This window comes from Arachis stenosperma, chromosome 6, assembly GCF_014773155.1.
Source record: "Arachis stenosperma cultivar V10309 chromosome 6, arast.V10309.gnm1.PFL2, whole genome shotgun sequence".
Taxonomy (NCBI): domain Eukaryota; kingdom Viridiplantae; phylum Streptophyta; class Magnoliopsida; order Fabales; family Fabaceae; genus Arachis; species Arachis stenosperma.
The window spans coordinates 6,172,484-6,309,730 of NC_080382.1; the positions used below are offsets into that span (position 1 = coordinate 6,172,484).

The 137,247-nt window shown below is 32.5% G+C and overlaps 7 protein-coding genes and 2 long non-coding RNA genes across 17 annotated transcripts; 4 read left to right on the top strand and 5 right to left on the bottom strand.

Annotated features, from left to right (window-relative positions):
* The first annotated feature begins 5,039 nt into the window (after positions 1 to 5,039).
* On the top strand, positions 5,040 to 40,495 carry LOC130935134 (uncharacterized). Its single transcript, XM_057864714.1, has 12 exons — positions 5,040 to 5,146; positions 12,953 to 16,053; positions 16,159 to 16,410; positions 16,585 to 17,271; positions 17,963 to 18,787; positions 21,137 to 21,844; positions 23,499 to 24,329; positions 26,204 to 26,887; positions 32,907 to 33,734; positions 34,144 to 34,908; positions 35,787 to 36,626; positions 40,039 to 40,495. Exons 2-12 carry the CDS (start codon positions 12,994 to 12,996, stop codon positions 40,042 to 40,044), a joined length of 9,486 nt encoding a protein of 3,161 aa, XP_057720697.1. The 5' UTR covers positions 5,040 to 5,146; positions 12,953 to 12,993; the 3' UTR covers positions 40,045 to 40,495.
* Positions 40,496 to 43,290: 2,795 nt separating this feature from the next.
* On the top strand, positions 43,291 to 54,318 carry LOC130935470 (protein VASCULAR ASSOCIATED DEATH 1, chloroplastic). Of its 2 annotated transcripts, none has more exons than XM_057865228.1 (18): positions 43,291 to 43,634; positions 43,977 to 44,036; positions 45,223 to 45,273; positions 45,488 to 45,553; positions 45,983 to 46,078; positions 46,224 to 46,322; positions 46,489 to 46,589; positions 46,679 to 46,863; positions 47,645 to 47,685; positions 47,810 to 47,897; positions 48,069 to 48,155; positions 48,570 to 48,624; positions 49,277 to 49,343; positions 49,702 to 49,792; positions 50,421 to 50,482; positions 50,569 to 50,608; positions 50,717 to 51,018; positions 53,347 to 54,318. In XM_057865228.1, exons 1-18 carry the CDS (start codon positions 43,431 to 43,433, stop codon positions 53,578 to 53,580), a joined length of 1,929 nt encoding a protein of 642 aa, XP_057721211.1. In that variant the 5' UTR covers positions 43,291 to 43,430; the 3' UTR covers positions 53,581 to 54,318. The 2 variants fall into 2 exon arrangements, with proteins under 2 accessions (XP_057721211.1, XP_057721210.1); XM_057865227.1 differs by having other exon boundaries at positions 53,344 to 54,315.
* Positions 54,319 to 55,762: 1,444 nt separating this feature from the next.
* Positions 55,763 to 57,103, bottom strand: LOC130933548 (phospholipase A(1) DAD1, chloroplastic-like). The gene has a single exon (XM_057863179.1). It carries the CDS (start codon positions 57,101 to 57,103, stop codon positions 55,763 to 55,765), a length of 1,341 nt encoding a protein of 446 aa, XP_057719162.1.
* Positions 57,104 to 75,118: 18,015 nt separating this feature from the next.
* Positions 75,119 to 80,101, bottom strand: LOC130932797 (uncharacterized). Its single transcript, XM_057862212.1, has 7 exons — positions 79,839 to 80,101; positions 79,036 to 79,074; positions 78,418 to 78,555; positions 77,698 to 77,837; positions 77,448 to 77,539; positions 76,941 to 77,056; positions 75,119 to 75,924 (listed from the first exon to the last, which is right to left on the bottom strand). The coding sequence occupies exons 1-7, from the start codon at positions 80,043 to 80,045 to the stop codon at positions 75,514 to 75,516; spliced, it is 1,143 nt and encodes a 380-aa protein (XP_057718195.1). The 5' UTR covers positions 80,046 to 80,101; the 3' UTR covers positions 75,119 to 75,513.
* A 1,690-nt stretch (positions 80,102 to 81,791) lies between these two features.
* On the bottom strand, positions 81,792 to 84,824 carry LOC130935781 (uncharacterized). 2 transcript variants are annotated; one of them, XM_057865668.1, is made up of 7 exons: positions 84,569 to 84,824; positions 84,450 to 84,482; positions 83,755 to 83,853; positions 83,484 to 83,610; positions 83,009 to 83,312; positions 82,862 to 82,916; positions 81,792 to 82,328 (listed from the first exon to the last, which is right to left on the bottom strand). In XM_057865668.1, the coding sequence occupies exons 1-7, from the start codon at positions 84,695 to 84,697 to the stop codon at positions 82,251 to 82,253; spliced, it is 825 nt and encodes a 274-aa protein (XP_057721651.1). In that variant the 5' UTR covers positions 84,698 to 84,824; the 3' UTR covers positions 81,792 to 82,250. The 2 variants fall into 2 exon arrangements, with proteins under 2 accessions (XP_057721651.1, XP_057721652.1); XM_057865669.1 differs by having other exon boundaries at positions 81,797 to 82,325.
* A 3,122-nt stretch (positions 84,825 to 87,946) lies between these two features.
* On the bottom strand, positions 87,947 to 110,685 carry LOC130935106 (glycine--tRNA ligase, chloroplastic/mitochondrial 2). Of its 3 annotated transcripts, XM_057864678.1 has the most exons (37): positions 110,382 to 110,685; positions 110,181 to 110,231; positions 109,721 to 109,788; positions 109,262 to 109,343; positions 109,090 to 109,153; positions 108,919 to 108,974; positions 108,724 to 108,801; positions 108,386 to 108,460; positions 108,228 to 108,298; positions 107,283 to 107,399; positions 107,065 to 107,166; positions 106,062 to 106,127; positions 105,112 to 105,238; positions 103,967 to 104,050; positions 103,708 to 103,794; positions 102,480 to 102,581; positions 102,337 to 102,400; positions 101,787 to 101,842; positions 100,980 to 101,051; positions 100,385 to 100,467; positions 99,891 to 99,939; positions 99,449 to 99,511; positions 99,265 to 99,354; positions 99,099 to 99,185; positions 98,468 to 98,539; positions 98,329 to 98,387; positions 92,721 to 92,814; positions 92,276 to 92,494; positions 92,076 to 92,170; positions 91,462 to 91,552; positions 91,198 to 91,302; positions 91,036 to 91,074; positions 90,511 to 90,600; positions 89,751 to 89,852; positions 88,901 to 88,982; positions 88,606 to 88,691; positions 87,947 to 88,235 (listed from the first exon to the last, which is right to left on the bottom strand). In XM_057864678.1, exons 1-37 carry the CDS (start codon positions 110,625 to 110,627, stop codon positions 88,137 to 88,139), a joined length of 3,273 nt encoding a protein of 1,090 aa, XP_057720661.1. In that variant the 5' UTR covers positions 110,628 to 110,685; the 3' UTR covers positions 87,947 to 88,136. The 3 variants fall into 3 exon arrangements, with proteins under 3 accessions (XP_057720661.1, XP_057720663.1, XP_057720662.1); XM_057864680.1 differs by lacking the exon at positions 106,062 to 106,127 and having other exon boundaries at positions 105,112 to 105,233; positions 107,069 to 107,166; XM_057864679.1 differs by lacking the exon at positions 106,062 to 106,127.
* A 979-nt stretch (positions 110,686 to 111,664) lies between these two features.
* Positions 111,665 to 114,989, bottom strand: LOC130936411 (septin and tuftelin-interacting protein 1 homolog 1-like). The gene is made up of 2 exons (XM_057866477.1): positions 114,693 to 114,989; positions 111,665 to 113,598 (listed from the first exon to the last, which is right to left on the bottom strand). The coding sequence occupies exon 2, from the start codon at positions 113,584 to 113,586 to the stop codon at positions 111,808 to 111,810; it is 1,779 nt and encodes a 592-aa protein (XP_057722460.1). The 5' UTR covers positions 113,587 to 113,598; positions 114,693 to 114,989; the 3' UTR covers positions 111,665 to 111,807.
* A 1,506-nt stretch (positions 114,990 to 116,495) lies between these two features.
* On the top strand, positions 116,496 to 126,670 carry LOC130936323 (uncharacterized). The gene is made up of 13 exons (XR_009068090.1): positions 116,496 to 116,969; positions 118,819 to 119,010; positions 119,480 to 119,620; positions 119,883 to 119,969; positions 120,238 to 120,518; positions 120,720 to 120,789; positions 121,101 to 121,275; positions 121,950 to 122,064; positions 122,986 to 123,178; positions 123,306 to 123,641; positions 123,723 to 123,899; positions 125,795 to 125,952; positions 126,521 to 126,670. It is a non-coding gene; the product is annotated as an uncharacterized LOC130936323 (long non-coding RNA).
* Positions 126,671 to 128,303: 1,633 nt separating this feature from the next.
* Positions 128,304 to 135,844, top strand: LOC130933421 (uncharacterized). 5 transcript variants are annotated; one of them, XR_009067713.1, is made up of 12 exons: positions 128,304 to 128,813; positions 129,282 to 129,378; positions 129,446 to 129,882; positions 129,958 to 130,160; positions 130,258 to 130,355; positions 131,564 to 131,653; positions 131,932 to 131,990; positions 133,259 to 133,389; positions 133,496 to 133,596; positions 134,515 to 134,588; positions 134,681 to 134,747; positions 135,477 to 135,844. It is a non-coding gene; the product is annotated as an uncharacterized LOC130933421 (long non-coding RNA). The 5 variants fall into 5 exon arrangements; XR_009067711.1 differs by having other exon boundaries at positions 133,496 to 134,588; XR_009067715.1 differs by having other exon boundaries at positions 133,264 to 133,389; positions 133,496 to 134,588.
* Positions 135,845 to 137,247: the final 1,403 nt, after the last annotated feature.

Consider the following 137,247-nt stretch of genomic DNA (forward strand, 5'->3'; position numbering starts at 1 on the left):
ATATTTTATAAATAATTTTTTATTTGATTTTTTAAAACCAAAAGCGTTTATTTAAAAAAAATAATCAGAAGCTTTTTATTATAAAAAAAAATCACTTATTTAAATTTTTTGTAAATACTTTAAATAAATGTTTAAAAATTATACTTAAATATTAATGCTATAATTTTTTATAACTTAAAAATAAAAAAAATCACTTATAAATCTATCTAAAATTAACTAGCCTAATAGAGTACCACAATAACATTTGACGGTTCACATTAATTCTTTGTTAATGTTATTGATGAAAAGATTCATGACCATATCATTCAAAAACCAAATTGAATTTGATAGGTATATTTCAGAAACCAATTAATTGTTATCTCTATTAGTTTTCCTATCCACTCAGGTTAGAATAGATCCTACTACTAAAAATGGGCTATTAATAACTTTTCAATATTTTTTGCACTTTGCTTCTATTGGGATCTCCAACCATAACCATCAGTATCTGTGCTGTAATATTGCTAAGTTTGGGAAATTCAAATCCAATTATCTTGTCTCCCTTTCCTTTCCATCTATAAAGGAAGATTTGGGGGCTATTTTTTATTTAAATAATTTTTTTTATTTATCAATTTAAATTGGGATACAAAAATTTATCAAAATATATTTAATTTAATTTTTACAGTTAAAGACGGCAATATTATATTTATATGATTTTTAATGATTGTGTCAGCGAAAACAAAAAAAAATTAATTTTTTATTTTCTCTAGCAGTATGTGTAAAAATAAAAAAATAAATCTTTTTTATTTTCATTGGCATAGTCACAAAAAGACATACAAATATAACTTTTATAATTTTTTACTGAAAAAATAAAATTAATTGTACAAATTAATAAATTTCTGTATCCTAATTTAAATTGATAAACAAAAACTTTTTTATTCAAATAAAAAAATCCGAATATTTGGTCTGTTTAAGATGAATTCAATGACTTTCTTATTACATGGCCATGCTTAGTCAAAACTGGAATGTGAATACTTGAAATACTGAGACACTTTGCGCTAATTTCTCTTAAAAATTGTTGGAGTTTAATCTAATTTCTCTTTATCTAGAGTGTAAAGTGTAAACTCTAAATATATAAATATTAATTTTTTTTAAGATTTATAATAATACATTTATTATTCTTGTATTTTATAAAATATAGTATTATATTTTTCAACTTTGTTATGCGTATACTTTTATAATAGACATCATTTTGATATCAGTATTTTTTTAATAATTAATATGTATATTTTTATTTTGTTAATTAAAAGCAATCTAAATATACAATTAATTAATTATAATTATATAGATATTAAATGTGTTTAGTAAATAAATAGTATTATAGATCTTTTATTTTTTTATTTTTTTATATTTATTTTAAATAGAACACTCCCTAGCTTAAAAGATGGTTTACGAACCCTAAATAAATAAAAGAGAATTACAACAAGCGTTACCGAATTTTAAGATTTATTATTTATATTTATTTTTTTTCTAAAAGTAAACCAAAGATTGGGTTAAGTGGAGAAAATATAGGGGAATGATGGTAAGCATCATTAGGAAGCTTTTGTGGAGCATGTTTTATAATTATAATATATCCAAAATATGAATTGAAATATGGTAATGACAAAGTTGTGTTCAAATCGATGTGGCTCCAATCCCATGAAGGTACTAACATAGTGATGAAAATGATTAGCTTAAATATTTAATCAATGAAACTAGGAACTCCAAACCCACATTTTCCAAAAAAGAAAGGCCATGTATTTGATATTCTTTATTTTTGTGGGGTTAGCACTTTGTTGTTCAGCTTGCTTTTTGAAAAGTTGTCAAATTAGAGGGTTGAAAGGTGAGAGAGGATTGTGGGTATTGGAATTAGGGAAAGTGGGAGAAGACATTCAAAGGTGGGTTCTCTCATCATTCCTTTCTTGTGTGTGAATCATGGTCCACAAGGAAAACTTTTCTTAGCAGCTTGTGATGTCAAGCGATTTAACTACTTAATTAATGATTAAATTAAGTGAATGAATAATAATCTTGCACTAAACTTGGAACATAGGTTAACTTCTTTTTCTTCTTTATCTTGCCTTTTTGTTTTTATTTTAGGGTTATTCTTGGTCAAAGAGACAAAAAGAAGAGTTGGGGTAATTAGGTTTTTTTTTTCTTTTTTGTTATTATTTTTTTAAAAGGAAAGTTTCTAGTAGGTTGGTCTACTCCTGACATAATATAAATTGGTAAAAGATTTGCTCCAACATTTTCTAGCAAGGAAGTTTTGTAACTATTGTAGCATGAACCAGTGTTAAATCTTAAAAAAAAAAGGTTTTTTTTTATCCTGAAAGCATTTGTTTATTAACAATACAAAACTCTGAATTTTTCTTTTAATAGAAGTCAACAAATTGATTACTTTATTAAAAAAAAAAAATCCGTAAACCCTAGAAAACAAATAAGCCATGAACTCTCCCACATTAAAGTTGCAACAAAATGAATGCCACGACACAATACTCTGCAATGTGTTCCTCATTTTTTTATTTTGTGGTGGAAATAAAATTTTTTAATCCAAATCCAATTAACCCAATATGTGATCCTCTTTTCAGCCCGAAAGAAAATATAAACATGAACCATAAAAGAAAAAGTAAAATAGAACTGCCTTAAGAGGCCCAGGAAGTTTTTCAAATAACTTTAGCTGGGCTTAGGCGAGGGAACATAGACTTCAAGGAACGCCAGAACAACAAAAAAATAAAAATACTGTACAAACAAAAAAAACTACAAGGAACGGAGCGAGACTTGGTACAGATAGAGGATTTATAGACATCTCGTCAAGTTGCATTTGCATTCAAATTTGAGAGTGGGATATAAAATCCCTTTTAGTATGTCTAGTGAATGTGGCTGTGACTCAGATTGAAGGGCTGGAATTCTATTATGTTTGGTGGTTTGGGATAAAACTAAAATTTTAGTTTTGAAATATAAAATTTTAATATTTCTATAAGGTGAGAATACGAAGGACTGAATTTTTTTAGAAATAATAAATTATTATTTTTATTTATAAAAATTAAAAATACTGATATATTTGTTCATAGAAAATAAAAATTATTATTTATATTTATGTAAGATTGACTTTTGCAAAAAAAAATAATCTAAATTTTAAATAATTATATAAAATTCTCAAATTATTTTTGGTGAGTCTCATTTTCTTCAATTTTTTTTTATAACCCTCCCTTCTCCTTTTCTTCTCTTTCACTTATTCACTCTCTAACTCACTCACTCATTATCTGCAGTACTTTTGTCAACTGTGAACTACCACTGTCGGAGTACCATCTTTCTTCCTATTCTCTCTCTTACTCACTTTTCTCTCTCTTGCCTCTTTAACATTAACATAGTCCAACTATTATCCTCTTCAAAATCACAAAAAGAAATAAATACAAATTAAATCGAAGAATAGAACATGCATATATTCAAAATAAAATCCTAATTTCTTAAATAGAAATAAATTTAGCAAGGGACTCAGCATTGAAGAAGTTACGGTTGTAGAAATAGAGAACTCAAAATTACTACTTTCTAAAGTCAGAAACCTCCCAAAGGAGGAGGAGGTGATGGAGCTCGGGATGGTAAAAGGAGGAGCCACCATTGATGCACAAAAAAGAGAGAAATGACAAAGAAAAGATAAATATCAATAGAGAGAAAAGAGTAGAAAGGAGAAAAGTGGAGAGAGAGAGAGAGAGTTGAAAGTGGTGATTCACGGCTATAGATGGTGTTGTGGCAGTGGTGATTCATGGCTATAGATGAAGAATTGAAGAGAATAAGACTCGCCAAGAATAGTTTGAGAATTTTATGTAATTATGTAGGGTTTAGATAATTTTACTTACGAAAGTCAATTTTTTATGGATACAAATGGTGATATGTCAGCATTTTCAAGATTTAAAAAAAGAGATTGAAACTTTAATAAAAAAATTTCTTAAAAATATCTTCATTTAACTTTTTTAAATTCTAAATTTATTCTTCAATTTCTATATTTATTTTAAACTACACATAATTTAACTAAATATATTTTATACCAAACACAATACAAAAACTTAATTTAGTCTCTATTTTTTAATCTCACGGTCTCTAATCTCCCCTTTAAATACAACCTAATTAACATGCAAAGGCTAGATCTTTTTTTCAATTATCATTACTCATAAATAGACAAAGATCGTCGAGCAACGTGTTACATGCACATGCTGATTATTTCCATCAATAATGGAGCAACAAGGATAAGGTAGCAATAATTGAGGTTGTCAGATATGACATTTTCACTTTAATTATTTTGTCCTTGTGCTGTTATTATTATTTTCCCTTGCATTCCTATACATTTTACCCTACGACCTACTTAAGCTTTTTCATACCATAATGCTTATCAATTATCATTTGATATACTTCTTCACATTACAACTTCTGAAGTTCTCTGGTCCTATTTTCAGTTTCTTCCCCAGTTCAATTCATGAAATAAACGCAAATAATAATTAGGTCCTTCGTCGTTTTCCAAATACAAAGGTTTGTTTCTTTGTAGCATATGTCTAACTTACTATTGATGTGTGTTGATTTATAGTCTATTTTAGAAAATAAAAATATTGTTTTTACATTAAATTCAGCTATTATGTATTTATATTGTTTATCTCATTTTTAATGTGTATTTTATATTTTAACGTATATTTTATACTAGTAGCTAATTTTAGTATATATTATATATTTAACATAGTTATTATTTTAAAATTTATATATTTAAAAAATGTAGGACTTGTAATATGTAAACAAAAAATTAAATTTTGTTTTGATCTTTCAACCGTTAAGTTAAAAACAATAATGTTTCGGAGTAAAAATACTGTTAATTATGTAGAGCTTATTATGCTAAATAAAAGTTTTATAATTTGTTAGCAAAATTATATATATTTTTGTAAACACATTTCCCCTTGTTAAGAATGAATGACTTTTGCAGCGGCACAAGGTTCCAGAAGGGGGGAGGGAGGGGGGGGGGGGGGGGGAATGTGAGTGGCAGAAGCATCTGGCTAGAAAAAATGTAGAAATTAATAGAGTTGTTGCTGCTGGAGAATAGGAGAGCTTGTTCCTCTTTCTAATAAGCTGCTTCTCTAAATGGATTAAAAAGGTATATGGTCCAGTTACATTGTTTGTTTAACATGTTTCAATAATCATATTTAATATTTTATATCACTGTATTTGGTTAACTAAATTCATCCATTTGTGTTGATAGATACCTTAAAAGCTTAATTATAAATTATTCTTCTATTTTACTTTATATATTGATTTTTTTTAGATATTTTCTATTTTTATCATATTTATTCAGTTGAAAAAAAAAAAACTATCATCACTACAAGTTATGGCATAATCGATGCTACAACACCATCATGTTTATCTCTATCGATCATCATATCAAGTGAGATTTAAAGGGTTCAAGTAGAACTTGATGTTATAAGATCGAGTTTTTTTTTCACTATAAGAAATTTCTGTAGATCCTATCTATGCCATATTCTGATGAGCAGGATCCTCTGTATCAAGAAGCAAGTCCAGAACATACTTAATGACGCTAGATAAGGAGAAATGAAATAATAATAGCTACGCTTTCAGAGAGAAAAGAGATTTAGAATATTTTGTGAGATAGGCAAGGATGAATATATTACAATGTTCGATACTACTTGTTACGACTAAGATGAACCCCTCTTTTTATAGAGATCTCTGATCAACAACCATATTTTACAGAATTTAAATAAGCCTATTATACAATGCTAGTTGGAAGATAAGGATAAGCCTTATCTCTTCGTGACTTAGCTAGATAAGTGACAGTGGTCACTTTATTTTAGTGCGCTTAATAATTATTCATAGTGGGGACTCTTGCTTTAATAGACGGATGGCTTAAAATAGTCTTCTGGAAGGGTCCCATCACCATCTGAGTAGGATGATGTGTCATCACAAACCAAGTTAACAGCTCTAAAATTTATATTTGGGTCCTATAAGTAGGTAAGTGGGTCTTCAGTGTTCTCTTCATTAGGATCTTGGGCATCTTGTAGATATGGATCATATAGGTCTGAATATAGGCCTTAAGTGATATTGGGTATCCCTGCATCAATCCTAGTTGGGCTAGGTGATAAGGCATATACTCTAACACTTAGATCTTCAGAATTCAGATCTTCCTCAAGATTGCTGCTTGAAGTTGGGAGATGTCTGGATGTGCTCGGCTGATCAGAGAAGTTTCTGTCTTGACCTCGGAGTGTAAAAAAAGTACTGTCCAAATTGATTAATTATTTTTTAGGTTATGAATCTGGACTAAAACTCTTTGAGTGTGGTTGGAACATCTGACCTGAATGAGAGTCCTTCAATTACATCTCTTTCTCCATATATTCCAGATTACCAGAGTTGACAAAGATATTTGGCCAAGGCATTTAAGACTGACTTTTTATTTGTTGGCCATATGGTAGAATATCCAAAAATATCGATTTTTGTTCATGGTGTGCGGGCTACTATTTTTGTTAATAAAGTAACTTTTCTGTAGGGTGACAACATAACAGAATTTTTGTTTTGCCTGAGAAGATTTGTCCCACAGTTGATATTGGTCAAGCATGTTGTATAACATTCCTCTCTATGCATCAAGTGGAGAATACATGGAGAATAATCGGACCAGATGGGATTGTGCTTAAGTGCTATTACACAAGATATGGTATATAGGGAAGATTGGGACTATGATGGCACATGTATATATAGAAGACAAAGCCCAGATGTACCACATCATTTCTTCTAGTATAGGTCATTGGATTATTGGTATAGTGTAGAAAGGTGTGTCCATGCTGAAGTACATTGGGTTTAGATGGATTTGGGTTACGACAAGAAACTGATGTAACTAGTAAAACATGATTTGTCTGGCTAGGCTAGCTATTTGAAATTCTGTTTGTGGTCTTGCTTTGAGGGAAAAAAGGGGCCAATCTTTCTTCTGTATGGACTTCTGTGGAGCGGGCAATCAGGAAATAAAATAGTGTATGGAGAATTGTGTGTATTCATTGTGCAAATGTAAATGACTGATTTTGGGATTAGTTCTTTAGTAGGTTTAGAAAGGAAATCAGCAAGAGCAGCACTTCATTTCAAAATACTCTTGGGAGTTTCTTTTCTGGATGATTGTGATATCTCCTAGGAACTCTTGGTGTAGTACTCCCAAAAACTAAGGGGAAGTACTATTGATGAGTTGAAGTCTTTCATACTCAGAAAGTTTGTTAACCCATTCATGGAGATTGCTAGTCATTTAATTTATGAAGTCTGCAAAGACTTTTTTACTTGAAAGATTTGGATTATCCATGTTGGTTACAATTCAAGTACCAAGTTCATTCAACCTTTCTCTGTATCTTGAAGGTTGAATATCATTAAAGGTGAATTATTTGTTAGAAGTTTTTAGAGTAAACTACCATTTCTACCTATAAAAGTTGAAAACGCTGACATATCTACCCATAGAAAATGAAAATTACCATTTGTACCCATAAAAAATGGTTTTTACCAGCAAAATTATCCAAACCCTAAAAAATTAAATAAAATTCCTAAACTACCCTTCTCTCCACCACTAACACTATCATCTCCCCCCCTCCTCTCTCTTTCTCAATGTTCTCAGCGACCCAATCCCAACATCAACCACATTACCGTTCAGTACCACCGTCTCACCCTCTTCCTCAGCCGTCACCCTAACCCATTCGGCCACACACTCCCCCATCGATGTCGATCCAACACCACCACCACCATCACCATCACCATCAACCATCACTACCGTAAACTTCACCATCTGAATGGATTGGGTTTTCTCTGCACACACATTCAAAGGCTGCGACTTTTTTAAGGGTTAATCGAAAACACTCATCAACAAGGTTAAGATCTATGAATCTAATCCTGAATCCTCCAAGCTTTCTCCACACACCGCCATTGATTTCATTGTCTCCCTCGAGAACTCCCGCGTCGTCAACATCTGCTCTGACATCTCCACTGCACACTCCTGGCTCTCCATCCGCATCCTCCCCTGCCTGCCCGCCATCTCCGTCATCGCCATCACCGTCGGCAACGAGTACCTCACCACCACCGTTGACACGAATATGGCGGCACCAATGCTAACGGAGCGTTTGGGTGGCTGCGCGAAGTGAGGATCGTCGATGGGGTCCATGGAGGCGCACTTGCGTTTGAGGGTGGAGTTCTAGTGGTTCTTAATGGCATTGTCGGTTCTGTTGAAAATGAGTCGGGCTATGGTGGCCCACTTGTTGCCGAACCGAGTGTGAGCTCTGATTATGGTGTCGTCCTCTTCGGGGGTGAAAGCCCGATACTCCACCTGTGGAGAGAGCTGGTTGCACCATCGGAGCTTGCAAGATTTGTCCTAGCAGAACATTGAGAGAGAGAGAGATAGAGGGGGGGAGGAGATGATAGTGGTAGTGGTGGAGAGAAGGGTAGTTTAGGAATTTTATTTAATTTTTTAGGATTTGGATAATTTTGCTGGTAAAAACCATTTTTTATGGGTACAAATGGTAATTTCCTTTTTCTATGGATAGATATGTCAGCGTTTTCAACTTTTATGGGTAGAAAAATGGTAGTTTACTCAAGTTTTTACTTCAGAAGATCCTGTTTGTGGAGGATTAATTAAAGTTGTTAGTTCATTTTTTTCAGAGATTATTTCTTCCTCTTCTTCTTCTTCGGACCATTCAGCATACTCAGCTGAATCTTCAATGGTTTCTTCTATAGATTTATCAGTGATTTCTCCAACATCTGATTGATCATTTAGAGTGAGAGCATTAATTTTCCGGTTGGGGGCAGGTGACCCTTCTTTAATGCCCTTGTCTTTTGAAGGAGGATCAGTAGATGTACTTTCTCTGAAAAGATTTATTGGCCTCTAGAGAGGGTGAGGCCTGGGTTGGAGAGGTGGCTGTGGCTGGATTTGGGATGAATAATGTCGTTTTTGGGGTAGATTTTTTGTTGTTGACTTGTCTGGCTAAATGATAAGTGGATTTGAAGATGGATTCATAATTTGGAGTTTCAGGTGGTGAATATGTTAAAGAAAATAAGACAGGTTAATATGATAGATATGGTTTAGGATACATCCAATGCCTGAGGCACAGCCGTTCTGTCTCTATCCATTTCAATTTGACGATGCTAGGCTTTAACTTGGGCCAGTTCTCTGTCTTTCTTGTGAAACTTTGGGCCAAAATACTTATTCTCAATATAAGTTTTGAGTTCTTGATCAAGCTGAAAAGCTTATCTGGAAAGCTGGTCTATGAGTTTAGTAATTTGTTCTACTACAGAATCTATTTGCGTAAAAAGTTCCTCTATTTTTTTACAAGAGTATCAAGAGTGTGGTCTATACGAAATAATACTTTATTTTGGATGACTGCATTGTCTGTATGCCAATTAGGGACTTCTTTTTAAGGGGTGGTTGCTTGATGTTCGTGTGGAGTAATTCCCTGAGGAATTACATAAGGTCTTCTAGTGATCTTCTTTTCATCAGTCTGCGTCACTAGAGGTGAAAATTCTTCCTCATAAGGCGTGAGGGTTGCAATACACGAGATAGTTTCAACTGACTGATAAGAATAATTTGTGAGACCTTTTTGGGATAGTTTCTTCCTCCTGAACTTTAGGGCTATATTTGCATCATCAGGGGGTTCAACTCTTTTGTAAGAGCAAGGAGCTTGTTGTGACTTTTTCTTTTTTTTCTTATTCCTCTAGTGCCTGTCATAATCATCATCTTCTGTGTCACTCCATTGTTCAGCACAGTCACAATCAGAGTCACCCATAGAGGGATCAACATCCCAGATGAAATGGGCATTAATATGAGAAACATAGATAGGTCTTTTGTTTTCATAGAAATGCACTGGTGGATCATCTTGATCGTGAGTAGTTTGTACTTGAATTGGAGAGATCATATTAATCCTTTTAAAAGATGATCCTTGTAGGGAAGTTTGTTTGACTACTCCTGATTTCTGGAAATCAGTAGTCACCGTTCTATCACTGTTATGGATAATAATTGGTGGAGTTGTAGTATGAACATCAATATGTTCCTTGGGGAAGGCTTTCTTATAATCAGTAATCCATTCCAATGGAATAATAGAAGAAAGTTCTTCAGTGGTGATAATCCTTGAAATGTTTACAATTGCTAGTCTTCTGGCATTATCAGTGAACATGAATAATGTTTCTCCTGTGGTGTTTGGAAGATTGGGATCAAGAGCATGGTCTTGGACTCTGTAGAAGACTTGGTGGTGCAAAGTAGTCTGTTCAACATTGGAGTCTTGGATTACTCCAACTAGCTATATTTGAATCTTCAGTCTATGAGGTATCATTGGGTTTAATAACCTCATGGTGAAATTAGGAGTTATAGTAAGGATAACACTTCCGTTTGAAAGTGCAGTGACCAATGCTCCAATCAAGGCATGTTGGTAATATTTGAAAGTAGTATCCAAGAGGGCAACCTTGGCTGTTACAGGAAGAGATCTTCTTCCATGAAGAGTTAGAACAAGCCTAACTGCTCCTAGATATAAGGGTGTAGCCTTGAAGAACTTGAGACGCTGACCCACTGGAATCGGCGGTCAAGGAAGGCGTTACGGAGGAAGAGGAGGTCGTTTAGGGTGAAGGAAGAGACGAAAGAGGGGGGAAGGTAGGAAAAAATGAAAGGGTGCGAGGGTGTTGGTGCAGGAGCCAGAGGTCGAGGTGGCGGAGGAGAGAGGTTGGTGATGGTGGCGTGGGGGGTGGCGGAAGCTATCGACCCAAAAGTTGGAGAGAAATGTGTTTGGGAAGAAAGAGGTGCTGAGATCCGGTGGATGCCAGCGTGGCGGAGAAAATGAAAGTGCACGGTAGTGATGGTGCAGGTGCAGGTACAGGGAAGGGATTACAATGGGCAGTGTTTGCAGGGAATTTGTGAAGATTTAGAATTTGAGGAAGAAGAGTAGGTGGTAGAGTTGACGTTGAAGATAAAGGATGTAGGTAATTTTGAAATTTTATTAAAAGTCAATAAAAAATTAGGATGATTTGGATACCTTTATCACACGGAACCCATTTTTTATGGGTATAACGTTAATTTCCTTGTTTAATAGGTATTTTTATCTGCGTTCAAAAAATTTATTAGGACTTTTTTATTTCATTCTTCGCGTGAATTCTAAAACAATGCAATTTGAGTAATTTCCAAAAGGAAGTCGATCTTCAGTTCGGTCCAACCGACTAATTTTCGGTTACTTTTTCAGTCTGTTGTTAGTTCTCTTGTTGGCCAATTTTCTCAATGATTCGAACCATCTTCTCTATCAGTCCTCGGTTCATCGATCGGTTATTAGGCTTGTTATAATATATTATGATCAATTTAGCATATATGGATCTTTATTATAGGATATTATATCTTTATTATTTCGATTCTTTTAACATTTATAAGTACTCCTTTATATTGTATTATTGCATACAATTTGAATAGACACAAATTCTTTTTCTATTGTTCTCTTTTATCCTTTCTACCATAGTATCAGAGTTATGATATCCTCTTTGAAGATGAAATATTGTTTTTCTTATGAATTATTATATTTTTTACACTTTTTTTTATGTCATTTTTGGTCTTTTGTCATTTTTTAAATTTTTTATCTCATCGATTAGTCCATCTTTTTTGGTTTGTGATTTTTCAAGTCTAATGAATCAAACATCATTGTCATTCACTATTTCTCTATTCTCATAGAAAAACTAAATATTTTTTATCATCTTTCTACAATTTGACATTCTTTAACATTTTATCATCTCTTGAGAGCCACTCTTTCAATAGTTTTCGAGTAATTCGCTATTATTTTTGATGGTTTACTATTCTTGCGACATTTTCGTCCACACTTTCTGCAATTTTTTTTGATAGCAGTTTCGACTGCATTTTCCTTCAGCAATTCATTTTTTTCTAATAGTTCTGTTCCATGAGTTTATATAATTTTTTTGTTTTATTGTTTGAAATAAGTTTCAAGTTCGAGTGACATTTTGAGCTTGAGACTTGAGTTTGGAGGGGACATGACCGTGAAAACCCCTACTTTCTGTATAAAATTCAGTCCACTCCACTCCACTCCGTTTCCAAACATTTCCACATCTTTTTCACCATGTCGGCCTCTGCCATCAGTTTCGCCATCTCATTTAAGTTTAACACACTTCCTGCGCTTGGTCCTTTCCGCACCGGATCCCCTCCATTCCTCGCGTTGCTTTCGGTTCGTAAAGTGCTTGACATGGACCCTTGTTCGCATCTTCATTCACAGCATGCTCATTCGCTGTGCTCTGCCTCTTTCTCTCAAGCATTTTTTCAAACACATTGTCTGCACTTTGCTTTCCTTCATCTTCTTCCTCAGTTCATCTCGCTTCGTGCGCAACGCATTCCCTATGAAGTTGTTTGTGCACTTGATTATCCTGGTGGTTGATTGACACCGTGTTGGTCTCCTGGTTCCTGGTTAGGTGGTAAGGGAACTGGGTACATGCTTTGTTTTCGTGCTTTTATATTGGAAATCAATGTATTTAGACGTAATTGAGAAGTTTATATAAAAACTAAAATAATTAAGAAGTTTAGAAATAATTGTTTAAGTTTGTAATAAGGAATGAAATATAAACTTGATTGGTCGAGTGGTATGCTCTAAAAAATGTGGGGTTCGAGTTTCGTGCATTTAGCAAGACATTGGGGAAACCCTTAAATAGAGCTTAGATCCAAGTTGGATTAGTTTTGGCCTGCCGGGTTAGGAGATACTATAAGAAATTAAAAGAAAAATGTAAACATGATGCTCAAACAATCCATTTTTCTTTCTATTCTCTATTTTGTAATTCCAAACATGAGGAGGGAAAAGGAAACTCATTGTTTCTCTTCCCTTTTCCTCTCTTTCCCTCCCAACTCGCAAACAAAGGCTAGTTGTTTCTTAAGGTATTTATTTCCAATGTACATAAATTGCAGGGAAGGAGATGTAATTGTCATCTAGAAAATCTACCGTAAACATGGAGGCTTATGCATCTAAAATTGTAGAGAGAGTCACAGATTTTATACTGGATGTGAGTATTCGACATCTTAGTTACATCATCTGTTACAAGGGGAACCTTGATGAACTAAATAGCAGCATTGTTGCTCTTGAGGGAGAAAGAGATAATGTGAAGCATGATGTTGATGATGCTGAAAATAATGTAAAAGGAATTGAATCTAATGTGAGAGCCTGGTTTGACAAGGTGGAGAAAAAGATAGAAGATTGCAAGGAGTTTCATGCTGATGATGTTCACAAAAAGACAGGGTGTTCTAGGGGTATTCTTCCTTTCTTGTGGTATAGACATAAACTGGGAAGGAAAGCTAGGAAAATGACGATGGATATCAAGTTGCTGAAGGATGAAAAGTTTACCAAAGTTTCTTATCGGCAGCATCCAAGGTCTGCAGATATTGCTTTGTCTAATGCTGGCTATGAGGAATTTGAATCTAGAAAAGATATAATGAAAAAGATAATGGTAAAACTTGAAGATTCTACTGTGAGGATGATTGGAGTGCATGGGCCAGGTGGTGTTGGCAAGACCACTTTAGTTAAAGAAATTGCTAAGGAGGCTAGAGATAGAAAGTTGTTTAGTGTGGTGGTTATAGTAAGCATAACAAAAAATCCAAATCGACAAAAAGTTCAAGAAGAAATTGCATACAATTTGGGATTGACTTTTGAAGGGGAAGGTGAGATTGGGAGAGCAGATCGTTTAAGGAGAAGATTGATGCAAGAGAAGGAGAACACCCTTGTGATACTTGATGATCTTTGGGATGGATTAGACTTGAATATGTTAGGGATACCATTTGATGATGATGATTTAGGCCACGTGACTATGAAAGATAGGTTGGACTTTGGCTGCCAAATGACCCAGGTGGAAAAACCATCTAGTCATTATGATGGTAACAAGTTGTTGGATTCAGGAAGTACATCAGGGACCTTACCCAATGAGGTGTGTTTGAGACAGGAGAGTGGCAAAAGTGAAAAAGGTTTCAGCTACAAAATGGTGAAAGATGAAAATTTTTCTGGTGTCTATAGAGGGTGCAAAATTTTGCTTACTTCAAGAATTAAAGAGGTACTTTCTGGTAAAATGAATGTTAAGGAAAATTCAATTTTCCCTGTGATGGAGTTGAAAGACGAGGAAGCTGTGAAATTATTTAAGGCAGCAGCTGAAATAGATGAAGATTCCAAGTTTGAACCAGAAATTGTTAAGAAGCATTGTGGAGGGTTACCTATGGCAATACTTACTGTTGGAAAGGCACTGAAGAATAAAAGTAAGTTAGTGTGGGAAGAGGTCCTAGAAAAACTCAACAAGCAGGAACTAATGGGAGTGCAAAAATCTATGGAGATTTCTGTGAAGATGAGTTACGACCATCTAGAGAGTGAAGAGCTCAAGTCCATTTTCTTACTTTGTGCGCAAATGGGTCACCAACCATTAATTGTGGACCTGGTGAAGTATTCCTTTGGTTTGGGTATACTTAAAGGTGTCCATACACTAAAAGATGCTCGTGAAAGAATACGTACGTCAATCCAGAAGCTGAAAGATTCAAGTCTGATGCTGGAAGAAAATTCTAGTGATCATTTCAATATGCATGATATGGTTCGGGATGCTGCTCTGTCTATAGCACAAAAGGAACATAATGTATTTACCTTGAGAAATGACAAGCTAGATGATTGGCCCAGCGAACTTGAGAGGTGCACTGTTATTTCTATATACAAAAGTGATATCGTTGATGAGCTCCCTGAAGTTATAAATTGTCCTCAGCTTAGGGTCTTCCATATTGACGGTGATGATCTTCATTTGGATATACATGACAAGTTTTTTGAAGGAATGAAGAAACTCAGGGTGTTAATATTGACTGGAATTCATCTATCATGCCTACCATCTTCAATTGAATGCTTATCAAACCTCAGAATGCTTTGTTTGGAGAGATGTGTTCTAGGTGACTTGTCCATCATAAGATATCTGAAAAAGTTAAGAATTCTCAGCCTTTCAGGATCCAAAATTAAAGCTTGGCCGGGTGATTTAGCAGGCTTGAGTAAGCTACATTTGTTGGACATTAGCGACTGTACCATAGTCAATTCGATTTCACCTAAATTTATATCAAGCTTGACTTGTTTGGAAGAGTTGTATATGAGAAAGAGCTTGATTAATATGGAAGTGGAAGGAGAGACAAATCAAAGCCAAGTTTCAATTCTTTCTGAGCTGAAGCAGTTGCATCAATTGAAACTTGTAGATATGTGCCTCCCAAATGCTGAAGTTTTGCCAACGGATGTGTTCTTTGACAAGTTAGATGATTACAAGATTGTGATAGGAGATTTCAAGATGCTTTCAATCAGTGATTTCAAGATGCCAAACAAGTATGAAGCTTCAAGAACTTTGGCGCTCCAGTTAAGATCTGGCATAAACATTCACACCCTCAAAGGAATCAAAATGCTGTTTAAGAGAGTGGAGAATCTGCTATTGGGAGAGCTGAATGGAGTTCAAAATGTTTTCTATGAGCTGAGTTTGGATGGATTCCCAAACCTTAAACACTTGTCCATCATAAATAACTCTGGCATTGAATATATTGTGAACTCAATGGAAATGTCACACCCTCATATAGTTTTTCCCAATTTAGAATCTCTCAACCTCTTCAACTTGATGAACATAAAGGAGATATGTCGCAGTCCTGTTAGAGGTGCCTCGTTCTCCCAATTAAAGACCATCAAGGTCAAGATGTGCACTCAACTGAAGAATATATTCTCCTTTTACATTGTTAAATTTCTTACTAGTCTAAAAGCAATTGATATCTCTAAATGTGATTACTTGGAGGAGATTGTTCTTGATGAAAGAGAAATGTCTGATAAGGTTGAGTTTCATAAGTTATGCTCTTTGACACTGCAAGAGTTGCCGTCATTTATTGGTTTCTACACCAATAGCAAGATGATCTCCATGCCTCAGTTGATGGATAGGGAAGAAAGAAGAACTGATCACGTAGAAAGTGTCAACTTACAGGATAAGCAGTGTGTCAGGACTTCATTTTCTCTCTTTGGTGAAAGGGTATGATATTACTTAAAATAGGACCTTCCTTCAGCTTACATTAATTTATGATTGAAGTTTTTATAAGCTGGTGCAAATATAGTAACTTTGCATGTATTCTTGCAGGTTGAAATCCCAAACTTGGAGAGCTTGAAGGTTTCATCAATTGACATCGATTATATATGGAGTGACCAAATTTCAAGTTTCCGCTTTGAGAACTTAATAAAATTAACTGTGGAAGTTTGTTGTAACTTGACCTATTTATGTTCACTGTCTGTTGCTAAAAGTTTGAACAAACTGAAAGGTCTGTTTGTAAGTGGGTGCCGGAAGATGGAAAAGTTATTCATCACTGAAGGAAACACTGATGACTATTCAGAGGTGAGTAGGATTGTACTGTATAACTTTGTAATTGACTTCTAATATCATGTACATATGTTTTATAATCCTCTGATCATTTTTCTTATCATTTATGCATTTACACAACACCCCGTGCGCGCAAGTTCATCGCTTTGGTATCTGATTTCATTATCTGTTGGCTTTGTAATGAAACAGGTTCACATCTTTCCGAAGTTGGAAGAAATCCATCTCACCAATATGGGGATGTTAAAGGACATATGGCCAGTTAAAGTCCATGCCGGTTCCTTTCCGAAACTCATTTCTGTGCATATTGATGGGTGCAAAAAGCTTGAAAAGATTTTTCCTAGTCACATGGAAGGTTGCTATCAGACTTTAGACAGCTTGAAAGTTATCAATTGTGAGGCAGTGGAAGTTATTTTTGAATGTCCTTTAAAAAATGATGCATCTCTAGCTGACATGAAATTGCAACTTATTCTCTTACAAAGTCTCCCAAATCTGAACAAAGTTTGGAGCAGAGATCCAGAAGGTGTTGTTGACTTCAAAAGTTTGCGAAGTATAAAGGTTTCTGATTGTGAAAAATTGAGCAATGTCTTGCCTGCTTCTATAGCCAAAGGTCTTAAAAAACTTGAAGAATTATCGATAAAGTCATGTGGTGAAATGGAGGAAATTGTTGATGCAGGATCAGAAACAAACAATGAACAATTGGAGTTTCCAGAAGTAACCTCCATGGAATTATGTTATCTACGTAACATTAGGCATTTCTATAATGGGAGACAAAGCATAGAATGCCCGAAACTGAAGCGGTTGGTTGTAAATAGTTGTGTGAAGCTGAGAGCATTCACAACTGATGAAGAAGGAATACCGGTTTTCTCAGCAGAAAAGGTACAAATGCTCGTAAACTACATCTTTCTTGTCTTATAAGAATCTTGTCAAGAATCAGTTAATGTAATCAATATTGTAATTGGTACACCAATTTTCTAGATGGCATTATAATACAAGGGGAATCATGTTTTAGTGATTGGAAATTTTATTTATACTATTGGTGAATCTGCCCTAAGGGAAATATGGAAAATTATATGTTAATAAATAATAATCGGGAATTTCAGTTATTTTACTCTTGAATATGATGAAAAGATTATTCATATATTATTAGTTATCATGTTACATGCATTCCATTTACTGGAACTGCAACTGAGATCCCCAATTTTATTACGCACTGATTTCCTAAAATCCAATATATGGATCAAAGAAACATTGCAAATGACTTGTAGTTCTGCAGTGTATATATTTAAATGTTAAATTTAAGATACTATTAGTGGACCAACATTTTACATAGTTAGCTAATAATCTATTCCCAAAATATTAATATTTGGTCTGCTGTAATAATGATCACAAACTTCAATTTGAGAAATTCTCAGTTCTTGGAACGTGGAAACGTTTTGACATATACAATTGATTTGAACACGTGATCAAATCACAAGGGAAGCCTTCTAAGCATTTATCTCTCGATATTCTAGAATTAATTTTGAATAGGTTGTATATATAATATATGTGAATGTTCATTCATCGCTAGGTAATCTCTAACTTGGAGTATATGGATATTGACTCAAAAGAAGCAAAGTGGTTGAAGCGCAACATACGGAAGTACCATATGCATTGCTTGAAACAGCTTTGCTTGCGGTCACTGCCAAATGTTGAGATTCTCTATTGGTTTCTTCATCGAATTCCTAATCTAGAAAGATTGGAATTGAGTTCCCCTCACTATGACATTCAAGAGTTAGTGCCAAGTGGAAATACAGCACTCCAGGAAAGGTTGGGAACGGTACTGCAGCTTAAGGAACTGATTGTCACCTCATCAAACATCAAAGATATTGGATTTGAAAGGGACCCAGTTCTTCAGAGAGTAGAGCGCTTGGTCCTATTTTACTGCAGAAAATTAATCAACTTGGTGAAACCCTCAGTGTCCTTAACTCACTTGACATACTTGGAAATACATTATTGTTCTGAATTGAAAAGCTTAATGTCATCTTCAACTGCAAAGAGCTTGGTTCAACTCACAACAATGAAGATAAGCGATTGTAAATTGAAGGAAATAGTCATCAATGAGGGAAATGCCAAAGACACACAGGTGGACATTGTATTTGGCAAGTTGATAACAATAGAATTTAGGTCACTGAAAAAACTCACAAGTTTTTGTAGCTGTAAGAACTGTGAGTTTTCATTCCCATCGTTGGAGAAACTGATTTTGAGAAATTGCCCAAAGATGACAACGTTCACAGAGAGTGACATAAAAGCACCAAAGCTACAAAATGTACTTTCCGTTGATGAAAGAGAGGAGGAGATATGGTATTGGGAAGGTGATTTGAATGCCACAATTAAAAAGGCCTTTGCTGAAAAGGTATGCATCATTCCTTAAATACTCATTTCCATGTTTTGTTAAAAATAAAATTTTTGGAAGTACTGCATGTTCTTCTTAAAGAATTATGTGGAAAAAACATATCTCTTTTATTATATAAAAATCACTGATTTTAAAATATTTTTATATAATTTACTAATAAAAATATATAATACTTAATTACTTGCCAGAATCAAATGTTTGTTAGTAAATTGTTAAAGGTATTACTAGAGAAAATTTTTAAAGGTATCCAAGCTATTTTTATATAATAAAAAGATACATTTTCAAAATATTTTCTTTTAATTTTCTAAGCATACTTTTTATTTTTAATAAAAAATATTATTGTATTGAAGTGAATATTAATAAAAGTGATATGTTTTAACGGTATTGTCAATATAATTTTTATTTAGAAAAACAATAATTCAATACTATATCCTATTTTTATCCTTCAATGTTTCTATATTATTTCAATTTTATCCTTAATGTTTGGTTCTAATTTTACCCCTGACATTTCAATATATTTCAATTATCCCTAAGTTGGACAATGATGTGACAATCTTATGCCAGAATTATCACGTTAGTTACAGACAATTGAAACAATTAAATATTGTATTTTTGAAACTTTTCAAAAAATTCAAGGACAAAAAGTATATTTACCCATTACTTTTTATTTTTATTTGTCAAATCTTATATTATTAATATTATTGTTAATTTACAATGCAATAAACAAGTACTTATTTATATTAAAATTTAATTATTCAAATGTAAGTTAGCTTACACTCATTCCTTGCCTGGATCTTGGTTTTTATATTTGATTGGGGTAGTCTGTGTTTTATTATATTTAAGAATTTCAAAATAATTCTTAAATGATTATTGTGGAGAGTTAAACATGGTCCCTTCGAGTTATAATCGATACAAATTCTTTAACTACACTATAATTTCTTTTTGTGTTTATTGTATTCTGTATTGTATAAAAAATTAAAAGCAACCTTACAATGATGCTGGGATGCTAATATATACAACATTTTTGAAGGTGGAGTCTATGATGGCTATTCCATGTTGTCTATGCAGCTTTGACAATATTTAAAAGGTGTTGTTAAAATTAAAGTCACATTTTTATACTATTCAACAATACTTTTAAATTTTCATTTTCAGATTGAAAAGTATTTTCAAATAGTGGAAAAAACAGCTAAATTTAAACAACACATTTTATTTTATTTAAAAAAAAATGGTTCCAAATAGTAAAAAATGTTACCTTAATTTTTACATTTTTTTAGTGTTGTCAAAGTTACATAACCATTATAACATACACCAGTTTTCAAACCTATATGAGAACAAGAATAATACTTAATATGTTTTGAATTATTTGGTTCTCTTTTTTATGTTCTAGTATGCATGAATGAGCTGTGTTTTGAAAAATATATACAACACTCTAAATTCCTAAACCTATTTTACTGTATGTACAAGTAAAATAGTTTTTGTTCCGAGGGTTACCTGAAATTGAGTTGCTTTTGGGCCTAGACGTGAGGTCCAGATTCCCTTTGAGGCAGCGTCCAACTTATATTGATGCTGAGGTGCTGCCGTCCTCGTGGGGAGGTGGAGGGTGATACCTGCAAGAGACTTTGATACTTAAGTTAGCAGATTTTTAATAGATTGTTAGTGTATTTATAGTAAAAAAGTTAACGAACCTTTAGAGTAGTTCCACCTTTGACTGTGGATGACGTTCCTTTTATCTTATCTTAAGAAGTTGTTGATATTTCCTTTCTAGATAGAGAGATGATAGGAAATATTTTAGGAGTTGGTTGCTTATTCAAATAAGTAGAGCTGATATCTCGTTGTCGTACCCGACCTCTATGAGGTTAGGTAGAAGAGGCCACCTTTGTTGGATGGGCTTTTAACCTTTTTGGGTCTGGCTTTACGTTTTGGGCTAGGGAATGAACAGTTTTTATTTTGGAATTCTTAAGAAACCTGCTTGATTTACATATTCAGCAAGTTAGCCGTTTTTAATTATGATTAACAAACACTTTCAAGACAGCATTTAGGATGCATAAAAATAAAGTAAAAATAATATGATAATGTTTGTGAGACAATAATCCAAAGTTATCGTATTAAACTTAACATTTATAATTCCATGCATATAACATTCGTACTTGTATACTTATTACATCTAATAATACTTATTTTTTTTCAGCAGTAACTAATGAATACAAAATAAAGTAATTTCAGGCTGATTTTTATTTTGTCACAAACATTTCTGAAATAATAAACTGGTAGGAAACACAAAATGAATAGTGACTTAAACTCATTATTAAAGTGAATAATAATTTTCGTTTCTTGATTTTATCTTTATAGGTTTCTTTTGAATACACATCTCATCTTAAGCTTTCCCATTATCCTGAGTTAGAACAAGTATGGTGTGGTAAATACTTGGTGCAACGGAATAGCTTTCACTGTCTGAAAACTTTGTCGGTGGAGAATTGTGGTTTCCTTGTGCATGTACTTCCTTCTCATTTGCTTCCTTACTTCAAGAATTTAGAGGAGTTGGTAGTTGACAGTTGTGATCAAGTGCAAGTCATCTTTGAGATAAATGTTAAAGGGGTGACAGAAATGTTGGGAATGTTCCGTTTGAAAAAGTTGTCCATAAGGAATCTACCAAAACTGGAGCATGTGTGGGACAATGATCCTCACGGTATTATTGGCCTTAAAGTTCTGCAAGACGTGAGAATTTATCAATGTCACAGCCTCAAATACGTTTTTCCAGCATCCATGGCTAAAGATCTTACCATGCTCAAAGAGCTATCAGTTGAAAGCTGTGAGCAATTGGTTGAAATTTTTGGGGACAACGAAACAGCTCTAGAAAGGGATACTAAATCATTTGTGTTTCCTAGTCTTAAATCATTGATGCTAAACACATTGCCATTGCTCAAATGCTTCTATCCTGGATTGCACAAGCTAGATTTTCCTGTGCTAAAGGAAGTACAAGTACATCCAAGTAAGTGGGTGATACTGAATTGTCAAGAGGCTTATCCAGAGGAGCAAGTCTCTATCACTGTAGAAAAGGTACTTCTAACTCTTGGTGTGTGGTTACTAAAACAGTTCCAAATGCCCTGAATATTGATAGAAAATTATGTTTAGTTTCAATGAATTTTCAAAATGTGGCTAATTCTTCCTTTTCTCGTTTATTTAATGAAATTTACATGTTTCATTCATAAGATAAACGATAAACTGCTACTTTTGCAACTTTTTCACAACTAATGCAAATCTTGAATAGATTGATTTTGTTGGTTTTCTTTTTCCTTTTGTTTAACGGAAAGTATGCTTGTGTGTTGCCTTAATTAATAAGAGAATCGTTCATGCATGTATGAAAAAATAAGACATTTAAACATACAAAAATTATTAATCAAAATACACAAACTTTATCAAATAATAAGAAAACATACCAAAAATCTAGAGATTAATAAGAGGTTAGCTCAAGCTTGACCTAGAGAGAGACGAAAAAATAGAACACAGTTATGGTTCCAATTAAAGGGAGCTTTGGAGTAGAGGCTGAATTGTCTTTGTATAACTTCAAGGTCGCAGGGTGATGCCAGAATCAAGTTAGGCTGCCCATTTACACCCTTTAGGCTTGGACTTTCTTTGAACCTTGCATGGCATAGGATGCTTTGCACGGTGCTTCCCCCCTAAAACCCCCTTCTTTCCCCTCTTTCTCTTTTTTGTGGTTTAACCAATTGAAAAAGAATGCTTATTCAGTTCCTCAAACTCGAACCAATATTCGCTTTCACGGGTCTTCGCTCAAATTCAAAGAGTTAGGCTCAAATTATTTAACAAGTTTTTCTTTTCTCAATTATTATTATTATTATTATTATTATTATTGGAACTCAATTTGATGAATATATGAAAAGCACATTTATGTCTTTTTAAGGGGGGTGATTACTAAAATAAACACATACCCATCAAGTAAGATGAGTGCTTGATTGTTATAGTAAAATTTTATGCAATACTCAACATTAAATCACGAATTCATATAAGAGTAGCCTAGTGCACAAACATTTTGCATTAACACTGGGTTCGGGGAAGGACTGCACCCAAAAGGTGTAATATAAGTAACCTAACTTGATAAATTATTAGGTGATTCTATAAGAACTTCTAATTTTAAACAATTTATATATTATTTAGCGGTTATGATAGGGACACCATGGCATCATTTGTTCCATATAGCCTAACCCGCACATAAATGGAGAGGGCTTAATTTTATTGTATTTATATTTTAGTAGTCATGATTTACTTCTTTTATCCCGCATCTGTGTGCGTTTGAAAGGATTGTTGAATGTCAAATGATGTAAGTCAGATCTCAAACGTCTCATTATGCTACAGAATATAGAAAGTGCATTTGTTAAAAGAGTGTCTGAAAGTGGAAAATAACTTTGATCTTCTGTTTTAGTAGTTTGTAATGAAGTGTTTGGTTCGGGTTAACATCTAAGCAAGCTATTTTTGTGCGGAGATCATTTAACTATCCTGGTTTCACATATAATCGACGATTAGTCCCAAGGAATGAGGAATTCAAATGGAATATAACTATTAAGAAATAAACTCTAGTTTCAATTATAACAAATTATCTGTCTGTCATGTGTGCAAACTAAAATTTCTTATTAATTTATTTAAGAAAATTAGACGATCCTGAATTTGCCCACTCATGTTTTTTTTTGCTTCCTAGGTTCATTTCCTGCTTCCAAGTTTAGAAAGATTGTCATTTAATATAGGAAATGGTACAGTGACTTTGGATCTGAGGTCTCTACAATTGGAATTTATGTTTCTTTCTTTCCAACACTTAAAAGAAGTGAGAGACAGTGTTCTATACCGATTCCTTCAAATGGTTCCGGATGTAGAAAAGCTTGAAGTGAAATACGGTTGCTTGGAAGAGATGTTCTCCAAAGAAAGGCTTAATACTGATTGTGCTGGAATCCTCTCACATCTTAAAGAATTAAGGCTTGTTTCTGAATATTCTCTCAAATCCATTGGCTTAGAGCACTCTTGGGTGCACTCTATTCCCGAAAATATGCAAACATTACAAGTCGAATGGTGTAGTGCTTTGAAGAACTTGGTGCAATGCACGGTATCCTTCTCAAATCTAACAAATCTGGTTATAATATATTGCCGCAATTTGCTATATTTGTTCACAACTTCAACAGCCAAAAGTTTGGGTCATCTTGAGCGGATGGAAATACAAAATTGCAGATCATTGCAAGAAATAGTGTCCATAGAGGTTGGCAAATCATCCATAGATGGAAATGTAATATTTAAGCAACTACGGTCTTTGATTCTTAAAGAGTTACCAAAACTCACATGCTTTTACCCGGGGAATCTTACTTTATCTTTTCAATCCTTGGAAGAAGTATCCATATTTAACTGCCCTTTGATGAAAATGTTCTGCCCACGTGTGGAAATAAACCAACATTCAAACCGGTCGCCAGGAGTTGGACTCATCAAAGATGCATATTGGGAAGGTGATTTTGGCAACACCATCTGCAAGATGTATGAGAGAAAGGTAATTATTATTAGTTACTAGCATCCAATAGGTAGCTACTTTCCAATTTTTAGTTCTTAATTAATATAGTTTAGGTTTAACTAATCTGGTAGTCTTTATATTTCACAAAATTTTTAATTACATTTTTACAGTTTAAAAAAAATTTTTAGCAAGATAATTTTTAATTAGGTCCTTAATAGATTTTTCAGAAAAATCACAATATTTTTACAATATTCACTGCTAGATTATTCCAAAATTAATCCTACATCAAATAGAGAAAAAAATATTTCCTACTTTTTAACAAAAAATGATTAGTAAGGACCGAATTGAAAGTTTTTATCTAGTACAGGAATTGAATTACCAATTTTTAAATTATAAGGACCTAATTTAAAATTTAGTGAAATTTATAAAGACTAATAATTTAATTAAAATGATAATTTATTAAATTAAAATATTAAACTAACTAACCTTTATTATTATACAAGTCTGCTACTTTAATCAAATGGCAATGTAAACTTAACTGCAGTCTGGAAAACTTTTTAACATTTCATGGACAAAAAAGTGAAAACATAATATAGAAATAAAAAATATGATTTTATTGTTTATTTTTTCCTTACAATATCAATATCCCAAAAAAGGAAGTACTAAAACGAGAACATAATTTATTTTCTCTAAAAGAACATGCCTTAGAGTAATATTTTTTTGTTATCATATTTAAAACCACCTTTTTATTACAAGAGTACGTCTATCGACTATCACCATTTCGTTTATTACATGTGTTTAACGATAATAAATATTAATATTTGATTAGTCAAGATGGTAGTATTTTAATAATATGCGGAAACTAAAATTACCTAGTATTTTAGCAGTGGCTTTTTAATTTTGGTACCTTTCCAGTGCTGTTTTCTAGCAATGTTGAAACTTGGTGTGTTTTTTTTTATGTGTAGACCACAAATCTAAGGGTCAGCTTTGTGTTAAAATTTTGTTAAACATGCAAATTGAGGGTTAGATTTTTTTTTTAATTTTAAATTTTTTAAACATACCAATCTGACCCTCAGATTTGTATTTTAGTATTAATTTTTTTTTTAAATATGCAAATCGGCCTCTGATTTGCCTTACGGTGAATAAAAATTATTTTAACACTCCGAATTGTGCACTATGAAATCTGATTCTCTGATTTCTATACAACTTTTATTATGCCTCAAATTTGAGGATCTGATTTGTTATTTAAAATTAAAAAAAAACATAAAATCCATATCAGAGAAAAATACACCAATTAACCATTTCACTGAATTACACAATCTTCTATTTCTAAAAAAATTAGCCCTATGCTAGTAACCATTACTTTTTAATTAAATTTAGTAATGCTAGGTATTAAATTTAATTAATTAAGAAGATTAAAGTTTTATAATATTATTATGTAGCACTCTATTATCTTTTATATTATAAAATTGATAAATTGCCATTTATGTAAAATAATTGACGTGTTACAATCACAAAGACCAATGTGGCATAAGTTCATTCTATAATAAATTTGCATAAACTTTTATATAATAAAAATCCATAGATAGATAGATCTATACATTTTCGCCTCATGCAACATGTGGGTCTAAATCTAGTCAAACTAATTTACAAGTCTTTTGATCATAACAAGTAGCATAATAAATGACTGATAAGTCAGTTAAGCCGTTAAGGTATGTATCCAAGAAAAAAAATTGGATATCATATCTACCTAGCAAAAAGGAAAACTAAAAGAAGAACAGTGTCCATCATTGAAGCAAAAATCAAAATTATCCATTTTAATTTTAATTTTAAGAAAATTATTGTGGTTAAACATTTCAGTTGTTACTGTAAGCATAAAGAAGTGATTTTAATTTCTTATTTTTCATGTGTAGATCGCAGAATCTGCATGTAATTCACAATATTTGAGCCTTAGCCCCTGTTATCAAGAGATATGGTACGGCTTGATGCCAGTCCCAGATGTATGCTTCAGTAATTTGGAGTCCTTGGTTGTGGAAGGGTGTGAATTTTTGTCAGAAGTAATACCTTTCAATTTACTTCCCTTGTTAAGTAAGATACAGAGTTTGGAAGTTCGGAACTGTCATTCAGTGAAAACCATATTTGATGTGAAATGTGTATCGAAAGACAAAAGAATGATTGTAGGGTCACCACAGACACCAGTCCCCTTTTCCCTGAAGAAATTAATAGTAAAGAAGTTGCCAAATCTGGAGTGTGTTTGGAATGAAGATCCTGATGGGGTTCTGACAGTTCAACTACAGAAAGTACATGTTGAAAGATGTAAACGCCTTACAAGTTTATTTCCAGCATCCACAGCCAAAGATCTTGTGAAACTTGAAAATCTAGTGGTGAAGCACTGTGAGAAATTGGTGGAAATTGTTGCAGGCATTGAAGCAGCCCCAAAAGGAACAAATCTAGATTTTATATTCCCCTGTTTGACCTCATTGACATTGTTGGATTTGCCAAAGCTCAACTGTTTTTACTGTTCATTGCATTGTGTTCAGTTGAAGACATTCACAGGTCAAGATCCACAAGTTGAGGATCAAGTTTGTGCCAAAGAGGTACATAATTGCTTAACCACCTTTTCCTTGTTGCGGGTTGACCAATTTTTCAATGAAAAATGATATTTTGAATTCATAGCTATTGACATCTTTGGGCAACTTGAGATCATTGAATAAATAATGAAATTTCTCATGGGCAGATTCACCAATGTTTTACATATGATCTCCAGGTGTTTAAATAATGTCTATAAAAGTGGGGTTCACAAATACTAAAGTACATAGTATTTTTCTTCCTTTTCTTATAATGGTATTGCAAATAATTTCACTAGTATTTTTTACTAATGCTATACGCATGGATTGAGAATTGTGATGAGAATTTTGCTTTGCTTTTGTGTTGTATGACTATGATGATAAATTTTTTATCACAGATAACAATTTCTTATGCTAGTTGAGATTAATTTCAGTTTATTTTATCTTATCTATAGTTGTAACTTCCAAGTTTGTCTTTATCTTGTTATTATTGTAAATAGGTTCTTTTGTTTTATTTTTATCCAATAACTTATCCATATTATAGTGATATATAATGATTATTCCTATATAATAAACTCTCCAATATGTTTCATGATTGATTTCAGATTTTCAGCCAGCCAATATATATATTAAAAAATCCTCTATTGATGGAATCAAATAATTACATCTAATCTAATCTTATCATATATACCCTAATAGTTGTAGATAATGAATATAAATCTCTACAAAATATACAAGATATCTCAACAGCATTGACTACTAATGTTGCATACAAGATACAACAATAGCCACATAACCTTATTATAACTGTTGAATATCAGATTAGATCTGTTTTGATATAGTTTCCCTCTTTAGATATCTGATTCTGTTGGATCTCCTAGTATTAAGGGATCTGATTCTATCATATCTCCTAGTATTAAGGGGTTTTATTTCTGTACCTATGTATATATATATTGACACTGAGAGATGATTCACTCAAGGAATTCATCCAAAACACAATCCTTGTCTCACTCCATTCGTATATTTCAAGATGGTATCAGAGCGGGTTCCGACCCGGCTCTGATTTCTATTTGTTTTTCTTCTTTTCCGGCTGCAATCTCTCAGCCGTGTTCCCTTTCCTCACCAGCTGACACTATCAGCTGTGTCTCTTCGTCAGAAACTGTTTTTCCGGCCAAAACCTTGTCAAACATCAGACCCACTCCGAAGCAACCCCAAAATCAGAACCGGAAAGCCAAGTTCGGCCTGTCCTCAAAATTTCTCCGCTGCCCAGGCTTTTTCCGGCCCTCGTTTCCCTTCTGCAGGTGTTTTCCGGCCGTTTCTGAGTGTCTGCCATCATGTCTTCTGAGGTAACCCCCGACACCAACTCCAATGGTGGTAAACCGGCTGTTCTAACATCTGTTGTTTTTGGAACCGCTACAATGACCTCTGAAAAATTGATGGGTGCCAAAAATTACCTTTCTTGGGCTGATTCTGTGGAACTTTGGTTCATGGGCCAAGGCTATGAAGACCACCTTACTAAATCTGTTGATGATGTTTGCGCCGCTGACAAAACCACTTGGAAGAAGATTGATGCCCAGCTATGTAACCTTATGTGGCAGACCATTGATCCACCAAAGCTGACTATGTTTCGGGCTTACAAAACTTGTAAAAAGGTGTGGGATCGTGCTAAAGCTTTATACACTAATGACATCGCAAGACTTTACCATGTTGCTAAGAAGCTGTGTAGTTTACAGCTTCAAGGAACTGATATGGAATCTTATGTTGGGGCTGTGGAAGCTGTCAAGGAAGAGTTTTCGACTCTCCTTCCCTATGTGTCTAATGCTGATGACCATCATGCTCAACAGGGAAAACTGTTTTTGGTACTTACGTTACTTGGGTTGCCAGCTGAACTTGAATCTCTTCGGCAACAAATATTGGGCACCTCACCCGTTCCTTCCCTTCAAGACGTATTTGCACGACTCTTGCAATCCGGCCCCTCTCTTGAGACCCATACTTTCGACCAAACTGCATTGGCATCCCAATCTTCTTCTCAAGTGTCCTTTCAAGTGCCCACTCGCGACAGCCGTGGGGGTCGTGGTAATGGTCGTGGTAATCGTACTCGCCTTAGTTGTACCCATTGCCATAGGATTAGTCATACTCAGGATAAATGTTATGCTCTACATGGTCGTCCTACCAAGGTAGCTAATGTTGTCCAAACTAATGAGCCATCTGACGTTCACTCCGCCGCACAACCACAAGGGATATTTGTCTCTGGCAATGATTATGATGAGTTTTTCAAGTACCAAGCTTCAAAGCAGGCATCTACTCCCGTTACTTCGGTGGCCCACTCTGGTAATTCTGTTGCTTGTATCTCTCATTCCTCTTCTCTTGGACCATGGGTCCTTGACTCAGGTGCTTCTGATCACATTTCTGGTACTTCTTCTGTCCTCTCTAAACTTGAACACCCTGCATTTCTTCCTTCTATCACTTTGGCTGATGGTTCTAAAATTGGTGCTAAGGGAATAGGTCAAGCTACTCCTCTTCCTACATTACCTTTGAAATCTGTTCTTTACATGCCCAATTGTCCTTTTAATTTGATTTCTATTAGCCAACTTACTTGTTCTCTCAGCTGTTCTGTTACCTTTTTTGCTAACTCCGTCATTGTGCAGGATCGAGGGACGGGACAGACGATTGGTACAGGATGTGAGTCTCAAGGACTATATCGGCTTGCCTTACCCACTACCACTGTGTCTTCTGTTGCTGCTGTTGAGTCTCCGGACGTGGTCCATTGCCGCCTGGGACATCCCAGCCTCTCGAAGTTACAAGCTATGGTCCCGAGTTTATCTCGTCTTACTACCTTAGAGTGTCAAACTTGTCATTTAGGTAAACATGTTCGTAGTTCCTTTACAAGTCGTGTCAATACACGGGCTGCATCTCCCTTTTCTATTATTCACTCTGATGTATGGGGACCTCGTCGGGTTACTTCTCATTCTGGTTTTCGTTATTTTGTCACCTTTATTGACCTTTATTGATGACTTTTCTCGTTGCACTTGGTTATATTTTGTTACCTTTACGAAGTGATAATACTCGTGAGTATTTTTCAGCACCCTTTTCGTCTTACTTGTCCTCCCAAGGAATTCTACATCAGTCGTCTTGTCCTCATACCCCTCAACAGAATGGTGTGGCTGAGCGTAAACATCGTCACTTGATTGAAACTGCTCGCACTCTTCTTCTCCATACTCATGTTCCCCTTAAGTTTTGGGGTGAGGCTGTTCTAACTGCATGTTATCTAATTAATCGTATGCCTTCTTCTGTTTTGCAAAATCAAGTTCCTCACTCCATTTTATTTCCTCATGAACACATTTTTTCTCTTCCACTACGAGTCTTTGGTTGTACTTGTTTCATCCATGATTTTACCCCAGGCAAAGACAAGTTAACTGCTCGCTCTATCAAATGTGTTTTCTTAGGGTACACTCGATTTTAAAAGGGTTATCGTTGTTATTCTCCAGCTCTTAATCGTTTCTTCGTATCTGCCAATGTCACTTTTCTTGAGAATACCCCTTTTTTCTCTGCACCCGACATCACTTCACCTTCCATTACGGAGGTGCTTCCTGTTCCTTACTTAGATGAGCCTCCTATTCCCACAAAGCCTCTCCAGGTTTATCATTGCCGCCCATGGCCTGCAGTCCAAGATAACTCATCTCCTGAACCCGTGGTTGAACCGTCCTTTGATCCTTCTTCGGGAGTTAGCAGTAGTCCTCCTATTGCTCTCAGACAAGGTACTCGTTCCACCCGTAATCCTAATCCTATTTATAATTTTCTTAGTTACCATCGTTTATCATCTTCGCACTATGCTTTTACCTCCTCTTTGTCTTCTGTTTCTATACCCAAAACAACAGCAGAAGCTCTTTCACATCCAGGGTGGCGCCAGGCTATGATTGAGGAGATGTCTGCCTTACATTCTACTGGTACTTGGGATCTTGTTCCATTGCCACCGGGCAAATCTATTGTGGGTTGTCGTTGGATCTATACTGATAAGATCGGCTCAGACGGAACCATTGATCGATTAAAAGCCCGCCTTGTGGCTAAGGGCTACACTCAAATCTTTGGCTTGGACTATGGTGATACCTTCTCTCCTGTTGCAAAGATGGCCCCTATTCGTCTTTTTCTTTCTATGGCTGCCATTCGCCATTGGCCTCTTCATCAACTTGATATTAAAAATGCTTTCTTACATGGTGATCTCGAGGAGGAAGTATACATGGAGCAACCTCCCAGGTTTGTTGCTCAGGGGGAGTCTTCCGGCTTAGTATGTCATTTACGCCGATCTTTATATGGCTTGAAACAATCCCCTCGAGCTTGGTTTGGTCGCTTTAGAGCTGTTATTTCTAAATTTGGCATGATTCAGAGTGAAGCAGATCATTCCGTTTTCTTCCGTCATTCTTCCTCCATGACCTCCATATATCTGGTTGTTTATGTGGATGATATTGTCATTACTAGAGATGATCATGAGGGAATCACTCGGTTAAAACAGCACTTGTTTGATCACTTTCAGACTAAGGATATGGGGAAGTTAAAATATTTTCTAGGAATTGAAGTGGCACAATCTAATGCTGGGATCTGTATCTCACAGAGAAAATATGCTCTGGATATTCTTGAAGAAACTGGAATGTTGGATTCTAGACCTGTAGATACACCAATGGATCCCAACACAAAACTTAGTCCAGATCAAGGAGAACCTCTTGCAGATCCTGGCAGATATCGCAGATTAATTGGCCGATTGAATTATTTGACAGTCACTCGGCCAGATATTTCATTTGCCACAAGTATCCTAAGTCAGTTTCTTGACTCCCCATGCGATAGTCATTGGGACGCAGCTGTTAGAGTCCTTAGATATATCAAAGGTACTCCAGGAAAAGGTTTGTTGTATGAAGATAAAGGATATAACCAGATTGTTGGGTATACTGATGCAGATTGGGCAGGATCTCCATCTGATAGACGTTCTACATCTGGTTATTGTGTTTTTATTGGTGGAAACTTGATATCTTGGAAGAGTAAGAAGCAAAATGTTGTAGCAAGATCTAGTGCGGAAGCTGAATATAGAGCTATGGCACTTGCCACATGTGAACTTATATGGTTGAAGCAATTAGTTAAGGAACTTAAGTTTTGTGAGCCGAGTAAGATGGAACTGGTGTGCGATAATCAAGCTGCCTTACATATTGCTTCCAACCCTTGTGTTTCATGAACGGACCAAGCACATAGAGATTGATTGCCATTTCATAAGGGAGAAGTTGCAAAGTGGGAAAATAGTAACAGCCTTTGTCAACTCCAACGATCAACTTGCAGATATTTTCACCAAAGCTCTCCGGGGTCCTCGGATACAATACATATGTAACAAGCTTGGTGCATATGATTTATATGCTCCAGCTTGAGGGGGAGTGTTGAATATCAGATTAGATCTGTTTTGATATAGTTTTCCTCTTTAGATATCTGATTCTGTTAGATCTCCTAGTATTAAGGGATCTGATTCTATCATATCTCCTAGTATTAAGGGATTTTATTTCTGTACCTATGTATATATATATTGACACTGAGAGATGATTCACTCAAGGAATTCATCCAAAACACAATCCTTGTCTCACTCCATTCGTATATTTCAAGAATAACGTTTTAATAACAATGTCAACTACTTTAATTAAACTTTTAAGCGAGTCCTTAGCATAGTGAAAGTTCTTATAGTCAAGTGATTCTCACAATCTAAATCCTCATACACCCCATTCATAGTCATTGTTTAAGGGATGTGTTTGTTATAAACTAATTCCTCTTTTCATCTTTTCTAATTTAATTATTTAATTTGAATTAGTGTTTCAAATGTCTATTTACCGTTAGTATTAGCATGAATCATTCTCCTTTATGGGCCACTTCAGATATCTTCATTGATCTCATTCTAATGTTATCTAGTTCATCCTTTTTGGATTTTTAATTGGGTGTATTTTCCGTGTTTCTTATAATTGCTTTAGTTTGTTGAAATCCTCTAACCCTCTTTTGCTTCATCATTTATTTCTCTCCCAAGGCTACATCTCTCCTGGACAATCTGTCACTCGGTGAAAAAGAATTGAAGATGATTTGGCACGGACAATGCCAGGGAACTCATATCCGCAAAGTAAAAGTTCTTGATTTGCAGAGTTTTAATGATTTAGAACAACTGCCATGTGGATTTCTACAAAAGGTGCCCAATATTGAGGAACTAGTAGTGAGTAATAGTTCCTTTAAGGAGATTTTCTGCTCTGAAAGATCTGATTTCAATCATGTTGGAATCTTATCACAACTAAAAGGATTGAAGTTAGCTTCTCTTTCAGAACTAGTTACCATTGGGTTAGAGCACTCTTGGGTAGGAGGATCTCTTCTCAAAAATTTGGAAACCTTGGAAGCAAGAAGTTGTTCTCGTTTGAGAAACTTAGTACCATCTGCAGTATGTTTCTCCAGTCTGAAGCATTTGACTGCATCTTATTGTAGTAATATGATCCATTTGTTCACATGCTCAGCTGCCAAAAGTTTGGCTCAACTCGAGCAGATAAACATATCCTGTTGTGATTCCATCGAAGAGATTCTGTCTAGAGAGGAAGATGAGTTTCATCATGATGAGATAATATTTGCGAAGCTTCATAAGTTAAATCTTGAATATTTGCCAAGACTCAAAAGCTTTTATCAAGGGAGTGTCACCTTAAACTTCCCTTCATTGGAGAAATTATCAGTAATTCAGTGTCAGAGGATGGATACTTTCTGTGCTGGTACTTTATGCACTAACAAATTGTTAGAAGTGAAATTCCAGAGGTATGGAGATGCTACCCCATTGAAAGTTGATCTCAATCATGTCATACGCAAGTCTTTCGAAGCACGTGTATGTATCTATTTTCTATTTTTCTTTATTGTTATATCAAAGATTTTAAGAAAAAAAAAATTATCATACCATTTTTTCCCTTCATAACTCTCAAAGAAAATAATGATACAAAAGAATAATAATTAGCTACTTTTCCACTTCTTTCTCAATCATAACAAGGTGGTGTCCTACCATAGTCTCAATTATCATGTAATTCACATTAATTAATTTAGCACTTAAAATATGGAAGATGGTTCAAGGAAAATGGACAAACCAATAAAATATCAGAGTTCACAGAGAAGTGAGAAAGAAAACTAGAAACTCCATAATCTAGGAGTTGGTTGAATATGTCCCAACAATAGCAATGATAGTTGTGGAGTAACCACCTTAACTATGTACTGATTTCACGTTTGCATTTTATCATATCCAGGTTGCAGAATTTGTTAGGAGTGAAGAGTCTTTGAATCTTGTCGATGAGCCACAGGTACATGGAATTTGGCATGGCCCATTTCCTGTCCCATTCAGGTGCTTTGTCAGTTTGAAGTCTTTGATCGTGGAAAGATGTGAATTCTTATACAATGTAATTCCATCACATTTACTTGGTTTGCTATGTAAATTGGAAGAACTGGTAGTACGTGAATGCCATTCCGTTAAAGCAATTTTTGAGGTGAAGGATATAGCAAAAGACGCAAAGTTAAATACAGGACCAGGCATATCCCGATTCTTTTGCTTAAAGAAATTGACTTTTGATCAGCTGCCAAATCTTGAACATGTCTGGGATTCAGATTCTGAAGAAGTTATTGGCCTAGAAACCCTGCAAGAAGTATGTGTTCATGGATGTGGCAACCTTGAAAGGCTGTTTCCAGCATCAGCGGCCAAAAGTCTGGTGAAACTTGAGAAACTTGAAGTAAAAGAATGTGGTAGGCTGATGGAAATTGTTGCAAAGGATGATGTAGCAGCTGAAGCACCTGATGAAGAGTTTGTCTTGCCTTGTGTGACCTCCATAATACTGTGGTCATTGCCAGAACTCAAGTGTTTTTACCCAGGGCCGCATAAGTTGGAATGCCCCAAGCTAAAACAAATAAACTTGTTCCATTGTGAAAAGTTGAAGATATTCACATATGACTCTCAAAGCTTCCCAAAAGAACAACCAGATTTTCAAGATAGCACAAAAGCTCTTTTCTTGGTTGAAAAGGTACCATCTATATGCAATTTTCGGGGCATTCCTTTATAGTAATACTTTTAGTGTATACTATAAGTTGAAATGCATATATACATATGTTTCAATAAGTATCAATATAGAAAAAAAATAACAATGAACACCATCCACCATGTAAATTCCATTGCTTTTAATTTAGAGTAGCAGGACAAATAGATCTTTAAAGAATTTTGTAATGGACTTATAAGTCCGTAAGGAAAAAAATACCAAGTCTTTGAGAAAATTTTGTGATAGATTTATAGATGATTGACAGAATGAAATGAAAGACTAAGAAGGATGAATTGTGTCAAACATTGCAGTTTTTCAAGAACTTATAAATCTAGTCTTTCTATTTTTTAAGGACTTGGTATTTTTTCTCCAGGAACCTATAAGTTTATCACAAAATTTTCTCAGGACTTGCGTGGTATTTTTTTTAAAAGAAAAACCTATAAGCCCATCGCAAAATTCTTCAAAGACCTACTTCTCCTATTACTGTTTAATTTATAATAATTTGCAGTATTTACATAGATGCCTGATGTTGCTTAAAATACAAGACATATTATTGATTAAAATAGTACAACTGTTTTTATTGATTTGTTAGCATGCTAATAATGGTAGTTTAAAAGATCATATTAAAAATATGTACATTTTGAAAGCATAACCCTTATTCTTTTCTTAATTTGTAATATCCTTATTAGATGATAGCATTTAACTTCTTATTTTTGTTAAGTGTAGCTGTAGATTGGCATTCATAAAGACATAAACTACCATTAGAAAGAACCATGATAATGTTTCATAGTTTATATATTTTGGCAGACAGTTCCAAAAAACTATTGTTATCATGATATATGTTATGTCTTAATTCTTCTTCATAGGTCATGCCCTCCTTGGAGTTTCTAGCACTCAGCAAGGAAGAGGCCATGATATTCTTGGATGGTCAGTTTCATGTAAACCTCCTGCACAAATTACCAGCTCTTCAACTGCAATGCTTTCATGATGATTCAGATACTTTTCCATATGGACTACTTCAGATGGCGCCCAACATAGAAAAACTTTCTGTGAGTTGTTGCTCCTTCAAAGATATATTCTGCTCTACAAGCCCCGACATGGATTGTGTTGAAAAAATCCTTTCACGTCTAAAATGTTTGCAATTGAATTCCTTGTCTGAGCTAAATTCCATTGGGTTAGAGCACAATTGGATGGACCCCATTTCTAAAAATTTTGAAAAATTACAAATAGACCAATGCCATTGTTTAAGGAACTTAGTACCATGCGACATATCGTTCTCCAGCCTAACGGATTTGAATGTCTCACAATGTAATGGGCTTGTCTATTTGTTTACACCCTCAACTAGCAGAACTATGTGCCAACTAAAGAATATGTCCATAGAAAATTGTGAATCATTAGAAGAAATAGTGTTTGGAGTGGTAGAGGAGTCATCAAAGCATGCAGAGGAGGAGATAATATTTGAGAAGCTCAACACTTTGTCTCTTCAGTCTCTACCTAGGCTTGGAAGGTTTTACAATGGGAACATTGCTTTAAATTTCCCATCCTTGGAGCAAATATCAGTAATCAAATGTCGAAGGATGGAGAGTTTCTGTGCAGGTACTGTAAGCGTGAACAAGTGGTCAACAATTCAGTTGGAGGAAGATAAAGATGCTGTTCAACTGGAATTTGACCTCAACTTTACCATATTGAAGGCCTTTGACTTGGAGGTATGTTCTGTTAGTACTCTTTCATTGAAGGATTGAATAAATTAAACTTTCATCTCTTAAAGTTATTGATTTGTTCGTGGAAAACGATTTTTTTTCCCTTTAAAAAGGACTGTTTTACATTTTTGTTTAGTTGAGTGCCGGGTCAGTTTGGATTGGCTTTTGAAAAAAATACTTATTAGTTATTTTTTTCATCTTTTTGAAAAGAATTTTTTTTAATAGACAAAAGCTATTTTACATTTGGATAGGCTTTTTAAAGAATTTTCAAGTATTAAAAACGTTTTTTGCTTCTACTTTTTTCAAAAGCAAGGTATTGTTAGTTTTAGAAAAAAAAGTAAATAATTTATTGTTTTAGATAGGTTTTATCTATCTTTGCCCTAAGGGCACATGTTAAATTTACAAATTAAGAAAATTTTTACTGAAAATATAAAAAATTTAAGTTTCCAATGCATTTGTTTTGCATTCATTAAATAAAAACATTTAAAATTTTTCACTTTTAGGGCACATGTTAGCTAAATCTTTTTTAATAAAAGTACTTTTTTAAAAAGATGTATCCAAATAAGTTTATAATTGAATAAGAGTACTTTATTTTTTAAAAAAGAACTTTTTTTTCACTCGACAAAGCTAATCCAAACCAACACGTATTCATCTTTCTCTATATTACATACTGACTAACTCTGACTAAAGTTCAAATACCTGAACTCCCCATTCTACTTTTACATTGCTGCATTACAATCCTGCCTACTCAATTTGTTCATAAGTATGTCAAGTAGAGCAATCCCCCTCCCCCCTCTCTTTCTTTTCTTGTTTTCTTCATTCAAAATATATGGACTAGAATTTGGAGGAGTGCTTCAAGCATCTATGATAGAAAAGCACTCAGAATTGTTCTCTTTTTTATTTTATTTTATTTCAATTGTCTGGTATTATTTTTTGCAAGATGAAAAAATGGTCTATCCGTGTTATTAACACATCTTAAGCTAGAGTGTTTCAATCCCTTTACAAGAAATGTATACTAGTTGGACAAGTCTAACAATCCAGCCAGTGCTGAAGTTACTTATGTGCAATGTGAATCCCCAAAAATTGGATTTAGGTTTTTTTTTTTTTTTTGGAATAAGCTTAATTTTGTTTGTTGAGCTTAGCTCAACGCCACATATGTTGATTATGTTCTCAGCTTTGTTCTTTTTGTTGTTGTTGTTGTTTTTTTTCCTTTATAATTACTGCTAAATTTAATTTTGGTTAACTTAAATTGATACAATCTGAATGCTTTTTTGTTTTTTTTGGCAAATAAAAATTACTTTTACTCTTTTTAAACACAAGTACATTTATGATCTTTACATATGCTTAGATACAACTTTTGAAGGAAAAAATAATGATTGTATTAAAAAAAAAAAGTTAATTTATTTCTACCTTTCAAAGTTAATAATATTGAATTATTGATCTTCTAAAAATAAGAAATTAAAGCAATTTTAATAAAATTTAAAAACATATCTTATACCCTTTTTAGTAATTACAATTCGCATCTTCCTCTTTTTTATTCCTTAGCAAATCTAGGTTTTCCTCATGCTAAACGTCATTTTTTGTAACTTAGCTATGAAAACTTTTCTTGTCTAAAGACATTAAGTATTTCTAATAATAATAGGCATCTAGCCAATACTATCATACAAGTGCAATCAACAATCCATAAAGAATCTTATTCTTATATGTTTGAAATAGTTTGGCCTTGAAATGATATGATTGAGTTTTATGTTGTTTTTTAACTTCATGTTGTGTTTATGGATCTTTATCTTTTAAATTAGATTATGTTGGATTGTACTATGTTCTATTTATTATTTTGTGTTACTTTGTTGGGATTTTTTTTTTTAATTTCTATTAATACTCACGGGTATCCTTGAAAATCCGCCTTACCTGCAAAGACTAATAAATAAGAATCCATAACAAAGATGGGGAGGGAATGAGGGACATTTTTCTTTCTGAGAATGGAGGTGGGGGAGGGTCCTCATGGAGCTCCATTGCCATCCCTAAAATGAGTGATGAAAGTTATCCTTTTTGGTCGATAAAGATATCCCAGCCCTTTTTAGTGGGAAGAAGGAAAAGGGAAAGTTGATATTTCTCATTTCTTTGACACAATAAAATCCTACTAACTAAAGTAATTTTTTTGCCAATATGTGTTCCATCTTTAAATCTTGGGAGTCAATATTATGTATTTGATCCTAGCATAAGATTGCCCCTATCATGGCTTAATCATTTTTCAATCATAATCACCCTACAACTTAGATGTGTTTGATTAGGAGTCAAAAGCTGACAACAACCACCACCATTAGGTGGATCTATTACCTGGAACAAATGTCATTACATCCTGTCATGAATCATGACTGAACTCAGCCTATTCACAAAATACTTAGGAGAAAATTAGGAGTTAAACTAAGTTGAAAATTTAGAAGATCAAAAGAATCATGTTTGGTTGACAAAAACACAAATATGGAACTTTTTTTTATATATGTGGGCATGAAAATTCTCGGCTAATCTGGGGGAAGTTTTCCCTTTTTTCCTGATTTAATCTGTTACACTTATTCTTCTCTATATTGCTCTTATGTTAGCCACCTATCCCCTCGTCAATGAGGCTCCACCAGATTCTTCCGGTATCAATGGTAGTTCTGTTGCCTTTGACTCTCATGACAATCAATCAAATGACTAAATTTTGGCTTTGGCCATTGAGTCAAAATCCCCGTCACAAGTGCTTTTCTGTTTTGTTGAGAGGCGGGGGAAGTTGGAAATGGAATGAGATATTTATTGCCATGGAAGATTTCCAAGAAGAGTTGTTGTCATACTTGATGAACAACAACAACTATCTCTAGTTTGATTTTCTGCCAGTAAAGATAAACAATGTTGGCGGTAAAAGCAGCATTAATTTTGACCATTGAAATCTAAATGCTTCTATGGTGAATTAGCTGGATGATAGCAGTAGGATAGTAGAGCTGAAGAAGTGGCCATGAAAGAGAAGACAAACACTTGCGAATGAAATTGAACCAAATTGATTCAACCATTGTTGTTTTGACAACCCCACCTCAATCTCAACTCCAAGATCATACCAATCTGCATTAATCCTTATGTTTCACCCTCAAAGATTTTACTCTGTTAAGAAGTTTCTCATAAAAACTTTCTTCCTTGAATTCTTATGTATATCCAAACTCACTCTAAGTATCAATCTAAAATCCAATTATCTTTAATAATGTTACTACCTATAGAGTATTTTTCTTTTTAATAAAACCCACTCAATTTATCAATTTGCTTTTTGCAGTGAACCTGAGATTGAGGATTACATTATGCTATATTAATTAAGTTTCATAGTTTTACTGAACCTTTACTAAGTTTTCTTTATTATTTTATTCGTACTAACACAACTAAAATTTTCTAGGTATGAGTTCAACTCCATTGTTGGAGTGAGAACTAGATATGAAGAGTGGATGGGTGTGTATGAAGGGCTTTGTACTACAGAAGTGTGTCACATGTTTTTTAGAGGGCGAGTTTGTTTTCCTTAAATCTTATTGGTTGGGTACTCTTTTTCCTCTCTGTAGTTTTGTCCCACTGGGTTTTCTCCTTAGAGGTTTTAACGAGGCCTTACCAAGAGGTGCCGGATATGTTCACCGGTGGATGGTGTCTTTATTTTATTTTAGTACTTAATGTTTTGTATTTATTTGTCTCTCGTGTGTTTAAGCCATTTCAATAATTATTGAGAAAAAGAAAAAAAAGTCTAATATGGTTATAAGTTGTAAAGATTATGATGAAGTAGAGCTATGTTGTTCTATACATTACTGTAACATTTTAAGTGGATGAAATGACTACTAAGAACGTTACTTTATGCTGTTACAAAACGGTGAGTTTTTGTGTACAAGTTACCTCTGCAATATGTTATTATATCTGAGTAAAGTGACAATTAAGTTTCTGAGATCGATTTTGGACAAATTAATTTTTAAAGAAAAAAACTACCAAATAAGTCTTCAAAGATTGCAAATATTGGACACGGTTTCTCTCTCTGTCAATTCCTAATATTAAAGTTAACAGAATTGTTTATATATACCGTTAATTCTGATGGCCGTGTCTGTCTTTGTCACATTGGAATTATTTTAAATGTTGGAGACAATTTGGTCCTCCAATTTAATTGAGTTAAGAGTACACAATCATTGTTCAAATTTTCCATTTGAGCATCTTTAAGGTTAGTACCTTCTAAACTTTATTGCAGTACAATAGGAATGTGAAGGTACTCAGATTCATAATCAACTAAATTCTCTTCATTAAACTTGTGGGCAGGAATTTCTCCTTAAAATGCTTCAACAAAAGGGTCATCTTCAACTTCCATGTGTGCATGCTCAGTTTTCTCATTATGAGGTGAGTTGCCATGTTGTTGTGTTGTGTGTATCTTAGGCCTAGTCCTAATATTCTTGACTCCATTACTCCTTCCACCTTTGCTGCTGCTGCTAATAACATCACTCTTTGCAATTTGCAATTTTTTTTTTGAAACAACAGTCTTTCTTTTTGGATCATTCTTCCTTATTTTTCTTGCAAAGGACATCCTCTTCATCAGCATCACCGACTTTAAATTCAGATAGTGAGCTTGTATAACTCATCTTCGATACTTCCATACTCACAATAATCAGAAATTGAAAGGTCACCAGATTCATCTATAACTAGGGTTTATTGTAAGAGATCCGCGATAAGTTATGAAGAAACACACAATATAAGAAAGGCTCTAACAATTCTCAACAACATTGTTCCCATTTTAAGCTTGGAAAAACGGGCCGCGGCGCTCTATATAACGGGACAACTAAGTATATTTATTCCATTTCACAATTGGAAGAATGTAATGGGAAATAGATCCTCTCAATTGTTAAAAAAAAAAAGAAAGTGTGATCTTTAACTTTTTATTATTCTCTCTCATATTTATTTTTGGTCCCACTTATAAAATTAATGGTGGGAGATCACACTTTACTCCCTCAATTATTAAAAAAAATTGAGAGAATCTATTTTCTGTAATGTATCTATGTTTATAATTTTTGAAAACTTATTCGATAGTTTTTATTCTTTAAAGACTAATTTATCCAAAGTTAACATCCTTAAAGACTTAATTGTCACTTTAATATGTTATATTTATATATTAGAATTGTGTAATACCGAAAAATCGGATAAATTTGGCCTACGAAAAAAGATTGAGTAAATAAGATATTTTTGTAATTAAATTTAATGAAGTCTTTTTTTTTCTAAGTCTTCTTTGTCTTCTTTAACTGGTTTTTATTGTACTAATAAACTATTAGACTAATTTGATTAAATTAAAAAAAGTCTAAAATCTTTATACACATACTGTATAGGATCCTCGTTTACTTAGTTATGGTCAAAATGGTGTGAATCTTACTTAATTATATTATTATATTCTCATTATTAATTTTTTTTATATTTATGATGTATTTATATTAGATTTTAATAGTAAAATATGTTTTCAATATGTATTTTATATTTTAATATGTTTTATACATATAACTAATTTTTATACACATATAATATGATTTAACTGTAATGGTAAATCAAATTGACCAAAAATAAGTTTAAGTTAACTAATTAATTATTAATACAATTCATTAACTTTAAAATTAATTAAATTAAACAAAACAAATTTTGCTAAATATAATATAAAAATTTAACTATGTTAAATATGCACAAAATATTAATTATTGTATAAAATATATATTAGAATATAAAATATTCATAGTTATTATTTTTTGTTTATATATAAAATATTTTTTTAAAAAGGTTAATTTTAATATTTAATATTATTTAAAATTATTTTTGAAAATAATATATCTTTTACATTTTTTAAGAAAAATTCCAGTAAATGTTCCTAAAAAAAACCCAGAATTTGCCAAAGTTTTGCCGAACTGAAAAGCTTTGAGATTGATACCGGTCCAATGACAAATTGTTGGTGACTCTCATTATTATGCGTAAACCCAACGGCTACTACTGATAGGGATCTCTAACACACAAAAGTCACGCTAATCGGTGTCAGCGTCAACGAAAAACGACGATCTTTTTCTCTTTCTTTTCACCCAATAACTACCGACGTTGACTCATAGCTCAAAGTTGCCAAATTCGTGGAATTTTATATTTATAGCATTATTATTCGGATATTATAATTTATTTTGTAATAATTTTTTTAAATTCTTTTAAGATTTGATTTAACTTAAAATTTAAACGACATCAACTATAGTATTTCTGTTTCATAAATGAATACTTGTATTAATAAATTTTCATGAAGAACATTTATACATATTATAATGTTAATGATAGTAAAATTTAATATGAAAATGTTTGGTAATAAAAAAAATTTAGTTAAAATCAACTAAAAATGATTTTATTTAGTATTTTTTGTCTTTCTAGTATTATCAAATTTAATAATATATAATTTAAAAACTAAAACTTATAGTTTATGTGATACAGTATGAATTGGAAATTAAATAAAAATAGGTTACTTTGGGTTTCCAAGGGTTTTCTTTTTTATTTTAATTATTTATAATTGTATGGATTATGGAATTTTTAGTTAGAATATTATGGGATTATCTATTTATCTTTAATTAATTCCAATTTATAAAATTAAAATTCTTTCTACGACTCAAGCAACGTTTCTTCTTCTTGTTTCTTCTTAGTTTCCGTCGTCGCCGTCAGTTAAGAACGTAAAACCCCACCAACCACCATTTCCCTCTTCTCACTCCTTCATTTTCCGTTCAATTTTCTCAGATCTACCTTTCTCTCTCTTCTTCTATGGCTTCCACTGCTGTTGCCACCTCCTCCGTTCCTGCCGCCGTGAGGACGGAACCGCTGCCGCAGCCGTCTGATTCTTCTCCTTCCAGAACCTCCGCCGCCGCCGAGGTGTCGCTTTTATCATCCTCACCCGCCGCCGAGGTCATTGATCGTAGCGATTCTTCCAATTCATCGCCGAACCTATTTGCTGACGCTGAAAATCAGGTACCTACCTCCTCGCTCTTTTAATCTTGTCGGTGCTGCGCGCTTCCTGCATTTATGATTCTTCGACTCGGTTCAATCGTTTCTGTGTGTAGTGTAGTCTGTAGCGCATTACTTTATAGGAATTTCGTTTGTTCATTTAATTTTGTAGAAATGAATTATGCTGTATTATCTTTCATGTATTTTTCCGGATGTCTTGAGAATTTCGAGTTCTGTGGATTTTGATATTAGGAATCTAAGCTGGCTTAGTTAGCTATGGAAATTATGTAAATTTTTGGTAGTTTTGAATTTCAACATTCCTGTGATCAATCTTTGTAACACATGCCTTTATCCTTTTGGTTACAGACTATGGACGCGTTGAAGAGTGAAGAGTATCGGCAGCTGTTTCGTCTTCCACCAGATGAAGTAAGTGATTTTCTATCTTTTCAAGTTCGCTGTTCTAATTTCTTAAGGTTTTGCTTATTGGTTTACTGATTACTGTTATAGCATAGAATTGAATTGAATTGAATGGTATTCTAGTCAAATTTGCAGTTTTTCTGAACGTGTTTGTATATGATCATGTCCTTATGTCACTTCTTGGTAAAGCATTCAATGAAGTCGGGTTGGGAAACCTCATTGATGAGATGCTAAAAAAAATTGCTTATAAGTCCCAGGTCAAAAGTCTCTTATTTTGCAAATTGTGGACCTTCTCTTGATTAATGGTGGATAAGATTGTTTACACACCCTATTTATTTATCAACACTCGTCCATGAAGGTTTTTTACTTTCATTTCCTTACTCTCAAGTAATATTCAGACTATTGAGTCAATTGCTTCCTTTTTTAATATATAAATTCTTTAGAGGTTAACTAATTCTAACGACCTTGGACCCTGGTGGTGTATAACTAAAGGAACTATCACTCAAATCTTCAAAAAAGTCAAAACTAAAGAACAATAATTTCGGATAGCCTCAAATCAAGAGCAGCCCCGACTTTGCAAAATAAGAGACTTTTGACTGGTGGCCCGTAAGCAATTTTTTTAGAACCTTATCAATGAGGTTCCCCAACCCAACCTTATTGAATACTTTACCCACTTTCTTTCATGATATAATGAGATATCTCTTTGAAGCCGTTGGGGTAGAACATATTTTGGATTTGTTTTGAAATGAAATTCCTCTTACCAACTTATCCTTCTATTGTAATGTGTATCTTATCTACACACTCTGCTTACCGTGTGAATGAAGTGTTTGAATTGTGGAGCAACCATTTTCGGGAGTGCTTTCCCTAATTATATTACCTAAAACTCAGTGTATCATATTTTAGTTTTGTAATTTCAGTCCTCGAAAATTTGAATAATGTTGCCTTGCCTCAACATTTTCTTAGTAAGTCATTCTTACAAAATTTCCCAAAAGGCCCCCTTTCCCCTCTCTGTAGACAGATGCTTGCACATCCTTTGTAACCAAAATAAAAGAACACATTCTTATGGATAAATATATATATTTACATTGTCTGTGCATTTCTTACATCTAGCAACGAAGCAAATTGATATTTATATGATGATTTTTCTCATTCCTTTTTCATAATTCACATCTTATTTATTCTCCTTCTATTTTAGGTCCTTATTGAAGATTTTAATTGTGCCCTCCAGGAAAATATACTTATTCAGGTAATATTTTTTGATTTGTTGTTAAATGGTATTAGTCTTGACTTGAGTGATGTACATTTTCTTTTTTTATTGGAAAATCATTTTGCTGGATTTCATTTGCTTAAACTGCCAAAAGCTTTTTCATTTTGTTGTTTAATGATTTAAAAGCAAGTTACAATATGTCATGTTGCCTTTTCATTTGGTTTTCTGATTAGTTATTAATTTCTTGTTGTAGGGTCATATGTACCTTTTTGTCAACTTTATATGTTTCTACTCGAACATATTTGGGTTTGAGACAAAGGTAAGTGACTGAACAGAATGCATTTTTAACATATTCTTTTATCTTTTCGCCTTCTGAGCTTGTTTATAATGGCCATGCTTAATCTAAGTTTAATGGGAAAATTTATTGCTTTTGGTACTATATTTTTTATTGCAAATGATTGTGTGAAAGCACGTGGGTATGAACTGTCAAGAGTGACTAAATCACAAACTTAAATCCATATTGGACAATAAAATATCTGAAAGAGTTTGCCTAAGTATTTTTTCTGAACTGTGTTGTTTCCAGATATATAATCTCTTCATTGTAGTTCTTTTTTAATAAAATCCATGATTTATGTGAAAGAAGTATCGTTCCTTGATTGTTTCCATTGAGTTTATTCTTATCTAGAGATTTTGGTTTTTGTTTTACAATTTCTCTGCATCTTGGATATGTCAATGGTTTATGTTTCAGAGAATAATTGCATTCCCAGAAGTCACAAGTGTACGTAGGGCAAAGACAGCTGGGCTCTTTCCCAATGCCATTGAGATTCTTGCTGGCAACAGGAAGGTATCTTACACATAGAGGAACATTATAGTCGTTATGCATCATTGCAATATTGAATATTCAATCTGAATATATTTTTGCTGCGTACTGTTGTTTCTGCTTGATGGTGCCCCTGATGTCCGTCTTAATCCACTTATCTGTTTGACAGTACTTTTTCGCATCTTTCCTATCCCGTGATGAAGCTTTTAAGATTATTAATGATGGATGGTTACGGCAGGCTAATGGTACCAGAGCAGTTATTGAACAGGTGTTTTGCTACAGTAATCTGTGTATCTAATTGTTTATGATGTTTGTTAAGGTAGAAAAAAAAAAAACCCTGGAATTTAACGGCAATTCTTTTTTGCTAATGCTGTGTTTGTTGTACCCTTGCCCTTATACATTGGGTGGTCTTTCTTTTTCTTTTTTTTTTTCAGGAGTCTATGTCCGAGTGCAGCGGCCAAGACAGTGAACTTATAGCTACTGAAAATGTCAAGAGTTCTGATATATTAGACAATGAATCTCCTTCTGCAGACCCGTATGTCCATTATCTTAGTGACCAAACCTTAGAATAAGATTATTTTGTGTGGAAACTCATTTAGACTTACTTATATATGTGTTAATCAGGAGCAAGGTTACTACTAATATTATCAACGACATGGGACCTCCATCAAATATTATAGATAGCCCTGTAGTGATGAAAGTTACAGATAAACAATCCAGTACAAAACAGGTAGCTGAACCTGTATTGAATGAAGATTCTCCAGCTGCGAGTTCCTGCTGGAAAGAGGAGGACATTGATGCTCCAACAAGTGAGTTTGGAACATACCCACTACTTGTATACATTTTGGATTTAAGCTCGTAGAATGCATTTAATCTTCTAGATATTGTTCTGTGGGAGAATGATGCAAGGTTTTTATTTTAGAATTGTTTGTTCAATGGATCTGGTTAATAGTATATTGGAAGAATGGGTGGTTCTGTTGAAATATAAATAAAATGAAATTTTTACTTTTTCTATTGATTCAGGCTTTTAGGGTATACTTTATCATACATTGTCACAAAATAACCTGCCTGAAGTTTGTAACAATTGGAAAGTTTTGATGTGCAGATGAGATTGGAGTTTGTATGCTATATTGTCTTGCAGCTCTGTTACACTTAAATAGTTAACTGCAGTGGATTAGCCATATAAGCTCTTTGCTTAACTACTGTTTCTTACAAATAGAAGTTGGTAAACTGACTTGATTGATCCCGTCTTTGAAATTCTCCAGCCCCTCTGTTTATTTGTGGTCTGAGAAGTTAAAAATATATATATATATATATATATAACCCTAGGAAACTTTGCCTAAGCAAAATTGATCAACACAACATTTTTTCATTCCCATTGTGTTTAGGGTTTGAAAAGCTATGCTTTATAGATGAATCCTTTGTTTTGCTTTTGTATCATATTATCCTTCTCCTTAAATCTTAATGAAATTATTCTTTTATCAAAAAGATAAGAAAAATGTCTATTGTGTTTAACTTATAATATGTTTTATTAATCCATCATATTTTTTCAAAAACTCAGCTGATATGAGCTTATTTTCTAATGTGCAGTCCCAGAAGAATACACGTGTGTTGCAGAAGCTGAGTTTCCGGTATTTCTTATTAGAAAAAATACCATTTTATTTTTTCATTTTCAAGTTTTCCCTTGTTGACTCTAGTGATATTAGTCTTCTAAATTTATTAGAAATTTTAAAATTTTAAATTTACAAACTGCAGATAAAGGTTGAAGACTTCTTTAGGTACTTTTTCTCAGATGATGCTGTAAACTTTCATGAGTCTTTCCATAAAAGATGTGGTGATAAAGGTAGCCTGCATGAAACAACTATGAAACCTCTGCATTTGAAAAATCATCTTTAATTTTGTATGCTTTCCTGGTTGTGAGTATGGTTTAAAGGGAAGAATTTAAGATGACTAATACCTGTCAATAATGTTTTGTCGAGGATGATTTTTTCATTTTTCCCCCTTCCCCTTTCAGACTTCAAGTGTAGTTTGTGGCATCCTCAAGAGAAATTTGGGTATGCTCGTGAACTATCTTTTCAACATCCAATAAAACTTTATCTTGGTATGTTTCTGCCAGCTTTATTTCTCTTTTCTATTTGAGTTTTGTTATTCCATGATAATTTTATTGACTATGCAGTGGTGGAGGTTCAACTAAAATTTTGAATGAAGCCAAAGTGAATGCCTAATATGGGGGGCTTATTCACAGAGAAATATATGAACATATTGATGAGTTACAAAATTCCATTTCATGGAAAAAATGATTGAGCAGTGGATGCCTTAAGTAGTTAAGTTTGAAGTTATTAATTCAAATTAAGCTAAATATAAGATAGAATAAATTGTTAAATCTAGGATCCTGAGCATATGTCCTTTGGTGAAGCAATAATAAGTTCTTTGATGCGTCCCTATGATTTTTAAAAACTTGGCAAACTGTTCCTATGGAGACCTGCCAGTGGACATAATTGTGTTTCCTTTTCAGGAGCAAAATTTGGTGGCTGCCATGAGCTTCAGAAATTTCGAGTGTATAGGAGCAGGTTGTTACCATGACTGTTGTTTATCAATCCATTTTTATTTTTTCTTCAGTTATTCTTTTGATATCTTTCAAGATGTTTTTTCAAGCTAAATGTAATGTAATTATTGGGAATTCCTTGGTGCCATGAAGTGGGCTTGGATAGCATAGTCAAGTGACTGTAGCATATGCTTCATCTTCTTATTCTGGCATCTGGTAGGAATGAGGAAAATATCTTAAGTGTATCTTAGGATTGGTTTTCTTATCTCCGTCTTTCTATGATTTATTTCCTTATTAATTAAGATTAATACTCTATTGTTATTGTACATGGCGATTAGTGCTGTCTCTTTTGTATCACACATAAAACACATCATATCATATTGATATCAATAAATTGCCTATATATACATATACTCAATTTCCTTCTTCCTCCTTCCCTTTTTTAGACCCATTATCTCAACATTTTCTTGTCTGTTTATTATGTTATGCTGGCAGCGAAAATAATTGCTCTTGCCTCAATACTGCATTTTATTGTTTCCATTCTTTGTCTTCCCTTATTTGTAGATGTTTATTATTTGTTTTTAGAGCAAGAATAAAGTTGCTCCATTGATTACTTGAAATATATGAAGAACTTAGTTATTTATTTTTATTTTTACATATTTTTTTACTTCTTTCAGTCATCTGGTTATAGAGACATCACAAGAAGTCAGTGATGTACCTTATGCAGATTATTTTCGTGTTGAGGTACATTTTTTTCTGGGAAAATTAGATCTTTATCATAAAATTATGAGCTTTTTGCCCCTAGTACAATATACTTATTAGAAGCATTTGGCATGAATGATTTCTCTTGATAATTGAGCTACTAGGTCAACGTAGATAACTTTGTTTTATTTTGACCCTACTCGCTTGCAAAAGCTCATTGAGCTTGAATTCTACTGTTGACGTCATGCTAAATTTGCTCTTTTTGCTCTCATGACGAGCCACTGTTTTTACTTGGTGGTCTCTTGTCTTCATTTAACTCTCTTTGTTTTAATTGTTTCGTTAATAATTTTCTTCTTCCAATGAATTTATAGTTTACGTATATTTCTTGTTTAATTACCAGGGACTGTGGGATATACAGAGACACAAGGATGACTCTTGCATTTTGAGAGTATATGTGACTGTAGCATTTTCTAAGAAAACTATTTGGAGAGGTGGGCCTTTTCATGATTTATCCTGAAACTAATATTCTCTTGCTTTGTATCTTATTATTATTATTATCATCATCATCATCATCATCATCATCATCATCATCATTATTATTATTATTATTATTATTATTATATGCTAAATGACTTAGTTTTGTGCTCCCTTTTCACTTTTTCAGTATAATAGTTTTGGTCTGTTAAATTTTCTTTGACTTTCCTGAAATGAAGAAGTATGAAGCAAACAGTTCTCCATGTTATTAGCTTTTGACTTCTCATCTCTTATGCTTTAGTAGTTTTAAAATTTCAATTTAAAGTTACATTGCTTTTGACCTCATCAATTGGTATTGCAACCAGTTTGACGAATCTATTATTTGAGTAAATATTCATTTTTAGCATTATTTTTTTTGCACAACACAAGGTTTCATGATGGAAAGTGTGATATTGGCTTTTATCTACAAGAACTTTTTTTATACACCAAAGAAAGATTAGGAACAGAATTACCAACTCTGACAAGTTTTTTATACTTGTGTGTATGATACACATATCTGCTTCACTTGAGAGAAAAGTAAAGAAAAAGAGCATGTACCATTTTCTAGAAATTGGACTTTACTTGATTTTGTGAACAACCGCGCAGGCAAAATATTACAATCAACCGTTGAAGAATGTCGAGAAGCTTATACTACTTGGATTAGCATGGTATTTTTTATTTGGGTGTTTTCTTTTTTCTGTGTTCACTATTTACACTTTTTATTGTCCACTTAAGATTCTATCACTACTTTCAGGCACATGACTTGTTGAAGCAGAAAAACCTAGAAAAGCAAGGTTTGACATTTGCAATTTCTATACATGTTCTTAAATTTTGAAGTTCATTATGCATTCCTGATACCATCAGTTTCTTTGTAATATTTATGATTTGTTTTTATGAGGCAGAAAGAGGTGCTGTTGTTGCTTCAACTCAAAATGGAAAGATCAATCCCGATATAGAGTTGGAGACTGTAGAAACTTCAGGAGCTTCACAGGAGGAATGTAACTCTACAAGGATCCAAGCTACATCTAGTGTAGCAGATGCTATTCACAAGGTTGACACCCAGATGCAAACAAGATTCATTGATACATCGTCTGTTCCTTCTTTGTTCAAAGATTATGTGAGAAAGTTAAGGTTGTCTTTGAAAAGTCAGAACAACCTCTCATTACTCATTGTTGCCATTTTTGCGCTGATTTTCTTCATGCAGGTGCGTACTTTGAACCATAGCTTTAAATTTTTGTCTTTTCATGTTCTGTGGATTAGTCATGCAACTATGAAGAGCCGTTCTACTATCAGTACTTTTACATTGAATGCAAAAATCAATTTTTTATTGAAGATTTGTTGCAATTACTTGCTAATGTTAGTGGTTTGTCGCTGATTCGCTTCTATGTGAATGTTATGATTACAATGCAGCAAAAAACAAGGCCTTATCCCACTAGTACCTAGTGGGTTTGGTTATATAGATCAAATAATGTCATTACGTCTTAATATGTATCATGTTTGCAATGAGAGTGTTCATACAGTGTTCTTATTTGACCACTTCTTACATAGTCCTTTTAGGTCTTCCTCTCCCTATAGCCACTAGTTTATTTTTTAATCCAATCCCACTTTTCTCACTAAATGCTCTACTGACTTTTTTCCATATGTCCAAACCACTTAAGATAAGATTCTATCATCTTTTCAGCAATAGGTGCTACTCTAACTTTTTCTCCATATGCATATGACTACTCATCTATGGAAGTATTCTCGTTTTAACGCTGAACTTATGTTCATGTCCACCTTTTGTCACCCAACACTTTTTTCCATATAACATTGCTGGTTCAATGATAGTGATAAAATTTACCCTTTGCAGGTACTTTTCTACTGCATAAAACCCGAAAGACTCCAGTATTTGACCATCCTTATTAAGTTCCTTTACTTTTGATATAACATATTTTCCGATTTTCACTTCTATGGTGTTCATCTTTTGCTGCTAAACTTGTACTCCATATACTGTGTCTTTATCCAACTTATGTGCAAACCATATACCTCCAAAATTTGTCTCTACAAATCCAACTTCTAATTCAAATCTTCCTGCGGTTCTCCCATAAGAGTAATGTCATCGAGAAAAAGCATGCACCATGGTATGAGTTCTTGAATATGCTTATGAAACATGTCTGAAACAAGTGTGAAAAGAGATGGATTTAGAGATGATCCTTGGTGTAGTCTACACCAATAAAAATTTTCTTTGTTATACCTTATTGAGTTTTCACACTAGTTGTATTCCCATTGCACATATCTTTAGTTGTACGAATATGTACAATCCTTGCTGCTTTCTTCTAGAAAAATCTTATACAGGCCTTTCTTGCTACCCTGTCATGATTTTTTTTAGAGTCAATAAACAGTGTGTAGATTTTTCTTATTACTCTGATGCCGCCTCTTCATCATTCTCTCTAACAATTATATAGCCTCCGAGGTAGATCTAGCTGACATAAAACCAAACTATTTCTTAGAAACCTTAGTTTCTTGTCCCAACATTCGTTCTATAACTCCTCACAACTTGATAGTATGGCTCATGAGCTTAATCTTTTTTTGTACCACAATTCATATATTCATTGTAGATAGGGACCAAAATGTTCTTCCTCCATACATATGGCATTTTCTTAGACTATAAAATCTCATTAAAGAGTTTAGTAGCTAATAGACTCTATTTCATCCTAAATCTTCCCAAATTCAATCCGGATAATATATGGGCCCACTTCTCTACCTTTCTTCATTTACTTTCAAAATTTTGAATTCTTCAATAGTAATTCAAGTTTTGGTTCCTCCTTTGTAATTGACCTAAGCATGCCGTGAAAGAATCTCGTGTCCATCCTTAGATACTCTTATCTGTGACTAACTTCACCATTCTTGTCTTTAATGCACGTAACTTGATCCAAATCTCTTTTTTTTTTTCTCATACCCAGATACTTATAAAAGACCTTCGTAAGCTCTTGTTCTTGCTTCACTTACCACCACTTTTGTCTCCTCTATGGCCATCTTATTTATCCCAATTTTTCTCATTATCGCATAAAGACCACCTTTTACATCATCTCCTTTTTTACCTTTACCTTCTCTTGCACACTTGTGTCCTACCACCACAAATTTTATCTCTTGCTCCAGTACCTTTAGTCTTTCTTTTGCTGTTTTCCTAATAACTTTTGTCATCTTACATCACACTAGTTTGCACTTCCGTGCTCATCTCACCTGGTTTCTTACTTTCTTCCAAGCAGTGGAAGTGATGTAATTATCATATGGCTGCCTGCATTAATGCAGGATGGTTGTGCACCGGGTTGCCCTTTTTATTTTTTCCTCCTCAACCAAGGGTAAAATTGGGTGAAATTCTTTTTAGATGAAATTCATATACAATTTACATATATCTAATCCATGAAAAATTTCACCTTCTCCAACGTTCTCAGCATTTTGGACTTTAGGGATGTTGTAAAATGTTTACTAACTATAGTTGCAGATCAAATACATCATTTTATTAACTATTTACTCTATTCTGCTGCAGCAGTTTAGCATACTTGTGCTATTGTCAAGACCTCAACACATACATGTTAACCCTCCTATAGACAACATAAATATGATGGAAAATGGAGTTACTAGAACTTCTTCAGACGTGGCGTGGTTGGAGAAAAGAATTCATCACCTCAAAGATGAGATGTACATGGTTGAGACTAGGCTTGAAAGGATGCGGTATGAACATGCACTCTTAAAAAAGCAACTAAATGATCTTGAGCGTAAATAACTACCTTTTTTTCGTTGTTGAATCATATCTTTCTCTACATATCTTTTGGTGTATATATATGTGTGTGATGCATGGATCTGACATTCAGTTAATTTCTAAAATTCATTTTATCTTGTTGTAAATGAGGAATATAATTTTTACCACATGTAAAAACTAAGAAAATTAAGCCACGAGGATTGGTCTAGTGATAAAGGGTTTGGGTAGTATGCACGAGGTTCTAGTTTAAACCTCATTTGCATCATGTAAAACAAAAAAAAAAAAGAAAAAGAAAATTGGTAGACAATTTTATTACGAAAATGATGTGCATTGTTATTGATCCTTGAATGTATAAGTATATTCTGTTATTATCGTTCATCTACAGCACAAGTTCACAACCTAAGTTAATAGCTTCTGATAAACATTTGTTTTGCTTGTGTATCACTCCTCAAAAGACAAAATCTAAGATTTGATTTCTTTTTCTACCAAAGATGTAACAAAAAAAAGATAGGAAGTTAATATTTTGTGGGCAAGCTATATTGCTCTCTCCTGTTATTTGAGGTAACTCATTGTGTTCCAATCCCATTTGTCTAGGCAGCTTTTCCTAAGCATCTTTTTAGAAGCTGTTTGTTATTTTTACAGGGTTATAGTTTCATGTTATAATGTTATATTGTACAAATACTGGTCTCTTAGGTGTATTATCACCCGAATTTCATAAGAGCTCAGTTTATGTTTTTTGAAATAGAAGGGAGTTGAATGATTTTCACTGAACCTCAAGACTCAAGTATATTAAAATACCAAATCTTACTATTAATTATTATTGATCTTTGAATGAAAAAAAAACTAATTTGCTATTCTTTTTTAAATTCCTGTATCATGGCTTTGTTAAAACTCGACATCATTTCATTCCTCATAGAAACTGGTATATATGGTTTAACGGAGGTTTGAAAAAGATAAGTAAATTAGCACCATTATTAAATTGTATGCAGAGATGTAGTAAGGGAGAGAGGGATAGGATATGGTTCCGAATGATGAAATGGATACTTCTAACAAGATTCCATTATTTCCTGTAGAAAGATGTGTAAGAGGAACCACAGTTGTCATGAGTAGCTAGTCTTTTAATATCTTGTCTGTCTATGCTAACCAGCGCTAAAATTCAGAAACAAGAAAAGCTATAATAGGATATTCTCTATTGATTCAACCGTTGCACCTACAATAGTTGAGAAGTTGACAGTTGAAACCTCTGTCTTTGGAAGTAGGTCACGACTGCCTGGAGGGGGTTGAGGACATAACTGGTGTTTAGGGCTATTACTGTACCAATAGAAGTGTAAACGAAGATAAAAATAAGAGTATGTATTATTTTTAACGATAATACTGCATGACCAAGTCACTTAGTAATCAAGTTTAACTAAGTTGGTTTAATAATTTAAGGATCGAACCAAAAAAATTTAAGTTGAAGAGATGTTTATACTTTTTAAAAATTCATGAACTTAATTTTGTGTTTGACAAAATTAAAAAGTTCATGTGATTATATTTGTAGTTTTTAAAAGTTACATCTAAAAAGAATTTTTTAAAGTTGATTTGTTTTTATTAAAATTAAAATATTTAATATAGTTTTATATATTAATTAATATTTAAATTTAATTCTTATATTAATATTTAGGATTTGGATTCTCTAATGTTTGAATTTTATTTTAGAGAATAAAGTGTGATTCTTCACCATTTATTTTATAGGTGGGACTAAGAATAAATGAGAGAGAAACTATTCAAAAGTAGAAGATTATATTTTACCCTCTAAAGTACAAATTTAAAATTTAGAGGATTCAAATTCTAATGTTTATTATAAAATTTTTAAATTTTAAAAATTATTTTATCAAAAATATTTGTTATTTGTGTTTATTAAAAATTATTTTTTTTAAATTAATTTTTATAAATTATTTTATTCTTAAAATATAAAAATTTTATCAAACTAAAGCTAGGTATACCCGGCTTGTTTCCATGTTTATGTTTATCAATCGCATTTGACTGAGAGTTACATGTTTATAATAATATAATTTTTACATAAACTTTCTCGCCTTCGATACAATAGTTTAAGCTTTATCCTCCATGGTATATATACAACCATCAAGATATTTACCAAGCAGTAAAAAATTCCCACCTTATGTTCAAAAGTCAAAATAAACAAGAAAATAATATAAAATCATAATTACAGCCAAGCCTTCGGCCACATGTCGTTGATTGTTTTCTGTGTGCAAGGGCCGCACGAGGAGCTTACAAAACTTTTTACCAAGTGCAGGTATGTCTTCAGATCATGACACGTGGCAACATCTCCTTGCTTTAAATATGGTAAATCCTTACTACTCAACCTTAGCTCTTGTCCAACATCAGCATAAACCAACTGCATGTCCTCTACACGCCTATGTAGCCACCCTAACAATCTTGCCACGTGGACATCTTCATTGTCCGCCACGTCATTGTCATTACTCACAGCAAACCCTGGAACTCTTGTGAAAACATCGTCAGGGTTCACTATTCTCAGTATCTTGATCCCATTCTGTTCCAATATTCTCCTAAATCTTTTGTTTCCCACGCGGGGCCCACCGAAGGAAACAACCGTCACCATTGGTGGATTCTCAAAGGTGGTGGTTATATCATACGCACTTAGGATTGCAAGCGCGGCTCCAAGGCTATGACCTGTGAGGGTGAGGCTAAGTGGTTCATTGCCATAGGATTTGATAACTCTCCCAATCTCTTCTCTTACCATCTCTTGCAAACTTGCTTGCTTGGAGGTTTTTGACGTGTACAGACTTAGAAACCCTTTTTGCACCATAGGGCCAATATCGTCTTTTCCATCCACTTGATCAGCCAAGTTAGTTAACGTGGCACGTAGGTTTTCCAGCCACTCCAAGCACGTAGCCGTTCCTCGAAATGCGATCACCACGTCACGTCGGCCGAGCCGGATAATTTCCTTTTTGTGTTCACATACGGCTATGTAACCGATCCAACTAGACCGGCTACATGCCCAACTAGATATTTTATCTGCCCATGTTGGCACGTGAATCCCACACGTGGCGCGTAAATTCTTAGTTAATTTGTATCCTGAGCTCGCGATTCCACATCGATTTAAGAGCGAACTTTTGGGATGACGACACGTGGCATAAGTCGGAGAAGAAGGGTCAAAGTCAAAAGAACGATAGGCTGCATCTACAAAGTGTCCATATCTTAATATTTCCCAACGTAGGTTATCATCAAGGGGATCAAGCAAGTCTTGCCAGTGGTTGATTCCTTGGTATTGCTTCCATTTGGGACCAAGTTTTGGGGACATGTAGTTGGCTGATGAGGTAGGTTTAAGTTGAGACCATGAGTGTGTGGTACAATGGTTAAAAGGTAATGTTGGTGTGTTTGATTCATCTTGTGACAAAGTGATAATGGGGTTGGATATGGAAAAAGAGGAGGATGATGCTCTTATAGTAAGAGCAAGCCTCATTATTATGATGAGATCTTGCTTCTTGTCCTCTCTTTGCAGTTTATTAGGTACTTGCTGCATTCCATTTATATGGGGACTCTAAAGAGAGTGGAGGAGTGGTGCTTGGGGCACAAGAGAGTGCTTATTTATGTATCAGCAGTGCTACAAGCTAATAAATATTAATATTTGGGTTAATACACATTAATATATCACATTTTATACACAAATTAATATAATTTATTTATATTTATCAAAGTTTACATATATAAATTAGAAAGCTAGTCAAATATTGATTAAAATTAATAAAAAAATATTAGTCCCTAAAATTTTTTGTTTATATATTTTAGATTTAGTTAACAAGCCTATTAAGGGTTTTGATTAAAGGAATAAAATAAAATTTTTTTAAATATATTAACAATTAAAAAAAATATATTTCTTATTAATTTTTTTTTATTGGGATATACATTAAGGATGTCTATTGTGAAAATTAAAATATAAACTTCGGACAATTGAATCTTACATGAATAATCAATATTTAAAAAAAATACATAATTTTATTTAATAATTTTTAATCCTAACCACACACACTTATGAACTATTGAACTATCTTTCTCGTATAGTAGAACTCTTTGTCCACTATTATTCCTTTTATATATTAATAACCAAACATCTTAATTTTATGATCATCATTCAGCTATCTAGAAAGACTTAAATTTTATGACAACCTCTCATATTATGCATATAATTCAATCCATCAATTTAAATTGATGTGTGCAAATGAGTTGTTAGTGAATTTTTTTTTGTAAAATATAATAAAAATTGTTTAATTTATTTTGCATTCATACAATTAAATCTTACACTAATAAAAATATTTTCTGTCCTTTTTTTTTTTACCTAAAAAAAGTGTTGAGATAGATAGAAGATAGAAAATCTGATGACTCTTGATGGATTTCTTCTTTTATGTTTATGTCATTTTGATGTTTTATTTGTAAGTATTTATGTCTAACAAGATTAAGTAAATATCTAAAATTGTATTTATTTTATTTTTATCTTTTCATGCATAACCGACAAATAAAAAGGATTCTTTTAAGAGTCTCATGATGTGATAAATACCATCAAAATTTAATACTGCAAAAAAAATTAAGTGAAGTATTCCAAACACAAAATATGAAAAAATGTCTATAACGTCTCTTCCAGTACCTACTCTAAACCTAGAGTTGTTAAATGGGGCGTCTCAATAAACTAAACCTATACTTCAAGTTGTTTCATGCCACAGATAAATTCGAACATTTAAAAAATTTGTAAGACAGGTAAATTTACATTTCTTACAACTAACACAATCTTTAATTTTTAGAGCAAAAACTATTTGTTTAGCTTTATACCCATTTTAAGATATCGTTTTTAATACATCGGTGGAATAAATTCGAATACATTGAGTATATCTTATATATGTATCATAAATTTTTACTAAATGTGGCATTGAATTTGGATTTATAATTTTTTTTCTAACACTAAAATTTAAAAATTTTTTGTCTAATAAATTCATAAATAAATCATATATTTAGACACCAGATGAATAAAAGATTTACTAGGATTTTAAAAAAACATAAACATTTTATGAAGAGAAACAACTCCTTAAAATGCAACTTTTGATTATGGTTATTCATAGATTTTGAAAATGTATCTCGCAACAACTATATTCATTAGCCAGATTCTCGTAACTGAATCTGTTACAGTTCTAACTACCTAAATCTCGCTTTAGGCCTTTATTAGTACAATGTTACACTCTCACTCTAACCTCGGAGCTCTCTCTAAGAATCGTGCAAACAAGAAATTTTCTATGCTCTCTATAATTCTCATTATTCTATCTGGTGCTCAAAAAATTCATTTGCCTAACATAATGATCTATTCCCTTTTATATTTATCATATTTTATATTTTAATATATATTTTATAATAATAACTTAATTTAGTAGTTAAATTTAGTGACCAACTAACGTTGCCCTTTTTAAATACAGTATTGGGTATAGGCATTGTAATGCCATGCTCCACCTTTACGCAATATATAAAATAGAATAAAAAAAAATCCTCACCTCCATTATTATTCGTTCACCATACCAGATAGATAGAACAACATGGTACTAAAATTTAAATTTATAATCTGAAATAAAGTATAAGAATATAAATAAAAAAATAAAATAAAATTTATTCTAGCCTAGCTTAATAAGAGTTGGAGATTTATTTGGTGAATTGCTGATCCGGCGGGTTTCTGACCCGCATAAGCTAAAGTGATTCACACGTCACGCGATCTTTTATAGAAGTTTTAGACAGCTGACAAAAGTTTCCGGTCGAATGAATGTAAAAGCGAAGAAATACGCTACATTCTTACGCTAATTTACTGTCTTTTTGACGGACACTTATTTTAATATCAAAATGTTTTTACAGTTAGCCCCACAACCAACCTACTCAAAGAACAATAGCGTCGTATGTGGGGATCTAACCCACGACCACAACAATGAAAAGAAATGCTTGTATGGAACCTAAACCCTTCAACATGGTATGACTAGAATAAATAGCATATACTTAAATAATATTTCTACAAGAAACATCATCCTCCAATATTGATGTTAAATGATTTAATGAGTGATTCATAGGATCAGCAAGACCTCCTTATCGTTCTGCATAGTATCATTCAATCTTCTGCCAAATAGTAGTGACCAAATACTACTGTCGGCTAATCAATTCTTGAATACGCAACTCAAATGGTTCCAATACAAATGGTTATCAATTATTTGGGGGGAAATTAATGCCACTGTTGCATATAACAACTTAACAAGTATTTGCACATCTCCTCATCTCTCTAATTTGCAAATGTATGTCCTTGTAGACTTTGCCCTTTTAGGTTAATGCTATAATAACTTGATAAGATTTTGAACAACAAAAAAGAAAAATAAAAAGAAGAGACAATGGTTAAACAGACAACATGAATATACAAAATTTGAAAACAAATCATCATGTGGAGGAGACTTATTGATTGAATAGTTGAAGCGTAAATTTTGCTGAAATTGAAGTGAACATATATAAAGCTCTATCATAGTTATATATACTTAAGCAAAACGAGACAATGGTTAAGTTAGTTGTTGACGGTATCCCTAATCCGACAGACTATTTAAGTGAACAAGTGAATTGATTACTGGACTAATTTGAGACAAAAGTTAAGTAGTGTTGTGTTTTAACATTGTAATGTGTGTCATTTAATACCATCTAGGTTTAAACGTGAATAAAAAAGAGTTGACTGTTGACCTATTAGGTCACAGCAAAATACAAAAATATTACTACATTTGAGGATGCTTCTTCTTTGGTTTTTATGAGTGTAAATGTGTAATTGAAACAGAAGATAAGTACATGGAGGAGGAGAAGGTGAAGTTAAAGGGAGACAAGCAAATTGTAACGACCCAATTTCTGGTACGTCATGATCATACTAGAAATTGAGCGCTACCAACTTGTCTACCTAATTATTATCTATTATTTATTATATGAGCCTGATTCGTTGTTAAAAGCATAGTTATTTTACGAGGTACTTTTTTAAAAAAAAAAACATTTGGATTAACAAACGGTATCATTCATAATCAATTCACAAATAATAATAGATAAAACAGTTATAAACAACCACACATAAATACATCTCAAGCAGTTGATAACATTCCGTGATCCAGCTTTATTAGAACATAAACTGTTAGTTAAAACACCCCTAGATATAGCTAGATAATAACTATATACATATATATACATACAACATCCTAGGAGTGTGTGGTTGTGTGATTCATCGTTTCCGATAAAAGATCTGAGGCTATCATTGTTTTGTTTGTTGGAGGGGTTATGATAAAAAGAGAAAGTGAAAAGATGAGTGCTTCCATGGTTGAGATGAAGTGAGAGAAAATTATTTAAAAAGGAAAAATAATGAATTAGGCCGGAGATTAAAAAAAATAAAATAAAAACTTAAATTCAATCAACTTCACATAAAATTAATAGTTGAGAACTATTAAATAATTTGACTGATTTGACTAAATTTTTATCTAAAAATTCTTAATTATTAACTTTATATAAAATTGATTACATCTAAATTTTCACTTAATATATAATTAATATAGAATAAAATCATTTGAGAATTTATCTTTTGTGGGAAAAAAATAATATTACTACGATTCCTAATTTTAAAGATGAATTTGATAAAAAAAAATTTAAAAATGATTTCAATTTTAACTTAAAATCTGAGACAAAAATAAATACTTCATTCTAATTAGAAATTTAGTTTATTCAACATCTCCTCCGTGTCTTCTTTAACAAACACAACTCGATGGTTCTAATAATAAGTAATGGTGTATAGTAGAGAGTAAATTTTCATAATGGTCTCCGAGATTAACGTCATTTACCAAAATCGTTTTTGAGATTCCAATTGCACTAATTATGTCTCTGAGATTAAAAAAATTGCACTATAATAATCTCTGATCTGTTAATGGTACGCTGACGTGGCTTGATGATGTGGACCTTTGGTGACACGTGTCACCTCATGGTTCGGCCACGTGTAATGGCCTGCTGACGTGTCGGTCAACGACACGTGACATGCTGACGTGGATGGGTATGCCACGTGTCGTAATGCTATTTGTCCACGTGTCATCCACTATGTCATCGTTGCATGTGCACCAAATTGGTCCCTTACTTTGCATCAAATGACTCATTTTAGTCCCTAAAATTGAATGTCGTGCACCAAATTAGTCCCTTAATCAGTGTTTTTCTCATTTTTTATAATTCAAAATTCTCGTTATATATTTAAATACACTAATTTTAATTTTATCTTTTCACAAATTATTTAAATATGAGTGTTTTTATAAAATATTTTTAAAATATTAGTTTTAATTATATACTTTTTTCTATAATATTTTATTAAAAGAATTATGTGACATATTGATATTGATTTAATAAAAAGTATAAGTTAAGAGTATAATATTCTTTAATACAATTTTTTTAATATTTAACACTTTAATAAATATTTTAGGAATATTTGATATGACACTTATTAACTAATATAAATTTATTATTCCCATCCATTTTAAGAATATCCGATTTTTCATATAATTAACTTCTCACTAAATTAATAAGATCGATTTATACTGTCGATTATAATAATTCATTTTATCCATAATTTATTTAGGCGGCTTTTTCATATATTACACTATTAATCAATATAAGTACTTATTGTAACCATGATTTGAACAGTATTAAAACAGATACAAATAATACAAGAGGCAACAATAAAGTTTTGATTTTGGTTAACATGTACTCTAATGATACAAGTTAGCATTATTAATTAAAAAATTTATTATAAAATATGTATAATAAAAAATATAATTAAAATTAGTGTATTCAAATATATAATGAGAATTTTAAATTTATAAAAAATGAGAAAAAATTGATGAATTGACTAATTTGGTGCACGGCATTTAATTTCAGGGACTAAAATAAGTCATTTGATGCAAAGTAAGAGACCAATTTGGTGCACATGTAACGATGACATAGTGGATGACACGTGGACAAACAACATTACGACACGTGACAAAATAGCATTGTAACACGTGGCATAAATATCCACGTCAGCATGCCACATGTCGTTGACCGACACGTCATCATACCATTACACGTGGTCAAACCATGAGGTGACACGTGTCACAAAAGGTCTATGTCATTAAGCCACATCAGCGTGCCTTTAATAGAACACAGGTCAAGAACTACTATGGTACAATTTTTTCAATCTCAGAAGCATAATTGGTGTAATTGAAATCTTAGGAACGATTTTAATACACGGTGTAAATCTCAGGACTACTATGAAGATTTACTCGTATATTAGATTTAGGAAATTAGTTATTAGAAGTAAGCAAAACTTCGTTAGAGGAAGTTGCATTTGTTGTTTTTTTTTAAACACTATATTATATGTATATTAAAAATAAGTTAAATATATGATAAGAGTTTAATTTTAATGTATTAGTTATATAAAATATTTTATATAATTATATAATTATAATATTTTTTTAAATAATTATTCATACAATTAATATAAAAAGTAGTTATTTTTGTATGAATATAATATTTTCATTCTTTCATGGGTTATTTACTAATGTGGTGTGGGGATGGTTATAGTGTGATTGGTGTCTTGTCATATTTGGTCAAGATTTCAATTTGATATAAATAAAGTTCTATCCCTTTTAAGATTTTAACATGAAGGGTATCAATATTTTTAATTAATAAACAATTAATTTTATTGAGATAAGATTTTATTATTGTTGTACAAGTGAGAACTATTACTTAGTCACGAAGAACACGGACATTACCCTTTGTTCCAAACAAATTTGGATCGAAGAGTTTATGGAAATCAAGCAAAAGGGAATAACAAATTACACCGACAAAGAATATAAAAAACAAGATAAAACTTAAAAAGAGGATTGTACCCATACTCACGTAAAGGAAATCCAACAACGAAGAGAAAAGAAAATTAGAGCACAATGGCACAATAGTTTAGAACATATATATAAAAGAAAAAGGTGAATTTATGAAAGTTGCGCTAATTGTAAAAATTTAATAATATTTAGAAAGTATAATTAAAATTAATAATGTCACATTTGTTTTATTATTTGACAATAATTTTTAATTTTATCACAATTTTTTATTTTTTCAAAATAAAAAGAATTATTAACAAATAATAAAAAATATAACTTTAAATTTAAATACACTTTTTAATTGATGCCAAAGTTTTATAAATACCATAACTATCATATAATATTCATCCTAAAATACATCTAAAAAAATGTATCAAATAATGTTAGATTGATGTGAAAAAAAAAAATTAAATGTGTTACCTAAATTATTTCTTTATCAATAATAGGTTTACCATTGTAATTATTTTTTAGTGAGAGTACATAAAAAAAAGGAAAAGGTACATAGTATATAAGATGTAATAACTCAACAAATATTTTTTAAGGGGAATTTTTCATTCTCTCCAACAATGAGAAGAACCTATTTCTCTTCCTCTCTTAATCCCTTCTGATTCATCAAACCATCAACATCACAGCTTGAATAGCTTAGGGCATGAGATTTTCTTCATGGTGCGGTGAGCGTGGAGAGCAACCAAGCTGTGAATCAAAAAAAAAAGTTGTGAATTGAGATCAATCCAATTTTGCCATTCTCTTTCTATCCCTAATTTTTCTTTCGACATTTTCTTTCCCCCATTCTTACCTCTTCCTTCAAACTCACCCAATAGAGTTTGATGAGAGGCTATTTCACAAGATTCCTTCTTGGTGAACATAGCTGTTCCGATCAACGAGTTGGAAGGAAGAAGATCTGAATCCCTATTACTCTGTGATTCATTGATTTCTCAAAATGGCAAGCATGGCAAACAGATCCTCCCATTGCAGAGGTCGTGGAGCTACATTGGCTTGCTCTCATTGCAACAAGCAAGGCCACACAGAAGATGTATGCTATAAGAAGCATGGGTACTCCTCCCACTTCTACCAATGGCAGCAACATAACACAACCATCAATCACGTGATCACTGAGGGGCATGATGATATACTCAGTGACAAACAATTCCAGCTCAATTGTCTCCAAGAGAACATTGGAATATCAAGATCTGGATTCATTCCAGAGCAAAGATTTGCCTTGTTAGAGTTGATCAAAGACAAAAGTGTGCAGCAACAACCTCATAATGCAAATCAAATTTTGACTAATTCCATTCCCACTTCCACTCCAGGTAAAACCATTGCATTACATTTTAATGCGAGAATTATGAGCATTATCACTCCAAAATCTGCACTATGGATCATTGATTCCGGTGCAACAGATCATGTGACTTTTGACTTAAAAGATTTTGTAAGTTTTCAAAATATTGATCCAATCAATGTGATATTGCCAAATGGAACCAAAACTGTTAGCACCATCATTGGCACAATCACATTCTCTAAAAATTTTTTTCTCAAAAATGTTTTATACATTCCTTCTTTTGATTTTAAATTGATATCTGTGTCAAAGTTAACCTCAAACTTACATTGTCAATTGTTAATCAATGATAAGTGTTGTGAGATACAAGATAGATCCACATAAAAAATGATTGGCATTGCTGAGTGTATAGAAGGGTTATATGCAATGAGTAGAGAACCAGAATTCTCTCATTTTCCCCCTCTTCCAACAAAGCAAGCTTCATTGGCGGTAACTACTACTACTACTTATCCCACCACACCTTCACACAGTGAGCACAACAAACATTTGGCATCTTAGATTAGGACACATACCCATGCATAAATTGATTTTTCTGAAGAAGTATTATCCTTTTATAGATAGTATTGCTTCAAAATTTCCTTGTGATTCATGTCATTTTGCAAAACAAAAGAAATTATCTTTTAATCTTAGTACAACTAAAATAAAAGATTGTTTTGATTTAGTTCATATGGATATCTGGGGTCCTATTTCTGTCCCTTCCAATGAAGGACATATGTATTTTTTGACTGTGGTGGATGGTAAGAGCAAATTCACTTGGATTTTTTTTATGAAAACCAAATCTGAAGCATCACAATTGGTTATTAATTTTGTGAATTTTGTCAGAGTACATTTTGAAAAACAAGTTAAGTGTATAAGGACCGACAATGGGTCAGAATTCACTCTAAAATCCTTTTTTGCATCAACTGAAATTTTACACCAAACTTCTTGTGTAGAAACACCAGAGCAAAACGGGATTGTAGAGAGAAAACACCAGCATATTTTAGGTGTTGCTAGAGCACTGCTATTTCAATCAGGAATTCCACATTGTTTTTGGCAATACGCAGTTGCTCACGCCATTCACCTAATTAATAGGCTGCCCAGCACTAACCTGAATAATGCTAGTCCTTATAAGCTTTTGTATGGCAACTTACCTGACCTTTCATATTTAAGAGTATTTGGTTCTCTTGCATATGCCTCCACATTAACAAATTCAAGAACAAAATTAGACCAAAGAGCCAGAAAAACAGCCTTTCTTGGTTTTAAATTAGGAACAAAGGGTTTTCGACTTATTGATTTAAAATCAAAGGAAATTTTCATATCCAGAAATGTAATTTTTTATGAAACTCATTTTCCATTTTTACATTCCACTAGCACTGACATTTCTGTAGTGCCCATTCGTACTCCACAATGCATTGATCTTTTTCAATATGATACACCATCCACACATCATTTGCAATCACCCACACATACCACACTCATAGATTCAAATGAACGTTTCTCAAGCTCAATGCACTCACCAATTTCCTCACACACCATTGCACCCATTACCACACCACACACTAATAATGCACCTGCATCACAACACTCTGACATCACACATGACTGCATTACTAGAAAGTCTGAAAGAGTCAAGAAACCGCCTGCTTATTTGAAGGACTATCATTGTATGATAACCCACACAGCTCACTCTAGCAATGTTTCCAACTCTAACTCTTTATATCCTATCTCACAACACTTGTCATATGATAAACTAACCCCGAAATATAAGTCACTTTCTCTAGCCATCACCTCAAATCAAGAACCTAGCACTTATGAGGAAGCGGCTGCACATGAATGTTGGAGAAAGGCAATACAAGATGAATTGACAGCTCTAGATCAGAACAGAACTTGGTGTCTCACTGAACTCCCAAAAGACAAGAAGGCTGTGGGTTGCAAATGGGTTTTTCGGGTAAAGTTCAATCCCGATGGCACCATAGAAAGGCACAAAGCGAGGCTAGTTGCAAAAGGATTCACTCAAGTGCAAGGAGTAGATTATGGTGATACTTTTAGTCCAGTTGTCAAAATGACTACCTTACGAGTAATGTTAGCATTAGCAGCGGCAAAGAAATGGCATTTGAAACAGCTGGATGTCAACACTGCCTTCCTTCATGGAGATTTGGACAAAGAAGTTTATATGAAGATACCACCCGGTTTGGCTGTGTCACAACCAGGTTTGGTTTGTAAATTGCAAAAATCTCTATATGGGCTTAAGCAAGCAAGCAGGCAATGGAACATTAAGCTCACTCAGACTCTTGTGAATGCTGGTTATAAGCAGTTTTTTGATGATCATTCACTCTTCATTAAGAAACAATCTGAAAGCTTCACTGCCATTCTAGTATATGTTGATGACTTGGTTTTAACCGGGAATGACATTGATGAAATCAATTCCATCAAGCAAGATTTGGATGACAAATTCAAAATAAAGGATCTTGGTGATCTCAAATACTTCTTGGGAATGGAAGTAGCACGCTCTAACTCTGGAATTCACATTTATCAGCGGAAGTACACCATGGACCTTCTCAGAGATTTTGGTTATCTAGATTGTAAGCCTCTCTCTACTCCATTTGATTATAGTCAGAAACTTTCAAAGGAATCAGGTACCATTTTAACAGACAACACTGTTTACAGACAGCTCATCGGCCGACTCCTTTACCTCACAAATACTAGACCCGATATCTCTTATGCTGTGGGACGTTTGAGCCAATTTTTGGACTGTGCAACAACTTCTCACCTACAGGCTGCTTTTCGTGTAGTCCGATATTTAAAAGGCCGACCTGCAACTGGTCTCTTCTTCTCCTCTACTTCTACTCTGCATCTCACTGGATTTGCCGATGCTGACTGGGCTACCTGTGCCGATACTCGTCGCTCCGTTTCCGGTTATTGCTTCATGCTTGGGAACTCGCTCATTAGCTGGAAGAGTAAAAAGCAAACCACAGTTGCCAAGTCCTCTGCAGAAGCTGAATATAGGTCTCTTGCTGTTGCCACTTGTGAAGCTAGTTGGTTATCTTTCTTAATGGATTTCATTGGCTTGCCGCTTCAAAAGTCTATCACTATATTCTGTGACAACCAGTCAGCCATTCACATTGCCAATAATCCCATTTTTCATGAAAGAACTAAACACATTGAAGTGGACTGCCACATTGTTCGTGAAAAGCATTTGCCTGGTCTCATTCATCTTATGCCAGTTCGTTCCACGGATCAACTTGCTGACTTTCTTACCAAAGCTCTGCCACCGGGTCCTTTTCTTGCCAATGTTTCCAAGCTAGGATTGTTAGATTTACACAATTCTAGCTTGCGGGAGGGTGTTACCTAAATTATTTCTTTATCAATAATAGGTTTACCATTGTAATTATTTTTTAGTGAGAGTACATAAAAAAAAAAGGAAAAGGTACATAGTATATAAGATGTAATAACTCAACAAATATTTTCTAAGGGGAATTTTTCATTCTCTCCAACAATGAGAAGAACCTATTTCTCTTCCTCTCTTAATCCCTTCTAATTCATCAAACCATCAACATCACAGCTTGAATAGCTTAGGGCATGAGATTTTCTTCAAATGTGTTATACAAGATATAACTTTCAGTCCAATTTAATTTGCAAAAGCCTTTCCACCATAACAAATTTTTAGGAGGTCTAGCACATGAATTTAAATTATATCAATATAAGTCAATTTTATAAATAATAATAATAATAATAATAATAATAATAATAATAATAATAATAATAATAATAATAATAATAATAAAATTCCCCAAAATAATTTAAAGTTAAATAATAAATAATTGTGCTCTAGGACAAAAGCATGCTCTTAATATACTTTTTTTTTGGGTTTTTTGCTAATTCGGCAGGCGAAGAATTAATTCGTTGTAAATCAGAGTTTCATTTAAAGGTTTGTCGTCGGCTAATGAATTGCTGCATGCATAAGGCGGAATTTGAACTCTCAACAGGTCGACACTTGTTTAAACGAACTAATGAACTAATCACTAGATAGGGGTGGCAACAAGACGAGTATGGTCGGATTTTTGCTCTACCCGACCCCGCCCTACCGTACAATAACCCGCATAGAACCCGTCCCGTTTCTACCCGCGGATAATAAAACGCTGAATCTTAATCCGCCCTGTGGGTACCCGTCCTGCCCCTATAATTATTAAAATCCAATAAATAAAATTAAATTTCAAAATTTATATAACTATCATCAAGTACATAACATAAATTAAAATAAAAATTTAAATATGACACAATATTATTAATTATTTACTAATTATTTTACATATATTATACATATTATATATTAAAATTATATATATTATATATATAGCGGAGCGGGTAGGGACGGGTATTACCTAAACCCGATCCCGCCCTGTCTCTCCCAAAAACTCGCCCCACAAAAAATCCGTTCCGGTGTGGGGCGGATAATTTATCCGTCCCGAACGGACAAAGACGGGATAGATACCCACAAATTTGGATGGTATATTGGTATTGCCATCTCTATCACTAAATCAACCCAACTTGATTTACTGTGGTCTTAAATCTTAATATTGTAGATCAACTTTTTCCAATTTTTTCCCTCGTTGACATGACCTAAACAAGAAGGGAATTATTCCTCAAACTTCCCTTTTAAGTATCTGGTTAGTTATCCTATAGAATTCGTCCTCGTGGTGGAAATTGAGTATGACTTTTGTAGTGTCATTCTTGTTACTCATGATTTCATTTGAAGCTTTTTTTCTGGCCAAAATATGCTCATGTGTGTTGGGATATACTGTGCTCTATGTGTTAAATAGATTGATCTGGGAATTGGGATTCTCCTTTTAATTATCTTCTGTGCATTGTCATTTTCATTGTCCCTACTATTATATTCCCCACGTTTTTCAATTGCTACAGTTCTAAGTGTGGTCTTTGTGAGCCTCCACTGCACTATAAAATACATCATTACTGTTCAACGCTAGCTCATCAAATTCCATTACAGTTTCCTTCATGCGGAATTTAATCATAATTCTGAAGAAAAAACAATGAGAATAATAATCAATTCTCTATATAGGTTTTACAAATTCAAATGGATCTTCCAAAGATTATTCCCATATATAAACATATCAAATATTAACAGTATTGGACATCATATATTTATAGGTGTTTAACATAATTTTTTTAAACAAAATAATACACCACAAAAATAATCAAACATTTCACAATAAAGTGATCAAATTTTTTGCAGCATAATAATCAAATATTTACTTAGTAAAATAATTAAACTTCTTTATGGATACAAAAAATAGACACCATTTTATTTATCCTTTTACTTATATATTTTGTAGTCCTATATGACTGCCATTTTAAACATATATATATATCGTAATTGTAGCAATTTTAACTACCATTTTAAACGTTTAAAAAATCATCATTTTAACAATGAAAATTGTAATATTTTTTGAAAAAATGTTATTTTTAGATATAATAGTAGTTCAAACTGTCGTAATTATCCAAAAAACTGTCATAATAACTATTTTTTTTTGTAATGAGCTTATGGTTAATTTTAGTATTTGTATAATATTGTTGTCAAATATATTAATGAGAAGCAATTAGAATTTTTAAGTTGTATGCATACGAATATTTTATAATGTATTGTCTAATTAATAAAAACATTTGCAGCTATCCACTAATAATATAACCGATTTTTTCCCTACTTTGTTAACTAACATATAGTGATTAATAAGCTCAAATAAATAACATACCATAAAAATTGAAAATAATTTTGTAAATATATATTAAGATGCAAAAATATCTTTTCTTTTACCTATATGAAAATGATAACCCCAACTTTCAGAGAGGAAAAACTCTGAGTGTATATATGATTTTAAGTTTAAAATTTTTTGGACTCTTTTCTTGTCTTCAGCTGTTTCTTGATGATGACTTATTCTTAGGTTTGCTGGAAAATACTGGACTGATCTTAGCTTAGATATCATATGAAGGATTTAGTTTTATATGATTGGAAATCATAATATGTAAACACTATTTTGCTTTTTCTTTCATTAGAATCAAATTAAACTCCTGTAAACCTATCGTTCAGCTCCAGAATTCACTCTTTTTTCAGCAATGTTTTTGCCAGAAAATATACTCAGAGCAAAGAGATTTCATTCCTGGATTGAAAGTTCTTCAGAGCTATAGCTAATAAGAGATAAAGATAGGTATTAAAGAGTGATCTTAATATACAAAAAATTATTCTTTCTTTTGTTTTTCACGATATCAGGACGGAGTTAGAGTAATTTTTTGGAAGGGCTAATATAAAGAGTATAACTTTAAAAGGGAAGAAAAAATAAAATTAGAGGGGGCAATATAAAAATTAAGGGATTATATATATATATATATATATATATATATATATATATAATTTAAATGGAGACCAAATGTACGAGACTCTATTCTTACACAATATTTTTTAACTTGGCAAGGTAAAGACTAATTTGTAACGGATTAGTATTTCATTTAAAAATTTATTGTTAGGTAAGAAATTGTTATATGCATAAAATTATGAAAATTAAACATCCAACACTTAATTAAATAGACTAATAATAATTTAATCGCTAGAAGACCAATTTAACTTGATTATCCAGCAAATTATTCCTATATACTCTACTAAATGGAATATATATCATCATATTTAGAGCAGCGCAAGTTTTGACTAGTTGGGTTCTTTTTAATAATATAGATTATTTGGTTACGACAGAATATTATCATATTTTAAAGTAAAACAACAGGAGTTGTAGAGTGTGTGGATCAATCGTTTTCATGTACTGATATAATAAATAATTCATGTGGTCAATGACTATGCGGAAGATGACATAGGAGTTGTTTGTCTTTTATAATTATTGTTTATCTTTTTTTGCTTCACTTTGAGTGTTGAACTCTTTTTTATTTTTAAATTTTTTTTTTCAGCTTTTCTAAATTTTGTATAGTGTATGTTATGACTTATGACACTGATTTTACTTAAGTGGTATGTTTAATTTTACGGTGTATCTTAAAGTTGTATGGTGGAATAGAATAAAAGAGAATAAACTAAGATGTTGACTATTTAAAAGATAACGAAAAATGTATGATGATAAAACCTAATTCACCGGAGTTAAATATACACCAGCAAAACGTATTGAAACATTATAATCAATAATTTGTTAATAGTTTATGGTGTAAATTTCAACAATAATTTTTAAAAGAGAAAAATAAATATCAAGAATATGGTCAATGATACATTCTACGTTAGCAAATGACAATTTAACTGTAAGTCTAAAAAAAATTTCAAATTATAAAGATTTACATTGTCTAAAAATAAAGTATAAAAAGTAACTCTTACTTTTTAAATTAATTTTCTGAGTTTAGTTAGATCAACTTAATTTTTATATAAATATTTTTCTAATTTAAATATCTTATATACTTTATATAATTATTTTTTAATTAGAATTTAGGAATTAAATTCTTCAACAAGAAAAAAGGATAAAATTAATTAAATATTAATCGAACAAACATTAGTTCCCAAACTTTTTGCACATGAAATAACATTTTTGGTATATTGACTACTTTATAATCTCTGTTTCTATGGTTGACAATAAATTAAAGGCATATATACTCAATACCAAAAATAAATAAATTGTTCCTTTTTTTTCTTCTTTTTCCACTCTTGATCTTGACAAAGAGAGGAGAGCATTTTCCTTCTATAGTGTCAAATCATGTAACTAACCTTCTGTCATGCAACAACATGTCAGGTAATATTAAAAGATAATTGTTATGGTGTTTAAAAATAGTGTCTAATTTTAAAAAAATAATATTTAATTTATAAATATTAAAATAAATATTTTTAAAATTTATCACAAAAAAATAAATTAAATAAAAATTAGATAGTAAATAATAAAGACTATAAAATATATCATATTAAAATAATATATTCATACCTACAAAATCTATTATTTTTGTTGTACGTGGATATATAGTATAAAGTTATTAATTAAATTAGTAAAATAGTATTTAAAAATTTACCTAACACAAGAAAAATAGTAAAATTTGACATAAATAACTAATCTTTGAGTGAGTTCATTTCAGTTAGTTTGAGTTGATTAACATACACTAATAATAAAATAGCAAATTTATCTTTAATTTTTTTCTAATTCTCATTTCTAATTATTTAATGGAATAAAATTCCTATAAAAAAAAGTTTAAAGAGTCAACATTTTTATTAAAATTTGGTCAACAATTAACCATTAAAAGAGAAATGAGTATTTCTACATTATTGAATATCATATTCCACCTTTAAAAACACATATAATAATTAATTGATGACTCCCTAAAACTCGTCGTCCCAATATTATCCTTATTACATCTATCCTCACTCTCTTCTTCACCTTCGTTATCATGGACACCACCTTCTAGACTCTCTTTCTCAACCATTACCCTCATCTCTTCCCTCTCTTTCCATATCTCATCTTTTATCACCAAATTAAGACTTGGTCCCCTATCACACCACTTTCACCACCACCACTAAATAAATGGCATTTTTAAGTTCGAGTCCACACAAGAGCATTTTTTAAAGAGACTTTTTGCAGGTGTTTCTAATGTGATCTAGCATACTGCTGGTCTACTGGTGGAGACACACGGTTCATCGTTTGACAGCGATCGATTTGAGTCCACACAGGAGCATTTTTTTAAAAAGCTTCATGCAAGTGCTTCTAATGTGATTTAACATACTGCTGGTCTACTGGTGGATGTGCGGGGTTTAGCCAAGTTATTTGTCTGTCCGATCAGATTAACAAACTGAACCGCCTAAACTATCGGTTTACCAGTTTTTAGTCGAACCGGTCAATCCAGTTCGAATTTCGAAACATAAAGAACTTAAGCACGATAGGAGAAGTACGGTGGCAGAATGACAAAGGAACGACGCAGAGCGTATGCACAAAAAGGATAAAATTAATTAAATATTAATCGAATAAAAACCTTTTTTTTTTCACTTGAACACTTTTGGTATATTTGACGACTTTATAATCTCTGTTTTTATGGTTGAAATAAAAGCAAGGCAATGCTCAATACCAAAATAAATAATTTTTTTTCTTTTTTCCCCTCTTGACAAACGGGGAGAGCATTTTTCTACTATAGTGTCAAATCATGTAACTGACCTTCTGTCATGCAATAACAATGTCAAATAACTTATGTGTACCTATAAAATTTATTATTTTTGTTGTATGCGAATAGTATACAATTATTAATTAAACTAGCAATTCATTCGTCAACGACAAACCCTTAAATTGAGTTCAGATCCACGACGGATTATTCTTTAATCTGTCAGGTTGGGAAATACCGTGAAAAACTAAAAAAAACTAGTAAAAGGATATTTGAAAATTTATATTATTGATAAAAATAATTTTAAAAGATATAAGGAAAGTGGGCGAGGAGGAGAAAAAGGAGTGAGAGTAGCAAATGATATTCAATGGAGGTGGGTTGTGCAGGAGGCCATGAATGGTTGTGAAGGAGAGACAGAGGAGTGGGTGTGCCGTGTGCTAAGTTTATGTTTTCTATTTACGCTTCCACAAATGTTAATGTCTCAAATAAAGTAGAAAGTACAATGTTACTTTGAAAATGACTCACTATTAGAGGATAACAAATAAAGTAGTAAGTTATGGACTTAGGTTTTTTTTTTGTTTTCTTTTTTGTAAAAAACAAATATATGTAAGTCATTTGAAATTTAAAAAAAAAGGATGGTTAGGCAAATCTCTGTAATTCATGTAACATATACTAAAATAAAGAGTTAAAATTTGTTTAGTTAACAAAGAGTGAATGCTTCTTACTTAATAATAACTGTTTCCCATTACAAATATTTTTAGTTTTTTACTCAGATTTATTTATCGTTTTTTCATCATTTTGAAAACAGAACATTGTAGAAGTGTAAAACATTAAAATTATGACTTTATAACTAATATTAAAAACACATAATAAAAGCAGAAAATATATTCTAACATCAAATGGGCCATTATACTGTTTTGAACTTGATATTTGTCCTCATTCCACCTCAATTTTGAAGAGAACCAAAATTAGATATTTGGAAGAAAATAGGGGGCTAAAATAAATCTCTGTCATTTCACTAGATACAAAATTGCAATAGTGCTGCAATTTCATGGAAATTCACTGCAAAAACTGGAATAAGAGACTTAAATATCAATTAGATCAACAGGATATGCCTTAAACTTATGAAAGACTGAGGGACTCGTGTGGCAATTAGCGACCAGAGAATAACATTTCATTTCACTACAAAATTTTCATTATTAAGAAAATACCATCAAGAGAAAATGTATGCTTGATGTTACAGTTCCATAGCAAACCGACAGTAGATTACAAGTATAGACCTCTCTAAATACCAAAAAAACTATGATGTAAGAACAAATAAAAAAATAAAATAAACCACAACAACATAGGAAGGCGCAGATAAATTAAGCACCATATGCACATATACCACCAACTCAAGGAAAAAAAAAAAAGAAAAGAAAAGAAAACTATTCCTGTCTTTTTCTATCTCTTTTGGTACCTTGCTTTGTTACTTCAAATCATTGCTGCCTTAAATAACTTTATTTTCTAGGATAAAATGACGTATAAAGATTGCAGTAAGAAACATGACTGTTATTGCTTTCGGTTAGGATTATCTCTCCTAACCCACTGTTGGGCTGGTTTTCTTGGATTTCTTACAGTTGAATTAGAATGGGGGTTACCTGCTCTCTGCTTCCTTGCACCAAAATTCCTATGTCCACTTGAGCTAGGCCTGTTTGAGCTAGGTTCATGTTTTCCTGGAGCGACTGCAGGTGAATCCTTTTCTTGTTGCTCATCAGATTCTTTCGTTAGCGTGGAGCTCGACGCTGCTAGTGATTGCGGAAGATACATACCGGGCACTATTACTATATCTCTCTTGGATTCAATCAAGCCACTGTTCTCCTTCTGTAAATTTAAGATGGTTTCAAATTTCTTCCTCCTAATGATCTCATCCTCAGATTGAAGGAGGTTTTCCTCATCATTGGCTTCATCATTTTCCAATCTCTGAATTCCAATAGAAAACAGAAATGAGTAACTTCAAGAGCAACACAAAAGGAGTTAAATTTATCAATTTGAGTTTATGGTTCAACCAATTCACAAGAAATCAAACTGTCCTTAATCCTAAGTTTGCAACTGAAATACACACTTAATTTTAAGAACTATCTATAATCTATAATTAATAAATGATGGACGAAACTTTACAGCTATACTAGAAGAACAAAATTTTTGAGGACCAATCTTTGCATGCATCTAGGATTTTTAATAATTCGTTTTCAACCTTTCTTTCTTTCTTTCTTCTGTAAACTGGACTCAGCATTCTTTATTGCAAGTCCAGCCCATTAAGTTTTGACCATATATTTTGAATCCATGTGAGGATGTCTTATCCTCTTATGTACATTCTCTTAATATGAATCATTTTCTATAATAATAAAAATTTGAGCCTGTTGTAGGCTAATAAAAAGCTTCTGAATCATCTTTCTCTTCTGAATCATTAATAATAATAGGCTCTCCTAAATCAGAGTATCAGACAAGCCCTACCATATTGCAACTTTGGTTGCTAAGCCAACGCACCAAGTTCTTATTGATATTTGATACTTTTGCAACTAGTATGAAATAAGATATTTTGTAGCTGCAATTCGTCAATGGATCCCTAAAACTAAGGGGTTTGTTTATGTAAATGATTATCTATATTGTGGTAATGTGTTCATGGACAGTGAAGATTTCTCTCATGGGAAATCAGTGATTTCAAGTTGGTATATAAGAGCCTTGCAAGTTCTGGCTATGTAAAACCCAGGGTCATGTTCTTGTTTGGCCATTCTCAAGGCAAGCACTTAGATGAGTTAGATCCAAACACCCTCACTCATGCAAATAAGGGTACAATGTGAATTATAATGTTGCAATCAGCCATCCTTATGAATCACACACATTAGCAATTAGTGATTCCATGTAATTCTGGTGACTGTAAACAATAATACTTGGAAACTAATATGCTCATGTTTATATAAGAATAAACAACTTACCAATTGGGAAGAATGCGAGTCAACTAAGTCAAGCACATGATCCAAATCCTTTCCATCAAAAGGCTTACGACAGACTGGGCAGTTTCCAACTCCCTCTTCCAATTTTCCATTTTTATCTAATAACACAAACAGAAATTCGTTAGAAAATTGCACTCCTCATTTGTCATGGTATTCACTGAGATTGTATTACCGGAATGACCAAAGAAGCAAAAGTTCTCAATGCAAGGAGATTAGTATAGATGCCACAATGTTAGTTAACTACAAATAGTAAACTAAAATCTCAAATTGTAAACATTTGAAAAAACTCTATAAAGAAAAGAACTCCTAAGTAGTTGTTTCTGAGTTGGGGTCTTGGAGGAAAAAGGAAGGAAAGGAAAGTTAGTAGTGTTAAATCTTGAATTTTTACACCACAAATCTTGTAGATTTAACTTCATATTGTGGACTATATCATCTAATTTCATATTGCAAACCATATAATGTCAAAAGTAAATATCTGATTGTCCATACCTCGGTTAGGGTGCGTAGTTGCACTTGCTGAATAAGCAGAGTCTGCTTCTTTAGAAGTTTGAAGCCAGTTCCACCATTGAATGATACATTCACTGTCAATTATCAATAAAAATTAAAGATAAATTAGATGTTAAAATGGCAACCAAAATAAAGTTAACTACATGCAAATTCTAAAACTCTAATACAATGAATAATGAATATAAGAACCAAAAGATCAGAACTCAAAATGATACAATTAATAAGTGCGCACCTGTGGAAACAGTGAAAGCAAGACATTAGCTTCATAAAAGGCAATTTTGTACTCTGTTGATCTTCAGGGACCAAAGGGAACAAGCACAACGGACAATCCCCATCAGGATGGTTCATAGTTGACAGCTTCTCTGCTGCTTCCTACAAATATATTTTACATGGTAAATTATAAGTTATGAGATTACAATCTATTTTGATGTGCTATCTATTTAAAGGTTACACAACTTTCATGTTACCCAAAGCAAAATCACAAATTAAACAACAACAACAAAGCCTTTTCCTATTAGGTGGTCAACTACATAGATTACAGCACTATTGCGCCCTAAAAAAACAAAACTATAATGAAAAAAATGAATAAGTCACAGTCAAAATAAGAGGGAATCAATGAGTAGGTTTACATTTTCCAACAGATTAAGTATCATTTGAACAGATTTTAACAAGATGTGTGATACAAACATCTTTATGACTTAATGGTGATCTATATCCTCAAGTTATAGATTGATAGAAGTCCTATAACTAAAGTACATCGCCAAAGGAGCAAGGTGTGAAGCAACAGATCATTGACTGATCATTGGTAGTATAACAAGGAAATCAAATATTATTCATCGTAGGGACGTGAAGCATGACAAAAATGCACGTGGGAAAAAGAGAATAAAATTCATAATTATTGAAGCTACTAGTTCAGAAAGTGCAACAGATATATCAACAATGAAACCGTTACCTCGCAAAGAGCTACAAGCATTAAAGAAGGGGAGAGCTCATTAGCTTTACTTCGTATGTAATTCAACAGATACTTTTGTCTCTTTTCATCCAGACCCTTGGAATCCACAAGATTGACAGAAGGTGGTTCTTTCGGATACTATCACAATAAAGATGCAAAAGAATATAAGCTTATATATACTGATTTAAAAAGAGGAATCAAGATTGAACATGATTTCCAAACTAATTTAAGAATGAGATGAAGCTGGAAGATAACTAGTTATATCCAACAAAATTAAATTTCACCAAATTATTCATGCAGTCTCTCAGCAAAAAGAGGACTAGGAAAGTGCATCAAATATCCTGATCAACTTTATTTTACAGCACCCAGATAACTTTATTCAAATTCCCCTTTTTTTTATTCAAACAAGAAATTCATTAAGACATCAATGAAGTGAAGCTTCCTAAAACTGCAACCTTGTTATAAGGGTACCCCTTCTCAAATGACAATGAACTTTTACATCAAGTGGAAGCCAACCACAAGACCATGCTTAAGATTCTAAAATAATATCCTAAGCTACCATATTCAAAAGCAGCTAGCAAACTCTATTTGTATATGCAAATTTGCAACAAAACATACCTGCGGGCCTGCTTTTACGTCTACAATGGCTTCTACAAACTGTAAAGAGAAATAATACAAAAATTATTTTTGAAAATCAGAATCGTACATTTGCTCCACGGGCAGTATCATAAGTCTAAAAATCAAAACTAACAGACCAAGGGAAACAAAAATGTATTCATAACTGTAATATCTAATCATCATAACCATTAGAATCCCACGTCACAGAAAAATAACAAATAAGGCCTCAATAATCTTTACAAATCTTTGGCAACCTTCCCCTCAAGTTAGGCGCACTCGATTCTAATAATATCACTATATCAGCAACACACCATGAAGATTGAACGATCCCAGGGTACTTAAGCCTTTTGCATAACAATCATAATCCCAATCAAGTTTGATGGCAAATCAAGAAATTAACATAATCATCGAAATAAATAACCAAATAATAATAATAATAGTTACTAATCCTATCAATTAATCACATCTTTTTGTGTACCACTGCCAAACTTCCAGCTCATCGAATTCATATTGAGGTTATAGTATATACACTAATACCATTACTGAACCAAACTCATCTTTTGGAAATTGATTCCTATGATTTCAAAAGCATGCTTATGGTACCTACTCGAACATAAATTTAATTTCTTTTATTAAAAAAAAAAAAACGTAATCAAACATAGCTCAGTTATACGGTTGCTGAACTAAAACAATACCACTGATCATCATACATGAATCGAAGCCAAAAGAAGTAAGCATACATAAAACGAAAAGAAAATAATTTACAGAAAAATGACGATGCAGAAAGAGGAGAAAAAATTGACCTGTTCGAAGGAAACATCAGCGGTTCTTGGCTTGACGGAGATGCGAAAATGGGGAGGGAAGGATTGTAGAAGGACGCAATCGGTTCCATATACGGCCTCCACAGCTTCAACTTCAGCCACCACTTCTTCTACTTCCGTCGCCATTTCTTTCTCAGATTCCTTGGAATGCACACGCGTATCAAGAATTCGATTTTGATTATTTATCATTTATTTATTTCGAGTAACCAACAATTAACCGATTATCTGAATGGGTCGGTATTGGCTGCGGGTGCAACTCTCCAACTTTGTTTAAAAAGAAAAAATTAGTACGTGGATACTCTGAATTTAGATTCTCTAAATTTTATATTTTTATTTTAAAGTGAGATTTTTTATTATTAAATATTTTTTATAAATTTTTTTAATTTTATTTATAAAATAAATAATAATAAAATATATTTTATTTTTTAAAATAAAATTTAAAATTTAAAGAATCTAAATTTAGATAATTTTACCGGATGATATTACAAATTTTTAAATAATTTAATATATTAAAAATGTTTTTTTTAAAATGTTATTTACACGTTAAAAGTTAGTCAATAAACCAACTATTATGTATTTAAAACAATTTGGTTAATCAAATTGTCCGTTTATTTTTTTTCTTTTGCTTAAATAAATATGGAAATCAAATTTTGTATGCAACAATTTATTAATTAATATCATATTCTTAAATAAAATTTAAATTTGTAACGGATTAATCTTTAATTTATGAAGTTAAAATATATTATAGATAATCAAAAAATTATTATATATTTATGTATATATGATATTTAATTTATTTTAATATATATTTTATATAAATAACTGATTTAGTAATTAATTTTTTATTTATACTCATAATATAATTATTGATATATTTGACTAAAGTATAGCTAATGTTATTTCTATAAGAAGACATGTTCATAAAAGTAATCATCGATGACTATAGTATTATACTCGCCTAAAATTGGTGCATAATAAATTTTGTTTCAAATATTAGATATATTAGTTTTTATAAATTAAAATAATAAATGGTTCTAGAAAGATGATAAAATAATCTTTAATGTTCAAAAAACATATGGTTGGGAAATAAAATTATTTAAAATTAAAAAATAAAGTATGAATTTATTTGAGATTAATTGCCTAATTGGTCTAATATTTTAAAATATTAAACAAAATTTGTTTTTTTTGCTAAGAATTATTTTATCTGAAATAAAAATTATTATGGACCAATCTAGATTATTAGTCAAATTATTATTCCATATTTCCATCTGAACGACTAAAAGTCAAATTGGGTTGGAACTACAGTGGATTGGCCTCCAAGATTTTAAAATGTTGGGTTTACAAAATTTACCAACTTTTTCTATTTCTGGGACTCACTGACAAATTATTTTTTATATTGGGATGAGAATGGTATTTTTTATAATTATGTAGTGTAAGGATATTAATCTTAAATGTGATATTATTTGATTTAAAATGTAAAAATTGGATCTTTCAATTTTTGGGAGAACAATAATCGGACTCTTCAATTTTTTTAAAGACAAAAATCGAACCATCTAATCTGTGAACTTCAAAATTAAAAAATTACAACAAATAAAACAGATCCTCCAATTTAATATTAAGACTTCTCTTAAAAAAAATCTTATAAAATAATCAGACTGCCCCATTACATAGTCCCATATTAAAAAAATAACACACGCAAAACCAACATACTTGGATTGCATTAATGTCCGAAAAAAAAAAGTGACTTGCATTTGTAATTTTGGAACCAACTTCGATATTTATTCCTATACTAAAATATAGGTTTTTGGTTTAACTTCTATGAAATTTGCTTATAAAGAATTAAATTAGTAAAAGCCATCTTTGATAGCAATATAGCATGAAAACTTTGATAATGATAAATTAGAAGATACTTGTCAATAGGAGGGGCAAAAACTATGTTGCTAGTTGTAAATTTGTAATGCATCATCATCAGCTTCTATTGAAGTCCCTATGGCTATGGTGCATTGTAAAGATCTACGGAGAAAACGTAAATCCAGACACAAGTTTTGGTTCTTTGAAGTTTGAACTAATCCCGTTAAAAGGCTAAGAATTAGCATTTAGTGATCTTACTATTTATCGACAAGAATAAACATCCCACAGTTTTCTTTCATTGCAACACCCTTCGTGTGCTTAACTGCTTATTACTTAAAATTCTGTTGATAAATAACTATTTCTCCAACTGAACACCCTTTCACTTCTCTTCTCAGTCAAAGAGTTAGCACTTGTTTTTATCATTTTCAATGTTTCAAATATTGAATATATTATGAATGAAATACAAAGAAATAATTAAATTTAATCGTACAACATTAACCAGCTCTGAATATGATGGAGATAAATAACCGATTTGAAATTCACCTAAGCCGTGGATAAAGCATTGCATAACGACTTGTATGCATTTACACATAGCTTGAACTTCTCTTCAGCCATTGCCTGCTATCATGTAAAGGTGAAAATGCGAAAAAGAGATCCGTTAAGGAGACAGACAATGCGGAAATGAGAAACAAATACTGTAATCAAAATTTTCATGTTTAGAAGGCACTATTAGAATATAAGGTAAAATATACTTTTTGTCCTTAAAGTTTACTAAAAGTTTTAAAAATATCCAAAAGTTTCAATTTGTCTCAACTTTGTCTTAGAAATTTTCGATTTGTATCAAATATATTCCTTGACAGCTAAATTTTCAAAAAATTTAGGACAAATCCAACAATAATGCATGATAACTGTCAAATTTACTTGTGTTGAATGTTGTTTCAATTAGTCATAAGTTTTTTGAAAAATTAGCCGTTAAGGGTAGATTTGATGCAAATCGAAAACTTTTTGGACAAAATTGAGACAAATTGAAACTTAGGAGTATTTTCAAAACTTTTAACAAACTTCAGGGATAAAAGGTATACTTTATCCTATAATATAAAGCAATGCCAATTTCTAAGACATAGATATAGGCCAAACAAATATTTTAAACTCACCTGGGAAGGGCCTTGATGCTTATCAGGATGCCATTTTAAAGCCAACAACCGGAAACTACACAGGTAAGAAAGAGCTATGAGAAATTTTGTGTGTGTGTATATCCAAAGACAAGAACCAGAACTGAATAAGGAACCCTGAAGACTTACGCATTTTTAACATCTTCAATCTTTAGAGGACCTGTGGCAGGTAGACCAAGAATAGTTCTATCAGAACTTGATCCTACATAACATGATGAATCATCATCATCAGACTCTATGTCACTCACACTTCTCCACTTGTTTGTCCTATTTGAGTGTTCCCTCCATTCAAAGCCAGACGTGGAAGACTCAGAAGAAGATCCCCTCAAATTAGTAAAAGACCATGTGTACCACTTTTTACCAAATCTTGCTTGGAAGATTTGCTCCGGACCATCGTCAAAGTCCTCGCAGAAACTTTCTCTTCTGATCTTTCCTGAACTTAAAATGGAGATCAATGGTTAGGAAAATAAAAGATAATATCATTAAGATAGAAAGAAGATTAATGCACACAAGAGAATAGAAAACAAGGGACCTATACATATTAAAAGTTTGAACAACACAGGTTATGGAACAATGTAATAACTAAATACTAAGAACAACTCACGTTTAGTTTTCTTTTGTGATTTTCCGCCAAACCTCTGACCAAAACTTGGTTGATCTTTATTGGAAAACCTTTTTGAATCATCATCTTGATCTCCATACCAGTCGGAGTTCCATTTTGTTTCCTTGTCCTAGGAAAAGGTGCGTAAACAAAAATCATCACGCAAATTGTCAACAATTAGCAATTCTAAATTTCTAATTCATACAAACAAAGCACAATATGAAGTATCAGGTATGGTTATAAAACATTACAACAAAGATATTAGAAAGCATACCTCAAATGAAATTTTAGAGGAACCACTATTGTAAAGGAGATTTTTTAAAGCTTTCTTTGCATCAGCACGCTTTTGCCGGGTAACATATTTGATATGAGTCTGAAGTTCACATTTGCAAAATCAGTGAAATAACTATATCCAGGTAGGGTTGTAAGTCCTAAACCACCTAACAGGCATGGTAAAGAAAGATTTTATGCGGAATAAAAAAAGTAAAGTAAATAACGTAAAACATTGAATCGTAACAAGATTTAAATCATACAATCATCTAACCTAGTAGAAATTTGATAAAACCGGATGACTCATTTAAAATCATAACATGGAAAGATTTTAAGAGTAAAATCAAGATTCTAGCTACTATGCTAACAAGTTTCAATCTAGAATAAGAATTCTCTATGAATCTCTTCTCTTCAGATATTGTATACCGCACTGAAAAATTGTTCATTCTTCATATATATAGGAGTATATAGATTAGGAAATTCTACCTATGTGCACATTAAGAACATTAACAGGTGTTATATCAAAGTTGAGTTGTGATGCAAAGAATCAAAGATATTAATAGAGAACAACATCAATGCTTAGCTTAGTTTACCATATAAATGTGTATTGAAACATCAATTTTAACCGCATTAAAAAAAAATAAAAAATGGAACAAAATATTCCACGGTTATTGGAAAAATGTTAGCTGAAATGCATACCTTAGATGGATGCTGACCAGTTCTTCTTACATCCTGCAATGCAAGACAAAAAAAAATTATCGAAAAAGAGACAAAAAAAATCGGCGCAATTGAGAAAAAGGAAGAGATAATAAACTCACGGAGTTCCATTTACTCTTCCATTTGTCATAGGAAGACGGGGTTGAATGAAACGCATAAGAAGATTGCTGTTGAAACATGTAAGAGTTTATAGAGAACAAGTTTCGCCATCGTAATGAAGCTCTTTGCATATTATCGAAGGAGATCAATGGTTCTGAGTTCTGACCAAAAAGAATATTGAGGTCAAGGGTGCCTTTCTTTCAATTTCAACCTTCCACTGAATGTAGACGACGGCGTCGTTTTGAGTTTGTGGAGTCCCCAGTCCCCACGCCAAGGTTCTCTCTTATCGGAGGAAACTTGTATGAGCTTAAGGCCCAAATTTAGGCAGGCCTCATTCCCAAATCTATAGGCCCAAAAGCGTTGTGCGTGAGTCTGGAGATTTGGGGGCGCAAGAGAGGTTTGGGTCTTTGGGATATGGAAATGAGGGCAAGAGAGGAATAAGAGGCGATAATTATGTATAGTTTTATAACAATTAAAATCATCACATTTTAGTCGATTCAATCCACAATCCATAATTAAAGTTTGAATAAAAGTAAGTGTTAAAATATGTAATAAATATACTTTACTCACACTCTGAGTATCGTTTTTGTTTCCAATAATTTATTTTCATAACTCAATTCTATCTAGTTTTTTTCTGCTGTAATTCTTTTTTGCATCTAGTGCATAATTTTATTTTCTTTTTCTATAATCCAAATGTTCTATTATTCATTCATGTAAAACATAAATTTTAGTATATAAGACAAAAAATTTAATTTATAGTATAAAAATTTTGATTTGTACCATAGAAATTTAGAGAATTACATAACTAAAACATTAACTCACCCAACTAACAAAATACATTCGTAACAAAAATTTGTGTGTTATATACTATGATGTATGAATACTGACACGGATACAGGACACGATACGACACGGAACAGGCGACACGCACATTTTTAAATCTTATAAGACACGGGAACACGCATGCATATAAAATATAAAGTATTTTTTTAGATAATCGTAATGATATTTTAATATTTTATTGATATTAAAATATAAATTAATTTTTTAATGATTTTTAATATCTTATTTTAATTATATCAAGTATTTAAAATATCTTTTTATTTTAATAAATAATAATATATACTATATCTAAATTTATTTCAAAAATATATGTTAAGAATAAGACTGGACACGCTGACACGTGATGGTATTTAGGTGTGTCCAAGTATATCGGACAAGTGTCGATGAGTGTCGTGTCCGAAATGTGTCCGACACGCGGACACGGCAATTCAGCGAAGTGTCCGTGCTTCATAGATTATATGCAAAAACTTGTGTGTTATGTTTCGAATTTTGTGTGCTATGTGCAAAATATTCGTGATATATCGATAAGTATGTGTTTTGCTTTAAAAATTTGTGCTGTCAATAAGTTTCTATGCTCTTCAACAAAAATTGATGCGCTTTAAAAAGCACAAAAAAAAGTAGTGAACTAGCAATGTACACACGCATTTTTTTTTTTTTGCCGGATTTTATACTAACTTAGTTGGACCTAGTTACAAAAATCACTCATCTTATCCCTGTAAAAGCATAAATTTGATAAGTATTTATGTAATGAGTAAAGTATCGTTTTTGTCCCCAACGTTTAGGGTAAGTTTCAAAGTTGTTCCTAACGTTTCAATCGTCCTATTTAAATCCCTAACATTTCAAAACTGACTCAATGTTGTCTTGCCGTTAGGGATCCGTTAACAGAATTGACGGCGGGACAAAATTGAGACGATTTTGAAATGTTATGGACTTAAATAGAACGAAAATATTGGAGACAAAAATGATACATAGAAATAAATTTTAATTTTATCCTTCAATAATATCAATTTTTTACTATACATAGTATTAAGTTATTTTTTAATCACATCTAAGTAAATTACACTTAATCATATTACTTTCATTTTAAATTAATTAATTTTTTTATAATTTTACTCTTAAAAATTTTTATTTATCATGAAATATTTGTAGAATGACTAGTATATAAACTTGTAGAAAAGAAAAAAATATATATATACAATAAAATATAAATTATATATTTTGTCTCTAATGTATCAAAATTCTTTAAAATTATAAAAAAAAATAAATTTATTTAAAATGAAAGTAATGTGATTAAGTGTAATTTATTTAGATATAATTAAAAAATAATTGTATACTATGTACAGTAAAAAATTAATATTATTGAAAGATAAAATTAAATTAAAATTTATTTTTATGTATCGTTTTTGTCCCTAACGTTTTCGTCCTATTTAAGTTCCTAGCGTTTTTAAATCGCCTCAATTTTGTCCCGCCGTCAGTTCTGTTAACGGATCCCTAGCGGCATGACAACATTGAGTCAATTTGGAATCGTTAGAAACTTAAATAGAACGATTGAAATGTTAGGGATAATTTTGAAACTTACCCCAAACGTTCAAAGTATCCCCTACAACTAAGGACGCTTATAAATATACAAGTTCATTTAAGACTAAGTGAAGAAACTAACTACAATTTCAATAGAATTTAACCAACTAAGAAACTAAAGAACCGCTTCTTGGATTTCTTGATTTTTCAAGTTTGTAACTTGCTGTGATATATACACTTTGTATACTATACGTATTTCAGTAATATAGTATATAAATTTTTGTACATAGCACATAAATTTTCAAAGTATAATACACAAATTTTTATTGCACCAAAATTTATGTGTTGTGCATTAAAATTTATGTGCTTTAATATTTTGAATATTTATAGAAAAAAAAAGAAGACGAGGACAATGATGATGATAAAGAAGATTGAGGAAAAAAAAAAGAAAGAAGAAATTAAACAAGAACATCAAGAAGAAGTCAGCAGCAACGACGACAACGATGTTAAAAAAGACAGTAGTGACGACAACGACGACAGTAATGGCGACAACAACAACGACATTAAAAAAGAAGCAACAGCGTGAATAGTTTTTATTTTTAACAGCTTGACTACTCAAAAGACTTGAACACCTAATATTTTTATAAAAATAATATAATAAATTAATCATTTTGAAATTTAATTCAAATACTATATATTCAATAAACTATGCAGAGAAATTTAGATTATGTATTAAATGAGTATATAATTATATTTATCGTACAATAATAAACCACAAAGTAGTTTACCTCTAATTTCCAAAGAATGCCCAAGTAAATTGCTTTTCGGGAATATAATTCCATTACTTTAATTCAAAAGTAATTAACTCTCAATTTTTTTTTTCAATTTACCAACACTTATTTTAGAAAAGTCGTTTTAATTTGTATTGTTAAAAAGTTGTATAAAAAAATTGAGTGGTTATATTTATCCATGAAAAAGAAATACATACGAAATCTAGAATATAAAAAAAGTTTGCGCTTTTTTATTTTATTATATGATGATGAATGAAGAATATCCAAAAGGATAATACATATGCTACAACTAATTTACAAGCTAGCCCCTATCCTCAAGAATAAAGCCACAAGGTAGCATATACAAACTCGAATGAAACCAAGAAACAAAAACTAATTGGTCTATCCTATGAGGAATAAATATTATGTTTATGGATCCTTAAAATCCTGGAAGAACTGTGAGGTCTGCTATTCCTCTTGGAAGCTCAGAAATTTCTTTTAGCATAGCTAGCCTGTTTTTTCTGATCTTATCATCATCCTGCATTGCAATAAAAAGATTAGAGACACTTATACCTTTCCACAATGAATATAGATATGCTAGGTTTTTTCATTCTCATTCCACATTAAATATTTCTAGGAGTATATACAACTCAAGTTACAAGAAATATAGAAGGAAACTTTTTAAGTTCAATTATACAATTGTGCTAACCAAAGTTTTGCAAGATTAATTTTGATAGTGTAGTGAAAAACTATTATTATCGATAGTGTATTAAAATTAAATTTAGTTTGTTGTTAATGGTTCGATCGAGTTTTCATGCTGTACATGAACAACAATAGAGGCATTGTTGAACAACAAGTATATGAAAAACAAAAGCCAATCCTCTAATTGAGCAGTAAGATTAACATACCACCATAACAAAGACATTGTTGAAAAAATCCTCAAGCGGCTGTATTAGCTGAGATGAAATCTCAACAAAATCATCAATGTCAAGACCTGTGAAGTTAAGACAATATCAATATCATGATAAATAAGCAAATTGAAAAATAAGAAAAAAGTTCCATGTAGAAAGAATTATATGCACAAAAATAAAAAAGGAGTGCCAAGCAAATACAGAGACAAAAGACAATCCGTAGTCATGAAGATTGAAAGGTAGCAACATTAAATAAATATCAACAGTATACATAGGAGCTAGAGATATATACCAGGATTAATGCCCTCTTTAACTGACAAAAATGTGCTCCATAAAACTCTCTCTTCATTTGTCTCAAAAGCAGCCTCATCCACCTAAGTTCCCATATTGAGAACATGCCAAAAGTATTAATTGTAACATAAATATATAAAAGTCAATCATACATGTGGTCATTAATTAAAGATCAGCATACTAACTAGTTGTCAATTTGGTTTTGGGTAAAACTCATGGTAAAATTTATAAACTTTTTTTTTGGGTATGTTTTCACTTATAAAATAGATACATGAAATTCAGACCACCATTTTACCAAACTAACTGTAGGAGGACTAGCTACATGGATCAATAACTGATCCGGCATTGTTATCCTTCTTGTTTTTGCATTCAAAAGAATGAGTATAATTTCTATGCTTCTTGAGGATTACATTTGAGTTAACAATCATATATCCTGACTAAATACACTAGTACGCAACTTTGCTACTGATTTTTAAATTCTTGACGAAAACCACAACAATAACCAACTAGAACTCCAAGGTTTATGGTTATCATTACCATGTGAATTATTGCCATGATGTATATTATGCCTTGGAATGAGTAAAGGCGTTCATTTACTAAATACATCCCCAAATATTGTGGCTTTAATAATGCTATTTATAGCTCCTTCAAAAATTGGGTTTAGGATTTGACTGTTAGAAATAAGCACGTGTTAAGCATGTGTCTTCTCATATTACTGAACAAGTCCTAGTTTATATATAGTGTTTATTAATGAAACATTTACTCCATACATCATATAAACTTGATATATGAAAGGGAAGCCCCAACATACAGTTTTGAAACACAATTAACTAAAATAATAAACAAAATACCGTCATATTAAGTTCGCCTTCCTTCCCACGGACAATTCTTGTTGGTCGAGAGTATGCTTCAACCACTTTAGGGAAAAGTGTATCTCTTGATAATTCTTCCATCTAAATCAGTCAATGTAAACCATTAGGACTGCATAAATTGTTCAAAAGTACTTACTATTTTGCTCCCTAGATTTGTATTAAATTACGCCTTTGGTTTGATATAGGTTCCTACAGTTTTCAACTATTTATGTTGTGATATTTCAGAGATCAAGACCAAAGTAAACTAAATATCGAGCTAAGCCTAAAATACGTAGCAAATATAAGAACTGACACTTAATTGTAGGAACTAAGAACTAAAGTATGATACTATAAAGACTGAACCTTAAAATAAAATGACTGCGACTGCCAAACCCCACAAAAAGAAAAATTGTAGGGACCAATCTAAATAATTTGCTTTCAGTTGTACAGAAACTAACTTCAATAAACAAATGAACAATGAATATGTGCTTGTTTCTTGTAGTTCAAAAATTATCTTTAGTGTTAGGGAACAATGAAAACAACAACTACTAAATGTTGTTCACTAAGTGGAGTTGGCTACATGAAGTGGACAATGCCATAGTGCCCCATCATAGATCATTAGAGAACAAGAAAGAGAGAACTTAAACAACAAACAGGTCAATTCATTAATATTATTGATAGGTACCCTTATATACTAACAAATAATACACCATTACCGTGTCAAAGGAAAAATGCAGTGAAATGAAACAAAGTTGCCTACTTTATATGCTGACTTTGCTGCTAGACTGGGAAATTTTGCCCTCTCAGCAAGGACAGAACGAACAAATTCTGCACTCACTCCCTTGTCAACCTGTTAATAAAATAAAGTATTGTGTAACTAATGATTTACACATGCCTGACAGTTGTTAAAATTATGTTTGTCTTTATTAACCAATGCTGGTGTAAAGTTAATTATAAAATTGATGTTGTGCTCTCTAAATGTAGTAGTTTTGTGGGGAAAGGACATTATAGTAATGGTTTATTTTTCCTAAGTGTTTCTTATGTTGTGAATGAAAATGCACATTCTAATATTTGACTGATTCTTGTGATTTATGGCATGAAAAGTTTGAGAAAGTAATGTTCGATGGATATAAAGTGAATGATTCTGATAAGTGCATTTATAATAAATTTTGTTATGATTTTAATGGTGTTATTTTGTTTGTATGTGGATTATTTGCTTATTCCAGGAACTAATATAGAGGTGACGAGTGATACTAAATATTTTCTATACAAACATAATACTTACCAGAAACTGCTCTAATCTTCGAGTAACAAACTGATATACCTATACATAAATCATAATCACCAGACTTTAATCTCATAGAAAATTGAAAATCAAAATCAAAATAACAATTAATCAAGCAAGTAAAATAGTGAATTAAGTAAGGAGTGAAGGTTTTCGTCATACATCATCTATTACATGCGGATCCACTTTGATGGATTGTGCATCTGCAGCAAGTTGCAGAGCCTCTTTCAAGTTAAGGTTTTTGTTCTTTTCCACCAACAATTGTACCTGAAAGATAGAGTAACTCAATGAATGCAAACATTTAAATTCCAAGGTGTTGAATAAATGCCTTTTAAGTCCTCACCCCCAAAAAAAAAAGAAAAGAAAAAGGATAAAAGGAATTAATGAAAGAAAAAATTAAGTTGAAAAATAATATTTAATACTTACAAGACCATAGGAGATTCTTCGCAGACCAAATGGGTCATTTGTAGAACTAGGTTGACATCCAGCAGAAAACAAACCTACCAGGCTGTCTAATCTGCAGATAACTATCATGTCATGGACACATTCAAAAGTTCTTTGAGAGAAAGTTCCAAATAAAAGAAAAAGAATGTTAAGGAATTGGGGAAGAAAATTTGCTTTTGCCAATGTCATGAGAAACAAAAGTACTATCAACAGCTAAAAAGAAAAATCCACCATTTGATCACAAGAAGGCAACTAACACTTATTTAAATCAGATACCCTTTTAGTCTTTCCAAACTGAATCTCAACTCCCAATTTTGGAAAGTTTAAGCGTACCATAAGCAGAGCCATAGTAAGTCAGTATCTAAAATTTATTCTATGAAATTGACTATGCCTAATTAATAGATTATATAAACATCTATTTAATAACTAATGTAGCTATAGATTATATATAAAGTTCTACATTTGAGCATTATTCATTAAAATGAACCTATGTTGCTTTGTTTCTTCTAGTAGAAATGAGTTCTGTTAGTCTGCTTGATACATTTTCTACAACAAACATGGAAAAGTCCACATCTGCCATTAGTTATAACTTATACCTATCAGCAATGGCCAAAACTATGCCAGCATCACTCTTAGGTAGCATGTCCCCAGAAAATCTAGGAAGCGTGATCTCAAACAAGGCATCTGCAATCTGCAAAGATAAAGAGTGACAAGGAAAGAAGCAATGTTATGCAAGGAGGTTTTGAAACATGACATCTAAGCTAGCCAAATAATAACCAACTTAAAATTAAACAACCTGCTCTGAATATCCATCTCTAATGGCATAGTGACGCCCCATTATTCCTGAAAGTGAGGTGAATTCAGTGACAACAGCAGTGGCAAGATCAGACATAGCAAGCGAGGCAGCATCCCGGATGATTTGTTGTTTATCTTCACTAATATTCAGGATGCAACTTAGCATAATCACCATGTTTTCTATACGAGTCATCTTATCCAACATGGTTCCAAGCTTCTCCTGTTTCGTTCAATGTTGCGCAAACAAACAAGCTATTAAAGGCTAAGCACTGTGTCTCCAACAACTTACACATATCAGTAGTAATCTCTAACTTTTAACCTTGTTGTCTTGACGGTATTCACAACCACCTTGTATGAATTTATTTGCGCCTTATTTAAAGAAAAAGGAGGGGGTAGGTATAGTAAATGGCAAGGTTTTTTAGCTAAAAATTTTCTATACAACTCACATGAAACAGAATATTTTTAAGTTGCTTCCGGAATTCAGAGAATTTTTTACGAGTGTCCATCTCATAAAAGAACTTGGCATCTTCATAGCGAGCCCTGAAAATGTGATTTAACATGTTCAGTTAAAGTGGTTACCTTATGGAAGAACAAACAAGATATGAGTACATCTACATTTGTGCAAATCTTCAAGTTTTTGTTCTTGAGAGCAAATAATGGAAGCAAAAGATTTCACACTCCATCCAGTATAGGATCATTAGAAACCACTTGGAAGATTAATCAGGGTGATCTTCATTGATCAAAATAGAGACAAAAGATGGTTAGAAGTTCAATCCTCCTCATCCCCAATTTTAAAAATATCATATTTCGTCACAAAGTAGATTGGAACTCAGATGGTCCACGCCGCAAGCCTAACAGACTATTGCAGTGTGTTGACTAGATCAATTGAAATCAGATTCCTAATTCCTTTCATGAATCTTTTGTGTAAATAGAATTAATTATAAATCTTTTCCTTTTTGGGTTTAGCTTAATTTTAGGGATTTTATGATTAGAAATCTTTCCTTTATTTTAGGCTAGTATTTTTCCCTTCTTTCCTATTTTCTAATTATTTCTATTTCTGTAATTCCTCTATAAAGAAGCTGATTTCATGTACATTTGATAAAATAATATATTCAAACACTTCAACTTGGTATTAGAACAGGATCTCTGCACTATGCCTCTGATTTATAGCTATGGCTGACAGTTTCTCAGTCATTAATCCTGAACAGAAGGAGAACACCACTCCTACTCCATCAGTTTTAAAATCTGAGCAACGGGTACAAGTTAGTGGTGACTCCCATTCAGTTTAGATCACCACATTTCAACTCAATGGGTCAAACTACCTTAGGTGGTCTCAATCAGTTCAGATGTATATCCGTGGAAGAGGGAAGATTGGATATCTCACCGGTGAGCAAAGCCAGCCTAACATCCCTGACCCACAATATCATGTGTGGGATACCGAAAATTCCATGGTGATGACATGGCTGGTGAACTCAATGGAGGAGGATATCAGCAGTAACTACATGTACTATACCACAGCCAAAGAATTGTTGGATAGTGTCAAGGAGATGTACTCTGATCTTGGGAATAAATCCCAGATTTATGAACTTACTCTAAAAGCTAGAGAAATTCAACAAGGGAGTGACAATGTCACCAAATATTTCCACACATTGAAGCGGGTGTGGCAGGATCTTGACCACTTCAATAACTACAAGTGGAATTCAGCCGCTGATGCCAAACACCACCAACAAACAGTGGAAGAAGGGAGGATATTCCAGTTTCTTGCAGGCCTCAACGTGGAGCTAGATGAAGTTCGTGGCATAATTATTGGAAGAGCAATCCTACCCTCAATTGGAGAAGGAAGTATTTGCTGAAGTTAGAAGAAAGGAAATTCGTAGAGCTGTGATGATGGGAAAAGGCAAGACTGAACAGACCTCTTTGGAGTTTAATGCACTTTTAGTGGCACCTGCTGCACTCAAAAGTTCATCAAATCAGAAGTACCCCTCCAATCTTTGGTGTGACCACTGCAATAAATCTCGTCACACCCAAGAAACCTGCTGGAAGATTCATGGAAAACCAGCATATCTTAAAGGCAGCAAACTTGGTCCCAAAATACGTTCTACCCGAACTGCTCATGAGGCTGAAAAATCATCATTGAGTAAGGAACAGGTTGAGCAACTCATAAGGCTGTTAAATTCCAGTTCTATGTCTAGTACTCCTAGTGGTTCTTTGGCTCAAACAAGTAATTTTAGTATTCCTATGTCCCTTAACTGCACCTCAAACTTGAATGCACCATGGATTGTCGATTCAGGTGCATCTGACCATATGACCAGCCTCTCCCCTTTATTTAAAACTTACTCTCCTTGCTTTGAAAATGAAAAAATTATAGTTGTTGATGGTAGTTTTTCATCTATTGCTCGAAAAAGTACAATTAAACTGTCTAAAAACATTGACCTAAGAAATGTCCTACATGTACCAAAGCTTTCTTGTAATCTTCTCTCTATTAGTAAAATCTGCAAGGATTCCAATTGTACTGTGACATTCTTTGACACTCATGGTATTTTTCAGGACCGGACTTCGGGGAAGATGATTGGCAGTGCTAAAATGATGGATGGGCTTTATCACTTTGAGAATATTTCGGAGAATAAAATAGCTTAAGGATTTAGTGGTATAAGTTCTATGCTTATAAAGGACCAAATAATTCTCTAGCACAATAGACTAGGACACCCTAGTTTTCCATATCTCAAACATTTGTTTCCAAGTTTGTTTAAAAATATTGATTCTTCCTTACTTAAATGTGAAAGTTGTATTCGTTCAAAGAGTCATAGAGTTCCTTATTACTCTCAACCTTATCATACATCTAAACCTTTCCACTTGATTCATAGTGATGTATGGGGTCCATCGAAAATAACAACTGAATTTGGAAAAAAATGGTTTGTAACTTTTATCGATGACCACATATGACTATGTTGGATCTATCTCATGCATGAAAAATCTGAGGTTTCTAAAATTTTTCAGTATTTTTCAACAATGGTAGAAACACAATTTGACACAAATTTCAATATTAAGAAGTGATAATGGCACTGAATACTTTAATAAAAATCTTGGTGAATTTCTTCAAAAGAAAGGTATTCAATATCAATCTACATGCCTCAATACACCCCAACAAAATGGCATTGCTGAAAGGAAGAATAAACACCTTCTTGAAGTAGCACGTGCCATTATGTTTGAGGGTAATGTTCCAAAGTATTTATGGGAGATGCTGTTCTAACAGCAGCCTATCTCATAAATCAAATGCCCACACGTGTGTTAAATTACTGCACACCGTTGGATACTTTCAAAAAGAATTTTCCAGCATGTAGGTTGCATTCTGACTTACCTTTAAAAGTATTTGGTTGCACTGTGTTTTTACATACACCTTCATATCGAAGTAAACTTAATCCAAGGACAGAAAAATGCATTTTTATTGACTATTTCCCAAGTCAAAAGGGTTATAAATGTTTCAATCCACACACCAAGAAATTTCATGTAAGTATGGATGTTACTTTTTTGGAACATGAAACCTTTTTTTCAAAAAAATTCTCTTCAGAGGGAGAGTCTAAGGGAAGAAAATATTTTGCATGAACCTTTACCCACTCCTATCTCACATATTGAGGATACAACTTTCACTAATTAAGTAAATTCTGAAACAATTGCAAAACAAGATGTGAAAACCAATTATGAAATTGTGCCAGAATTAGTTGGAATCCAAACAGGAAAAGAAATACCACAAGAAAAGGAGTTTCGGTGTTATGTTCGGAAATATCCCAAGAAGACTAGAGACCAGCCCATCATCTCTGTACCAACCTAATCAGAAAACCCGGAAGACAGCCCAACTGTAGTACTTCAGGAACTTCCAGGTAAATCTAAAATTGTCACTTCTAATAATAATTTGCCAATATCCCTTAGGAAAGAAACCAGAACCTGCACAAAAAAGGTACTCAAAACCAGCAACAACCATCCTATTTCCAATTATGTCTCTTACCAAAATCTCTCTCAAAAAGCATCGAGCTTTTACTTCTAAAATTACAAATCTGTTTGAGTCTAGAAACATAGAGGAAGCACAAGATGATCCAAACTGGAAATTAGCAGTGATGGAAGAGTGGCACGCACTCAAGGAAAACGAAACTTGGGAGATTGTAGATCTGCCACAGAATACAAAATTAGTTGGCTGCAGGTGGATTTTTACCATCAAGTGCAATGCTGATGGAAGCATAGAGAGGTATAAGGCTAGGTTAGTAGCTAGGGGATATACACAAACCTATGGAGTAGACTATCGAGGACTTTTGCTCCAGTTGCCAAACTCAGTTCTGTGCGGATTCTCTTATCTCTTGCTGCGAATTAAATTGGATATAAAGAATACTTTCCTGAATGGGGAACTAGAGGAAGAGGTGTTCATGAAACTTCCACCTGGATTTGAAACTGAACTAGGGAGGAATAAAGTGTGCAAACTAAAGAAATCTCTCTATGGATTGAAACAATCCCCAAGAGCTTGGTTTGAACGACTTGGAATGGTGATGAAGAGACTTGGTTATACTCAAAGCCAAGCTGACCATACACTTTTCTATAAGCATTCAGCAGCTAATAAAACTGCCATCTTAATTGTATATGTGGATGACATTATTCTGACAGGTGATGACTTTTTAGAGCTAAAAGACTTGAAGGAGAAGCTTGCCAAAGCATTTGAAATCAAAGAACTTGGCTCATTAAAATACTTCCTTGGAATTGAATTTGCAAGGTCTAAGAAAGGCATTTTTATGAACCAACGAAAGTACATCCTAGATCTTTTAAAAGAGACGGAATTACTTGGTTGTAAAGCTGCTGAAACACCTATAGAGCCTAACTTAAAATTGAAGCCAGCTGAACCAGAAAATGTAATGGACAAAGGGAGATATCAATGGTTGGTAGGGAGGCTAATCTATTTATCCCATACACGCCCGGATATAGCCTTTGCTGTGAGCATGGTAAGCCAGTTTATGCATTCACCTGGTCAAGAACACATGGATGCTGTTTTAGAATCCTAAGGTATTTGAAAGGGTCTCCTGGAAAAGGGTTACTCTATATAAAGCATAGACATCTTCAAGTAGAAGCTTATACAGATACAGATTGGGTTGGGAATGTCATTGATAGAAGGTCAACATCTGGGTATTGTACTTTTGTTGGCGGAAACCTGGTTAGTTTGAGGAGTAAAAAACAGAGTGTTGTGGCACGAAGTAGTGCAGAAGCTGAGTTTAGAACAGTGGCTCATGGAATATGTGAAGCACTATGGGTAGAGAAAATCCTACAACAACTAAAAGTTTCTATTTCTCCACCAATGAGGTTGTATTGTGACAACAAATCTGCAATTTCCATTTCTCATAATCCAGTGTTGCATGATAGAACTAAACATGTTGAAGTTGACAAGCATTTTATCAGGGAAAAGATTGAGAGGACAGATTTGCCTCTCATATGTTCCAACCACGGAACAATTAGCAGATGTTCTAACTAAAGGATTACCCAAGAAGACTTTTGATAGCATAATAAACAAGCTGTCAATGAATGATATCTTCAAGCCAGGTTGAGGGGGAGTGTTGACTAGATCAAATCAAAATCAGATTCCTAATTCCTTTCATGAATCTTTTGTGTAAATAGAATTAATTATAAATCTTTTCTTTTTTGGGTTTAGCTTAATTTTAGGGATTTTATGATTAAAAATCTTTTCTTTATTTTAGGCTAGTATTTTTCCCTTCTTTCCTATTTTCTAGTTATTTCTATTTCTGTACTTCCTAAGAGGCTAATTCCCTATACATTTGATAAAATAATATATTCAAACACTTCAACTCAGTGTATGAGAAAGATAAACCATTCAAGGGCCTTCACCTTGTAGAAAGTTGATCCTAGACAGACACAACTAACCAACAACCAACAAATTCTTAATAACTCATCAAGGATACTTGTACCAAAGAAAGGAGGCTGGATATCATACGAACTCCCTTTCAATGAACTGTATGTAAAGTCATTTACAATAGACAATATATAAATGATGGGAGAACACACCTGAGGACAGCTTCATTTCCTTTCCTCACAGTAGTCTCATCAATTGCTCCATTTGCAACCTAAAAGAAAACCCAACCCCATTTAAACATATAAAAGCATGCAGTTATACAAGGAGATTGATCTATTGGAAAGAACTTACAGCAATAAAATAAGGCAACAGCTGTCCTTCATCATCACATACAGCAAAATATTTCTGATGCTTTTGCATAACCTGCAGGCATGGCACACAATAGTTAGTCACTGTTTCAACTTTCAATAACGATTAATGATTAGTCTCTCGTTTTTTATAATCAAGATGCATTAAGTATTCCATCCAACCTAGTCTTTCAGCCAGAGACCAAACACATAAATAATGATTGCCATTTCATCCACAAAAGGATTCTCTTTGTAAACATCATTACATCTTTTGTCTATTAGAGCCCCACTTTGCCTAAAGATAAGGTCTAGCAGGTATTGGATAACAAACTTAAAGGGAAAACAAATCTTTCTCTCAAGTGATGAATTGATGGTAAAGGGAAAAATTGTTCATTTTCCCCTAAAACTATATTATTGAATATTGAAGATGGAAACAAACTTAAACAACAAGCAGTTACACATTTAAGCATTACAATCAGATACTATATGTTACATTCAAAATTCAACAAAGAATGCATAAATCACCCGTTGAACTAATTCAGCTAGACATGTCCCTACACATATCATGTGAGACAGAATTATCGTTTTAACTAGTTTAAAGAAGAACAGGATATGAATGCCAATGAAGTGCTCACCATGGTCAAAAGTTCTTTTGGAAGGGCCAAGAAGGTTTCTTTAAACTTTCCAAGCACTGGAATAGGTGCCTCAACAAGATTTACAACCTTAATGTAAATGGAAGTAGAAATTCTTAGAAATGCACATATGCAACAATATTGCACAAACAGAAGATAAAAATCCTACCTCATCAAGCAAGCCTGTTGGAATAACAATTTGGCCATTTACACTTTCTGCTAATGCATTAGATTGCTGAACAACAATTTTCTTGCGGTCCTGCCAGTTGCACCGATTTTATTATAAAATATATATATATATACACGCGCGCGTGTGTGCGCTACATTTATTTTCACAACTTATCTACTCATACCTCAACTGCAACATTGATTCCCGCATGTTTCATTGCAACTGAATAAGATTCTGCACTTTCAACCTGCAGATCAAGTATAGAATTATTTTTATAAAATAAATTTATTAAGCCACAAAATATTACAAAGATAGAGATCATCAGCAAAAAGGGAAAAATGTTTTAAAAAAGGAGAGAACAATGGAGAAGAAGAAAACACAAGCACACACAAATATAACCAGGAAAGACATCAAGCTATATTAATGTGAATGTGTTTCTTAGGAATGTACAGATGATGTTCAAAGTACAAAACGATATGTATAAAAACCTGATACTGTCAGCACAAAATAAAATGCAAATAAGTAAAACAGTCTATTAATGATATCATATATCTTTGGGTCTCTTATTGACCAAACAAACTAAATTTGCAGCTGCAAAATAAAAATAGTTCAGCTTCAGAATGCACCTGGAGGATAGCTGAAGAAGTATTGCGAAGACCACGAGATAAGTTTCCACTACATTATACGAAGAAAATGATAAGTATTATTCACCCATCAGATAATTTAAAAAAAGACGGTGCCAAAGAGAAGTTATTATAATTAGTATTCTTTATGGGCTGGATTTAGAAGGCAAGAATGATTTTTCCTGGTTTTACTCTTTGATCTATTTATGGTTTCTGTTCCGGTTTTACACTTTGATCTAAAACTAACTTAATCCTAGACATGTCAAATTATAAATTATGGATGAAGCTAATAGTGAACAGTCAGTCTTTCAACAGCAGGTTTCAGGTTTGAAACTAATCTCAAGAGACAAGGAAAGAGTGTTACATATGCAAACTACTGCAAATAACAATCTATTCAAGGGGTGCTTATGAATAAAATGAAAAAGCTGAAACCTACTCCTGAACACATGCATTAGGGGATGGGATAGTAGAGAGAATATCCAAAGAGAATAAATTACCTCAATACCCCAGCAAACATAAACGGGACTACTACATCTCCATGCATAGCCAAAATCCAACGGATAGGCCTACTAAATATCACCTATATATGAAAAGGGGCCATGTTAGTTATCCAGTTGCCTCCTTTACTTCAAAATAGGATCACATATAAGCTTTGCAAGTATTTTATAACACCATGGAACAAAGAATGATTGCTTTGTCAAATATTTCCTCTAGGGCTGAATAAATCCAATTACTAGAAGATTCTTATTAAATAAAACTGAGCAAAATGATTCTAGTTGTTTTTCATTGACACATGTTTTTTCCCCTTGTTATGGAAAACAATCCAAACATCAAATAGGGTTAACTACGCACTCCTGCATCTAGTATAATACTATCATGAACGATGAACAGTATGGAAATTGAATTAATAGCTGCAATAAAGTACAACTATACTTAAATGGCCCTATTGGCCAGCCTGATGTTGACTCAAAGTATGAGGCCTAATAAAACTATAATTCTATTCAATGTTTAGCGTTATACTTTATAAGATATTGTTATCATTTTATTATAACAAATCATTCTAATACAGAAAACACTTCAAATCCCACATACCTGAGAATTCCATTTCATCGTCTTTGGAAATGATATTTTAGAAATAGTAGCAGGCAAATCTTCAGACAGAACCTAACAAGAGTATAATTGATAATCAGCAATGACATTTTCTTACAAAGTGTAATAAAGTAATAAACAAATAAATCATAGATGAATACATGAGTCAGTGGTCTGAACATATCCTTGTGTATATCTCAAGGGAAATAGCCTGAAATTTTCCTTTTTTGAGTTTTTCAGTCCTCGCTCATTCTATGAATAAGGATACTTCTTTATAAACCTTATACAAATCTAATGCTCCCCCTAACATCAAGTCTTTTACTTAAACTGAAGTACACAATTGTATTAACACTTAACAATAAAGACAAGTTCCCTAATAAACTACACAAGATTATTTCCCCTCACATATGTGTAATGTCTAGTGCTTACTCAGAAATTGTATGACACTTGTTCTTCCCTTGTTCTGATGCATTTCCTTATGGAAATGAGGAAACACGTTTTTTGGTATTTTATGTTGTGTGTCCTGGCTCTGTGGTCCAGATCTTTAAGGGTTGAATTTCTTGGCCATTTTGCTTCAATTTGTTTGAAAAGTTCAGTGACTCTAAATCATTTTGAAATTATTTTGTTAAATATGTGTTACTATATGGAATTATATATGTGGTCGAGAATCAAAGCTACCTGTAGGTTTAAGGAAAAAGCCACATAAATATTTGATATATTATATTAACCATGGAACTTGCATCCTCGGAAAAAAAAAACATTAAACAAACATAGACGGCAAGATTTTTTAAAGATAATGAATAGAAAAACCTCTAAAGAATATCTTGAAAGCTCCTTCACACGAGCATAAACATATTCTGTTTTTCCTGCAATGTCAAGAAGCAAACTGCATATTAACAGGAAAACTGACTGGAAATTTAAATTGGGAGAGAAACCATAATCTAATAGCATAAAGTTTCCTTTCCATAAAAGCAGCAAATGATGATGCGTCAAGCCAATTAATTTTTCTGCATTATGAACTAGTGGCTATGCAAATGTATCGTCACGAAACCACTTATCACAAAAAACTTAGACTGTTAAGTAAAAGCACATAAATAGTTATATATCTAACAGCATCGTCATATGCAGCCTTTTTAGGCTTAAAGCGTGAATTACCATAAAAAAAAAGAGGGGGGGGGGGGGGGGGGGGCGGGACAGCAGTCCTTGAGGAGCTACAAACAACATAAAGCATCAATCTGAACTACTTACAATTCGTAACAATGTACTGAGTACAACAAAAACACACAAATAATATACTGAACAGGACCAAAAGAAACACAATCAAACCTACAACACAACTGCTTTGTCTTCAGATACTCACCATCAACCTTTCGGTATACCAAGTCCAGTGGAACAGAGTATCTACGGGAAAATCCTTCAATGGCCTGACATGAAATAAAAAAATTAAGGCAGAAGTAGTTGACTGCAATTCATGATTATAAAACTACTCAGACAGAGTAAAACCTTTGTTGGGTTTCCTTCATGATCAAACGATTTTGAAACTGGAGGACCTCGAACCTCAACCTCCACTTCTGCTTGTTTTGTGGAAAGATTTTCAATGGCAACCTGTGGATTTCAAAACAGGAAACAGACACAATTAATATATGTTTTACTTCAACATTTCTAGGTATGCATTGTGATAACAGCATATAGAAAATTTCTCATTCTGTGTACTAAATCATAAGTTGGAACTTCTGCAAATTCATTTACATTATATCTACTAGTTAGAGAAAACTGAAGTAACAACTGCAGGAAGGAATTAGCGTATAAACTGATTGGCTTCGTTCAATGTTGTGCAAAAAATAAATCAAACTAATTTAATTTAATAATATTGATGATGATGATGATGAATTGATGAGATTGATGATTATAATTATTATAATAACAACAACAATAATAATAATAATAACAGCAACATGTCATGGGGGTTCGGCTATATTTTTATGTTGGTTGCCGAAGACCTAACACAACCCTCCTCCTTTATCCGGGCTTGGGACCGGCTATGTACCGCAAGTGTAACAATAATAACAATTATAATAAATAATAAAAACAATAACAATAACATCAATGATGACTATGACAACGACAACAATGACGACGATGGTAGATCTGGTTATGAGATGCTTAATAATATTGTGAATAGACTTAGAAAAGAAATTCAAAGTGATTTTATCAATAAAATTTAAGTGAAAAACATTAAATCTTAGAAATAATTTTAAAAAAATCAGGATCTTATTGAGTATTTGAGCAATCGAGCTGAAATATCATAAACCTAAAACTGTACTATGAATAATTGATTTAGTTGGGTATGACTTCATAAAATGAACCAATTACCCAAACCAACCCAAATAATTTTTGTTGATATAATTTGAGTTTTCAGGTTTTCCAGATCAAACTGATCCAAGAAAGCATCTAGAAGAAATGAAGGATAACAAGTAAACAATAAAGAGAAGAACATTGTAATCAAAAGAAGAGAAGAAACTGCAAGGAAGTTTAAAATATCAAGAAGAATAGAAAGCTTCCAATCTCTTCATATGAGAAATGATAGCTCCCACATAATAGTTACAAGCAGAAGATCAAAGATAAGTGAGAAATGCTATCCCTATGGCATGTAGAGGGGGAAATGCAGAAAATAAGAGCTATATCCCAAAATATCTAGAGACAAAAGTTGTATATAAGTTTATTCCCTCACCACTAATCTGCGTGGGGTGCCAAAAACTTGCATGTTGCCATGCTTTAACCTCTGTTTCTCTAGTAATTGCAGCATCAAATCTTTCAGCTACAATAACGAGAGGAATCAATATTTGATGATAATGAACAATTAATTTAATAATAAATAATGACAAAACTGGATGAGAAAAAACATACTTATTAATAAAAGATAAGTTCCAGAAACAATAAATAGGAGAAAAGAAAATTCCATGATTTTAATCACATGAAGAAAGTTATACTTGCTTGCTTGCATCTACAACATCTTGAGGGGGCATCTCTTCTGTTCCAATTTCAAGAACAAATGCTCTTGACTGATCATGCACCTGTAACCAAATAAAGCTTGAAATTTCATATCTAAATAAAAGAGAAATGCATATGCAATAAGACACTCATTCAAATTTTTTTTTCCTTCTTCTCTAAAACATATGCAGCTTAGAAAACATTATTCAAGCCTGAATAAACCATATAACTCTTAGTGCCAACATTTTACTCTAGGGACAAATAGCTCATATTAAGTTTGTCAGTTTGTGTTAGATGGTATTCCTTTATCCAACCTATAAAGGTATTGTCATGCTTTGTTGTATGGTTTTTCCCCTACAAATGGAATTCCTTCCTCTGTCCCAAAACCAAAAAACATAATGTTAAATAAACAAACAAACAAATTACCTCCAGCAATTAAAACATCAAGCCACATGAAAGTAAAGATTTCATAGCTCTTCCAAACCGTGATACCCATAAATCTTAAGTATTTCTACAGGATATGTATTAGACCCTCAAAATATATCTCAAACACAGAATATGAATCCAGAGCAAGCAAGTTGTGCTAATGGTACAGGGACCAGTCCCTGTTCAAAGTTGAAACTTATGTTTGCCAATAGAGTTAGGGCTAATTTTTAATATCGCTTTACATTGCTTTAATACTCTAGGCGATAACACCATAGCTTTCAATTCTAATTGACACAAACAAATATGCAATTGTCCCTTCAATGGACTACAAAAAGATAAATCATCTACTAGTAAGTCATAATCCCTACTATTAGTAAGCTTTTCTGATACACTAAATCATAGATGCCCTAATGTCAAAAATCCACTCTCCTACAAGCTTAAGATGTCAAATGAAGGCCAAGATTCTAGATCTCTGATCATTAACAAAGAAAAAAAAGATCATTGAATGCTGATGATGAAAGTGTAGACAAAAATGATTAATAGAATAATGACGGCATTTCTGATGAAAAATAACTGGCTCAAATACTAATAATGTAAAATTTTTAAGCAAGGAGTGCTTAGATTAGCTTATGGATCTTACATAAAGAAAGTAAATTTTCCATAAATCTTAAACAAAACTAAACATTGAGAAGGGACTCAATTGACCCACTTAACTAACCTTCTCACAAGCAGCCTGAAGAACTTCTTTTGGCAATACAAAATTATCAGGTTCAGAGATGAAACCAAGAGGGAAGCCAAGATTCTCCCTAGTCTTCAACCAAAGTTGTGCACACTGGCGAGCTAAACTGAAGAAAACCAAAATAAAGTAAACATCACAAAATACTGAAATCAAGACAAAGAAGCATAGCTAAAACTGTACCAATAACATTATGCCATGGACTATTAAATCCTAAAAATATTGAGAAATCCTCAAAGAAATAGAAGCTAGAAGAGTAGAAGAAAAACGGGAGACCCTAACTTGATAATCATTTATACTCTATTCATGAGAGTATTTATATAATCGCAACGAGTGTACCACAACATACGTAACCTGTCCAAGTTTGGATCAATTTATCAGAAAACACACTAAAAACTATATTACTCTACTAATAATTATCTTAGACCTTATCTTAATGAAGTATAGATAAATTAATTGACATGTGAGGAAAATTTTACATGATGCAACTAGACTAAAGATGTCAAGAACAAAAAGTTCATAACAATTTGCCCGCAAAGTGCACAACATATGCCATAGCTGGTGTACTTGGTAGGAGTGTGACTCTTGCATCTAATGGAAGGCTTTCAGACAAGCAGGTCTTGCGGGATGCAATTCAACATCTTGCATCTGCCTGGTGCAAGTGTACATAGTGTGTTTTAGATAGATATCTGTTCAGTATCTAAGAAAGTGAGAACCGCACCTTAAAAGCTAGCTATTAAGAGAGAAGAACCACTCTCTTTAAATAAACATCAGACATCCATACAACTCGATGTAAGACTTTGGGAACCCCATAATACTCATCCCTAACAATGCACCTTCCCTAGAGAGTTGACGTCTATGATGGCTTCACTCTATCAATACTGACCCAGCAGTAGCCACTTGGCTATTGGCCATCAATATTCAATATTGACCTTAATCCAGCCAATAGGTAGCCCTTTCCATGGTGCCGACAACCTGGCTCTGGAACAATTATTAACCTAACAAAAGTAGAGAACCACATCTTAAAAGCTAGCTATTAAGAGAGAAGAACCAACATCCTTAAATACAACATCAAGTATCTTAGGTAGCGTTTGGAAGAGAGACAAAGACTGAAAAAACAAAGACGGAAATAAGTCTTAGTATTGTGTTTGGTGTAAAATGGGAGACAGAGACTAAGATAAGGATGAAACTCTAATTTAATTTGCAAAAGGGTAAAGTTGGAATTAATTAATTGAAATGAGGGTATTTTAAGTATAAAATGTTATTAAAGTTTCGATCTCCGTCTCCAAAAATTTCAGTCCCCTGTGTCCCCACTTTTTGGAGGTACTGAAATACTGAAATTTTAGAGACAGAGACTGAAATTTTAGTACCAATCTGGCAATCTCTGGGCCAACAAACATGATACGGAGTTCCAGTCTCTCGGTCTCCGTCTCAGTACTTCAAAACAAACGCTACCTTATACTACTTAATGTGAGACTTCAGGCACCGCATAAAGCCCAAGTCCTTAACAATATCTTTTCTCTTATATGCAGAGAAATCGGATAGCTTTGCTCTTTTAATGTATTTTTTATTCACGTATCCTTCATCCTTTGTGTAATGTCATTCCGTTCATGTTAATAATATTTCTTCTCTCATCTAAAAAATAAAAAAGTTAACACTAAAAGGGAATCATCAATTTACTTTTCCTTTTTTGGATAGAAGAAAGAGAGCTATCAATTGCACAGAAATATGAGTATATGACACTCTCATATTAAAGCTAGGAGTTGAGAACAAATTACTATGTCCCGAAATCTTTCATATGAGACTTGCACTGAACAATACTGTGAAAGATCTCAAGAAGTAATTCTCAACCAAGATTAAATTCTTTCATAGTGATGCAATTAGATATAGATCTCCTTCAAGAATCCAAGTTATATTTCAGGAAACAAGCATTACCTACGCATTCGACCAAAATATCGAGCACGCTCCGTCACCCCAACAAAGCCTCTGGAATCTAATATATTGAAAGCATGAGATGTTTTTAGAAGCTGATCATACCTAGCATGTAGAGATAAAACATACATCAGAAGTAAAGACAGTGAAGAAGCAAACAGAACTGAGAATAATAAGAGCAATAATACAATACACAGTTAAATTAAATAGCATAAACATACGCAGGGATTGCTAAGCCTGAAGAAAGTAATCTACGAGCTTCCTCCTCAAAGAAATCAAAATGTTTTTGAACATGATCAACACTGGCATGCTCCAAGTAATATGCACTCATTTCTTTCCTAAAACAGAAAAACAGAATATCATCACCATTAAGAGATACAGAAGTCTAGATTAACAACACAGAAACTAGATAGCCCCAAATGAACAGGTTCAGACTTATAAATTACAGGCAATTTTTTAAAGCATCAATATATACACAAACAAAATTTATGTTGAAATGTATGCAATTTTGTTCGCTGCTTACTTTCTATTTCAGTATCATGTAACTTTTTATCTCTTTGGCATATGCTATTAAACATAAAGACATTTTTATTCCTCTACTGTACAACCAAGGCTATGTTATGCTTCAGTGAAAAATGATATAACTAACTTGAGGAATAATAAGGAGGAAGTGGCATAAAGTTATCTGCGCTGCTCTGGTCTTCCAGTCATATTTAGTGGGCCACTAAGAAATTGGTATTGCACTCCTATGTTGATAGGGGAAGATACCCTTTTTTTTTATTTCCTCCACTGAAATTTCCTATGTACAAAGGACTAGAGGAAGAGAAATCCTCAACGTAGAAAACCAGGAAAAGAAAACTATGAAAAGAAACTCATAAAACTAGTCACTTTAGAAGATCTTTCCAATCCCTCTGCATATCTGAAACTGGTTCCTTGCTTTACAATATTTCACCTTATCTTTTCAACATTGACAGTTTATGTACTCTATTCTCACTTTGAGCCATGATAATGGTCATTAGAATAGAGCAGTAATAGTCCAAAAGAATAAAGAGATTTAAAAAGAAACAATCTAAATGCAAAATAGATTAAAATAAAATAAACAGTCTTGATGATAACTCAGAAAAATCAGATGCAATTCAAAAGCAAGTAGTCAAAAAGTCAAGTACTCATTCTCCAAGAACAACTCTCCATATGTAATTCCATCGGAATATTTGATCTTCTTGAAATGATCAACTCCCTGTCAAAAAAATTAAGAACCTTTTCTAAAATTATTTAAAAGATGATAGATATTGAGAGAGGAGAAAAAGCAATTTAGTCTACAGACCTGTAGTAACATAATGATACGCTCAAGGCCATACGTGATTTCTACGGAAACAGGTGATAGCGGGAGACTTCCTGCCTGGAGTGAAAGGAGAAATAAGAACAAGAGGGTAAAATTGAAGGGTTTCATTTTTTCAAATGAGTCAACAGCAAAGGTTGCAATCAACATACAATAAGAAAACCATTAATCTTCTTTTTTTTCTTTTTTCATTCTTTTTATGAAAAATTCCTATGTCAGTTACGCAGGATATATCGTCCTCTAGCTCTTTGATAGCTTTTCTTCTCTGGAACAATTTCTTATGTATTAAAAAATAATAATTGTCTCTAGACAACAATGAATACCTGCTGGAAGTAGGTGAATTGCGTAATCTCCATCCCGTCCATCCAGATTTCCCAGCCTAAACCCCAAGCACCAAGAACCTATAATACAGTTTCAGTTCGCACTCTTTTCACAATACGTCAATATGGAGATGGCAATTTAAATGGCATTCCATAAGCAGCATTAAAATGACTATAGACCAAAAATATATATCTTACTGGACTCTCCCAATTGTCCTCCACAAATCGTATATCATGAGCAGTAACATCAATACCTACAACAAGCATGCGCTCCATTAATCAAATGCTAATAAATTAAAACAACAGCTACTAATCAGAATAACATAATCTATTTCAGTCAACTTGGACGATATTAGGCTCAATTACTACCTAAAGCTGATAGGCTGCGGATAAAAAGGTCCTGTGAATTTCCAGGATCAGGCTTCAATATGACCTGAGATTTGAAAGCAACCAAGAACTCAATGGTAGAAGACAAAAAAAATTATTCTTGACACTAATCTACAACTTGAATTCCCGAATGTGATTGACATATAAAGCTCACCTGAAATTGAGTGTGTCTTTGGAGCCTATTTGGGTTTTCTCCATATCGGCTATCGTCGGGGCGGATGCTAGGCTCTACATATCTTTCATCATAAAATCAACATTGCCAGAAATTTCAGAAACAAAACCCTCATACTATATAAGATAACCAAAAAAAACATTTTAAAAGAAGAAAAAAGTTACACACTCAACTCAGGTAGGTTTGGAAGCAAAAGCTTTGCAGAGAAAAAGAGACACTTCTAAATTCCAATACAATACCATTGTTCAGCACCAGTATATGCTACAACTTTCGGATACTACAGTGTGAAAATGACATATACACCTCGAATCCCATTGTTTGCAAGAAGAGGATAAATTCAGTTATTTTCAAAAGTAATTTCCTGGAAACAACTTCTATTGAACCAAACTGATATTCAAGTTGATCCATACATCATTGAACTTACATCTAAAGCATACTTACGCAACATTCCATGGTTCTGGACCGAGGACCCTTAAATATGTAAGAGGATTCATAGTCCCAGCTCCAACCTGCACCATAGCCAAAAAAAAAAACGATGCCAAATTTAAAAAACAAAAAAAATCTAAAGCACATAAAGAATATTACAACAAAAAATTAAAAGAATCGTGATTTTTACCAACAGAAACAAATAAATCAATATTACAATGTAATCAGTAGCAGAAACAAGACGAGAAGTAAATACAATCCTACAATTGCAAAACATTTTCTTTGCTACAATTGAATTTTTAAAGTTCAAATTTTTTTACTGTCTCCTGAGCTCAAGAAGAAGAAGAACAACAACAACAACAACAATTGAAGAAGAAATAAGAAGAAGAAGAACAACAACAACAATTGAAGAAGAAAACAACAACTTAAGTGGATAATAGGAGGGAACAATGGCAACACAACAAGTAAATTTTACCTCTGTGTTGCTGCATTGCATAATGGAGCATCCCACAGAAGCCCAATAGTCCTGCAAACACCAATAAGAGAGAGAGAGAGAGAGAGAGAGAGAGGGGTAAAAAAATAACATAAAATAAAAATAAAAAAGGCAATTCAATTCTAGTAAAATTTTGCGGTTATCATAAACCTCAAGAAACAAAAATGGCGGGGAAATTAAGACCTGAAGGCGCTGAATGGCTTGTTGGAAAGTGAGGGTGGGAGCTTGAGGGAGAGTGTTGGGTTGTGCCGAAGTAGAGTGAGGGGAGACGGAAGTGGGAGGAGTGGAGGCGGAGGCGGGGAGGGAGGCGAATTGGCGACGGCGGAGGAGAATCGAGGGGAGGCGTGTGGCGGCGAGTGGTGCACGGCGGAGGAGGGAGGGGCTGGGCCTGAGAAATGAGATGACAAGTGGCAACGCCAAGATAGCCATGGCTGCCGTTGTTGATGGAGCGGAAGACTGTAATCAGTTAGTTTGCTTCCTCTTCCAGAATCCGGGGATAAGATAGGGTTTAACCCTTGCTTTTTTTTTATTAAATAATAATTATATGAAATTATTTTTTATTTTTCATATAATAAATATTATTTTAGATGCAATTGAAATTTAATTTGGATAGTGTCACAAACTACGGATTAACTCATTCTTTAAATTAGTCTTCAAAAGAATTTTTTAGTCATATTAATCCTATAAAATGCAAATCAAATTAGTCCTTCGTTAGTTAGATAATGATATGTCACGTTAAGTAATATGTGACATGATAACGTAATAGATTAGTGTCACATATCATAAGATGATTGATTGACGTGTCAATTTAGTGATACTTAATATGTCATATGTCGCTTGACATGTAAAAAAATTATTTATAATTTTATATTGAAAAGATACAAATTATTTTTATCCCTAAAATTTAGAAATTAATCAAATTAATTCTTATATAATTTTTTTTATTTTTTTTCATAATATTAAATTTAAATTTTTTTAATAGTACTAATTTTAATATTAATTTTAGACCTTAAAAAGCAAAATTTTCTTTACATAAAATAATAAAATAATTAAATTATTATAAAATTATTTTGTCAATTGTATTTTAAAATTTTACATTTTAAAATTGTAATTTTTTATAGTAAAATTTTTTTATTTAAACAAGTTTACCAAATTATTGTTGAATATATATTTAAAAATTTAATATTTTAAATCTCACTATAAAATATAATAATTATTTTAAAATTTAAATCTTTTAAATTTTTAAAATTATCATTTTTATTATTGTATAATTTATATGATAAAACTCAATAATTAAAAAACTAATTTATAGAATCACTTGTTGAATTTTAATATTTTAATATAATTTTTTTTAAATAACTATTATATTTATTTAGAGAAATCTAAAAAATTAAAACATTTAAAATAATTACTATATTTATTTAGTGAAATCCAAAATATTAAAACTCATCTCGTTAAAGTTATGGTTGTTCTTTCTTCCTTTCTGCCTGACTGGACTTCTCAGATGCATGCAGACCTGTAAATAGAAAAGATTCCTGTAGGGCTGGTAATTCAACGGCTCCCTTTGAGTTTTAATATTTTGTGTTTTAATTACACTAGAATACAGAAATCAGTGTCTTTTACCAAGGGATTTATTATGCAACTCTAGCAATCCTTGAAGAGATTTCAAGGACCATGTTTCCTCATGTTGAGCATATACCTTCTGATGTAGCGAGTCTATTATTATGCTGACATTACCAAACCCATATATTTGGTGACCGTTGTGCATTCTACCAGGCTTAATCTTGAACAACAAACCATGATGCTGGGCATGAGCCTCAATGACTTCTTTCAAGCTCAAATCATGCACACCATCTGCGTTGGCACAACCCAATGCTGCAGCAGCTTGCTGTTGAGCATAGGTTGCTGCTTTCTGCTGAGCCTCAAATTGTCGTTGCTCACGTACCCGAAGATAGCTGATATTCTCCTTCAAACCCGGTTGGACAACCTCCATTCCATCAACAGCCTGACTCATCATATCTAAACCACGGTTAATCTGGAATTGGATACTTTCATTTGCCAATAGTTCTTCTGGAATAAGCTCCTTCCATCCATTATACCACTTCATAACTTCTTCAAAGTTAGGATTTGAGCACAACCAGTGATGCAAAACCTGAAGCCACTTTGTGAAGAAGAACTTCTCCATCATGTCCACCATGATATGAATTGGAATCACAGAAGCCCATTTAATTACCCAAAAAAATTGATCGAGCTTCTGACTTGCTGGATTGACTTCAAACTCTTGCAAGACAAGTTGCAACTTAGGCACAATAAATCGAAGCATAAGTTGTTCCCAATTTACAGCATCAAAGACAGTCTTCCACGTAGATACCAACTCCAACCCATGAGATGGATTTCGAAGAGGATCCCAACCTTGGAACACTCTAATAAACAAAGGAAGAGCATATGAGCAAGCAATGCAGGACAAATTACACAACTTGTAGCTATCGGCATATCTCTCATGCAAGTCAGTGAAGCATCTAGCAAGGAAATCTAATGTTAGTGTTCCTGAAGTGCTCTCTTCGCCTACTTCGTCCAAGACGCTCATTATTTCCTCCCTATTATCCAGTTGACGCTTTTGGAATGCTGCTTCAGATTCTAACTTCTCTTTTTCTTTTTTCAAGCTGAGAGCTGTCTCCCTTTCTCTCCTCAAATCTCTATCAATCTCTTGAATGTCAGCCTCCGCCAACCCAACAATCAATCCAACGTTATGCTGAAGTTCCGGCATTGGGACATCCTCCTCCTTTGCTTTCTCCTCAGCATTTAAATCAGATAAATTTGTATAAACCCGAACTTGTGGCCCCCTCATATCATAAACCTTCTGAACAACCTCCAAATTCTGTTCTTGCTTGCTTGCCAACAACTCCTCAGCAGTAACATACACTTCCTCCTCTTTCTTCTTCAACCGTGACTGCTTTGACCACAGCCTCTCCTTTGTTCTGCTAGCCGCAGGCTGCACTGTGCTTTTGTTCCGTTGCTGCAAAACAGGCAACGGTGGTGGCGGCACCTCCCTTGCATCACTAAAACCAATACCTGAATTCTTAGCCCTCATTTTCACCTCGATAGGACCCACAATACCTTGCTCATTCTTTCCAAGACCGCCCCCTCTATAACCCATCTTTTCCAACAGCTTCATCCCTATTCCATTGTTATAGAATTTCCCCGCATTACCAAACCCATCTTGATCCGAACTCTGACCCTGACCCCTCTTCTTCTCCAATTTCTCCCTCTCCCTCCACATCACCCCTTCCTTAATCTGCTTCGTGGAAAGGTCCTTCCTGCGTTTCTTGCTGGAATAATAGTCGTCGTCATCATCGTCGAACCTCTCCATCTCTTGGCCCTCGTCCATGGCACTGGTTCACTAGCAATGGCACCAAAGCAATGTCTATTAGGTTCTGAGAACCGGACCAGTCATTAAACCATTTTAGTCACTAATTTATTAGTTTATTGATTCAACCAGTCTAATTGTGGTTCAACCAATCTAACTGTGGTTCAATCGAAAAAACCGTTTTAAAATAAAATAATAAATAAGTTATAGATAAACATTCTAAAATATAATTATAATCTAAAATAAATCTTAAAATATCTTCTAAATTTAAAACACTATATGAAATATTATCTTCCAAATTAATAATTTACAAATTTGTTATCAAACTTTACACCAAGTGTATTCCAGAAGATCATTCACTTCAAAACTAAAGAATGATATTAGAGGCTAAAAAAAATTATAAATACAATTTCGTACCCTCTAATATATGCATACAAGCATGAGAATTTACCCAGTTTTTCTATCATCTTTGTTTCTTTTCATTATGGCAGTAATTTCTTTTTGCTTCTCATAGAGAACTCAAGTTACAAGTGTATTGAATACATTAATATAATTAGGAGTGGTAAAACTCGTTATCAACTCAAGAACAAGTCAGTAACAGTTAAAACTCATTATCAAGCAATGAGCAAAGCCAATCAACCAGTGAGCAGAGCCAATCAACCAGCAACCAACAACAAAAATCAAAGACAATCTCAATCTTAGATTACAAAAACAATAATTTAACAAATTAGAAAATTAACAGTTTAGCAAAAAACACAGCAATCTAATAATCCCAAGAATAACCATAGATACACAATAACAATTTAACAAATTAACAAGAACAAGACCTGAATAAAATAATCCAGCAAATTAAATCACAGCAATCCAATAATTTAGCAAATTAAAACACAGCAACTCAACAATTTAAGTATTTAACAAATTAACAGCTTAACTTAACAAGTTTAAGAACAGAAAATCACAGTAAAAAAAAAAAAAAAGAAGTAAGCACAATAGAACAACATAATAGATTCAACAAAAACATGATCAACAATCAACGAGCAATGAAAAAGAAAAATCACAGATTCACAGTAATAACAACTTAAGAATCCTAAACCAATTAAAACAACAATTACAGCAAAAAAGAATACCTTCCAAAGCACAGGGGTGAGGGAGCTCAACGGAGGGCAATGAAGGCAGACGGCGGACGGCGAGCTTGAGGAAGAATCTGCGCTTGGTGAATGAGGAGAGGGGTTGTACCGTTGGAGACTTCGACCCCGACGACCACTGACGGCGAGCTCGAGGAAGACGAAGACCACTGACGGCGACCTCGAAGAAGATGCAGTGACGCACCGATTGATGAATGACGAAGCACCGCGGACGACCGGACGAAGATACGGTGGCCCTGAACGCAACGGACGGCGGCGCACTCCTTGCGGCGGTGGGGGAGACCTAGGGATGTGTTTTGGACGTTTGGGGAATGAGAGAGTTGAGACTTGAGAGTTGAGGGGGGAATGGCTCGAGGGATTCAAACTTGGAAGAATCATTTTATCCCTGAAAGCAAAACGACGACGTTTTATTAGAATCGGCCAGATTCCGGTTCGGCTGACCGTCCGATTCTTGGCCGGTTTCACGGTTTGCAAACAATTCAAATTCAAATTAACGATTTTTAACGATAGACCGAATCGTATCAGTGTTCGGTTTGCAATTAGACCAGTCCAACCGGACGGTCCGATCCGATTTTATATCAACTATATAAATTTCGCACTTTTACTCGCACCCTCCATTCTTTAACAAAAACTATTGTATTTATTGATATAAATTTATTCTCTTCCCATCTATTATCTATTATCTATTATCTATTATCTATCTATAATAAGCAACTAGTGCATGTTTAGGTGATTGACAAGTGTCATAGCCAGTTAAATGACGCGTGTCAAAGCAAGTAAAATTACATTGACAACCTAAAAAGTGAAATGTAAACATTGAAACGTTAATGGTAAAATAGACATTGCCAAACTATCAGCTCAGTAGCTCTGAAAAAAAGTGTTTTTGACAAAAGAAAATTGAGAAGGAGATTTTGGCTATGAGCGGGTTCTTTCTCTTTTTGGGGTTGGAATTTAAATTTCAAACACAAGATTTGAATGAGCATTCCAAATCAGAACTGAGTGAATAAATTTAAACTTAGGGTTTTATAATTTAAATCTTCCAAGTTCTATGCTTGATTTTCTGTCTCTCTCTCTCTGCTTCTTTCTTTCTACTTCGGCTCTCTCTCTAATAGAAAAAAGAACAAGATCACCGGTGATGGAAACAGTAACTAGCATAGAAGATATAGAATGGGCGTGCTCAGTGTTGCGGGTTAGGAGAGCGTAAAAAGAAGACGATGATAGAGTCTCCCAATCTGTTTCCAGCGAGTAGTAAAGATGACGAATAATAAATTAGAGGTATCGCGATGGCTGTTGATGCAGCTGGAAGGAGAAAGAATAGTGGCACGGTGACTGGTGCTACCACCGTAAGAGAAGAAGGAACAGCTGGCAACAAGTTGATGACTTCAGTCAAAATATATTATATTATCTATCTATAATAAGCAACTAGTGCATGTTTAGGTGATTGACAAGTGTCATAGCCAGTTAAATGACATGTGTCAGAGCAAGTAAAATTACATTGACAACCTAAAAAGTGAAATGTAAACATTGAAACGTTAATGGTAAAATAGACATTGTAACTGCCAAACTATCAGCTCAGTAGCTCTGAACAAAGTGTTTTTGACAAAAGAAAATTGAGAAAGAGATTTTGGCTATGAGCGGGTTCTTTCTCTTTTTGGGGTTGGAATTTAAATTTCAAACACAAGATTTGAATGAGCATTCCAAATCAGAACTGAGTGAATAAATTTAAACTTAGGGTTTTATAATTTAAATCTTCCAAGTTATATGCTTGATTTTCCGTCTCTCTCTCTGCTTCTTTCTTTCTACTTCGGCTCTCTCTCTCTAATAGAAAAAAGAACAAGATCACCGGTGATGGAAACAGTAACTAGCATAGAAGATATAGAATGGGCGTGCTCAGTGTTGCGGGTTAGGAGAGCGTAAAAGAAGACGATGACAGAGTCTCCCAATCTGTTTCCGGCGAGTAGTAAAGATGACGAATAATAAATTAGAGGTATCACGATGGCTGTTGATGCAGCTGGAAGGAGAAAGAATAGTGGCACGGTGACTGGTGTTACCACCGTAAGAGAAGAAGGAACAGCTGGCAACAAGTTGATGACTTCAGTCAAAATAATGTAGAGCTTCGGTCGTCGGTGGTGCAGCAGAGGTAATTTTTCTTCTTTAAAAACAGATAGTTATTTTCTTTTTAAAAATAAGTTACAGAAAATGCCATTAGAGTTCGAGATGCAATCAGAGGAAACGCCGGAGCTCCCGTGCAATGTTTCGGTAAGTGTTCCGGCACTGTATTTTTGTAGTGTGGTATTATTAGTATTTTAGTTTACTCTGTCCCCTGTTAGCAAAATCTTCTAACCGATAAATATGATGGTTAAAGTCATGTATTACTTGCAGTATTTTGTGAATATGCAGCAATAATACTAATCATAGTTCATAAATTATTTGCTTTAATTTACTTTTTCTTCTGCTATATGTGCATAATGAATGTAGCTTTCCAATTTTTACTTGCTGAGCAATTTCTATAAACTCAGTATATACCATTGCTGCAGTTCTATGTTATGGTTTGCTGGCAGTTTTTTAATCATTGAACCATGCTCTTGACTATTTTCTATAACTATAACAACCTGAAAATTATATAGATTTTCTTTCCCCCATTTTGAGAAGCAAACATTTTTTAGTTAACTAATTGAAATTTGAAAAACAGGTCACTATATGTAAAACTAACATCTTTTAGTTAACTCATTGATTATTAGCATTATATTAGAGAAGAGATCATAAACTTAAATTTTCAGGTGATTCTATTAGCCTGTGTACTATAGTTCAATCACATCTTTTTTGTGTATCCTGGCTATAATGAACTTGGATGTAGCTGTTTTTTTTTTTTTTTGGTGACTTGGATGTAGCTGCTTCATTGTGGTTTAGGAGAGGAGAGAAGGTAGAGATAATAAGAGATGTATTCATCCTAATTTTGTGCTATTGCTGAAAGTTTTTAATTGCTCTCTCTTGTCTTTTGTGTTGTTCCTCTCCCTCTGATCTGAACTCTTATGTGTATTCAATTTGCATCATTTTATTTTCTGCTTAGATGATATAGCTTAAGCTGTTCACCGTTCAATTTGCACCATTATATTGATCGTTGGAGATGACATAGTTGTTGTGCTACTAATAATCTGATTTTTAATTATTATATTATTTGTGTTATGCTATTATTTCAGAAATTTCATGAGGTTAGTCAGAATTGGATAGGTAAACATCTTTTGGATAAAATATTGAACATGATGTATTTTGTTTTTATTATCAAATGTTAGAGATGTGTTATTCTCTATTCTCTATGACTTGGTGTTTCGGTTTGATAATTACTTAGTACACAATTATTATTATTGTAATTTCATAATGATATATATACAATGGAGGGGAAAACAAACTAGGTATAGATTAAACACTAAGAATCACAGTTTTTGGGTATATATAGATGGATGATCATATCAGTTAAATAGATTCTGAAATCATATCCTATGTTCTCTGTGATGTTGATTTGTGTGATGAAATCCTCAAGAATATACCTGTTTTTAAGCTTGCTTCTTTGCATGTTATATGCTTGATTAAATGGCTATAAACTCTTTCAATTTTGCTTCATTTGTTCTAACTTTAGATTGGAAGATTAAGAAGTTAGTTAGTGAATGCAGGGGTAGTTAATAAGAAAGAGCAGCTAGCAGCAAGTTGACGATTTACATATTTTTAGTTAAGATTTTATGTTTTTCCTTATTGCATATTTGTGTATTGAAAAAGAACTTGATTAGTTTGGAGTGCAGAAAAATCCTCCACCTTTGGTTGTGTCCAGCAACTAAGAATTGCATATCAACATTTGAGAATGTCACTGTTAATTTTTTTGGTGAATATATATTTACAAATATAAGACTATAATCAGTTTTGCTTTCTTGTGATGTGGTTTGCTAAAGCTATAACCAAGAATTTTATTATTATCTCAAATTGCTTGGGTTATTTATTCATGTTGCAATTGAGGATTTAGATATATTTTGCTTTTAGCAATGACCGTGATTGCAAGTAGAAGATAGTTACTTGAAGTTTGTATTAAAGCTAATCTTATTGATAGTGTCTTTAGGTGGACTGTCAAGGTTTTGGGGCTTGGTTCAAAGGTGGACTGTCTTCAGTTTCATTATACGGTATCCCGATGATAAGGATGCTGAGGTTGCTGGCAGCACTGCTGGAGGCGGTGCTCCTGCTGCAGTCATGGCGGTTAAGGATAGTATGGCCATGGGATGATAAAGTCAGTTCCATATGAACATAAAAAGAGGTGTTGAATTTGTTAGTTTTTTTTCTCTTTTTTTTTTGAGTTCTTGATTTTGCTTTTGTGAATTGTGCAATTGATTGATTTTTATGATTGCACTTTTTGTTTGGTTTATGCTAATGATTTGAAGTATGCGTATTAAGTTTCAGCATGATCTACAAAGTCATGACTTGATCATATGCTCATAACTAATTAATAAGTTGCTCTTAGGCTCTTAGCTTAGCCCATGCTATCATTTATTGTTTATTTATTTGCAAACTTAAGCTATGAACCAAACTATGCCTAAGTTGAATTAATCATCATGTTATTAACATGTTCTGATCAGTTTTGCTCAGGCTTTTGTGAATACTCAAAAGCAAAAACAATTTTGAATCTATGGAGAGCAAACTTTTTCATAGTTCCCGTACCCAAATGCAGTTATTATTCTTCATTCTATGATCATTTAATATATTCTAATATCTATATATGTATGTAGGTTGATTTTGGCATCATTAACAAGAACAAGGTCCTACAACTTCGTGAGTTAGCCGCACGCTACTCTTTATTATTCTCAAAGAACAATGAAAGGTGGCTTTTTGATTGGGAAAGCCTCAGGAGTATCAGAAACTGCACAAGGGTAATCTTTCATCTCTCTTACTTATTACAAACTGCTTATATATACCTCATTTTTTGTTGATGTGTTTGGTTGTGAGAAAAAATGATCAAATAGAAATTTTTTTATCCTATCTATGATTTCAGTTAAGGCATTCTTATTTGTTACTTCATTTAGACAATTTTAAATATTTTGTTATTCAGGTAATCTCTTCATGTTTAGTTGTAGATAATTACCAGCTAATTAAATTTAGCAACCAGCTTTCTTTTAACATAGTAATTCACAGAAATGTGTATTCAAGCTATGACTGCAAAGAAGGGGTTCCTTTGAGAGTGCGGTGCTAGAATATGTGTGTAATGCTCTTTTTCTTAAGGTAAGTAATTATAATTTAAATGGACTTTGAAGGGGTTTCTTTGTTTAGTTCAATATTATTCTTTCTTCATAGAATTAATCTTATTTCGTTAATAGAGGTGTTGAATATCCTGAGTTTGAAAAAAGTTGCTTCTATGTACAAATACGTTACAAAATAGAGTTTACTTGAATAGGTCAAAGAACAGCTTGAGTAATATTGAAACTTTTTCCCATTTCAAATCAATGATTTGAATCTCTCTCTTGCTCTCATTCCTCATTTTGCTCTGCAGCACTGAAGAAGTAGCTTCAAATTTTTGGATTCATTTGGTGTTTATTTTCATTTGCTCCCCGTATTGGCACCGTCTACCTCTGCCGCCTCAGATGATTTCCTCTCTGTCGAATACTACAACAGCAACGCTAAAGTACAAGAACTACCAGCATAGGATAGCCTGGTCCGACTCGCAGAAAGTACTACCCTTAACCTTACACAGCTCGCACTTCTTCATCATATCTACCTTCACTATTTTGAACCGTGTTCATCATGCCTCAGTCTCAAAGAAGATACATTCAGGTGAGTTTTTTTCACTATTTTTCTTTTAAAAGCTTATATAATTGTTTACATCTACCAAATACTCTGTTATAAGGCTCTGAAATGTCATATATATAGTGAAACACGACGTATTCTTTGAAATTGTGATTGAATCAGAGTAAAAGAGTTTTTATTTTGGTCAAAATTACCTATCTTTACTAACCCATGCTCTCACCGAAACAGAGAAGAAGAAAGCTAGGGGCCTTCCACGAAATGCAGGCCAAGGTTGAACAAGAGATGGACGGTGTTTAAGGTTTTTATTTTCCCCTAAAATTAGATTTTCATTTATTTAAGCTGATTTGTTTCATCTTATCTGTTAATTTTTATGGAAGATGGAAACCTGACTTTTACCATTCAGGAGGCAAAATGAGACGGTTAATTTCTTTTTTCAATATTTCTTTTCTATATGTGAAATCACTTGATATGTTTTGGTATGTACTTCTAAAGGTGTAAACTAGACAAAATTTAAATGAAAAAATATAAGTTGATTGTCGATAAGCTGTGATCTGTGGTTGGAAAATGTGATGGAATTGATTGAGATTATAGTGTTGTGGTAACGTGTAGGTAGATGTATAGTGTTATCAGGTGAGATGAATGAGCACTCTCATGGGTGGATCCAGCAGCGACACAATTGCTACCAAAGGACTGCTCATGCCAAGGGACAGCAAATAGGAGAATAAGGCTAAGGATTCCAAATAAAGGATTTGTCCTCCTTTAGCTACCGTGATTTGGTTCCAAGGTTCGATGCAATAGTTTTTCTTATTTGGTTTGTTATAGTATAGAGCTTGAGTTCAGGCTTATTATTCCTAAAGATGAAAGATGAAATTAATTTATGAACGAGGTCTATTTGATATATATTATAATGGGTGTGAATCATTTAGTACGTATCCCATGACCTATGATCTCCTCCTTGCTCCCCTATTTTCGAATGGTGCCACAGGTTTCATCAAACTCAGTTAAAAAATTGTAGAGTCTTCTATGATTATTTCTATGTGTTTTCAAAATTAAATATATTTTCTCATATCTAAGTAATGAGCTTTGTTTTTTATAATTGCAGCTGGATTATTAGTATCAAGAAATTAAATATATTCTCATATCTAATTGATGAGCAATATTGTGTGTTGGATTGGACTGATAATAGCTTGGTGGTTAGTAGAATCACTACTATTCTTGATAAATGATATTTGAGAAGAGAAAAAATCTCATTGATCTTGAGATAGATACGAGGAAGAATAATTTTACTAATTATATGTTTAGTTGTAGATAATTTACTAGCTAATTGAATTTAGCAACCAGCTTTCTTTTAACATAGTAATTCACAGAAATGTGTATTCAAGCTATGTGCATTGTTATTGTATGTGCTTCAAGATGTTATTTTACAGTTATAAGTTGAGTTTACCCATGACTTTTCAGTAAACAAAGCTCAAACCTACAAGAATGCACATTTATTTCAGAAAAGACAGTCAAATTATCAGGCTAGTGTAGCAAAGATGCGGCCCTGGGAGAGGAACAAGAAATACCAATTCAGGTAGGAATTCAACAATCTTTCCATAAATATTGGATTTTGAATTTATGAAACGTAAATTATATGATGGAGTCTGGCACACAGAGTACATCATTTTCTGTTAGATACCTTGACTATGTGGCTAATTTACAAACATGGAGGATAAAACTTTTGAAACATAAATTAAAATTAAATAGAAAAATACATGGACCACTGTGATTGCAAAAATACATAGACCACTAAGTTGAGCATTAGAATTTACTACCAAATTGTGAATATTTTGAGCGTTTTTTCCATTTGTTTTAGACACTATCTTTTTGGCTTTTGAGATGATGCATGATGATAGGATACTATTTAGCATTTTTTAAGAAATGAATTTATATATAGAGAATATGATTTTTTATGTGATTTTGTATGAAGAAATGTTAAAGACTATAAGACATGTATTAACTAGCCTTTTAATGACATATATCTTACATTAAGACTGATTTGCTTCTCTCCTTTTCTTTTCCTGTTCTCTTTTTTGTACCTCTTTGGACATCTGTTTGATTCTACAAAGCTATATCAATGCAAGTTTATAGATAGCTAGATTAATTTGTAACAATTCATTCAAAGCATCCAAACAATAGGAAAAATAAAAATGGTTAATATTCAAAATGATGCCTAAAGATATCATGTATATGTTAACGAAGCTTTTCAAAAACTTAGTGTCTAAATTTGATTTACCAAATATATTAATGTAAGTCAAGTTTGTCTTTTAATTAACTTTTTATTAATACAAGTAGGGGAAGAAAAAATTGCTTGGTGCAATTTCCTTCTATGCGGTTTAATAACAAATTGTGCCCTGTATTTCAAAATTAAAAATAAAAAATAAAACTGATTGAATGGATTGCCACCGAAGTCCACAAAACTTTTTTGTGTCCTTTGTTGTGTGTGTGATTGTAGTAACGTTTGGCAGAGAAGATACCGAATATAGTTGGCCGATGCTGGCGAAGGAAAGAGAAGATGGTGGTAAGTGGAAAATAGGGTGGTTCGAAAGAAGAGGAGAGGAAGGAGAAGCCAGTGGAGGGTGAGAACAAGATCAAGCACAAAATGAAGACTGCTTTATAGTTGGATGTTCTGTAGAAAACTTATGCTGGTAAGTAAACATATTTTAGCCATTTTTGAACAATATTGTAATATTCCTTTTCTTTTGTTGGTTTTTATACCCGATTTTAGTGGGTTGTGAAGTAAATTTTTTGTTGAAATGTGAAACTCTGTTGCAGGGTTGTGCATTTCTTTGGTTCAGGGGAGGCTTACCCTTTAGAGATAGTGCAAGCTGAGTTATTCAGAGAGTACTTTCGAGTATTGGCAAGTGGTAGCTAGGAGCTTTATTTTGGGCGTACTTTCGAGTAAATATTTTTGTTAAAAGTTGTTCGAATGCATTCACTTTGCCAGTAATTTCTGTTGCCATGCCTTCATAAAAATTACCTGCACTACTGAAGATCAGTTTAAAGATGAATGCCATCATCCTATTCAAAAGAGACATCCTAAATCTCAATATTAAACTAGCAGAGTTTTCTGCTTGATGAGAAAGAGGCGAAGTTAACACACTACAAGAGGTAAGCATGTTTAATTCTCTCGAGACATTAATGAGATACAAATATTGATTTTTTTAATTAGTTGTTATTGAAATATGGAAGGGAGTATTAGTTCATTGAGCAATTTTGCAAGGAAAAAATTCTTGGATGTCGAGAGGCATACATTCATCTCCTGCTTTTGGTGGTTCTCCTAATCTTGAAGCATTGGCAATTGAAGCAAGTCATGCTGAAGAAATGGATGGAGAACTTTTTTGTACATTCAAGTGCTCAATAATCATGGTAGGTAGATTTACCATCTTAAAACAAATATTCCTATATCAACAATTCTACTCATCCGTTTAATTATTTTTTACAGATTTTTTAAAATTAAAATTTTTTTTAACAAAGTTAACATTCTTAGCACACTTATATGTCCATACAAGATCAATGTACGGTGAATTTTTTGTTATTATTTTTCAGCACATCTAAAATTGTGCAATTTAGATTGAAAAAGTATTAATTAAAATTGTCTTGAATAAACAGTAATTTTCTATTATTAGAAAGTTAAAACAGGCTTTATTTATTTGTTTTCTCGGTTTAAATCCCTAAATGTTATATTATGGACTGGGTGGTCAATCAAAGAAGGAAGGACCTTCATTGTTTTAAATACAAAATAACGAGCAGCGTTATAAAAAGGGTGAATATGATGGATGGAATCCAAATAAACAAATAGGTTAACTAAAATTAATAAAGACTCATACTGAATATTTAAGAATGGAGAGAAATCAACAAATAGATTTTTGTGGAAAAAAAAACTTTTTAAATTCGGCTGAAAACCTTTGCTACCTCTTTTTACATTCGGAACTTCAACTAAGAAACAGATTCAATTCGTAGACTTACTATAGTCGTGTAAGTGATGTTGTAAAAATACTTTAGTGACAGTAACATCATTATTTTTTTTAGCTTGAGATTCTTTAAGTTACTCTTAGTAAGGATGAAAGTTATTACTTTATAATTGAGAATTGAAACTTAATTTGTAAACATAGATACTTCGTTGACTATTTTTTTTCAACTTTCTTTTTTGTGAGATATCTGTAAAACCTACTTAGATCATTTTTTTTTCATTTGTTGAATATCATGGTGAATAAGTGCATTGGTTTTGCTGCTGCTTCTATCTTTTTGATCTGCCAACTGAAGTATATCCACCCATTGGAGGAGGGGTTGACGGTGGTGCCTGTACTTTGTTATTATTTTGTTTATTCATGTTCATCTATATCGTAGGAATCATCTCCTTTTCCTTTCTATTTCACAGCTTATAAGGATTATACCATGCTTCAACTTCTGAAAAAATGTGAGATTCGAGATTATTAATGTTGATATTTTGAGCTGGGCAAACACTAAAGTGAAAAAAACAAGCAAACAGAACTTCACAAATAGAGGGTTTTAAGATAATCAATCAAATATTTATCACTTATAAGTTATCAATCTTTTATCATGAGTACATTGTAAGCTGGCTCTCAAAATCTTTTTAATTAAAGATTAATTTTTAAATATTGTGTGGGTCAAGGGAAGAATGTCATAACAGTTTTTTTTATATGTCTTTTACAGTACTCCCATATCACATTGGATTGGAAGTGTTTACAGCAAAAAAATTTTGGCCTCTACGGATAGAAGATGGAATAACCTTACATATTATACGATGAACTTTTAATTTTTTATACAACAAATTTTTTTCAAATTAAAAGTAATAACTATTATTATTAATAAATAAGTATCAATAAATTTTTATAATAGAATAATATTTGGCCCGGGCGTAGTCTGAGTTTTATAAAGTTGTATTTTTATTAGGTATACATAGTGTTTGTTGGTCTTAACAAGTTAGTGAATGTTCAAGTTAACAAAACACTTAATTGAAGTTCAATTTGATGAGATAAATGTTGATAACTAACATAACCTTGGATTTATTGATTGATGGATTTATATGCCATAGTTAAATTGAACAATGAACATAACCTAAATTGTATTTTGAAATTTTATTTTGTTCATAGGGTGATCCTTATTCTTTTTAATGCAATAATTGTTGTTGTATTAAGATAATAAAGCTGGCAAAATAACGATTTTAGTTATTTAAAAGTGAGCTCAAATTTATATTTAAGCATGTCTTTTTGATGAGAAAAACTAAAATGTTGATTCAGGTTGCATTTGCAAAAAGAACACTGAAAGATCCAGATTTGAGGATGGTTCATAGGGTGCATAAGATGTCATCATTGATTTTGACCATTTATACATTCATATTGCATGGCATCTTGCAATCGCAGTTGGTCTCAGTACCTATAACATGCTCTTTTCGTAGGTATTTTTTCTCTTTATTCAAATCTTCGTATTTATTTGATCTATATTGTTAGGATAAATAAATAAATATACACTGCAGCTATTCTATTTGTGCTTAGTGGAATTATCACACATGCTAGCTGATCTTCCTTTTAAGCATTTTCTATTTATGGCTTCAACTCAACTTCCATATTGATTTGCTAATAGTTAAAATAAACATAACTATGTGCAATTAAAATATTTGGCAATTAGGATCACGGATAAAATGCTTTATGATTTTCTTAAATAAAATACTCAATTATGCAATACAACTATTTCTTATCCCTCACTTTTCTTACCTCTAATTATATAAGAAAATATAATAAAATGTAATTATAAATAGTATTTTTTCATACAAATAATTGTATCATTTCACCCTGTTTCGCTCAATTCATCCATAATAGTATTACTGATCCGAAGTTGAATGATTTTAATTAAACTGAATTTAGCCTGAAGGCATGAATTACGAAATGTTCACTTTAAAGTTTAGCTATTTAGATAGTAATATACTACTATGTATGTTGTGCTTATGTTCATTTGATAATATGCAGTTGCAAGTCACATCAAAGACAGCAATTATGGCCTTGCTGGTGAGAAATGTTTTTTTTTAATAGTTTTCTAAGTATTTTTGTCAATAATCCTATAGAATATTTTATTGGACCTATAAAAATAATAGAAAGTTGAGGACATCTCATGCTGGTGAGAAATGGTTTTTTTTTTTAATAGTTTTCTAAGTATTTTTGTCAATAATCCTATAGAATATTTTATTGGACCTATAAAAGTAATAGAAAGTTGAGGATATCTCTTTCATTTCTTATTTCCATGAACGGATGGCTTCAGATATCCCATGTATGTACATACCAAAAGCAATGGATTACTTTCATAATTTCATTTTCAACCAATTTCAATTAAGCAACAGGTCATGTATCTTCTATCGAGATGCTAATAAATTATGTTGCATGTGAATGTAATGGTTTTATTGAATGAATAAATTTTTCGTATTGATGCCATTTTAAATTTTCTTTCTATTCTCTCTACTAATTGTTACAATATTTATGGAAGAAGCTGCATGATGTTATGCTTTTTTTATTATTGAAGTTATCTTATTCTTTTATAATTGTTATTTGATGGTAGTCTCTTTTATTATTTTAAATTGGTTTTTTTATGCTTTGAAGTGTCAACGTCTGCAGTATAATTCTCTATTCATTTGACAAAGTTAGTTTCAATAATTATAAGTTTGTTGTTAATATTTTCAATATATTTTGTAAAATACTTCATTTACAATTAAAGTAAATCAAGTATTTTGTTACTAATTTATAGACAAATTGTTATTGGTATTTTTTATTATGTTAATTTTAAATGTTGCAAATAAATAATATAGAACTATCTTTTAAAAATAGTTATCCATTTATTAGCCAAGCTTGAATTTAAATTATGCAAATGACTTTTTAAAGGAAATAACAATTGTGTATTTTATTAGTGAAAGTAATTTTAAAAGTAGTTGTTATCATGATAAACAATAAATTAAATATTTTTTATTTTATTCAAAATTTTGGTGAAAAAAGGTTAATTTGAAATAGTTAATTTATCTAAATTTTTTTTTAAATTTTGTTAAAATATATTTTAAAGGTTACTATTTAATAAAATTTTAAAAAGATATAAATTAATTGGATTAAATATAAGTAAATTAATTCTTTCAATAAATATATATTAATTTTTTAGTAAACAAACTATACATAATACAATAAAATTGATTAAGTACACGACCTGCACAGGTTATACCTAAAGGTTCTAATAATATATCTAAATGTCACTTAGTTTAGTTAGTATTTATTGTGCACGATTACAATATAAACTATTTTTATTAAAGTTTTAATTTTGTTAATTATATCAATTAACAAATTATATCAACATTTATTTAAAGACACAAATATAATAATTTTTATATTTAAGTAGAATTGGCTCATATAGACTAAAAAAATATCAAAATTATTTGGCTTTTGGAAAGTAAAGATGGAATAGTCTTATATACTATACAATAATTTTTATTTTTATACACAAAAACTTTTTCAAATTAAAAATAATAATTATTAATAAATAAGTACTAATAAATTTTTACCATAAAACAATATTTAGTCCGCACGTAGCGAGGGTTTTACACTAGTCTATTATCTATCTATCTTCTATTAATTAATATATATATATTAATATATAATAGGAGAGTAGTAGTAGGTTTGTTACTTGACAAGTGTATAGTCTATTTAGTCGACAAGTGTCCAATATATTTGTATGACAAGTGGCACAAAAATTGGGCAAAATAAGACTACCAGAAGAACAGGTTTTGAGCGGGTTCTTTCTCAAAATAGATCAGAATTTGAACAAAAAATCAGATTATTTGAAATCAGAGTATTTGAGCCAACAAATTTTGAATTCTCTGCATCTCTCTTTCTCTTATTTCTTTCTCGCTCTCTCTCACACCGGCAAGATAGAAGGAGCTCACGGTGATGGAAGGAGTAGCTGGAAGAGAAGATAGAGAATGGTGGTGGTCGGGAAAAGACTTCCTCCGGCGACGTTGTAGGGAAAAGAGGGTTAAGGGTGAGAGAAAGACAGAACGAAGCAAAAGAAGAAGGAGAAGAAGGTGGCGACGAACCGGCGTCCACTGTAGAACCGCGTCCACCGCAGAACAGCATTTCGCAACCGAAGGTAGGTGCTGCAAATGTGATGAACCAGTTCATTAGTTGTTGTACGTCGGGGATTTGGACCTTGAGGTTGACCGACAATAGGCACCTCTACGATTTGTTCATCCAAGTCCCGGCAAGTGGTTTCGGTTCAACCAGAAATGAGGTACTTAGAATCCTTCATGTTTCCTTCCTAATTTTTCCTTCTTATGCCGACAAAAACAGGCGACTCTCCATTTTGTTCTTTTTTTTTGGTTTTCTGTAATTTTTTTTTGTTTCCATGATGATATTATTAATAATTTGTTTTGATTGGTGATGTGTTTTGTAGCAGTGGTTTAACTGAAGTGTGTTTGTTGTTGTTTACCGTTTTTGTTGCTGGGTGCAGTTCGATCCCCCAAATTAGAATTTACAAATGTTTTTGTAGATCCAGGCCCAGCAGTTTTCAATTGTGCAAAGTCATTAACTCACTTATTACTTAATAGATTTGTATGGCTTTTCTATATATAGGTCTTTAGATTGTTGAGAATATAATTTTTGAGATATGGGTCTTTACAACTACATTATTTTCCTTTTTATGTTAATCTGATTAATTCAATTCAATTCATGTTTTTGCACCTTCATTTGTTATACTCAGTTTGCCTCCCTCATCAACTATGAAGATGTTGGTTCCAACTAATGCCGTTAGCAAAGTGCTAGGTAGAGGAGAGGCAAATATAGCTAATATCAGGAAGGTTTGTTCTTTATAGTTGAATTTATTTTCTTTTACTGAATGTTTTAGGGGTTGAATTGTTTGTGCAGAATATAATTAAAAATGCAAAATAAGAACTGTGCGCTTGATGAGCTGGGCAAAAGGACACTACACGGAACGTGATGAGTTGATGTATTCAGTGCTTGATGTGGTGACGAAGGAAGCTGAGAATTGTGATTGCCTTCGTTGTGCATGATATTCTTTTTGGTCAAGTGAGGTGGTTTTTGAGTTCTCTTTGATATTTCAATTCACTTTTTACTATTTATTCATGGTTGGTTTGTTTTTATTATGATGTAATTAATATTTTGTTTTCTGTTGTTCGTTATTTCTTTATCAATTATATCACATATATATATATGCATATTAAGTGCTTAATTGTATTCTAAAACCAAGAAGAATAAGAAGAAAGAAATGGAGATATTCCTTAGAGGATGCACGCCACCTCACACATCACTATGAGAAACTTTGTCAAGAAATAGAAGCCCAGGTAATAATTTACTGCCAGTGGCATGCATATGATGGTGTCAATGCAATGTATTTATCACAGGTATCATCTTATCAGGCTGCTGAAGTTTTCAGGCATCAATCAAAGTTGAACGATACTGAAGTATCTGTAGACAATTCCATGAGGCTTCAAACCATATAAACAAGGTTGAAAGAGCTTAAATCTGCCTTGACGGCACTTGGTAGGGAAGCAATCACTGCTATTTTATCAGTTGAAAAGAACAAAAGCAAGAAATAACTAGCCAGAGCCTTTATACAATGGTAAACTAAATTCTATGCCCAATTCATTTCTTGCTATCTAATTGTTGATTTGACATCTATCAATTTGGAATTTTTTTTCAAAAAAATAAACCACTAGGATGGGACCAGCATCTATTGAATTGAGTTTCATCCATACTGATTGAGCAATTTCAAAAATCCATTCCCCATCTAAGGAAGCTTCCTACTGATATTTTGGTACTTTTCTAATTTCTTTTCAAATGTATTATTTATACTCCTTTCTAGATTTCTTATTCACTACACACTTGCATCACTAGATAAGAGTATAATCATTTACCGCCTTATTGTACATAGCTACTTAGCAAGCGCATGTCGAAAAACATAAGAGTTGTTTTTTATGATTGATTTTTTTCATGTATGTACTAAAGCACAACTAACTTATCAATAGCATAGCCAAGGCCTTAAAACTCTCAACAAAAATAAGACAATGACTTTTGTGATGAATCAATTTATACTAGGTTTAGTATACATTAGAGCTCTTGAAAGAGTAATATTGCTATTTTTTATTGTAAGATTTTATAATTAGTTACATTGTTTCATGGAAAATAAATTATTGGATGTTTTTGAAAAATGTCTGCATCAATAATGAGTTTCTAGAGTTTGGAATAGTTAAAACAATGAATAGAAGAATTAATTAGCTGTTAGTTGCAAACACTTTTTTCTTTTTATGTTTTATGAATGACTTGAAGGCATTGAATAATAATTTAGACAAATTATTAAAGTAATGGAACAACAATAATGATAAACAATCTAACATTTCAAATAATATATGTTCTTTTTGCTGAATTTCACATATTGAAAAAATTTTATTTATTAAGTAGTAGTATATAAAATTGCTTATATATATGTTAAATTTTGCTGTATTTTTTTAAAGAAAAATTACTTGGGTGTTCATCATGTGAATGCAAATTAAAATTTCAAGGAGCAACAATTTGCTTATCAATTTTTAGAATAACTTGGTGAAAGTTATTCTATAAAATAGATAGAATAATAAGCCAAGCAAATTGTGCACTTAAATAATGATGAGCACTTAAATAGCTAGAGTACACGTGTAATGCTCTTTTTCTTGAGGTAAGTGATTATAATTTAAATGGACTTTAGGTGTTCATTTGTTTAGTTCAAAATTGATCTCACTTTTTCTTTATAGAATTAATCCTATTTCGTTAATAGAGGTGTTTGGATATCCAGAGTTTGAAAAAAGTTGCTTCTTTGTACAAATGCCTTTAGTTGCTAATTTGCTATTTTTTATTGCTGTTCTTCCTCTGCCATGAATTTCTATAGTATTTTATTTATGCATTTTGTTTTTGTTAATACATTTGTCTTTTTACTTTTCTCTTTAAACGTGCATAAATTTTATTTTATTTTTACGGTAATTATAAATACAGAGCAAATCCAAAAACAACCACTGCCTAGATAAGCAATGAACAAACCACTACGGCTGCAATGCTTTCCTTCATTCAAACTTCAATTTCGTGGTAATGGCTACTACCTCTGCTGATAAGTTCGTTTTTAATTGATTTTTTGCTAATTTTTCTTTTTGTTCTTCCATTGCCATTAAAAATCATGAGACATAAGCTCAAGTATGAACTTATTGTTTTGTTAAATTTACATGTAATCTTTGATATAATTTTTGTTCCTCCTGTGAGTTTGTGACTTAAAAAAATATATATTAAAAGGAGATTAGACATTTGTTGTTTTTCAATTTAATCTTTGATGCAAATGATGGAACTGAATCCTCTATTTTTGGGAGTAGGGAAGGAATTCCAATGCAGCTTGCTCATGACGGCTTGAGAGTCCTCATAAACTTATAAGGTGATAATGCTTTTGGATCTGAATCTCCATTTTAATAATCTAGATCAATACATATCGAACTAGGATGAGATGTTCACTATAATCAGTGCAATGCATCTATCTCTGATATATCACCATTTTTTGTATGTATGTGCCTGCCAAAATGATTTCATTCCTCGGTTTATTATTGTCTTTTAATTTTCTAAAACTTTCCCTATTAAGTAGTATATAAAATTGCTTATATATATGTTAAATTTTGCTGTATTTTTTTAAAGAAAAATTAATTGGGTGTTCATTATGTGAATGCTAATTAAAATTTCAAAGAGCAACAATTTGCTTATCAATTTTTAGAATAATTTGGTGAACGTTATTCTATAAAATAGATAGAATAATAAGCCAAGCAAATTGTGCACTTAAATAATGATAAGCACTTAAATAGCTAGAGTATAGGTGTAATGCTCTTTTTCTTGAGGTAATTGGTTATAATTTAAATGGACTTTGAAGGTGTTCCTTTGTTTAGTTCAAAATTGTTCTGACTTTTTCTTCATAGAATTAATCCTATTTCATTAATAGAGGTGTTTGGATATTCAGAATTTCAAAAAAGTTGCTTCTTTGTGCAAATGTCTTTAATTGCTATTTTGCTATTTTTTATTGCTGTTCTTCCTCTGCCATGGATTTCTATAGTATTTTATTTATGCATTTTGTTTTTGTTAATACATTTGTCTTTTAACTTTTCTCTTTAAACGTGCATAAATTTAATTTTACTTTTACGGTAATTATAAATACAGAGCAAATCCAAAAACAACCAAATAATCATCACTATAGTCAAAACTCATGAGACATGTTACATTTAGTTTCTATTGGAGAGAATGGAGAATGGCGGATAGTAATAAACACTTAAAATTCCCACTATTTTAAGTAAATTTTATTTCTTTAAGGTTTCTAAAAAGCATACATTATCATTGGTCTGTTTTCTAAACTTATTAATCAATGAATCTTTTTTACATAAATTATCTTATCAAAATTAAGATATGGTTTTTTGTTCCATTAGTCCTTAAACATGACCAAAGAAATATCTTATCAAATGATCCTTATATTGATACATTTATCATGAATGGCACTAGAAAATTGCAGTATATCTTTATTCATTCTAATTCCAAATCAATTAAGAAGGGTTTGATCTGAAAGGATATCATGTGTGTATGATTCTATTTTTATTTTTAAATTTTCTTGCTTTTTTTATTTCTTTAAATTTGTTTTCAAATTCACTTTGTGATTCTCATAAATAGAATAGGAAAAGTGTACTGGATGGAGTGAGGGCAGTAATTTCAGTAAAGAAAATCCTATTAGTGGAGAGAACATTGGAGAATAGACATTATTTGGCATTGAACCTTTGTTTGTTGAAGAGATTGCTTTTGTGGTAAGTTCATTACTTTTTTAAATAAACAATGTGTGAGCTTCTTTTTTAATTCTTTGAACATTGATACATTAGAAATTTCATTTTTATCATTGTACAATTTCTGTAGGTTGCAAATAGTCAGATGTTTTTAAGTTCCTCCATTTCTTTATCCAGAACATATTGGTGATGCATTGAGTGGCGGTAGATCGTAAGATTATTTTTAAAGAGGTACTATTCAAGGCAAGATTATTTTTAAAGATGTACTATTCAAGTTTTCTGATCTATGAATGTTGAAAGGGTTAGATTAATTTCATTATCATCTCCATTTAAAGTTAGATGTATCCTAAAGATAATTGCATTACAATTTACTCTTCAAAATGAGGATCACAAAGTGATACTCCCCGTACTCTCAAAAGAAAACATCTAAGAGAGACACTTACCTTAAGGTATTTCTTTTTTTATTTCATATGTACTGCACCACTTCAGTTTATAGCTGAATCTTAATTTAAAAGAATTAAAAAAAACTCCCAACTAAGTAGTTCTTTTTTTTCCTTTATACATGTATACATATGCAATGAATTAATTACATATTGGTGTTTGCAAAGAATCAGCTATTAATAGGTTTTTGCAAAGTCATCATAAAGCATTCTAATAAGCAATATATTGGTGTTTCTTAAGGTCCTTTAATACTTTACTTTAATAAGCATTCCATGCTTTGTTCTATCTGTGTGTAATTCTAAAATTATTATGAAAAGTTTGACTAAAGGAAACTCATATATGTTCCTATTGTTGAATCTGAAATTTTGATTTTATAGCTTCTTTTTTTTAGATTTATACATGATAGGGTTGTGGGAACTTCGTGATAATTTGGAGGAGGCTTTTATCTTTGTTTGACCAAGTGATTTGGTGTGTTTGTTGTTGTTTACAGTTTTTGTTGTTGGGTGCAGTCCCATCTTCAAAAATGTATTTGACAAGTGTATAGGCTAATTAATCAATAAGTGTTCAGTTTAAATGTATGACAAGTGTCCAGTTTTGATATCAAAATGTTCAGATAACATTCATTGAGCGGTAAGTTTCAACCAAAAAAATTTTGAATTTCAAATCTATGGTTTAAATATCTCTTTTGCCCATATGACTGTTATGTAGTTTTTGTTGACTGATATAAGATAACTTTCTCGGCAAAAAGAACTCTTTGGCTACTGCACTATGAGGAAGTTCCAGTAAGTATAGATGATTTATATCGGAACTATTTTGGTAAGAATAATGTCTTGAGATGGAGACTAATTCTATGTTTTTATGTGTTTAATTTTAGAAAAAATAGGTTGAAGACAATCTTTTCTCATTGGGGGTTGTCTCCATGGTTCCTTTGAAAGAAAAAGGTCAGCTTACTAATTATTCTAATTAACAACTTAGTGCGATATAACATAAGGTTATCAAAATTTTGAGTTATTCTCAAAGTTTATAATTTTGTGACAATATGAAAGTAAGCCGAGATTCATCTGTTGGTCAAATTATCTCATCACAATTCAAATATTTGGTGCATTGCGTGAATTAAAGGTATTAAAATTGAATACTAATCAACCATTTTTGTAAACATGAAAATTGAAAACCAAATTATTTTTATTTAAATTTTAGAGATGAATCTTATTTAACTATATATGTAAATTATGACCATTCTTCCATGCTACGTATGACTGAGTTATGACCATTCTTATTTAATTATATATGTAAATCATGACTATTCTTGCCTATGTGAATTTGGAAGATAAATATATAGACTGTCAAATGAAATTTCATTTTGATTTGGTATATTCAAAATTTTAGATCCGGAAGTTATTATATAAAGGGATCTTGCATTTTAGCTCTTCAGAAAAAAAAAGATCAATTTGTTTACCTATTTTCTTTTTTAATGAGTCATCCTTAGTTTGATTTTAATTGCCCTCTTAGATGTCTCGAGTTGTCGGATTTTCCAATTATGCATTTAAACTTCCATTATCAACTATATATACTTAAAAAGCGCAATTTGGGATAAATAGAAAACTATTACCCCTAATCCTTTTACTTTTATTATCCCCGTAATAGATGGATAATGCTTGATTTTTTATCAGAGAATATATGTGGATTTTGAGTCAAAGTGTGAAAAAATTGTGGTCGCAATATAGGAGGAACTAGAAGGGCAAAGGTAAATGACAAACATGTCACGACATGTAAGAATATGTTTTATATAGTTCTGTTTTGTAATAGCATTACAGCAGTGTTCTACAACTGTAGTTTTTCTTTTGTAATCTCAATGCCATAATTTATGACTTTAGATTTTGGATGTTTTAAATGTGGTTTTGCAAATCATATTGCCAAGCGAGTAGTAATAGGTTTCTAATGAAATAACGTGCAAAAATCACAAAACGCAGATAACACCAAGTCTGTAGATATGATTGTATATTCTTATTTAATATTTTAGTTCGGTAATTATGTTTACTCAAATAAGTGACAAATTTCATGATGTGGATATGATGGTTTTTGATGGAGAAATAAATTTGTTATTATTATTGCTTATAAATTATTCTTTATTAGAGTAGTTATTTTTATCTTTGTTGAATGCATTTTTAATTAGGGCCAATGGAAATGATTCGCAGGATTTTTTTTGTTGAAAAAATACTTAAAAGGTGATTGATATTAAAAAATTATTTACAGATTAAATACACAATTCGTGCTTAGCTATAGATTTGGGTTAAATATATATAAAATTTTGTAAACAAATTATAACAAATAGATTAAATATACAGATTTGTAATTAACTATACACTAGGGGTCTAATTATTATAATTAAATGTCACTTGGTTAGTATTCGTTGTTTGTGTAACTATATTTAAACAAATTAACATAATAGTTTTTATTATATTTAAGTGGAATTTATTTATATTGACAAGATTATTTGACTTCTGAAAAAGAGATGATGTAATAATCTTATAAATTGTACAATAAATTTTTAACCAGTAGTTTTTTAAATTAAAAATAATAATTGTTAGTATAAATAGACATATTCAACAAATTTTTATAATAGATCAATATTTGGCCCGCGCGTAGCGCGGGTTTTACACTAGTTAATATATAATAGGTAACTAGTGCTTGATTTGTTGCTCGACAAGTGTATAGTTTATTTGCTCAACAAGTGTCGAGTCTATTTACATGACAAGTGGCACAAAGAAAGTTGGACAAAATAAGTATGCAGGGAGAAGATGTTTTGGCGGATTCTTCCCTAAAAAGATCGGAATTTAAACACAGAATCTAAGTATTTAAAATAAAAAATTGAGTGAACAAATTTGAATTCTTTGTATTTCTCTCTTTCTTCTTTCTTTTTCGTGCACTCTCTCCATCTGATTGATGCAAATAATGTGGAGTAAACAAATGGAGTGATAGTTCAAAATGCACAAAGATTATCACCGGCAAGGAAGAAGGAGGTCGCAGTGATGGAAGGAGTAACTGGAAGAGAAGATAGAGAATGATGGTGGTCGGTACTATAGTTGGGATAGCGTTTGACGAAGAAAAGATAAGAATGCGACAGAGGCTTTGAGTCTGTTTTCTCTGGCGAGTAGCAGAGATGAAGAACAATTAGTCAGAGCTGATGGTGGCTGTTGATACAGCGTCGAGTAGAAAGAACAGCGGCAACGGTGAGTGGCATTGCAGCCATCAGTGAAGAAGGAGCATCTGATAATAAGTTGACAACATTAATGTAGAGAACGGAGAGCTCTCAGATCCTGCCGTCGGTGATGTTATAGAGGTAATTTCTCCAAAAAAGCAGAAATTTATTTATATACATTTTGAGAAAATAGAAAAATATTTATTTATGTTTAATCTGCTTCTGTTTTGGCCGGAGGTTGA

Bases quoted from the DNA above. Each gene is read 5' to 3' on its own strand.
- LOC130932797 (XM_057862212.1), bottom strand. From the start codon at position 80,045: ATGATAAATAATCAAAATCGAATTCTTGATACGCGTGTGCATTCCAAG. The intron at 79,075-79,838 runs GTCAATTTTTTC...TTCTCTTTACAG, and splicing joins CTGATGTTTCCTTCGAACAG to TTTGTAGAAGCCATTGTAGA. The intron at 78,556-79,035 runs GTATGTTTTGTT...TTATTGTGATAG, and splicing joins ACGTAAAAGCAGGCCCGCAG to TATCCGAAAGAACCACCTTC.
- LOC130935470 (XM_057865227.1), top strand. From the start codon at position 43,431: ATGGCTTCCACTGCTGTTGCCACCTCCTCCGTTCCTGCCGCCGTGAGG. The intron at 43,635-43,976 runs GTACCTACCTCC...TTTTGGTTACAG, and splicing joins TTGCTGACGCTGAAAATCAG to ACTATGGACGCGTTGAAGAG. The intron at 44,037-45,222 runs GTAAGTGATTTT...CTTCTATTTTAG, and splicing joins TTCGTCTTCCACCAGATGAA to GTCCTTATTGAAGATTTTAA.
- LOC130935134 (XM_057864714.1), top strand. From the start codon at position 12,994: ATGGAGGCTTATGCATCTAAAATTGTAGAGAGAGTCACAGATTTTATA. The intron at 16,054-16,158 runs GTATGATATTAC...GTATTCTTGCAG, and splicing joins TTTCTCTCTTTGGTGAAAGG to GTTGAAATCCCAAACTTGGA. The intron at 24,330-26,203 runs GTAATTATTATT...TTTCATGTGTAG, and splicing joins GCAAGATGTATGAGAGAAAG to ATCGCAGAATCTGCATGTAA.
- LOC130933548 (XM_057863179.1), bottom strand. From the start codon at position 57,103: ATGCAGCAAGTACCTAATAAACTGCAAAGAGAGGACAAGAAGCAAGAT.
- LOC130935106 (XM_057864678.1), bottom strand. From the start codon at position 110,627: ATGGCTATCTTGGCGTTGCCACTTGTCATCTCATTTCTCAGGCCCAGC. The intron at 99,512-99,890 runs GTGCATTCTGAA...CTTGATCTGCAG, and splicing joins CTTCTTCAGCTATCCTCCAG to GTTGAAAGTGCAGAATCTTA. The intron at 88,983-89,750 runs GTATTTTGTTTA...ATGGGAACTTAG, and splicing joins AAGGCGAACTTAATATGACG to GTGGATGAGGCTGCTTTTGA.
- LOC130936411 (XM_057866477.1), bottom strand. From the start codon at position 113,586: ATGGACGAGGGCCAAGAGATGGAGAGGTTCGACGATGATGACGACGAC.
- LOC130935781 (XM_057865668.1), bottom strand. From the start codon at position 84,697: ATGCAAAGAGCTTCATTACGATGGCGAAACTTGTTCTCTATAAACTCT. The intron at 82,917-83,008 runs GTAAGTCTTCAG...TTACCTGTGTAG, and splicing joins ATTGAAGATGTTAAAAATGC to TTTCCGGTTGTTGGCTTTAA. The intron at 82,329-82,861 runs GTGAGTTTAAAA...TTTACATGATAG, and splicing joins AGCATCAAGGCCCTTCCCAG to CAGGCAATGGCTGAAGAGAA.